This window comes from Delphinapterus leucas, chromosome 6, assembly GCF_059928025.1.
Source record: "Delphinapterus leucas isolate spDelLeu-1000000601 "Yukka" chromosome 6, BTC_Dleu_Yukka2, whole genome shotgun sequence".
In the NCBI taxonomy this organism is placed as follows: Eukaryota; Metazoa; Chordata; class Mammalia; order Artiodactyla; family Monodontidae; genus Delphinapterus; species Delphinapterus leucas.
In genome coordinates, this window is record NC_143134.1 from 9,115,216 (window position 1) to 9,225,651 (window position 110,436).

At 42.2% G+C, this 110,436-nt stretch overlaps 1 protein-coding gene across 2 annotated transcripts; it reads right to left on the bottom strand.

Moving 5' to 3' along the window:
• Nucleotides 1-10,082: 10,082 nt before the first annotated feature.
• On the bottom strand, nucleotides 10,083-94,874 carry DDX60 (DExD/H-box helicase 60). 2 transcript variants are annotated; one of them, XM_089912673.1, is made up of 38 exons: nucleotides 94,760-94,874; nucleotides 89,197-89,299; nucleotides 88,952-89,015; nucleotides 87,356-87,545; nucleotides 85,115-85,456; nucleotides 83,198-83,314; nucleotides 82,129-82,290; nucleotides 80,643-80,801; nucleotides 72,015-72,156; nucleotides 70,898-71,053; nucleotides 68,027-68,132; nucleotides 67,460-67,575; nucleotides 65,700-65,860; nucleotides 61,698-61,950; nucleotides 59,475-59,641; nucleotides 58,770-58,928; nucleotides 57,016-57,165; nucleotides 54,634-54,753; nucleotides 53,434-53,529; nucleotides 50,282-50,397; nucleotides 49,306-49,448; nucleotides 49,097-49,206; nucleotides 43,991-44,095; nucleotides 43,315-43,443; nucleotides 42,167-42,291; nucleotides 40,085-40,243; nucleotides 35,961-36,108; nucleotides 34,432-34,584; nucleotides 32,284-32,388; nucleotides 30,516-30,716; nucleotides 25,774-25,878; nucleotides 24,850-24,991; nucleotides 23,077-23,198; nucleotides 17,586-17,733; nucleotides 16,136-16,278; nucleotides 13,855-14,006; nucleotides 12,646-12,708; nucleotides 10,083-10,808 (listed from the first exon to the last, which is right to left on the bottom strand). In XM_089912673.1, the coding sequence occupies exons 2-38, from the start codon at nucleotides 89,198-89,200 to the stop codon at nucleotides 10,709-10,711; spliced, it is 5,133 nt and encodes a 1,710-aa protein (XP_089768799.1). In that variant the 5' UTR covers nucleotides 89,201-89,299; nucleotides 94,760-94,874; the 3' UTR covers nucleotides 10,083-10,708. The 2 variants fall into 2 exon arrangements, with proteins under 2 accessions (XP_089768799.1, XP_022450552.3); XM_022594844.3 differs by having other exon boundaries at nucleotides 88,952-89,021.
• Nucleotides 94,875-110,436: the final 15,562 nt, after the last annotated feature.

Consider the following 110,436-nt stretch of genomic DNA (forward strand, 5'->3'; position numbering starts at 1 on the left):
TACAGGCAGTACACTCTCTGACATCAGTCTTAGCAATATTTTCTTTGGGTCTCTCTCCTCAGGCAAGGGAAACAAAAGCAAAAGTAAACAAATGGGACTTCATCAAACTACAAGCTTTTGCACAGTGAAGGAAACCATCAACAAGACAGAAAACCCAGCCTACTGAATAGGAGAAGATACAGGTAGACCCTGTTTTATTGCACTTTGCTTTGTTGCACTTTGAAGATCTTGCATTTTTTACAAATTTGTGGCAACCAGCAAGTCTATAGCCATTTTTCCTACATTTGCTCATTTTATGACTCTGTGTCACGTTTTCTTAATTCTCAAAATATTTTAACTCTTCTACCAGCAGTAAGAGTATGACTCACTGAAGGCTCAGATCATGGCTAGAATTTTTTTAGCAATAAAGTATTTTTAACTGAGGTATTTACATTGTTATTTTAGACATAATGTTATTTCAAACATAAGAGACTACAGCATAGTGTAAACATAACTTTTTACTCATTATGAAATCAAAAAAATATGTGACTTGCTTTACTTTGATATTCACTTTATTGCATTGGTCTGGAACTGAACCTTCAATAGCTCAGAGGTATGCCTGTATTTGCAAATGATATATCCCATAAGGGATACGTAAAATACGTACATCCCAAAATACATAAAAAAAAACAAACTCACACAACACAAAATTAAAAGAACAAACAATCTGATTTAAAAAGGGGACAGAGGATCTGAATAGACATTTTTCCAAAGAAGACATACAGATGGCCAACAGACACATGAAAAGATGCTCAACATCACTAATCATCAGGGAAATGCAAATCAAAACCACAATGAGACATCACCTCACACCTGTCAGAATGGCTATTATAAAAAGGCAAGAAATAACTTGGCAAAGATGTGGAGAAGAGGGAGGCGTTACACACTGTCTGTGGGAAAGTAAATCAGTGCAGACACTATGGAACAGTATTGCAAGACGTACTTTTGTGTTTTCCCCTTCCTAATAGGTCCGTAAAGGGAAAAGATCATCTGGTGGGATGCTACACAGAGAAGTGCTATTTGACGTGGGCTTTAAAGCATGGCTAAGATATAGATAAAGAGGAGGGAAACTCGGAGCTAAATAATTGGTCTTAAAAAGAGGAAAATACAAACCGTATACTGGAGGACCTTCTGTGAACTCGTTTCGTTCGGCCAGATCATGAAAGATATAACATGTTGACAAAGCGTAGACAATATGGCTCCAAAGATAGTTTGATGCCAGATTGTAGAGGAAGGAGATAAAAGCAGAGCTCTGATTAGCTCCACCTCAGACTGCCTTGTTCATGCCCACTGATGCCAGGTTGGGGGAGGCTGGATGCCCTGATGACACAGTGGGGAAGCACAGCGGCGATGAGGCCCCCCTCACGCTGCTTGGACGTATGGGAGGCATGAGGAAACCCAGAGAATCCACTGCCGTGTCATCCCTCACGTCTCAACGTCCCTATTCTTGTTTTTGAGATACGGCCAGGGCTTGTTGTTGCCAAGAAGAAAGACCTAGGAGACACGGGGCTGCTCTGTCTTGAATTTTTATTAAAAGAATGAAATGTTTGGACGTGTTGGGAAAAGTTAGATTTTGTATTTTTCACGTGAGTCCATAACTGGGACAAGAGAAAGCTTCACTTCTTCAACTGACTGTTATGATTTCATAATTTCTGCCCTGTTCAGGAAGTCTCCTGGCAGGTGGGCAAGGCTTCCATAGCCCGAGAGTTTTCTGAAAGCCAGCTTTTGCTTCTCTCAATAGCCTTTCTTGATCCTGTTTTATGTCTTCCTATCGAATGAAGGCTCACTCTATCATCTTTATGGATATCACACATGGTAAAAGTCCCTAGTAGGTTGAGTGCTTATTAGGAAAAGTGCTGCCTAATCGACATAGTTGATGTAAAACCAAATTAGCTCTTGTTACTTACATGGGTATGCCAAGATGAACCCTACTCTAACTTCGTACCTGATAGATCGATCGATCGTGCTTGCACCACACGTCCCTGTGAGGCTGAGTTGATAACAAGCCTTTATCGTAGCTTAGAAACCTGGAAACCAAAGAATGCAGACCTGCCCTCTTGATACAGCTCTACATAGCTGCTTCGTACCCTAGGAAGGAATGCATGCTCACTCCCTGGCCCTGGCTGGTTTTGTGCAAGTTGGATGTGCATTTAGTGAACACTGACGTTGAAATAAAAGTCAGTTTAACAAACGATATATTTAGCTGGCATCGTTCTGTATTTTGCTAGATTCCTATAATAAATACTTCATATGTTTTCTCCTCGTAGCTTCTGAGTCACAAGTTGCCACAGTCATCAAGTCTGGCTTCTCTCCTTAGTCTTCACCGCTTCCAATATTTTTCCATCAAAGAAACTGCCACACTACTTTTAGGACTTGTTGTGGAATGAAATGGAGAATATAAAGCTTAAGGAAAATAGAAGACTTGTGGGAGCTGCAAGGTACACTGCAAGGGAGTGTGTGTGTGTGTGTGTGTGTGTGTGTGTGTGTGTGTGTGTGTGAACCTGAGGACAGGTCAATAGCCTTCACCAATCTGAATAAGAGAAAGTGGACTGAAAAGAAAATGAAGAGTGTCAGGGACCTGTGAGACTACACAGAAAAGCTAACACTCACACCACTGGAGTCTCAGAAGGAGAGGGAAAAAGAGTGGGGCTGAAAAGATATTTAAAGAAATAATGGTGACATATGATCCAGCAATCCCACTCCTGGACCTATATCCAGACAAAATTCTAATTCAAAAAGATACATACACCTTTATGTTTACAGCAGCACCATTCACAATAGCCAAGACATGGAAAAAACCTAAATGTCCATCAACAGATAAATGCATAAAGATGTGGTACATATATACAATGGAATATTACTCAGCCATAAAAAAGAATGAAATAACGCCATTTGCAGCAACAGGGATGGACCTAGAGATTATCATAAGTGATAAGTGAAATAAGTCAGAAAGAGAAAGACGAATGATATCACATATGTGGAATCTAAAATACAACACAAATGAACTTCTCTATGAAACAGAAACGGACTCACAGACATAGAGAACGGACTTGTGGTTGCCAAGGGGGAGAGGGTGGGGGAGGGATGGAGTGGGAGTGTGGGATTAGCAGATGCAAATTATTACACATAGGATGGATAAGCAACAAGGTCCTACTGTAGAGCATAGGGAACGATATTCAGTATCCTGTGGTAAACCATAATAGAAAAGAATATGAAAAAGAATGTATGTACATGTGTAACTGAATCACTCTGCTGTACAGCAGAAATTAACACAACCTTGTAAATCAACTATACTTCAATAAAAAATTTTTTAAAGAAATAATGGCTGAAAACTTCCCAAATTTAGGAAAAGACATGAACCTACAGAGTAAAAAAGCTAAATAAACCCCAAATAAAGACCATACAACGAAAACATCTTAACTAAACGTGTGAAAACTAAAGACAAAGAAAAAATCCTGAAAGCAGACAGAGAGAAACACCACATAACCCACAGCGCACACCAACTCAAGTGCCCGTGGATTTCTCATCTGAAGCCGTGCTGGCCAGAAGTGGCGCAATGTTTTTCAAGAACTGAAAATTTTTAAAACCTGTCAAATAAATTTTATAACCAGTGAAAATATTCTTTAGGGTTGAAGAGGAAGTAAAAACTGTCCATTCAAGGAAAATGACCAGAATTCGTCACTAGCAAACCTACCCTCCAAGAATGGGTAAAGGAAGTTCTCTAACAGAAAGGAAAGGATTACAAAAGGAAGCTTGAGCCTTCAGAAAAGAAAAAAGAAAATCAAAATGGGTAAAAGAGAGAAAAATATCATAGAATATTCTGCTCATGGGCTGCTTAACTCATATTTGATGGTTGAAGTAAAAATGTTAATGTCATCTGATGTGATGCTCAATGTACGTCGAAAGAATACTTATATACAATTATATTTTAAAAGCGGGAAGGGTAAAGGGACCTACGTAGCAGTAAGGTGGTAAGACCTCCGTACCAGCAGACTGTGACCAGTTACAGATGCACGTTGCCACCACTAAGAAAACTGTACAAAGTGACACACTCAAAAACACTGTAAATAAATCAACAGGGAATCCAAAAATTTTCAGGGAATTCACGGGAAGGCAAGAAAAGAGAAACAGAAGAACAAGAAACAGAAGAAGCATGAACATTAATAGCAGCTTTATTTCCAAGAGCCCAGAACTGGAACCAAGCCAGTGTCCTTTAACGGGTTGAATGGGGTTAACCAACTGTGGTACATCCAGACTGTGGAACCATACTCGGCAATAAGAAATAGCACAATATGGATAACATGGAGCAACTTGGATCCGTCTCAAGCGAATTACGCTGCATGAAAAAAGGCCAATCTCAAAGGTTCCATACTGTATGATTCTATTTATATGGGGCTTGAAATGACAACAGGACAGAAATAGAGAGTAATGAGTAGTTGGCAGAGGTTAGGGACGGGAAGGTGGGTAGCAGTGGGAGGGATGTGATGTCGGGTGGGAAGGGGAGAGGGGGAGGGGGGTTACAGTGGGGAGCTGGCTGTAGTTATAAAGGGGCAGGAGGAGGGTTCTTTGTGGGGATGGACTGTTCTGTATCCTGCCTGTGGTAGTGGATGCACAAACCTACACATGAAGTAACACTGCACAGAACCAGATGCTCACACACAAATGCGTGCACGTAAAACTGATGAAATAAGTTATAATGGATTATATTTGTATCAATTTCCTGGTTCTGATACTATACCGATGCAAGCATCTACCATTTAGGAAACTGGGTCAAGTCTATATGGGATCACCCTGTATTACTTTGTTTCATTATCATTTGTATTTGATACATAATTTACATATAACATTATATCAGCTTCAGGTATACAACATAATGATTCAATACGTGTATATATTGTGAAATGATCACCGCATTGTCTAGGTAACATCCATCACCACACATCATTACACATTGTTTTGGTGACAGAAACTTCTCAGATTAACTCTCAGCGACTTTCAAATACACTTGATCCTTGAACAACACGGGTTTGAACTGCACAGGTCCACTTACACTTAGATTTTTTTTCAATAAATACAGAGTCGGCCCTCTGAATTCTCATCGCTGTGTCCACAGGTTCAACCAACCATGGATCGTGTGCCATGATTACTATCCACACGTGGCTGAATCTGCAGACGCAGAGTCTGTGGATACAAAGGACCCACTATGGGACTTGAGCATCGAGGATTCTGGTATCTGCAGAGGGTCCTGGAACCAGTCCTCCACAGATGCCATGGGACAACTGTAGACAATACAGGATTACTACCTAGATTCACCATGCCATACATTACACCACATGACTTATTTTATAACTGAAAGTTTGTTCTTTGGACCCCCTTCACCTGTTTTGCTCACTCCTCACCTCCCACCTCTGACAACTACCAATCTCTTCTCTACATCTATGAGTTCAGTTTTTTTGTTTTATTAGATTCCACGTAAGAGATCATACAGTCTTTGTCTTTCTCTGTCTGATTTAGGTCACTTAGCATAATGCCCTCAAGGTCCATCTATGTCGTCATAAATGGCAAGGTTTCACTCTTTTTTGACTGGTTTTATATATATATACATATTTATACATATATATAATGTATATATATATATAAAATTTTTAATCTATTCGGCCATCAATGTACACTAGTTTTTATGTCTTGGCTATCGTCAATAATGCTTCATTGAAGATGGGGGTGCATACATCTTTGAGTTAGCATTTTCATGTCTTTCAGATAAACACTCACAAGTGGGATTGCTGGATCATATGGTAGCTGTAATTTTAATTTTTTGAGGAATCTTCATACTGTTTTCCACAGTGGCAGCACCAATTTCCAATCCCACTAACAACAGTGCATAAGGGTTCCCTTTTCTCCACATTCTTGCCAATACTTATCTCTTGTCTTTTTGATGATGGCCATTCTGACAGGTGTGAGATGATATCTCATTGAGGTTTTGATTTAGACTTCCCTAATGATTAGGGATGTTAAGCATGCTTTCATGTGTTTTTTGGCTGTTTGTCTGTCTTCTCTGTGAAAATGTCTATTCAGACCTTCTGCCCATTTTTCAATCAAGTACTTGGGGGTTTTTGTGTGAGTTCTTCACATATTTTTGATATTAACCTCTTATCAGATATATGATCTGCAAATATTTACTCCCATTCAGTAAGTTGCCTTTTAATTTTGTTGATGGCTGCCTTTGCTGTGCAGAAGCTTTTTAGTTTGACATAATCCCACTTGTTGATTTTCCTTTTGTTGCTTTTGCTTTTAATGTCAGATTCAACATATCATTACCAAAAACTATGTCAAGGAGCTTACCCCAATGTTTTCTTCAAGGAGTTTTATGGTTTCAGGATTTATGTTCAAGTCTTTAATCCACTTTAATTTTTATGTGTAGTGCAGGATAGTGGTCCAATTTTCCAAGCACCATTTATTGAAGAGACTGTCCTTCCATGTTGCATATTCTTGCCTCCTCTGTTGTAAATTAGTTGACCATACATGCATAGGTTTATTATTTCTTATAATACCATAAACATCTACAATTTTCTCAAAATAAAAATTTTTGATAAATGGCTTTTCCAGAAAACCCTTTATAGGCCCATTGCAAATATGATTTTCCCTCTCTTGGGAAAAAGATGGGAATAAATTATGGTGGGAATGATGATTTTCCAGTAATCTCACCAAGGTCTTTATACACGTTTCTCAGAAAAATTTCACATCAATACAACAAATGGAACATAAAGCATTTTGTTTTCGGAGTTCCTATGTAAATTCATTCTTCATAAGTTGTTCCAAGTTACTCTTTAAGGTTGTTGCTAAAAATCAAAAAGGAAGCTGCCCATTAGACCCACCTGGAAGAGGTTAGGTGTAACTCCTTCTTGCAAGAGAATACCATGTTACAAGAAATAATTTTATTCTCCTCCTAAAAATTAGGAAGTCAGATTGGCTCAGTCATATGGAAAAAATCTTCTTGTCTCCATCAGACTTTCAAAACTACAAATAAAGGGTGGAAACCCATGTAACAATATATTAATACTGTGTACCACTGTTTTAGTTTTGTTTTGCTTTTTTATTGGAATATAATTGCTTTACAATGTTGTGTTACTTTCTGCTGTACAATGAAGTGAATCAGCTATATGTATACCTATATCCCCTCCCTCCTGGACTTCCCTCCCATCCTCACCTATCCCACCCATCTATGTCATCAGAGAAACGAGCTGAGCTCCCTGTGCTATACTGCAGGTTCCTACTGGCTACCTATTTTACACATGGTAGTGTATTTATGTCAAACCTAATCTCCCAATTCATCCCATCCTCCCCTTACCTCCGTGTCCACATGTCCATTCTCTACATGTACGTCTCTACTCCTGCCCTACAAATAGGTTCACCTGTACCATTTTTCTAGGTTCCACATATATGCATTAATATACAATATTTGTTTTTCTCTTTCTGGCTTACTTCACTCTGCATGACAGACTGTAGGGTCCATCCACATCTCTACAAATAACCCTATTTCATTCCTTTTTATGGCTGAGTAATATTCCATTGTATATATGTACTACATCTTCTTTACCGATTCATCTATTGTTGGACATTTAGGTTGTTTCCATATGCTGGCTATTGTAAATAGTGCTGCAATGAACATTTACAATGTGCATGTGTCTTTTAGAATTATGCTTTTCTCATGATATATGCCCAGTATGGGATTGCTGGGTCATATGGTAGTTCTATTTTTAGTTTTTTAAGGAACCTCCATACTGTTCTCCATAGTGGCTGCATCAATTTACATTCCCACCAACAGTATAAAAGGGTTCCCTTTTCTCCAGACCTTCTGTAGCATTTATTGTTTGTAGGTTTTTTTGATGATGGCCATTCTGACGAATGTGAGGTGATACCTCCTTGTAGTTTTGATTTGCATTTCTCTAATTAGTGATGTTGAGCATCTTTTCATGTGCCTCTTGGCCATCTGTATGTCTTCTCTGGAGAAATGTCTACTTAGGTCTTTTGCCTATTTTTTAATTGGGTTGTATTTTTGATATTGAGCTCCATGAGCTGTTTGTATATTTTGCAGATTAACCCTTTGTCCGATGCTTCATTTGCAAATATTTTCTCCCATTCTGAGGATAGTCTTTTTGTCTTGTTTATGGTTTCCTTTGCTGTGTGAAAGCTTTTAAGTTTAACTTGGTCCCATTTGTTTATTTTTGTTTTTATTTTCATTATTCTAGGAGGTGGGTCAAAAAAGATCTTGCTGTGGTTTATGTCAAAGTGTGTTTTCCTCTGGGAGTTTTAGAGTGTCCAGTCTTAGGTTTTTAATCCATTTTGAGTCTAGTTTGGTGTATGGTATTAGGTAGTGTTATAATTTCATTCTTTTACATGTAGCTGTCCAATTTTCCCAGCACCACTTATTGAAGAGGCTGTCTTTTCTCCATTGTATGTTTTTGCCTTTGTTGTCATAAATTAGGTGACCACAGGTGTGTGGGTTTATCTCTGGGCTTTCTACCTTGTACCATTGATCTATATTTGCTTTTGCGTCGGTACCATACTGTCTTCATTACTGTAGCTTTGTAGTACAGTTTGAAGGTGGGGAGTCTGATTCCTCCAGCTCCATTTTTCTTTCTCAAGATTGCTTTGGGTATTCAGGGTCTTTCGTGTTTCCATAAAAATTGTAAAATTTTTTGCTCTCATTCTGTGAAGAATGCCATTGGTAGTTTGATAGGGATTGCACTGACTCTGTAGATTTGCTTTGGGTAGTACAGTCATTTTCACAATATTGATTCTTCCAAACCAAGAACATGGTATATTTCTCCATCTGTTTATGTCATCTTTGATTTCTTTCATCAGTGTTTTATAGTTTCCTGAGTCTTTTGCCTCCTTAGGTAGGTTTATTCCTAGGTATTTTATTCTTTTTATTGTGGTGGTAAATGGGATTGTTTCCTTAATTTCTCATTCTGAATTTTCATTGTTAGTGTATAGGAATGCCAGAGATTTCTGTGCATTAATTTTGTATCCTACAAGCTTATCAAATTCATTGATTAGTTCTAGTAGTTTTCTGGTGGCATCTTTACGATTTTCTATGTACAGTATCATGTCATCTGCAAACAGTGGTAGTTTTACTTCTTCTTTTCCAATTTGTATTCCTTTTTCTTCTCTGATTGCCGTGGTTAGAACTTGCAAAACTATATTGAATTAAGAGTGGCGAGAGTGGACATCCGTGTCTTGTTCCTGATCTTAGTGGAAATGCTTTCAGTTTTTCTCCATTGAGAATGATGTTTGCCGTGGGTTTGTCATATCCGGTCTTTATTATGTTGAGGTAGGTTCCCTCTATGCCCATTTTCTGGAGAGTTTTCATAATAAATGGGTGTTGTATTTTGTCAAAAGTTTTTTTTGCATCTATTGAGATGATCATATGGCTTCTATTCCTTAATTTGTTTATATGGTGTATCACACTGATTGATTTGCATATATTGAAGAACCCCTTGTATTCCTGGGATAAATCCCACTCAATCATGGTGTGTGATCCTTTCACTGTGTTGTTGGATTCTGTTTGGTAGAGATTAAGGGGCAGTAAAAACACTGCTTTGGTTTCTAAATGTCTGGGTGTTCAGAAATTGTTGTATTGCATGTTTTAAAATAATGAAAATCGGTTTCACCAAAGAAAGGAGGGACCCTTAACACTGCACATGCAAGGATGGGTCAGTTCCAGGGAAAACAGTATTCTTCTATCTCCAGACAAAATGAACCACAGGGGTTTTCTAAGCCGATGTAATCTGTGTATAAATAATGCCATACAATGGATCATCTTTCAGTAAGACATCTTGATAGTAGGAGACAGCAGAACTTGCCCTGAGGAAAAAATGCTCTGTTCAAGTTTAGGGTCTAAAATAGGTTCTAGAATGATAATCTGAAGTTAGGCTGGGGCAGGAAAGTGACCATGTATGAACTATGTTCTATAAAATGCAAATGTGTATGCAAGAGGATGGAAAGACGTGTGAATTTAACACAAAGAGACCAACGGCAAATAGATTAAACCCATTTTATTTGTTTGTGGTTTTTCAGTTACTTATGTAGAATTAAAATCAAGCCAAATCATCAGGTATGTTTTATTTAAAGCACCATGGAATTTATATCAAACTCCCATCATGTTTTATAAAAAGTAGTTTAAGTTCACTAAAAGGTACTCTTCCAACAGCCATATCTAAGTCATGGAATCACATTTAAATTAAATAGAATATATTTCAATGTCAGGATACTGTAATCATTTATTCTAGCCTTAATAGACTTTTTACAAATTATAACATTGAGGAGAAAATTGTTGAGAATGTAGTATTTGTTTAGGCCTCACAGAGCAAACATTGTTCTTCAATCTCATATAAAATCCTTGCATTTCTCAATCAATCTACAAACTAGCTGAGACACAACCATTGTTACTAAACGATACAAAGAAACCAAGGTTTAGAGATACTAAGTGATTCATCCAAGGATGCTCACAGGAGAGCAGGGCAAGTTTGATCAGAACCCTGACTCCAAACTGCTTCCCTTTCTACTTCATCATATATGTATTCCCAACAAAAAGCATGAGAATCATAAAATATGACTTTTAAAATGCCCAAGGCAATCTTTTAATTAGTTTGGATAGACTTCATTTTCAAACGTTCTCAAATTTTTCATTAAAGGTTTCACTCAGTTGTTCAAATGCTAAGACCACGTTGTCCTCTTCATTTTCACATAGTTCACGCAAGGAAACACTGTAAATGGAAATATACACATAAAACTCACCCATTCTACTGAGAGTCGGTATCATAAGAAGGGCTTTCCCCAGGGAGGTAGAACTAAGTAAATCCCACTAAATGTGAGCAAAATGAGGAAAAGAATCATAAGGAACATATTTATCTAAAAAACATCTTGTCAACGAATCAATCAATCAAGAAAATCACCATGCAGCTCCCCTCCCTGTATTTTACCAAGAGGATTTTTGTTGTTTTTTTTTTTTTTTTTCAGTACACGGGCCTCTCACCGCTGTGGCCTCTCCCGTTGCAGAGCACAGGCTCCGGACGCGCAGGCTCAGCGGCCATGGCTCATGGGCCCAGCCGCTCCGCGGCATGTGGGATCTTCCCAGACCGGGGCACGAACCCGTGTCCCCTGCATCGGCAGGTGGACTCTCAACCACTGCGCCACCAGGGAAGCCCCCAAGAGGATTTTAATGGCCACCAAGTCCCATGTAACCAGATCCCTCCTCCCTTCAATAATAGCAACACAAATCCCCTTCTTTTTCCCCACATTTTTTTTTTACGGAGGCATTTTGTGGGGGTTTTTTTTTTTTCAGTATATACTTAAACCCACAGGCAACTACCTCTACAAAAAGCAAAACAATCCTCCCTTTACCTTGATGTATGAGAAAATTAAGAAAACAGGGTGTGATAAACAAAATAATGGCCCACAAAGATATCCATGTCCTAATCCCTAGAAATTTATAAATCCTTAGGTTACATGGCAAAGGAGAATTAAGGCTGTAAATGGAATTGAAGTTGCTAATTGGCTGACCTTGAGGTGGGGAAATTAACCTGGATTATCTGGGTGGCCCACTGTTGTCACAAAGGTCATTCTAAGTGGAAGACAGGGGGCAGGAGAGAGTGAATGTCAGAGTGACCTGATATAAGAATCTGCCTCCCAATGCTGGCTTTGAAGACAGAAGGGGCCAAAATCAAAGCATCTAGAAGCTGGAAAGGACAATCAAATAGATTGTCCCAGAGGCTCCAGAAAGGAATGCAGCCTTGACAACACCTTGATTTCAGCCCAGTGAGACCCATTTTGGACCTCTGACCTCCAGAACTATAAGACACTAAAGATGTGTTGGTTTAAACACTATGTTTGTGGTCATTTGTTACAGCAGCAATAAGGAACTGATACACAGGTGACGAGAATGGAGAGAGGAAATCCAAGAATGGACAGTGCAGCTGGGCTCATCAAGGAACGGGAACAGTCAGGACCTGACCTTTCATCAGCCTTTTGTAATCTGTACCTGCCTTGATTCCACTAGAGGTCCAGTTTTCCCCTGGTGTTTTCATTGACCTACCGCAAAGAATGACCAGCTCTGTACCCACAATACTGAATTTCCTTCTAGTTACAGACTCACAATTGTGACTCCTGGACATTTCTCCTGAACAATATTCAAGAGATACAATGTGACGCATACCATCTAACTCACTGGTTTTTGTTCTCAGTCCCCAGATCTCATCCTCCCGCCTATGTTTTTACATATCATTAACTAAAATGGAAACCTTGGTTGTGGAAACTGAGAACATGAGGGTCTAGGGATTCTTGAAGCTTTGGGATACTGCTGCCTGCTGGTCTAAAGTGCCTGGGCTGAGGCTCTGATCTAGGTGAAAGTTCATGGATTTTGGAATTAGTTCTATTACACAAACAATGCAACAGTTGAGGAGAAGGTCTGCAAAGTCTCTGGGGAGTTGAAATGCTTCACACCTAAGAGGCTCAGGGGCACCTTTAAGTATGAGCTCAACATTTTTCAAATTACCATTAAATTATCAGAAAATCTGAAATCACTATTTAAAATGTATAACATACCTGATAGATTGAATGGTGAGGGAAAAATCTTTCAACAACTGATAAGCAGCTCCTTCATTTATCCTAAACAAAACAACATTTTGAAAATTAATGGTATAAAAACATTAAAGAATTTATTTCATATTGAAATGTTGGATTGGTCATTAATGGATTACTTTTGTCTGTCAAGATGTATTTACTAAAATCATTTCTACCAAAGACTCCCAGATGATTTAATCTGTGAGAATGACAGTTATGAACTCCAGTCACAAGTTCACAACCAGAGATAATCAATGAACATGGGAGGCTGACCTTCTAGGAGAAACCCAAGTCACAAAGTCAAGATCAGGAGCGTGGATGGGGCCAGAGAGTCAAAGAGAAGAACCAAGTGAACTACTCATTGGTATCACAACTACTTTATTCACAATAATGAGTCCTACTGTCAAAAATGATCGGTGTTCCTCAAGAGGGTCAGAAGTTTTAAATAGAATTCACTAAAGATTGTTCAAAATGTATTTAAAATGCCCATTGAATTCCCAATGGTGTGACAGAATTCTCCTCCCCCAACACACCCACACACACGTCCATGTGCTCAGTGACTGGGCCAATTTCTCCATTCCCAGTAAATCTCTGCACACTGTTTTTGAAAATGGTTTCCCTGCCAAGGAGTTAAAACAACTGTCATAGTCTCAGTCCTCAGATGTGTGAATTATATTCTTTTCATATACTTCTGTCAGACGATGCAGAGCATGGCATTATTTGTTATTGTTATCCATTTTTAAATATATAATAATCAATAAATAGTACTACATAAAAAACATCTGTGAACATGTGCAAATATTGGTAACGGTAGTGTAAATCTTTATGTCAAGTGAGTCAGCCTAAGTCTCAAGATTTTGCTGGTCAAACACGAACGACAATACCACCAAATGTATTTTCTCTTGCCCTTAGTCTGTAAGAAAAAATCGCAGTATGTTTCGCACGATTAACCTATACTTGAAATTATAAGAAGGTGTTTGCCTAATATTCATTACATTCATTTATTAGATGTAAAGATGCAGATGAAGACGGATATAGAAATAGAACTAGAGGGAGAGGCAGAGGTGGAAATGACAGAGAGAGAGAGGTAGAGGTGAGAAGGATAGAGAGAGGTAGAGGTAGAGATGGGGATGACGGGGATGCTGGGGATGGCTGGGGAGGGAGATGGAGACGGAGACAGATAAAACACACCTGTTGTCCTGGACCAATCCTGTCAAGGAACCGTGTTTATAGAAATCGAGCGCATAAGCATTGAGCTGCATTCTTCTTCCTTGGTGATCAAATTCCTGTGGCCACAGCACAGGAGCCCGAGTGCTATCAATGCCAATGGTGCGCAGAGTGACCTGAAGAAATAGAGCTCTCCTTAATTTATATTTATGTGTAAAGAAAGTTTATGATTTCTTACATTGTGCTTCATAGTTCCTTCCTAGAATCAACATGTTGAAAGCACACTCTTCACAGGGAAGGAAGAGGGTGTCTCTCATCCACACTGAGGTAGTGCTGTCCCAAGTACGACAGTAGGATGGCCTGGCTCCACCAATGAACATCACTGCCTCACAACGTACAATAAAAATTTTAACTACCCGTCCACTAGAATATAGCAAGGCTCACTAGGAAAGAAAAGCTAACTTAAAATTTTATCAGTATCCTAATTGGTGCAGGAAATACCTTTGTACACAGTGTCAGGGAGCTGGTGTCTTGCATGTCTGGAAAGAAGGCTTAAACTGAGTGACTCTGACAATCTTTGGATCCCAATTACTGGAACAAAAGGGAAGGGGAGGAAGATGGAGGGGAAAGAAAAAGGAAAATAAGAAAAGGAAGAACGCACATCAGTAGTTTTCCATGTCTGCTGATTTTCTGAAAACTCTATGGGGTCAACAGGAACTCTAGTGCAGGGCCAGTCAGAGTGCACACTGGTACAGCTACTTTCTAAAATGACTGGGGAGTAGCTCAGAAAGTTATTATTATTCAAAGTCCTTAGAATATTCTTATTCCGTTATGATCCAGAAAATCGTTTTGACCCCGAAAGTCTGGAAGATTTGCAATCAAGGGGAATTGGTGGATAAGTAAGGTAAAATTATGTGGGGGGATGCAGAATCTAAACACAAGAGGAAAAGAACTACATCAAAATTTAAATCATTAAAAATGTTATTCTTGACTGTTTTTAACTTGACAGTTATGGGTGTTAAAACACTTTAGTATTTATATTCCATTTTATACATTTAAAAGGATGATGCAATGGTTCTATTTTAACACATCAACATTTATCTGAAAATGCAATCTATATCATTAGAAACTATTTAATTATATGATAAAAATATATGCGTCCATTTAAAATGCACAAGGGTCTATACAGTTTTTCAAAATTCTTTGAAAACAGGGTGGAGGTTTCTCAAAAAACTAAAAATAGAGGTACCATATGATCCAGTGATCCCACTCCTGGGCATATATCCAGAAAAGACAAAAACCATGATTCGAAAAGATGCATGCACCCCAGCGTTCACAGCAGCACTATTTACAATAGCCAAGACATGGAAGCAACCTAAGTGTCCATCGACAGATGAATGGATAAAGCAAATGTGGTACAATGGAATACAATGGAATACTACTCAGCCATAAAAAAAGAAAAAAATAATGTAATTTGCAGCTACACAGATGGACCTAGAGATTATCATATTAAGCAAAGTCAGAAAGAGAAAGACAAATACCAGATGGTATCACTTATATGTGGAATCCAAAATATGACACAGATGAACCTCTCTATGAAACAGAAACAGACACACAGTCATAGAGAACAGACTTGTTGCCAAAGGGGAGGAGGGGGTAGAGGAGGGATGGACTGGGAGTTTGGGATTAGCAGATGCAAACTATTATATAGAGAATGGATAAACAGCAAGGTCCTACTGTATGGCACAGGGAACTATATACAGTATTCTGTGAGGAACCATAATGGAAAAGAATATGAAAAAGCATGTGTGTGTGTGTGTGTGTGTGTGTGTGTGTGTACCTGAATCACTGTGCTGTACACAAGAAATTAACACAACATTGTAAATCAACTACACTTAAATTTCCACAAGTTTATTCCAACATTCAAATGGGTTATCCAGCATATCTGAAATGTATCTAGTTCTCTATACTTCATTTTTGACATCACCGATCCAGAATATATGGGATTTACAGCATCTACAGCAACACTGGGAAAGCATGAAGATAGTTTTATGTGCTCTTTTCACAGCAAACCTCTGTGAATCTCCAGAAAAGTGGTGATCCTGGATTTCTGTGTAATGGAACAGGGTTCCTCAGGCCAGGGTGAGAAACTGGCCTCAAGAGCACCTTTTCCTGGATATTTCTGTTGATACACCTGAAATTCTTTTCAATTTGGGGAATCTGAAGTCCTTGCTAAGCTGCCCAGAAGTATAAATCCAATTCTTTCTTAATGACATTTTATTTATAAGCCTCGTTTTCCACTTACATGGTCTGAAGTTTCTGGATGAAGCAAACTGCCATCAGAGTTCCCAGAGAGACAGGCAAACGGAGAAATGGCTATTCTTCCTTCCTTGCAGCTCATCAAGTGAGACACAAGTTGTGAGTCTTCACACTCTTGACCTGAGAAATCTGGCCATAAGAGGTTGGCACAAATCAGCTTTGAAGATTAAGCCAGACTGCCAAGCCTTACACACCTGCTCTAGACCAGGAGGCAAAGGGGAGCCATTCAACTTTCAAGGACCAACACTGTAATGAAGACTGAATAAGACCGATCACATACAGTAAGCAGCACATCCTGGCATAGAATACATTCAATAAATGTTAGTTATTAATACTATTATCAACAGTATAAAATTTTGTGTTATATTTTAGTTGCTTTGATCAACAGGTCATAAAAGACTAAATTTAAATTGTATCTTCTTTTAGCCCAGAATCGTTGTTATTACCTTGGTCCTTTTTCTCACCGAACTCAGACTTGGCTGCAGAATCCTTCTAGACAGGCTGATTCAAGCAGCCACCATCAGCAGGTTTGGAAATGGCGTATGAGAAGAAGTATGTTTTCCATTCCTCCCTTTGTAAAGCACCGGAGGGCGCGTTCAGAGTCGGCTCTCGTTTGTGACTGAGGCCAAACCTTCCCGTTCCTTTTCTTCCTCCTCTGGATGCTCGCCACACCCTCTGCCACTGTCTACTTCCTACTTTCACGCTGTCCAGGAAGCTACACGGTCCTCCTCCCTGACTTCTTCCAGCTGAGGATGTTACCAAACCAGGAAATGGCTACCCAGAGCTCACCCCTTTCCCTGTATCCCTGTCACCGTTTCCAGTTTAGTTTCTCCCGGAAGATTTCCATCCAATAGCTCATGAAAAGTAAGAGCAAAGATCAGGAGTGTTGACTACGTGCTACGTGCTGTTTGGAGATAAGTTACAGACATTGGCTTAACTATTTAAAGCTCACCCAAACTAGGTGGATAATGTTATCCTCCTTATTTATCTGTTGAGAAAATCGAGGCAGGAATATGGAGTCCCCTGCTCAAAGTCCCACTGCTAACAAGTAGCAGAGCCAGAGCTTGGACTCAGGTCATAATGCAGAGAGTTTATGCTCATGACCACCATGCACAGCTCCTCTCAAGGAAAAAGTGACAGAATCGCTTCTTGTTTCTCCTCATCTCATAGGTGTCCTTACTCCATTTTCCAGGCTTGTCCCAAACCCAACCTTTAATCAAGATGGTTTATAAATGACTCTATTCAATGTCATTCTCCACTGTCCTTTACTTAATTCTAATAATCATACTGTCTTCCTTGAGAGAGCAGAAAGGATCCCCTTATTCTAAGGCAGACTGATCTTTCCAGGGCTCTACTCTTCTTATGGGATAAAATATTCTTCTGGCAAGATTATTTATTTTTTAAACTGTCCCACAACGGAGCTAAGATACACTTACCTATTTTTGACAATGGGAGCTGATGTTCTTGTTTCATATCAGCCAGTTTGGAAACAATCAGTAGGAAAGAGGCAAAGTCCTTTGTCACGTTTGCGTTATACTCATCTAGAGCGGCCTTGAAGTCCTCAGGGAGATCCTCCAGAAACACCTAAATCATCAAGGAGGTCATCAGAAAAAAAACAAAAACAAAACCCGGAGGCCAAATATTTTTCAGAGAGATCTACGTACCATCCTTGAAAACTGAAAGTTTAGAAGAACTGCAAAGAACAATGTAATATAATTCTATAGTTATCTATCTATTCAGTAATGTAACTGTTCCATCCTTTCATCTATGAAATTCAGGTGAAATTCATTTTTTATTCCTATTTGTGTTATAAAAACCAATACCTTTGCTCTTAAAAATTTGTTTTCATGCTATTTAATCAAAACTCTTTTAAATAGAAGTATGCCCTCAAATGACGTTAGACTTGTGAATATTTCAAAGAATCTAGTGACATGTTTGGAAAGCAAGCAACAATATAAAGTCCCCTTTGTGCCTGGAATAAACCTCACTCAATTGTGAGGGTCTTTAAAGCCCCACTGGATTCATTCTTCTAATATTTTGTTAATTATTCTTCTATCTATATTTTCATGAGATACATCTCTAATTTTTTATAATGTCCTTGTCAAGTTTTGATATTAAGTTTAAGTTTTGCTCCCTCTTTTTATATTCTCTAGAAGAGTTTGTGAAAATTTGCTGTTATTCTTTAAATGTTTAAAAAAGTTCACCGCTGAAGCCATCTGAACCTGGGTTTTTTTAAATGGGAAATTAAAAAAAAAATAATTGGTTACATTTCTTTAATGGCTATCAGATATGAAATTATTCATATAGTCCTTGGTTAGTTTTAGAAAGTTGCATTTCCTAGGAATTTGCCCATTTTGTCCAAAGAGTCAAATGTTTTTTCCATTTGATGTACTACATAAGATCTGTAATAATGTCTCATTTTCTTTCCTGATAATTGTAATTTGTGCTTTCTCTCCCTTCTTTGTAATGAGTCTTGCTGTGTATTCATTACCTTTATTATAAATCTTAACGAAGAAGCAACTTAGGCCTTGCTGATTTCCCTTTTTTTACAATTGTTCTCAATTTACTTTATTTCTGTTCTTATTTTATTATTCTTTTTCTTGTATTTCCCTTAGGTTAGATATTCTGTTCTATTTATTTTGCTTTGTTTTGTTTTCTCCTAACTCCTTAAGCTGAGAAGTCAAATCACTGATTTTTTTTCAGCCTGTCTTCTTTTCTAAGATGTGGTTATAAAGGCTATAAATGTCCCTCTAATCACTGCATAAATCACATCTTATATTTGTATGTATTCTTCATTATCATTTAACTAAAATATTTGATAATTTCCATTTTATTTATTTTTTGTCTTATGTGTATTTAGAAATGAAACGAGTTTGTTCCATTTTAAGGCAATTAAGGTGTTTCTGGTCCAGAAACAAATTTCACATATATATATTACCAGCATATATTTGACAAAGGTACCAATAACACACAATAGAGAAAGGATAGTCTTTTCAAAAATGGTATTGGCAAAATGATATATACATGTAAAAGATTGAAATTGGACCCCTACCATATGCTGTACATAAAAATCAACTCAAAACGGATTAAAGACTTAAATGTAAGACCTAAAACTGTAAAATTAATAAAAGAAAATATAGTGACATTGGTTTTGGCCATGATTTTTTAATGTAACATCAACAGTATAGGCAACACAAGTGAAAATAAACAAGTGGGACTACATCAAACTAAAAACCTTCTGCACAGCAAAAGAAATAATCAACAGAGTGAAAAGGCATTTGTGGAATGGGAGAAAATATTTCTGAACCAACCATCTGATAAGGGATAATATCCAAAATACGTAAGAATCTAGTACAACTCAATAGCAAAACAAACAAACAAAAACACAAAAACAAAAGAAAAACGGGCAAAGGACTTGAAAAGACATTTCTTCAAAGAAGGCATACAATCTGCCATCATGTACATTAAAAGTTGCTCAGCATCACTAATCATCAGGGAAATGCAGATCAAAACCACAATGAGATAGCACCTCATACCTGTCAGAATGGCTATCATCAAAAAAAACAAGATTATAAGGGTTGAAGAAAAATTTTAAACGTAGAAAACTTCGAACCTTATACACTGTTGGTGGGAATGTAAATTGGTGCAGCCACTATGAAAAACATACAAAGTTTTCTTTAAAAACATTAAAAATGGAACTATCATATGATCCAGCAATTCCACATCTGGGTATATATCCAAAAGGGTTGCAATCAGGATGTTGAAGAGATACCTGTACCTCCACGTTCACTGAAACATTATTCACAACAGGCAGGACATACGAACAACTCAAGTGTGTATCAGCAAGATGAATCGATAAGAAAGTGTGCTGTATGCATACAGTGGGATATTATTCATTCTTAAAAAAGGAGATCAACATGGATGTACCTAGAGGACGTTATGTTAAGTAAAATAAGCCTCACAGAAGGACAAATACTGCATGATTCCACTTACATGGGGGACCTAAAACAGTCATACTCATAGAAGCAGAGAATATTGTCAGGGGCTGGGTGGAGGTGGAAATGGGGAATTGTTTTTCATTGAATATAAACTATTGTTATGCAGGCTAAATAATTTCTGTAGATCTTCTCTACAACATAGTACCTATGTTAACGATACAGTACTGTGTACTTTAAACTACATTAAGAGGATAAATCTCATGGTAAGTATTCCTAACTAAATAAAACCAGAAGAAAAATTTTGGACATGGTGGATATGTTTAGTGCCTTTGTTGTGGCAATGATATCACAGGTGTATGCATACGTCCAAACGCATTAACATGTGTATATTAAACGTATGCAATTTTTATATATCACTTATACCTCAAAAAAACTTTTAAAATAAGGTATGCATATCCTCTTGATATGTCATGAAGCCAACCACAATATATTTACCCTGTTTTAACTTATGTTTAAAACATACGCTCAGTATCTGTACACATTCATGCATAAAAATAAACAGAGTGGAGTGAAAATTATATTCCCATTTTCTTCTACCTTCCATTATTTTGGTCAGAAAGTCAGCTATCAATCTTATTATTGCTTTTTTCAAGGAAATGTCTATTTCAGCTCTAGCTGATTTGTGTTTTTCTCTTTGTTTTTGATTTTCAGTAGTTTTAGTTTAATGTTTCTTTATCCTTCTTGAAGTTCACTAATCTTTTGAAACTATGGAGTGCTGTCTTTCATCAGCTTGGGAAAATTCCCAGCTATTATTTTTGAATACCCTCCAGCCATTCTTCTCCCTCCTCTTCTTCTGGGATTGCCATTATATTACATTAAACCTTTTGAATGTGATCCACATTCTCATATGCTATTGTTTTTATTTTCATTTTTTCTCCCTGTGCTACAATTCAGATACCTTTTATTGAGCTATCAGTCAACTCACTGATTTTGACTTCTGATATGTATATTCTGATCAGACAGTACATTTTTCGATTCTGGACGGTCCAATTAATTACCTGGTGAAATTCTCTATTCTCTCATCAATTTTGTAATTATCTAGTGAAAGTCTCCATCCTTTCATCAATTCTATCTCTTCCCCCATTTTCTTGAGCAGTCCTTATATTCTAACTTCAATATCTGAATCATCTTCGTGTTGATTATTATTGCCTGCTTTCATTCCTGCTAATTGGTCATACGTTCTCGCTTACTCACTTTTTTAGGTTTTTTTTTTTTCTTTCACCAGAAGTGTTTGTAAAAGGACCTGACAGACTTCAAACAATGTTATCTCCCACTGGAGTGAGCTCCCCAATTTTGTGTTTGGCCAAGTGAGTGAAAATGTGATCACCTCAGTCTAAGTAGAGATTGAAGTGGATTGATACTGTTTTCCAGTTTTAATAAGTCTCAGCCTACATCTGGTGCATCTCTGCTCTTAAGCCCTCTTGGGTTTTGAGTATGAGGCTGGTGGGTCTCAGTCTTCTCAGCCCTAAAAGATTCCCAAAGATCCACTTCGTTCCTGTAGAGCTTCATAACCTACATTTATATCTTCCAGCCCTAGATAGCTTTAAAAATGCCTTGAGGGTAATATAAGCCTATGAATACATTCAAACTCTTCCCTCTAGTGGGTTTTTATTTAGTAAATGCTACAAGACTGCAAGAAATTTGGTGTAACACCCTGACATTTCATGCAGATATGACCCAGTGAATGTCCTGAGTTAACACTCTCTCAAGTGTCTAGTCTGTCACTCCAGCCCCATGGAATCACTAAAAGATTTATTGTTGTATTGTGTTTTTTATCTCATAGGAGAGGCTCTCTGGATATGCTAAGTACAACTTTCAACCTCGTCCAGAATCAACAAGTTCTTTGAGAGAAAAATCATGGTTGGAGAGTCCAATCACACCTTGGATAAGTTCTTGCCATTTTATCATTTTAGCCAATATAATCCTCATCCCTTCCACAGCTCTCTGTTGCAACAGGAGTGATGGCCACCTAGCATGTCCCACCTGGAAGTGCTCAAATTTCTAATAATCTTTAAAGGAAAAAAGAGAGAGAAATAGGAGGCCTCCACTCAAAATCTTCTTTTATTGTACTTTTTTCTATCATAACCATCTGTGTAAGAACAGATATACTGACTTGTCTTTTGTAAGAAAAATAAGTTTATTTAACCAAAACAAATAATAGTCCAAGAATGTACATGTGATGAAAAAGATATGAAGATGAAAAGTCAGTGACTAAAATTGTGTTCACTGGTCTAGAGAACACTCTGTGAGGGCTAAGAATGGTAACTTAACATTGTGATGTTAGACAATATAGATGAACTCTTCTCTTTTTGTTCTTCTTTGTCACCTTTTACCAAGGTTATCTGGTATAATAACCAGACCTTCCCACTTTCTCAGATTCTAGTGAAATACATTAGTGATAATATTTGATGCTGACTTAATGACAGGGAATCATGATCAAAGAAGTCTTTGCAAATAAAATCGGACAACAGTCTGTGTGTCAAGGGATGATTTCTTAGATGACTATTCTAATATTTTTTCAGTGAGAACATTATAGTTCACAGCATACGCTTCCTGTCCATAGACCTACTGCAAGGTAAAAAGACACTAAAAGAACCAGAGATTCAATGATGGGAACTATTAGTTCATTTAATGTATAATTACGTACATTTTTTTCTTTAGCCACTGATTGCTACACGTGTATACAATCCAACAGAAAACATGAGAACTTTTTATCCCATTTTTCCTCAAGGCATTTAATCTTTTGATAGATTTATAGAGGAGACATGTGAATTACAGATTAAATATAACACTGATTACAGAAGAAGAAATTATTTCTATAAAACAAATGAACTCTATATTAATAAAATTCTACTGCTGTGGAATCATTTACGGTAGGATCTGTTAAATTATCTTAATCATTTAATGTTATCAGAATCATAAATTTTACCTTGGATTGATAAAACTTGAGCGTAGCATCTTGGAACTTTGCTGGAAGATATTTTCTGCCAAACAGATTTGCCAATACTAACACTAGCTTTTCCATAACATCTTGAGAAAAATGTTTCGAGCCTATACAAAATAAAATATCTTGTCATAAACGTAAAAAGTGCATTAATCCCATTTTTAATGTTTCAATTGAACAATACAAATTGAATGTTATATTGCATGTTATTTCACGGAGACTAGAAACTTGTAACAAGTGTAGCGACTAGGGAATGACTATCTCTGCTGACAGTTCTACACCTGTGCCTCCTTTTTCCTTCTTGCTGCTCCCCCTCTATTTCAGACTCTTGTAACTCCAACCAAAGACCCTTGTCCCCTTACCTGGGACCTTCCTCTTTAGTCTATGATTGGTTTTCTTAAGCATTTAAAGATCATGACCTCACCTCCTCAAAAGCCTCTGATTGCATCTCAATGCCTCATAAACAAAATCCAATCTCCTCAGCCAAGCACGTAAGGGTTTCCAAAACTAACCCACAAATAACCCCCCAGCCCCCTCCCCTCCCCTCCCTGCCACTCATGTTAATATACTGTCAACCCCAACACAACATGGTAAAGCAACTATACTCCAACTATATATATATATATCCCATCAACCTAACTCACTCCCATCCTCCACAGCACTGTTACATGGTCGTGTTAAAAAGTGCCACCTTTAATAACTTGCTCATATTCGAATCTTGGCTCAAGACTTACAATATTTAGGTTTTGTGACCATGGCAATTTGTCTAACTTCTCTGTTTCCTCATGTACAAAATAGCAACGTCCATATTATCTACCTCATAAAGCTTCTGTCTCCATGTTTATAGCCGCACACACCTCCCTACACACACACACACACACACACACAGCAATAAACACAACTGCACTTCTTGTTGCCTGAAATTATTTCTCCTCTTACAGAGCTCCTGGGAGACAGAACTTCCTGAGGATCCTTGTTTCACAGAACAATGCACATTCAGAGCCTAGTGACATTGTGTAAAACAGAGTGTTCCTGCCAGTTAACAATGGAAGATAAAGCAAAGTCATGCTGTGAAAGGCAAGAAAATCACCAGGCATCAGGTACTACAACGAACTTAAGCACAGAGACAGAAATATTTCTTTTAGGGACATAGTTTAAAGATCTATGGTTTAGTTATAAAAATCAAAGGCTTTTATAAAAACTGCATTAAATGAAACATTAGATGGGCTTTACAAATGGAATTCACAAAAAATGTACACAATTTGACAAAAGCAACTCTGGGGGAAAACAAGTTTCTAGATCATGCAACTAATATGATATCAGCTATTTAAATATACTATAGGATTATATTCAAAGAAAATATGATTGGAGGAAAATATTCACAAATATCAACAGTGAATATTTTTTTAACATGATGGTTTCCTATACCCTTTTTCTATGATGAGCATATATTACATTTAATTAGAAAAATATTTACCAAAAAATCATACATTAATATTTCTGAATCCTGGAATCAAGGCATCTCTCAAGTTAATAAGAAGTTGTTATTTTTAAATAGTTGCCACCAAATATGGCTTTCTCCTATGTAATCTATATTAGTAGGTATATAAAACTTTATTTTATCTAATTTGCTATCTCCAAATTATCTAAATATTAACTTGCATTTTCTTTGTAGAAAAAAAAAAATTTCCTGAAGTGTTAGCTTCACTATAGCATCTTTGCCGTTTTTAGACCATACGTATGAAACGTCAAGCTTACCTTTCCTGGTTGGCTGACAGAGATTATGGAAAAGGCCTCTTACAAGAAAACTGACGAAAACAAGATTGGAAGGCTCGTGATAATGCAAATGTGACACAAGTCCAGCAAAGCCTGTAGGATTACCTTCCTGATCTAAATAGCCCTAAAGAACAGACATAATTTATTAGTTTGACTCAACTCAACCACATACCTTAATTAACAGACAGCTTATTAAATGCCAGTTTAAAACAGTACTTAATACTGAGAACTAAAACATGGCTGCCATAACAGTAACCAAAAGATGGTGCAGCCATCGAGCCATCACATTCCAGCAGCCTGGATGGTGAGCCCTGAGGGAACTCAGGATGGAGACAAGCTGCTCCACCATCAAGCCCTCAGCCACTGCAGCCCCCGCAATGGTGCACCTGAGGACACTCAGGACACTGGCCCCAGAGAGCTGAGGTGCACATCAAAGGAATGATTTCAGTGAGCCCAGACTCTTGCATCTTCCCATACACAGAAAAGCACTAAATTCCTTAACTTGAGATGTCTGGCTTTCTTTAATGAACAGTCATCTTCTGAAGTTCTGACTACCTGGTCTTTATTGCAAAATCCCCTATATATCCTAGCTCCTCCCTTGCTTCTTGGGAGCAGTCCCTCAAGTGTTATTTGAGATGCTATGTCCTGGGCTTGAAGTCCTAAGAATGTCCACCGAATAAAACATAATTCTCAACTTTCAGGTTGTGCTTTTTTTTTTTTTTTTCAGTCCACAATACCAGCATAAGAGAGATGAGTACTCATTACCTGGCCCACTTTGACAATTAAATCAACTGTAAGTAGTAGGAATCCTTGGCTATAACCTTGGAAAGACTGGAATTAGTTCAAGATGATGAGAAACAGAGATGGTACCGATCCTATCTCACAAAAAGGCAAACACGGTCCTACCTCCTTGACCAGGAACTGCAGGGAGAACAGAAAGTACAGTTGCAGCATCTCCAGTGCCCGGGGCTGCTTGAAGGAGATCAGTGAGTGCTTGAGCACCGACAGCACCTGAGGAGAGGAGGATGTTAATTCACACCGTGCTCCTGCTGAGAAATACACTCCTGGATGACAAGAGAGGTGCACTGGAAGTTAACATTTTTTCCTGCATATCACGATGCTTTGACATCTTAAAAACCTTGCTGGCTGGGGAGAGACTGATACTCCCAGGGCTACTTCCCAAGGGTAACAACAACTTGACAAAGCTTGCTTTTCCTCTACAAACCAACCAATGCCGACTTTACGCCCCACCTGCTGCCTTACCTGAATCTCACACACCAAGCCAATATTCCCCTGTCCTAAAGCACCCCAGGTGCTAGGCAAATAGAGGCCACCGCAGCTCCCAAAGCCCACCCGAATGATTCCAACTACCCAGTCCCAAACTATTTACTCTGAGATGCCTTGCCCTTCCCATGGACCCTCTCCCTCCACTCGTGTCTCTTGCCTCCCGACCATCCTGGGGTCTCATGAAGCCCTGCATGGTGCACCCTGCCTGCATTTCTAGGACCTCTTGAGTTTCTACTTTGTTTCCCTGAGCCTCTCGTCTGTCTCCTCCTGTGGCCACATCCGACTGACCAGCTCATAAAAGAATATAAAACAATCAAATATATATTACTAATATCCATTTTACCCCACAGATACCAGACCCACCGAAGATTCAGTGGGATTTCACATTTTACCATATTCTTACATGGCACACCCTTCCCCTAACAAAACGGAACATATAAAACAGAATCACTGGAAATGAAACATGTTGCCAAATAATCTGGTAATATATGTGGATCCAGTTTAAGAGCTTACAATCTTGGGTTGTTCTGGAAGAAAATACGATATTATTGATACATTATCCCATGTCCTGCAGTATCGTTGCAAAAACGATGGAATTACGTTGATTAAGGTCAAAGTAATAAAAATATTGAGATAGTAAAACAGCATCGAGGTTAACAGTTCAGATATCTTCCAACTGCCCACTACAACGTTTATGAGGTTCAAGTAAAAGGAAAATTTCCCAACATCACCGAAATTAAACGTGGCTGCCTTTGGGCCTGAGAGTTCATAGTACCTGGGAAGAATCTCTAGTCAATGTAAGGCCAGGGGACTAGGAGGGAGAAGGAAGGAAGGGAGAGGGGCAGTGGGGGAAGGAGGGAGAAGGAAGGAAGGGAGAGGGGCAGGGAGGGAGGGAGGGAGAAGGAAGGAAGGGAGAGGGGCAGGGAGGGAGGGAGGGAGAAGGAAGGAAGGGAGAGGGGCAGGGAGGGAAGGAGGGAGAAGGAAGGAAAGGAGAGGGGCAGGGAGGGAGGGAGGGAGAGGGGCAGGGAGGGAAGGAGGGAGAAGGAAGGAAGGGAGAGGGGCAGGGGGGGAAGGGGGGAGAAGGAAGGAAGGGAGAGGGGCAGGGAGGGAAGGAGGGAGAAGGAAGGAAGGGAGAGGGGCAAGGAGGGAGGGAGGGAGAAGGAAGGAAGGGAGAGGGGCAGGGAGGGAAGGAGAGAGAAGGAAGGAAGGGAGAGGGGCAGTGGGGGAAGGAGGGAGAAGGAAGGAAGGGCGAGGGGCAGTGGGGGAAGGAGGGAGAAGGAAGGAAGGGAGAGGGGCAGGGGGGGAAGGAGGGAGAAGGAAGGAAGGGAGAGGGGCAGGGAGGGAAGGAGGGAGAAGGAAGGAAGGGAGAGGGGCAGGGAGGGAGGGAGGGAGAAGGAAGGAAGGGAGAGGGGCAGGGAGGGAAGGAGGGAGAAGGAAGGAGGGGATGGGGTATACCATCCATCACCTCTACTTTGGGGTGATACGTTTTCAGGGAGCCAAAAATGCCCTTTCCTACAACTTCTCTCTCTGGCTCTACATTTAGAGCAACAGGCAGGAAACAGCAGAGTAGTAGAGGGTGAGCGACCTCTGGTGGTTCACTGTGACTCCGGAGATGCAGACCACGTCACTAAAGTCTTATTACGACAGAAGAGCTCTGACTGCAGTGCCTACTGCAGTTCCTGGTGACGAATGGCCTCCACAGGACCAGTCTGTGGACCAGTCTGTCAGTGACACTGGCAGAAGATGAACTTTCAGTCCAGAAAGCTACATAATTTGAAAATATGCTAAATGCCGAGGTTTGGGCCAAAAGCTACTCATCTAGCTTCACATTTAAAAGGGTGTTTAAACCGCACTGAAGCGAGCAGAGTGAAACCAAAAGAAAAATCATGCACCCGCTTTCTTGGCAAACCACCAGATTTGAAGGGATGTACTTTCCTTCAAAAGTGAGAGAATAGAAAAACCCACAAGAGATCAGTTCTTTTAAGAAAACAGACCAACTTCCTAAAATTATTCAGTCATGCTACAACTATTTATTGGGTGTCTGCACCAAGAATTAAGACAAACAAACAACTTTGGCCTAGGGTGCTTACATTCCAGTGGGAAATATAGAGAAAATAAACATGATAGAGATGGTAGATAGAGACAGAGATTTGCAGCTGTGTAAGGCGTGGTGTGTGCTATGTATAAATGAGCAGGGGTCACAGTCGGCACGGCAGGCGGGGGCCCATCGACAGCGCAGGAGGAGTGGTGGCAGCAGGCTAACAGCAGAGCAAGAAACTGAACAAGATGGAAGAGTGAGACTGTGCACACATCTGGGGGAAGGTTCTGGAAACAGCAGAAACAGCAAAGCGGTGCCCCTCGGAGTGTTACGTGCCTACTGTCGGTGGAGCAGGTAGTGGGCTCGTGTAGGAGGGCAGGACGTGGTGAGTCCAACAGGGGAGCCTGGGACCAGGCTCTGTAGAAACTTACAGACCATCACGAGAACATTGGCTTCTACTCAAAAGTAATCTGACCTATGAAAATGGTTTTTTTCAGAAAAACGTATTTTGGAAAAATTCTTTGGCATCCTCAATGGAGGCCAAAAGATACGACCTCTTATGAAACAAGGCACAACCGCGTAAGGTAAATGGACAATATAAATTGACATTTAAAAAATAATACATTATTATGATATGAAAGGGTGACATCGGAAGCAGTGCACAATCTCAGGGAAACAAGTCCAGCAGCAGAATGAACATCCACACGGTGTCCCTAAGGAGTAGATCTGAAACTTGAGAGTGCATCAGAGACGCAGGAGATAAACTCAAGTGTTCTCTCATAATGAAGAAAAACAACAGCGGATAATAGGAAAACGACTTTTGATTTTAAAAGTTATAACTTTTTCTGGAAACTGATCAAAACGGAAGCAAATATCAAAGATCTAACTTAAGAAATCTTTTCTTAGCTCCAGAACGACCTGAGCCCTGCACGATGCCGAGGTTCTTAACACTACTGAATTGTACACTTAAAACCGGTTAAGATGGCAAATTTAATGTTACATGTATTTTACCGCGATAAAAACTTCTGAGCATGAAGGCTGAAAGTTTTCATCATGTAATAACTAAAACATCAATAAAACACAAAAGGAAAGACACACAAGATAGAAAATTCTGGGGAAAAGAATTTAAATATACAGACTTTTAAAAATTCTCATATAATTACATAGGCAGAAAGAAATAAACTATAAGGAAACAGGAATTAGCACAGTTCCTCGAGAGGAGATTTCAAGAGTCTGTTCCTCTATGACAGTAAATGCCAGAGGGCAGGGAAGTGATTCTAGCTTGATGTGATAAGTAAAAAGAATAGCCCAAGAAATTTATGCCCACACTTGGGTCTTTTATGTGTGAAGGTTACCGAGAGAGCTCCTCACACAGGCCAAGGCAAAGAAGACCAGCGACTCAGAAAACCTTTTTGAAAAAAATTAAAAAGTTTGCAAGAAGACGTATGCTTCTCTCCTGTATAGAGGTAAAAGATAAGAACTCAAACATGGGGAAGTTTTGGTCTAAAATGATATGCACCTGGTCTGTAGGAGCGTCAACAACATGACAAGAGGCTGCTCATCACAAAAGTCCTGGAAGAGTCCTCACCTTGGCAAACAGGATCCAAATTAGAGGGCAGGCGAATCAGTATACAAACCCAGGGAGGAGTGGGTCCCTTTCACAATGCATCTTCATAAGGATGAAACCAAATATTTAATTACGAATTTTAAATTTCTCATTGTGGGATTAGACTCAAAATATTTATCTCAGCAGAAAACTTCACGGTAAGTTTATAACCACAGTCTTAAGTCCAACTAAATATAAATAGATCTTTGCAAGGAACCAAATACACACCTACACTTAGAAATATGACTGAAAAAAACAGCAAAATGAGAATGTGACTGTTTTTGGAGAGTCAAACTAGGTGTAGGTGCTTTTTTTCTTCCTTCAACTTTCTGCATTATCCAAATATTCTTTGATGAACTTGGGTTACTTTTTTTACGAAAAATAAACTCTTTTATTACAAAATCATAAACACAAATCTTTTTGTAACCCAGATCTTTTAAAATCCATAGCTAGCACCCTTCACTCCTATGGGGCAATGTTTATCATACGTGAAAATAGTAATCTGGGGGCAACTCCAAATGCCCACTGGCCATAAATTCTATGATTGACAGAGACAACAAAACTAATTATTACTCTCCCCACCCACCCCCAGTTCGCTACCAGCCAAGACACTAGCAAGCATTAAAGACTGCTGACTCCAAGAAGCTATCACTACGGATGTAAAAAAGAGCCCGGCCAGTAATGGAGACTCAGCCCCAGAAACCATCCCCACAGTACCTTTGCCTTAGCGTCCTCGGGGTCATCTGCCTTGGAAGCCAGAAGCATGAGTCTCAGGATCAGGGAGATGCTGAGAGGGAACTGCCCTCTCAGTTCAGGGACGTTGGATTTGATGAGCTTTTCGATTTTAGGGAGTGGAATACCAAAGAAATACACATCTCCCCCCAGGTCTTGACCTCGTCGTCCGGCCCGTCCAGACATCTGCAAACAGAATAGAAGCACAAAGTAAATCTTTCCTGAACAGTTTCTCCATCACAGTATAAGAACTGAGCCTTTTATACTGCATTAGAGCAAGTACACTGTGAAGATGTCCAACCGTTACAGAACTGAGACTAAAATCCAACTGGGTACCAGGCAGGAAATTCACCGTGGCTGAGACAGAGCTGAAAATGAGACATTCGTCATCCTGATGTGCTTATTTCAGTCCCAAAACTGTGCTAGATATTTGTATAATGATATACAGCAAGAAGAAAAAAAGACGAGACCCTGGCTTCCAGTTCACTTACAGCTGAACTTACGAGTCTTCCTCTCTTCCTTCCCACCCCCCTCCTTTGTCCCTTTTCTCTCTCTCCGCTACACACATGTGTGCTGAGTGACAAATCACCATAAAAATTGTGCACAAACTGAGGAGATGCAAGAGTGAGATAAAATTCAGAAACGCTACTTGTACAAAGGAAGTTAAGAACAAACTCTTTACAGAAGTTATATTAGTTCTCCTTTAGTAAGTGCTCAGAACGTGCTAAGTCCTTTACACCTTTTTTTATAAAGACCCTGCAACCACCACCCTATGAGGAGAGTGTAGTCATTGCCTGCATTTTACAGTAGATTAACTGGGGCTTGGGAAACAAGAAACTCACTGTAGGCAAACACCAAGAAGTGCAAGACCCAGGACTCCAACCTTGGCATTTCCACTGCCAAGTTCACCATCCATGATGCCGGCCCCAGACCCCTAAATGAGAGATTCCCAAAGATGATATGGGGGGAGGGTTCATGCCCAGAACAGCAGCAGCAGGAGAAATCCAAAGGACAGGGGTTGGTAAAATGGAGGAAAAACTAAGGATGTTGTATTGGGTAGGAACAAGGCCCATCAGGGAATAGAAAGGAAGTGTTCTGTGAGGAAGTGGGGTGGGGGGGGCATTTGGATAAAACCTGTAACGTTGGCTCATAGATGTAGCAGAAATATTCACCAAGTGATCCTGAGCAGGTAAACCGTCTGCATTCAGGACACAGTGGAGTCAGGAGGCCTGGAAATTAGGAAAACTGTTTAATGACTACAAGCTCAAAATGTACGATGAAAGACGGCGGAAATGGAAATTGCAAGGCCAAAATCAAAACCACTGGAGAACAACAAAGTCGGCTTGGTAGTACGGGGCACAGCAGGGGCAAAGACAAGAGGAGCATGAACGAGAACCCCAGGGCGTAAACTCAGGGGCAAAGGGGCTGGACGAGGAGGGAGTCCTCAAGCACCTTGCACCTGTGTCTTCCCTACAAATCACTTCATTGAATTCTTGCAAATGCCATGGGACCGTTCTTATCATCCCTATTCTGGAGGTAGCAAAGAAGGACCAGGCAGGTTAGAGATCTCACCCAAGGTCACGTAACACCAAGCCCGTGACCGGCCCGCTATACCACAGCTAAATGTGACTGTCAGGTTTGCAGGAAGGTCCCCGTGAATTGCAGCACGTTTGCAAACCAAAGGCTCGCCTTTCTTACTCTTTTATTGCCCTATTTTTGCGATGCAATAGGGAGTTTCTGCACATCACGATACCTGTCTGTAGTTTAAAGCATCCAGATAGACTGAGTTTTGAGCAAAAACCACAGATTTACAAGGCATGTTGATTCCTAAAGCAAGTGTCCCCGTAGCGGTCACCACCTAGAAGGAGAATAAAACAGTTACTTCATAAAATAGCATTTCAGTGGAATGCCATGGAGTGACTGAAAGCCTTGCACTACAGGATCTAGAACGTTGGCGTTCTTGCTATGTCATATTTCACTGCTCAGGCCCTTGCCCCTCACTCTTCTCTGCCCAGAATACTCTTCTCCCACGTATCCATTTATCTGGTTTGTTCAGTCCTCCGCTCAAATGTCAAATAGAAATTTCTGGACCACCACATCCAAAATGATGGCCCCGTCCCCATTATGCCTACTCATGGCATTAATGACAACCTCAAGTGTATCATCTGTGTGTTTACTGTCCTGCCTCAGACTCCAAGCCCCTTTCACTATCGTGTACCCCACCCCCGAAAAAGAGTACCAGGCATATGACAGGTGCTCAGGAAATACTCTGTAATAAATGACTAGAAAGAGAACTTCCCACAACAGGGAATGATACTGTTATAGACCCACTTATGGGCAGTGGCCAGCCTCACCCACTATAACTTATCTGTGAAGACTATTTCTATGGAAATAAATTATCTAAGTAATAGAGCAAATTAAGTTTCACCTTTTTCCCTGAATTGCCATAATAACTGACCAGAAAAGGAGTAGGGAAAATTTTACAGTTTCTTAAATAATCTATTTTTACTCATTTTTTTTACATATAATGCTGGGTATTTCTAATTGTTATTTCTATTTATATTGATTATCATAAAGTCATAGTTGAGGTTAATGGTGAAGTATATGGAATAATTTTAATTATTCTGAACCTGATATCGATACTCTGTCAAAATGAAACACACCATTTATTAACTGCTTTTATAAAGTTCTTCAATAAGAACATGAATGGGAAAAGAAAGAACATTAAATTTATACTATAACTAGAATAAATACCTTTTGAAAAATGTGTTCTCAATAACAAAGCTATCTCTGTTTCCACAGCACTCTGCCTAGCGGGATCTAGTTATCCATTTACTAAGCTACTGGTAATTGAGCAACTACTACATAAGATACTATTTTAGACCCAGGATATGCTGATCAAAATAGTTGTGCCTCCTTACCTCAATTCATAATCATGTAAAAAATTTTGTTTCTGGTTATTGACTTTTAAAATAAATAAAAAACTTGTTATTATTAGTTAAGAAAAAAGCTAAACAAAGTTGTTAATGATACATTTTGGGTTTTTTTCCAGATTACAGAATTACCCTTAAATTACGATGTCAGATTTTTCTTCAAGATTTATTTATTAAGATTAAACGATACTCCCTAGAGTAACAGAATCTTATCTCTCCCCTCCCCACCACACACAAATATAATGTACATAATTCAAAAAATTAATGTGGCAAATTAGAAAAAGTCAGGGTCTATTTTAAAATATTACTCAACGTCTAAATTAACTAGGAAATCATATAAACCCTCTTTGTGAATGTATCCAGAGGATCCCCTCACATCTTTATGGGACACACCAAATACATAACAAGGGCGGGGTGTCAAGTGATTCAGGGAACCTTCCTCCCGTCCGCCACCAGGGACAGGACAGAGTATGAGGATGGTACCGCTAAAGTCTGCCGAGCCGTGCAGCTGGCCCCGGGGAAGCAGTACATCCTTGTTCTTATTTCTCCGAGTACACCGGGAAAAGATCTGATCGAAATGCTACCCTGAATGTCCTCCACACCCATGAAAAGACATCTACAGCCAAAATCACATGAACAGCTGACAAAATGCCATGAACATTATAAATGAAAAGTGGGCGTTTATTCCTAGATCGCCACAGGTGTATTTCAAACATAGTTGGAAATAGTTGGAACAATACTTGTTTAGGGGATACTTGAACCTCACGAAAAAGAGATAAACTGAATGAGAGATTTCAAACCCCCTCCCTCAACTAAATGAGATGGAAAATGCAGTGGTGCTGTGGGACGTTAAAAAAAAAAAAAAAAGACATAATTAGATTGGAAAAAATGGTTATTTTCCATTCGTTATGGGTGCTCAGCTTCATACAGACAGAGTTTCAAGTTATAAAATGAAGAACTTTACTTACCCTAATAAATCCTTTCCTAAAAAGAATCTCAACTAACTGCTTTTCTTTGGCGCTCAAAGAGCTGTGATGATATCCAATCCCTCTTGCTGCCAAAGCCTTCAGTTCGGCGCCTTTCCTTGAGAATTTCACTCGGTCAAACACCCTCTGCAAAGTCTGAAAGAAGCAAGAGTTTTAGGGAGTTTGATCATCTCTTATCTAATTTTAATTTAAATCAGAATTTAAAATGGTGAAATGAAAATAACAGGCACACTATATAATAATTTAGCTAAATGAGGCCGATTATTTGAAATTAACTCTACATATAAAAAACATTTTATGGGAACAACAGCAACTATCAGACATGTTCCAAAGCCTTGGAGCAGAATGTCTCGCGCTGTTTCACCCCACTTCAGGGGTGAGAAGTACTGACCAAGCAGTAGACAATCCCCAGAGGCGGTGTGAGTGTAGCCGCTCCAGCCTGAGGGAGGTCAGATCAGCCCTAGGAGTTCTCCCTGCAGAGAGCGATTTCTCCAAGCAGAGCAGGTTCCTTACCTTACATGGTCTGGGAAGGCTTCCTTCTCACTGTAAATTGGTCACAGATAGCCTTAAAAATATCCCTGCCCTAAGGAGGAAATCCACTGGCATGCAGAGTTTTATGTGCTAAAATAAACACTGCTTATGAAAGAGAGAAGAAAAGAAAAAAACCCCAAACCCTAAATCCAAAAGCAGAACACCCTCCATGTACAGTCAACTACACAATGGGATATCAAGGACCCATGAAATGATGATGGTTCTCGAAAAGGAGGAAACCGTGAAATTTACAAAAGAATGTATACAATAGAATGCACATATACGCACACAGGCATACGCCTGTATGCACCTATGTGTGTATGTATGTGTGTGTGCATGTATGTGTGCATGTATGCGTGTGCACGTGTCTGCATGCGTGTGTGTGTGGTCACAAAGACAGGAAAGGTTCATCCAGAAGGGCAGTGATTACTTCCGACGGTTGACATGGCTTTTCTTGTTACTAATTTGTATTTTCAAATCCGTCTACCAAACGCATGCATTATTTACACTATAAAACATTTTGAAGAAGAAACGGCATACCACATTTAGATATTTCAATGTCTTTTTGGTGGCATGTTTTGACTGTAACACAGAAATCCTGAGCTTTAGAGAAACTGTGTATATATTATTTCAAGTGTATTGGACCACATGTACCGAAATATTCGGTTGAGGTGTGTGAGACCGGAGCGTAGAATTCAGGCTGTGAAAAACAGTATTGCAGGAAGAAATAACAGAAGGGCAGCCACCCCCAGGGGTTAACTATTAACAAGCAAGAAATCTTCTACAAACCTAATCCTGTCTTCTTCAAACATGCTCCGCAGAGCCCTCAGGGTTAGGTACAGACAGAAGACCATGCACAAGGATTTCTATTCTGGAAGCGACGGCACTGAGGTATCACACCCAGCAGCGTCTGGAGCTGCGCGGTAGTAGCGGGAGTGTGAAATGATTTCCAGGAGCATTGCTCCATCCTAAGGGCTCACCTCAGCATCTATGGCCTTCTGATCAGCATATGTGCAGTCCTGAGGGATCTCCAAGTTCTTCTCAAGAAGCTTGAGGAGATTAGCACATTCAGCTTCATGGATTAGGCCTTGATCCATTTTTCTGGGATTTTTCTGGCTTCTTTTATCCCTGTTTATAAAAACAAATTTTAAGTAATGAACGGCCACATTTGGCCGCCACAGGAAGCCCGGGACATCCTTGATCCCCTCATCACCCAGACATGCACTGCTACATACCCCCAGACCACCCTGAACCAACCTTCTCCCTCGGAAGCCTCTGGAACTGGTGGCCCCTCATCAGAAAAGTCCCCTATTGTGTCTGAATATTCCCCTCCCTTCCTCCTACTCTAAGCATCCTTCTTGCCAAATCCAGTTCTCCCAATATGACCTCCCTGTCCCGTGCCAAAGTGATGAGCATTTTCTCTTTCACAGGCTTGGAGGAAGGTAGGTGCCCCCGGCTCCACATGGCCGAGTGCAGGCCAGCTCCTTCTCTCCTCCTTCTCTCCTCCTGCTACAGCAGCTCTGAGTCTGGTTGCCAAGGGCTCTTGGCGACACCATCCCCTGCAGAATTGCCCTCTGCTGACAAGAGCTCCCAAGAAATGCCTGTAAGGTTACAACACCTCCTGGGACTGGGAATGTGGCCCCCAGCCAGTACCTGACTGATAAGAGGTACACGAAACAGCCCCCTCGACCCACGCTGGCACGATCCTGCAGTGCACCCAGGCCTCCCGGTTGGCCGGGGTCAGCAATATTCCAGCAACACCACACCCTTACGCCTCTTCCTCACTTTCCCTCTGTTGCTTCGTCGCTTTCTTGCAGGTCCCGCTCAAGCACACCTCTTCAACAGATCACTTCCATGAGGTCCCATCTCAGATCTCTGCGGGGAATCTGGCCTAAGACACTGCCCCACAAACACTGGCTTGGACTCAGTCACCAAAGCGCATTATCCATCACTCCATGGGAACCGCCTTTCACAGACACCCACAACTCTCGTCCTTTCTTGGTTTGTCTTTGGTGAATGAGAAAAGCTGCTGCCATCTCAGTAAACAAAGGATGCTGCAGCCATCAAGCCGCTACAGTCACCCCGACGGTGAACCCTGAGGGAACTCAGGACGGAGACCCATGGGCTGCCCACCGCCAAGTCCGCAGCCTCTGCAGCCCGCCTCCGTGGTGCACCCCGAGGGGACTCAGGATGGGAAAGCACACGACACTGGCCCCAGCGCTGAGGTGCAGATCAAAGGAATGATTTCAGTGAGCCCAGACTCTTGCATCTTCCCATACACTGAAAAGTGCTAAACTCCTTAACTTGAGATGTCTGGTTTTCTTTAATTAAGAGTCATCTTTTGATGTTCCGACTACCTGGCCTTCGTTGCAAAAACTCCTCTACATCCTGGCTCCCCCCTTACCTCTTGGGAGCAGCCCCTCAGAGCTGTCTGAGAGGCTGCGTCCCGGGCTTAAGTCCTTAGAACGTCCAGCAAATAAAACCTAATTCTCAACTTTTAGGTTGTGCTTTTTTTTTTTCAGTCGACACTCTCGCCTTTGCACATAAGACAGCTCCTAATATGAGAATATGTGCTAACCAGTGTCCCGTCTAACTCCATTTCAGGGTTGAGAAATACAGACCAAGCAGTAGACGCGCCACCAACTCACTTCCTGGGACATTCCCTTCACCTCCAGGGGCAATGCCGGGACCAGCAAAGGCAGAGGGCTAACGGAGGCCCCCATACTGTTGTCTAAGGATTTCTAAGTTTTAAATTGAGGTACCAAACTTTCAGATAAAATACATCCTCCTCCTACCCCGACAAATAAAGCTCCGTAACCACCTGGAATCTGAAGGGTGAGAGGGAGCTCCAGAGGGATGTCTCCTGAGCTGCACCAACTCCTCATTTTAAGGGAATGGCTGCAAATGGGGAGGCCGGCTTGGGGTTCTCTGAAGCACAGGGCCCAGGGCAAGGGTCCCAACACCCTCAGTGTAATCATGGTGCTGAACGAGGTAGGAAAATGCTGACGGAAAGAAAATGGACAACCTAGAAGTTGAGAATTACGTTCTATTCGGTGGACATTCTTAGGACTTCGAGCCCAGGAGACAGCATCTCAAATAACTCTGAGAGACTGCTCCGAGGAGGCGATGGGAGGAGCCAGGACGCACAAGAGTTTCTGCAACAAAGACCAGGTGGTCCGAACATCAAAGGATCACTGCTAATTAAAGAAAACCAGACACCTCCAGTTTAAGGAATTGAGCGCTTTTCTGTGTATGGGAAGATGCAAAGTCTGGACTCACTGGAATCATTCCTTTGATGTGCGCCTCAGCTCTCTGGGGCCAGTATCCTGTGCTTTCCCATCCTGAGCCCCCTCAGGGCGCGCTGCCGGGGAAAGTGGCGGCTTGCTGGCTGCAACATCCTTTGTTTACCGATATGACAGCAGCATTCTTAGTTCACGAAAACATTCGTCTTATTTTTAAAGCTTGGCTTGTTGGTCACTAATGCAACGTGACGTCGTGACTGCCAGCGTCCTGAAGGAAAGCTAAGTGTCTAAGCTGTCTAGTGATTGAAAAGGCTGACACCTACCATCACTTCCAGGGAAACAGCATAACAGGCAGAAGGAAGAGTCACAGAAGTGTCAGCAGGAAATTCTGACCTGCTCCGGAATGTGAAAAATCTGAGCCCGAGAAGGTCTAAAAGCTGTTTCAACTTTCAGGGAAGTAACTACCAATCACTGCAAAATATTTATGGACCAGCTGTGACCTGCCAAGCAATGTGTTAAGACTGTAAGCAGCTCTTTACAGGAAACCGCCCTCAGCAGGAAGCCCCTTTCCCTGTCACTTCAGCAGAGCTGTATCGTGACTTTTCACCAGGCACCCCATGCTCTACTCATCTCCGGCCCAAGCACACCTTTCAAGTCTTTAGATCACACAGTACTTTGCCTAACGTATCGGTTCTTTCTGCAGATCAAAGAAGGAGGAGAGAAGAGTCAGTAATTAACAGGTGACCAGATCTCTTCCCAAGCTTCCCCTTCAGTAATCTCCCCAACAAACGGCGTGATCGAGAGCACACCTAGAGGAAGATGACGAGGATTCCACGAGCCTGCACACGGTGGGGGACGGCGATGACCCTGACCCCCCATCTCAGTGATTACCTGAGATTACTCCCCTCCTTCCCTTTGAAACTTCCATGGCCGAACAGAATCTCAGAGGTGGTTTTGGGGAGACATGGAGTCCACCATCTTCCCACGTTGCCGGCATCCTGATTAAAGGAACCTTTCCTTTCTGCCGACATCTGTGACTATGTAATCGGGTCCGGCGAGAATCAGGACCCGAGTCATTCGATAACAACTGGACATATTAATAAAAAGAAGAAAATGCACGGTCCCTGCTGTGAGAGAGCTTAACGATTTAGGAATAAGACAGCAACACATCGTAATCGACCTACTAAATACTGCAGCGTAGCAAGAGCCCGGGAGAAAGGGCACTAAATCTAAGTGGGTCATGAGGGCAAGCTTCAGAGAGGCACAACGAACTCATGAGCAGAAGCTCCGGGGGCGAGCGGGAAGGAGGGACCTCAAGGCAGAAGGGCCATGTCACGGGAAAGTGCAGGAGGACGTGGCACGCAGGGAGAAGAGTAAATATTGAGTATTGAAGGATGAGAGTAGTAGGACGTGATCTGAAAAAGTGAGGGCAAAACTCCAAACATGGTGGTCCACCAACAACGGCCCAGGAGAAGGAACAGTGAGTGTGGGTAAGTTAATCAATGAGAATGTCAGCTAGAGTGGTGTCAGCTACACCGCAGGGCGGTGAGCCTCGGAGCTCCCAAGTCCGAGAAGAAGACCTCTGTGATCGCCCAAGGAAGATGCAGGCCCGTCCAGACCAGGCTGCCACTGAGGATGGGAGGGTGGGAGGAAGGAAAGACGCATCTCAGACGCAGAGTCATCAGAATTAGACACCGAGAACAAGGCACGAGCCAGGACCACACACAGTTCTCCGAAGCACAGAACCGGCCTGCAAATAAGGGACAGCTAGGATGTCTGTATAGCCCAGTGTACATTCCTCTTGGGACTTGTGACGTATTTCAGAGCCTTCCAACCACCAGTGTGTTGAGTCACATACTCACATGGTCTTCTGTGTCTCAAGGGATTTTCTAACTTTTCGAAGTTTGCTCTCCATGTCATAGGCCTCCTTATCAGCCTTGAGGGGCCTTCTGCTCTGTTGCTTTATCTCTAGGAACCTTTTCACACTTAGAGCGTTTCTCTCTACAGCCCCTAAATTAAATCTGGAAACAAAGGAAAAGAACGCTTGCCTCGAAAGTAATGTGATAAATACAATTCAGTCATATAGCCATCCACTGCTGTCATCCTGACACACAGCTGTTGAGTTTTTAATCTCCACTTTTATGAGCTTCATCCTGAACAGGCACACGAGGTGTCCTGGGTCGGCAGACCCATCATTAACCGCCTTACAGGAAACGAGAAGTCCCCCCCCGGGGCAATGGCAAGCAGAGCCCCCAGAGATTTCTCCTGGAAGAGGGGTCAGGCACGCCACAGGCAAGGAACAGATAACAATGGATTTTCTCTATTTACAGAAGAGAGATGTTCCTTCTTCCTCTCTTAAGAGGTGAGAAAAAATTGTTTTACTCCTTTTTATTTATTTTTATTGTTCTTGTGTCTAATTCCACTGGTCTTTAGGTCTGTCTTGTAACAGCATCAAAGAGCGTTAGTGTTAGATAAATATATGTAAGTCCAGATATTTTGTTTTCCAAAGTATAGTTGATTTACAATATCATGTTAGTTTCAGTTGTACAACATAGTAACTCAGTATTTTTGAAAATTCTATTCCACTTAGGTTATTACAAGATCAGGGCTATCATTCCCTGTGCTATACAGTAGGTCCTTGTTGCCTATCTAATATATAGTAGTTTGCATCTGTTAATCCCAAACCCCTCATTTGTCCCTCCCCACTTTTCCTCTTCCCTTTGGTAACCGTAAGTTTGTTTTCTATGTCTGTGTGACCGTTTCTGTTTTACTTACACATTCATTTGTATTATTGTTTAGATTCCACATATAAGTGATAGCATACAGTATTCGTCTTTCTCTGTCTGACTTATTTCACTAGAGAATATTATGGTTAGTGAAATAAGTCAGATTTCTTGACGGCCAAATCTTTTGTGAATTTTAGTGCCTCCTTCGCTTTTCTCTGTGTGTTTTTGTTTTCAGTTTTATTGAGACATAATTGACGTATAACGCTGCATACGTTTAAGTTATACAAAACATGACAAGTTGTTAAAGGTAAACATAGCAAAATGATGATTGTAATAAGGTTAGTTCACAAAACCACCACCTCACAAAGTTACCTTTTTTTCCTTTTGTGGTGAGAACATTTCAAATCTACTCTTAGCCACTTTCAAGTATGCAATACAGTATTGTTACCTGTAGTCACCATGATGGAATTAGATCCTCAGGACTTATTCATTACATAACTGGAAGTCTGTACCTTTGACCAGCATCTCCTCCCTTTCTCTCACCCCCATGTCCCTGGCAACCACTAATCTACTCTGTTTCTATGAGTAAGGCTTTTTCAGATTCCACATACAAGTGAGATCGTACAGTAAAATTTTGCTCTTTTAGGCAGGATGGAGAGAATTGGGGGTTTTCATCCTAACTTCTTGGATTGTGACTATTTCTTTCTAGGGACCAGGTTAGCCCAGGGGTTACTGGCCTCTACAATCCAGAAATGTCTCCAGAGTCTGGGCTTTGTACCTTTTGAAATGGAAATACCTAGGGACATATGGTCCAGACTTCCTGGCACCTTGGGATTTAAACTAGCATATTGCAAGGCTACTTTAATTTTATGTGGGGTAATTGTGTGCATAAACATTCGATCTCTTTTGTAAAAAACCTAGGTATTGACTGAAAATTAACAAGACCTAATTAAAAATACACTAGTTTATAGGAAAAGGAGAAGAAGAAATGGAGAAGGAAAACCAAATAAAGAAGGTGATAGGTAACAGCACAAGTAAAATTATTTTTGTAAGAACTAAACTAGAAAGGTGTAGTTTTAAATAGGCGCCCTAATAACAAAAGGGCACCAAAACTCGTACTGAACACTATTTTACAAGAGTCAAGTTTGTGTAACTTCCCTGTACTTAAAAGAATGCATCTAATACAAATCACAACCAAAAACAAATTAAATGACTTACAAAAAAAACAGTGCAGGTAACTTCTCCATTTGTCTTAGCTTTTCAACAAGACGTGGAAACATATGTGCCATGTTTTCTGAACTAACAACCGAAGGAGGACGAAGATTCCTCAGGACCATTCTGGCCTGTAGCGGTGAAAAGAAAATTATTGTAAGTTCTGCGTAATGAAGACGTGAATTCCTGCCTCTGGAAAACATTTTCATAGTTATCTAATCTATATTTCTGTGGTTCTTTAATAGACTATGTAACAAAAACAAAAATAATGAAAGTATAAGATAAAACACTGCAAAAGAACCATCAAAGAAATATATAAATCAACATTTATATATCATATACGAGAGAACAAAAAGATAAACTAATACCCACGCACATGCGCGCGTGCAATTTAACATGCAATTTTTTAAGGCAACACGAATCAGTCAGGAAGAGGATTACTTGGTAAATGATGCTGGTTCCACTACATGGCAGGAGGTGGGGTAAATCAGTTTCTCTCTACATCATGTAACATATATATACATGATATAAGTTTCTCTCTATATCACGTATCACAAATACATTTTAAAGGTTTTTCTTGACAAAATAAGTGGAATAAAATATAATTATATAGGAGCAGGTTAGTTAAAATAGAATGGGAAAAACTCACCTGAGAAAACTCTAATATATGTCACACCCCCAAAATCAGAAACCTTAATATGTGACAACAGAGCAAACTCCAAAATAAAAAGACCAGCAACTTACTTAAAACAAATATGCATAACTCATACGACCCTGGACTAAGGTTGTAATACAAAAATAGTTCCTACAAATTAAAATAAAAATCATAAAGAAAAAAAAACTTTCCAGATGAAAAGCTCTCCTCAGCTGCTGTCACTGTGATTCCCGAGCATCATGACCAGGAAAGGGCCCCTCTGTCCTCATCCATCAGAACGTGGAGCACACGCCAGGGCAGGGACAGAGGACAAGACAAGGACATAGGTCCTTTCTCTCTCTCTAGTCTATCTCAGAATCACTGGACTTCGTGCTCAACTGAAAATCCTACAATGGAAGCTGAAGATTAAAGAAAGCCAGAAAATAGTAATGACTGCACAGCACAACTCAAGGGGACAAGAACACAGAGGTGCTTCACCCAGAACATGTGTGATCATTACCTCCTTGACGTGACCGCTCTTCACCCAGCCCGTCAGTTCTGCCTTTAAGCTCTCTTCATACTTTCTAGCATCCACCTTTCGAATGACTATTTTATTCTTAAAATGAACGAATTCCTCCGGACACAACTCCTTGAAAAGGAATACCACAAAATTCAATAAAATCATGCAAGAAAATCCAAAAGTGTTTCTCAGCAATATGTCTCATTAACAGAATTACAAGCGTCTTGAGAGTAGAGGATGAACTTCTATCTCCCCATCATTTCTGGTGTGTAAACCTAACAGGATGGTGAACTCTTAAGGCAGAATGTGCAGCAAAACCAAACAGGAGATGAACAAAGATGGACAGAGAGAAGGGAGGGGCGTGAGAAGAGAGAAAGGCAGGAACAGAAACCCAGGACCCAGCACATAGGAGGGGAGATGAAAGGACTGTCCTATCACAGAAAGTGAAAGAGGAAGCGTGCTCAGGAGTTCAGGGGCATTCCGCCCAGTTACAGGAAAACACAGACCATCAGGAGGAAGGCTGTCTAGAGAAGGGGCGACCTTATTTTGGAAAGAGCCCACAGGTAACTTTCAAAGATCAGATGCAAGTGATTAGAAAGAGTGAGAGCTTGTCTTTGTGAGCGGCAGTTACCATCCACTTCAATCAATTCAAAATAATTGCAGAATTACTATTTACCTGAGCCCTGGGCCAACCTTCCCAGAATTCAAACATGGTATCATAAAGCTGGATCATTTCTCGAGGCGAAAGGGTAAGATCAGAAGGGAATCCAAACTTTTCAATCTATGTTTAAAATAAAATTGAAAAATTTAATATTCCTTCTATTCCATCTGACGTTCCATCCTCTACCTCAGCATCATTCATTACCATGAACCCAAAGACACTGAAAACAGCACTGATCTAACATGCTCAGTAATGGCTCAGCGCAAACACAATACTAACCGAGAGCGTCCCTGATTTACTAAGAGAGAAGAAAACTCAAAAGCCCACCGAAAGGTTTTTATATTTCCTAAGAGCTTTCAGCTCAGCCAATTCTCTTATGAGGGCTGGGAGGCTCAAAGATCTGTGGACTCAGTTTAGGCAAGAACACACAGCCTCCACCCTGTAACTGGAAGTGGAACTGATTTAATTATGAATATGATTCCTGGCTTTGGAGCACCAAGCCAGGCTAAAAGGGGCAAATCTGATTTTCTCAAAGTCCTATGATAACTTGAAGGTCACCTTCACGACACTCAAGGAAACTTCTCCCCAGGTTACTGACTTGGTTCTGCTAAGCCTTCTGGATATCCACGTCATTATTTTTCCACAAATATTTTAAAATATTTTTTAAAATATTTAAAATATTTATATTTAAATATAAAATATTTATATAAATATAAAATATTTATATTTTAAAATATAAATTAAAAATTCCTGTTCTCCAAAACCCTTTACTGCAGTAAATGCTACTGGATTCAACCACTGTTGCTACGAATCCACTGCCTGTGAAACTATGGTCCCTGAGACGCTGGCAGGTTTTCTTCAAAAGAAAAGTTGAGGACAGGGGGGAATAGGTTTCCTCAAGGGTTCTCACTGGAAACGTTAAATCTCCAAGAAGGGGCTACAGTATCCCGATTTCTCCAAAATTATTTGACAATAAGGAACTTGTTTTCGTAAACAGCTACTAAGTTATGAAACTCAGGTTTGGAAGTTCTGGGCTAAAAAAAGCCACCCCAAACAATACAGCTGAAAAAAAATTGTTTAGTAGGATGGAAAGTGCAATCAAGTTTGAAATCAGAAGATCTAGTTCTAATTCTACCTCTAAATGCCAGTTCCTCATCTACAATATAGGATCAAAGTATCTGTCCTGCCACCTTACAGACTGTGCTAAAAGCAAACAAGATAAATACATCAGTACAGGTTTTTTAAAACTTTTTAAACTAGTAGATAAGTAAGTCTTGAAGAGCTAATGCCCAGTATGGTGATTACAGAAAACAAAGCTGTATTATGAACACCAAACATGCTAAGAGACTAGATCTTAATTGTCCCACCACAAAAAAGGGATGCGGGGCTTCCCTGGTGGCTCAGTGGTTAAGAATACGCCTGACAATGCAGGGTCCATGGGTTCTATCCCTGGTCCGAGAAGGTGACACATACCGTGGAGCAATTAAGCCCGTGCGCCACAACTACTGAGCCTGCGCCCTAGAGCCCACGAGCCACAGCTACTGAGCCCGTGCACCACAATTACTGAGCCCGCACGCCTAGAGCCCGTGTTCCGCAACAAGAGAAGCCACTGCAATGAAAAGCCCGCGCACCACAACGAACAGTAGCCCACGCTTGCCACAACTAGAGAAAGCCTGCGTGCAGCAACGAAGACTCGACGCAGCCAAAAATAAATAAATAACTTTTAAAAAATAATAAAAAGTAAAAGGTGTTAAAGAAAAAAAAAGGGATGAGGACTCAGACTTGACACAGGTGGCAGACACACTGCAAAATAAATGTATCAAATCAACATCCCGCACCCCTTAAACTTACACAAGGTTTTATGTCAAACGTATTTCAATTAAAATAATCAGCCAGGCTTTGAATGAGGCTTGTAAAAATCTATAGGATGCAGGTGATTTCCTGGAATCACTGTTTAGCATCTCAGTCTGAGCACTGAACTGACTGAACAGAAAAAACTACATTTTGCCAAATAGTACGTGAATATGTTATTTTGGAATGTTAGCATTTTTTTCTCTTATTATTACTACTTAAAAGTGGCAAATTATTTTGCCTAAATAAAATAAATCCAAGAACTATCATAATTTTTAAGACACAAATCTTCTGTTTTGGTCACGAGAATGCTTATGATTTCTTAGGGCTTTTAAGCTTTTAAAAAAGCCTGCGTGTCCTTATTTCTACCATGGAGGGCAATTCTGCCTTTGCCACGGATTTGTTGTCAGAATTAAGTTACGTAATACGTGGCATAGGCCTAGTAAACCGCCTGGCACGTGATCGATGCCTCAACTCTCGCTGTGACTGATGAATGGCCAACCTACAGGTCTTAATGTTTTTAATCAATTTCAGGACTCGGTGGCTAAAAGCTGGGCATTCCCTTCAGCTGGTCTTCACGATACGATAACTTACGAGCTGGTAAAAAACTGAGCCAGCCCAGGTGTAAAAGGAAGAGACATAAAAGGTCACAGATTCACACCCTCCTTCACTTATGAACACACAGCATTACTCACGATGTTGTTTGGGCAAATCACATCGTCCCCAACCTCGCAGGTGACGGAAGCACTGCTCCACGTGCAGGCGAAAAAGACCAGTGGCTCGGCTCCTCCCACACTTGCTGGGGCTGACACCGTCAGCCCACCCCACCCCCGGCAGCCTGCAGCTGTCCCTGGGGGGCCGGATAACTCTCCACTCTGCCAGAAACGAGCCTCATGTGAAGGTGGGCACTCCCTCACCTCACTCATCCTGCCCCCCTCCCTTCTGGGACCACCCTTGTGACAGAGCTACAGAGCGGACGCCCAAGGGGGACGGCACTTCTCTTTACGTTGCCACAGTTCGTTACACTTTTCCACGCCACCCACTCTGGCACATCAATCTGAGGTCTACTACAGAAGATCAGGAGGCATCTCCTTGTTCAGAAAGGCCAACTTGCTTTTTTATCCCTGATGCTTTAGGAAACATCCCATACACACAGCTGCCAAAATACATATTTAACACTGTCCAAGCCCCATTCCTATTGCCGATGTCCGGGAGCCTGAAGGAGACTCATGCAGCAGCGTGACGTTCACAGAGGTCACATGGGGTTACAGGAGCTGGAGCAGCTTCCCAGTTGATTCATTAATAGGTACTGAGATAGAGGAAAGGCACTTGGACCAAAATGCCCACCTCGCCAAGTTCTCCCAACCACCGTGCTCACTGCTGTTTAAAGACAACCTTCCCTGAACCATCTAAACACAACAAGTGACTGTGAAAATACTACGCTACTTAAAAACACCAGGAAATAACGTGGGAAGAGAAGAGAAAAGGAGAGAAAGACAGAGAAAGGAGTCTTGCTATCGATTTTTGGGTTATCATCACTATTCTAGTTTGGGGATGTGAGCTAGGTCACAGGAATTTTGTCCACATTTTAGTTTTCTTTAGAGTGTAAACAGAGCCACTGCCACACAAAAGAGAAAGTTCCATAATAAAATCCTGTTGGAAAATTACCATCGCTAGGATTCATTCCGTTGCTTTTAGAAGCTACTGCATCACAGCCCAAAGGCTATAAAGTGATTCTCACTCACTCCCTCACCCAGGCGTTTGTCCACCAGATTGTCCAGAATACAGTGATATGACAGCAGGCTCTGGAATCGGTCTATCTGAGACTGCATCCCAGCCCCACCCCTTCCTCAGTGGTCCAAGTTCTCTCTGCCCCACCTTCCTCACTTGCCAAATGGGAATATCAATACAGCATGTATCCTAAAATTGTGATGGTTAAAAGAGACAAAATACGTAAAATTCTTAGAACCCAAAGTAAGTTCTCCATTTGGGTTGGCTATATTTGTGTAATATACATTTTAATTTTATATACATAGCAGTTAGTTACAAACTACAAGGACACAAAATCTGTCTTCAAGGACTTAGTCTAGTAAGAAGACAAGCATGTAAAGAACTTCAGCAGCAAGCTGGCCCTAACTGTTGTCATACAAGAAAAATATAGACAAGGTGCTATGGAGAGAAGATTCCATCCAGCTAAGGAAGTCACAGAGGATTCTGGAGAGGTTTCCCATTAGAAGAATCATCAAAGGTGAACAGAGTCTGGACAACAGGCACTTTGCATCTGTGCTGAAACACTCCAGTTTATATATAAATCATGAGGGCTTCCAGGTAAAATCCATCAAGTGGATGAACAGAAAGGACTTGGGGCCAGTTCCTAAAAGACCTGGGAAGCCTAGCTAAGGAGCTGTGCCTTTTGCCGGTTCCAAAGAAAAGCCATCAGAGGCTCGGCAGGATCAGAATTATCCTTACTAATTATTTATCTAAATTAGCTTTCTGACCCAGATGATTATTTAGGCAGAACATGGAACTACTCCCTGTGACATCAAGTATCTTAAATAAAGAAAACTCCATGTGCCTGAAAAATTGTCCATTTAGAAGGCTCATCTGACAACAGAATTTAGGGTATATTTAACTTATCCAGTCTCGGAAGGAAGGCAAACTATTGCTTAATTATCACTTTGAGAGGCAACCAGAGCTTTAATGGGCCATTCCTGAGAATAGAAGGAAAAAGGAAAAATAATATGCAAGAAAAATTAAGAAATCTTCCCCCACTCAAACCCCAGTGCGCCACATGAGGTCCCCTTAAGACCTCCACCTTACTGATTCACTACCCAAAAGTCATGTGATTGCTATGTTAGTGAAAAGTGTCTTTTCCTTGTTTGACCTAATTCACAGCAATCAGATTCTCACACGTACAAGGTACTGTCCACACACAGTTGTAGCTGCATTAAGAGAAGAGTTAGTGTCCTTGAAGGTGGACAGATGGGACACAGGTGCTGAGAAGAAGGAAAATGGGCAAAGGATAAAGAAAATCGGCCCCAAGAAACTTCAGGTTAAGATGTTCAGTCATTCCTAAGCTTTGCAGCTGTAGACACCACTGAGGAGCAGATGAAAACTACGAAGTTATTCTTGTTACTCTTAAAACTCAGGTTCAATATCTGTTACAGAGCATCGATTCTGTAATTCCGATGAGTGTCGCCCAGGCAGCTTTGCAATATGATACAAACCACCGATGTGGCTCAGAACAAACATGGCGGAACCATCACTCACATGATCCGTGGTCAGCGCAGCGCACGGGTGAAAATGGTCAAAGGAGATGTCATGATTGTTTACTGAACATATGTGCTTCTCTAAATCATTGTATCTCTCTGCATAGAGCACTGGAAATGAAGAGCAAGGATTTCCAAATGAATGAACACACAATGGCTGGAATAACTTGAAAGGAAAAGATAAAATTCCTATGACTATGTCAAACATACCAAGTCTCACTTTATACGACTGCTTCCTTAGTAAGTAGTCTCGGTGAGAACTGGCGCGGCAGTCGGCATTTCTTGAAGAAGCAGTATTTTTTTCTATCATACTGTCTGTTTGTTTCCAGTACTGTTTTATGGATCGTAGCCACCTTAAAAATTTAAATTACATATTATTTAGGCAGAACATAGAACCACTTCCTGTGAAAGGATTTTAAAGTACTTTAAATAAAGAAAATTTTATGTGCCTTAAAAATTACTTAAGGGAATAGGCCCTGGAGCCAGATGACCTAAGATCGAATCCCAGCCTCCTTACCATGGGCTGAAGCTCTCGGTTGCATCACAAAATCTCTCTGGGCCTCATTTTCCACATTTAAAATGGAAATAATAATAGCAGTATGGAAAAGACTATCTAACAGTAGTAATGAAAATAATAAATCATAAGGGTTGTTGGCCATTTAAAATAAATTAACATATGCAAAGCACTTAGAACAGCAGCTGGCAAATAGGAGTCTTTGCTATAATTGTTGTTAGTGGGCAAAAATCTAGCCCCGTGGATAAATAATATGGGGTTTTCAACTAATAAGGCTTCACTATCTTTCTAAACATCTACAAAGTGGGACAACGTAAGAAATCTCAAGGTCCATGGCAGAGCATGTCATTATACCATTTTAATTTTATTTCTTGGTAAAGGACAAAGAAAAAGAAACATAAATCGATAACTTCCGGTGAACCTTTTTTGAGATACGGGGGATATTTCCTAGTCAGCTGCAGATCCAGCTGGGAGAACCCTTGATTTTCCTTTATAGAGTGTGGGCTTGCTCAGCACCTGCCAGGAGGGGTGACTCTGTTCCTTGAATATCCAGAGATAAGGTAATAAATTCACCAGAAAGTTATGAAACTCTCCAGAACCCAGATAGAAAGCATGACATTCAAACATTCAAAATAGATAAGCATTGTATCCGGACTAGAAGCTAATGCCTACTCGGTGAGATGCTCCGGGTTGCTGATGGTAGCAGAAAGGGCCAGGAAGGGACAGCGGATCATGACAAGGAGATGCTCCCAGACTTCTGCTCCAATTTCTCCACCAAGACAGTGGACCTATTAAAGACAAAAATTCTCCATTAAAAATGAGCAGAAGGTCTGAAGAGATATTTTTCCAAAGAAAACAAACAGATGGCCAACAGGCACATGAAAAGATGCTCAACATCACCAGTCATCGAGAAATGAAAATCAAAACCACATGAGATATCACTCGCATCTGTCAGAACGGCCACCATCAAAAAGAACACAAATAACAAGTGTTGGCAAGAATGTGGAGAAAAGAGAACGCTTGTGCACTGTTGGTGGGAATGTAAATTGGTGCAGCCACTGCAGAAAACAGTATGGAGGTTCCTCAAAAACCTAAAAATAGAGTTACCATATGACCCAGCAATTCCACTTCGGGGTATTTATCCAAAGAACACCAAAAGATATAAGCATCCCCCATGTTAATTGCAGCACTACGTATAACAGCCAAGATATGAAGCATATCTAAGTGTCCACTGAAGGATGAGTGGATAAAGAAACTGTGGTATATATGCAGAATGGAATATTATTCAGCCATAAAAAAGAATGAAATCTTCCCATTTGTGACAACATGGAAGGACCTCAAGGGCATTATGCTAAGTGAAATAAATCAACAAATCAGACATAAAAAGACAAATAATGATCTCACATGTGAAATCTTAAAAAAAACCCCACACACACAAAAAAACAAGCTCAAAGACATAGAGAACAAATAGGCATTTGCAACAGGTGGGCATGGGAGAAACGGGTGAACTGCTTTTGTTTGTTTTAGTCTAGTTTAAATAAATTAAATAATTTTTCAGTTGATTTAAAATCAGCGAATGAAAATAAGACAGGGAAACCTGAATCATCATACATGGTCTCCAATTACCTTTAATCAACCATGCCAAGTTTACGTAAATATTGGCAAATTCAGGCAAGAGAAAATCTTGACACAAATTCTTTTAATTCCCATAACCAATCCATCAATAATTCCTCTTTATCTTACTTTCCAAAATGTCTTTCAGATCTAAGTATTTTCTCCAGGTCCACGGCCCCCAAGTCAATCACGATACCCTCCTGGCCACCCTCCTAGCTTCCCAGGCCATCCCCTGAACACTTCACATCACAGCCAACAGGTATGTCTCAAGGATGAATTCCATCAGGCCATGTCCACAATTAAATTTCTTCAATATCTTCCCATTGCATGTGGAACAAAATATAAACTCCTGAACAGGGCGTATATGTTGTGCTGGGAGTAACCGCCCCCCACCTGCCTCTCCAGCTTCATTCAAGCCTCTCTCCCATCCTGCCCTCACTTTCCTCCAGACACACTGAACTTTGCTTTGTTCCCTGACCACATCTTTCCTACCCCGGAGCTTCCACATATATTGTTCCTTCTGCTCTTACCCCCTTTTGAACTTGCAGAGTTCGGTTCAATGTCGCCCCATGGGAAGACTTTCTGACCAGCCACCGCAGATCTGTCCCCCTGCTGTCTCCCTGCCATCACCACAGTGGGGTCACACTGATCCATCTCGTCACCATACACACCGATGCGGGCTGCCACCGTCATGGGTAGGCGTAGCTGTCTACCCCCTTTTTTCCAATGATTCTGTGACTTACCCTGGGCATTCCCAGCACCAACAGTGCCTGGCATCGTGGAGATACTCCTTATATATTTGCTGAATTAACGAATGTCCTTTGACCAAATAAAGCAAATGGAACTAGATTTAGAGAAGATTCTCAAATATGGTCTCCTTTAAACAGATTAAACTATGACACCTGGCAATCAACTGGAAAGAACGTACCATCAGAGCCAGACAATTAAAAAAAAGAAAAAACTTCCCCTGCCCATTTGGCTTTGCCCTAGTCAGATAATACACCAGCCCGTCAGCGTTACCCTGACATAAAATTGGGGAAACTGACGTACCCCATGTCACAGCATTTCAAAGCTTTGAGACCAGAGTACAATTCAAGCTTCTAGATTGCCAAGACAAAGCTGTTGGATTTTTTTTTTCAATATGAATATTCAAGGCCTTCAGGATGTAGCATATACAGAATGAGCAAAAAATAAAACACAGTAAGTCAGGTTCAAACCAATCAAAAGCACAGCTCTCTTGGTAGCTTCAAGCTTACAACAGGAAAAATTAAGTGAAATACAGGCTTATCATCATTTTCCCCTTTAAACTGAAAACCCCTTGGAGCAAAAGAATTCTTTTATAATGCTTTAAGTCTCTTTGAATAAATATTCTTAATTCTGCTGTAAAAACTTTCTCAATATCCTTCATTTGCTCTATAAATGTCCATCATTTTCCAACCCGCTCTCTCTGCCCAGGGAAACTGACCCACAGAGGCTACTTCAAAAGAGCTCCAATGCTCTCTGGTTCCACTGGCTTTGGCCAAAGGAGAGCCTGGGCAAGAGACCTGAAGGGAATGAGGGTGAGGTCTTTGTGCCACTGGCTGCCTTCCTGGCAGGTTACCCTGAGCCAGGCGTGCTCCTCGGCTAAGGCAGCTGCCCCTTGCAAAGCGGCCAGCACACTCAATCTCCCTGTGGGTCTCATTGACCGTATCTTTCCTTGTCCCTTTAGGCTGAGGGGTAACCTCCTCGCCCTGGGCTACTGCACTAACGGCACAGTTCCCCCCGCCCACACACCTTTGCAAAAATCTCTTCTTGAATTCTTCCATTTTGTGTGTGTCGTCTGTTCCCTGCTGGGACCATGACTGACAAGATACTGTACATAACTGACATCATTGTTATAGCCCCAAACTCTTTGCTTTGGAGATCAAAGATCAGATTTTCGGAATCTCTGTCCAGGGAAACTTATGCCCTAGTGGTGAGTTCTACTCCTCTGAAACGGTGGTCACCAAAGACAGCTCCTCTGCCATCCAGAGGTCCGCAGACACAGATACCCTGTCCTGAGCCAGAACAGGAAAACGGAGCCCAAAGACTGGCGTGATTCACAGGGGAAAGACAGTGTCCTCCGCAACCGAAACTCCACGCAGACGATGAATGCCCCGAAGCAGCAAATGTCTCCAGTGTGGCGCTTATGCAACCAGGAACTCAACCCAGAGAAATAATACCAAACCTACCTCATCAAATATAACGTATCTGATCCTTTTCACCCACGCCTGGTGATGCGGAGCTAGCAGCAGAATTTCAAAGCAGGCAGGCACTGTGATAAGTACCTAAAAACAAGAGCATTGTGCAAACAAACACTTTTGAGCACTTGCTACACCAAGATGTAGTTCTAAGAATATAAAAGAGAGAGTTAAAACTCCTGAATGGACCTGCTGATTAAGTAGAATATGATATATTCGTTTGAATCTTGTGACACTGCAATTTTTATAGGTCAGAATGGTAAGATATCAGATTTGAAGTTTAAATTCTTATTTATAAGCATTCACGGTAATAATAGGAAGAGTTCATTGTCGCAGGTTTATTCCTTCAAAATCTGACCCCGAGGTTCAGTTTAGGTTGAAAACCATTTATTAAAAATGAACAACTATGGAAGTTGGGAGAGGATGGGGCAGAGTGAGAAGGTGAACTTCAGAACACACCTGGTGACACGTTGGCCCATCTAGCTTGGACCCTGGAGCGCATGGCGGCCATCAGTGCTACTCCACACGCAGCCGAAATGGCCAGTGTCTCTGCCCCAGCCCCGCTCAGTCCCAGGGTGCCGAAAGCGGGGCAGCACAGGGCCCGACAGCAGGCCTCTGCCGGACCTCACGCCCCGCCCCTGGGCAGCGGTGCTCTCACAAATGGCGATGTGGGCGTCACATCTCACATCTACCATGCAATGTGCTATAGTCACGTTTTCACTTTCTGTTTAGCTGTAACTGTTTTCAGTGAGTTTAATAAGGAGGGAAACTGTCTGCTTTACTTAACACCATGAAGTCCATCCATAAATACAACATTTTGAAATTATGATGCGTATCCTTCGCATCAAGAAAGGTCAAGAAACAGTTATTCTGAATGGAAACCAGTTTGTCAGTTTTTATAACATGGGGTTCTTCAGGTCATTTTCGATCCACTTATAAACCAAGATGATGCCATGAAATATAACTGAAATCTGCAATCAAAAGCTAAGCGTCCTTGAGAAAGATGAGCTCCATTTCTTACTCTCTGGAATACAACACTGTTAAATTTTCTCTAAAGCCACTTCATCTTTTATGAATTCAAGAAAATTACTTCTACGAGCCCTTGTCAAGATACTGCATTTCTACTGAAAGAGACTTCTAAGTACTATCATATAATTCAATAACAAATGCATTAACTAGTGTATGTCCTACCTGAGAGTTTAGAGCCTCATGACGATAGTCCCGTGTAAAAACACCGCACAGAGATTCACCGTTTGGCAGATTTTTGCTAAAACGATTCTCAACAGTTGCTGCCACCTGATTGACAAGGGCCTGATTGACGGGGGAGAATATCCATTAATCACATAATAAAGTACCGGGGGACCTCAGGGAGAGAACGGCAGGCACTGTCTAAAATGACGTACTGCTGGGAAGGCAGGAAGCTTCATCACCCCTTTCTCCTACCGTCTGCCTAACCCACGGGCTGTCTTTGAGCTCTGTGACTACACGTGAACTCACTTAAAACCTCAACCCAATGTAAAATGGGAAAACCCGGCTTCATCAGAGGGAAAAAGCAGGAAACGTTGCCCGCACGTGACAAACAAACAGCTGATACCTGGGCCACCGAGGCTTAGAAAGAAACCGTGAGTCGACGTAGAACGGCCAAGGAGGGCAGCCGGGATGGACGTGTGGTTCTCGTATTTGGGGGCATCCCCAGACCTCTACCTGCGAGCGTACAGGGGACCCACACCCCGGACTAGGCAGGTGGTGGCCAGCGAAATCTGAGCATGTGCAAACCTATACACATCTCTGTATTTCACCCTCTGTGCCCAAAAAAGTCTCACCTAGGTTAAAATGTAAACTTTAAAACATAAGCATAAAGATACTAGAAAGTGGACATTTTCATATATTTGAGCACACTCGGAAACACTAAACGGAAATACTGATAGATCTGACTACACAAAGATATTAACAAAATATCATTGATATAACTGCAATATAGCAAAAAGAAAAAATGACAAAAGTATATTGGTTATACTTTACGGAGAAAAAGTAATATACTTATTATACAGACTTCTGGCCAATCAATAAAAAGGCAATGCCCTTCCACTACAAGAAAAAGAAAATGGGCAGATGTCATGAACAAGTAGTTCATGATTAAAGAAATATCACTGCCCAGAAATCATACGGAAAGGCTCCCCAATCAGTGATCACAGAAATGCAGATTTATTATGAGATGCAAATTTTTACCTAGCAGTATGGCAAAAAATGTTTAAAGATCATAGGAATGTTGGAAAAAAATAAGAGGATATATATATTTCCATATACTGTCAGAGGGAATAAAAATGGATTTAAACTTTTAGAAGAGTAATTTGGCTTCTAAAACCTTTGGGTTCTAAAACTTTTAGAAGAGGAATATGTATTGTGGTGAATTACCAATTCCACCTCCAGTAAGCTTCATTTTTCTTGATATATTTTATTAATTTCCTGCTATGAACACTTACTGCTTTCGTAACCATGAAAAACGAAAAAGTTACAATCAAAACTAAAGTGCTAATTTCAACTAATCATGTTGATCAGTCTGGTTCTGAGCCCGATCCCAAGTCACTCAATGCCACATTTTCCTAGAAACTAAAATGGAATGAGATCTCGTTTTAATCTGTAGAATCAGTTATCCCAAGTAAATCTGCCTTTCTTAAGAGTAATCGCATTAAAAACAAGGGGTTGTAAATGAGGATATGCAAACTTATACTTCCTGTAAATCAGCCTTTCTCCTAAATGACAGATTATACTTTCTGTATTTAAGCTTGGCATTAGGTGGTTCCAGCCATAAAAGAAATATGGCAAAACCACCTGGCATGAGAAACACATCAGGCACTGACACCCAAGAGCAGACAGGATGCATCCCATCAAGGGCAGATGCAACGCGGGGTTCCTAAAGACTCAACATTGCCTGACATAGTCGGGATGCTTCTCTCAGTTCGAGCAAAAAGCTGAATGACAAGATCACAGGACCAGACCTCTGCCTCACAGTGCTCTAAGGAAAGTATTACTTTGGCCTCTCAGACTGGAAGGAGAAAATGCAGGTTAGAAAATAAAGTGAGATGCGTGGAAACAGAACAGGCTGGTGGTTGGCTAGGGTGGGGCTAAGGGCGGGGAGAACAGGTGAAGGTGGTCAAAAGGTACAAAGTTCCAGTTATAAGATAAATAAGTCTGGGGATGTAACAGTGACTATTGTTAACAATACGGTATTGTGTACCTGACAGTTTCTAAGAGAGCAGATCTTAAAAGTTCTCATCACAAGGAAACAAAAAATGTGTAACTATATGAGGTGATTCATGATTCATGTTCACTAGAATTATGGGGGTGATCATTTAACAATACATACAAATATTGACCATTATGTTGTACACACGAAACTAACAGGTTACACATCCATTTTATCTCAATAAAAGTGGAAAAAAATAAATTGCGAAAAAAAATAAAGAGAGCTAGATCTACCACATGACTACATGCATTAAACTAAAAGAGGAGGTTCGGGAGTGAAAGAGAAAATTTAAGTCATTTGAACAACCCCCCAGCCCCCAGACCTACCTTGGTGGGGGCCACGTACACGACCACCCCATCGTCGCCCTCCCGCAGCACCTTCTCCATGCAGTAGTAGGAGGCGTAGGTCTTCCCTGAGGACGTGGGGGCCACTATGACCGCAGACTCATTCTTGTCCACGACGTCCAAGAGCTCTCGCTGCAGGGTCAGAGCACCATTGTGTCAGAGCCACGAGAAGCACGTTAGCAAAACAAATACCTTAAGACACTTCCAGCATAATTCTCTGAGCCGCAAAGGAGTGGCTGCGAGTTGAAAACACACCAAAAGATACACGGGAACTTGTGAAGAACTCACGGCCTCTCCCAGAAGAGAGAATTGCAGTGCTTTTGAGCGTCTGGAGGTGGGTTTGTGTGTGAAAAACGGAGAGAGGGCCTGAACAAAATATCTTGTCCTTGGGTAGATATTCTTTCTGATTACTTGTCATTGACTAAGTGCACGACGGCTCTGAGAAATGAAGAGCTAAGAGTATGTATTTTTGTAAGGGTGAAAAAGTAGCTGAACAGAAAAAAAAAAATCAATGATTAATCATTTTACTGCTTGTCTTGTACTTTCTAAATAGAAGGATGCCAGCCCCTACTTTGGAGGGCATGTGGGACCTTCATTAAAACAGACTCCCGGGACTTCCCTGGTGGTGCAGTGGTTGGGAGTCCGCCTGCCGACGCAGGGGACATGGGTTCGTGCCCCGGTCCGGGGAGATCCCACATGCCGCGGAGCGGCTGGGCCCGTGAGCCATGGCCGCTGAGCCTGCGCGTCCGGAGCCTGTGCTCCGCAACGGGAGAGGCCACAACAGTGAGAGGCCCGCGTAACACACACACACAAAAAAACAGACTCTCATCCCTTTAGCCTATGCTTTTATTCATCAAAATGAGGACTAGTGAAAGGATCATTAGCCTGTGTGATGGGCAGAAGATGGAAAAGCCCCCCAAAGCCCCATCCCGCACACTCTCTGAATCCTGGTCCACTCTGGGCCGCACCTCAGAGCAAAGGCGACATCAGAAGAAGTGCAGCGGAGGCGGGCGTAGATACCTGGAGGGCCCTTAGCTGCTTCGTGTCCTGCACTTCAGGAAGGAAGGACCTGGTCCCCCTGCCCCAGAACAGCAGGCAGGGAGATTCTGAGGCACTCCAGCATCATCAACACAAGGACGATTAAGTCAGATTCTGATAAGACCATCTGTTAGACTGAACCTCTGAAATGGCATTTTCATAGCCAAACGTGTTTAACTGATAAGGTTCGAGGCGATTTTCTAAGGTTGAATCAATGCAGAAACGCACCCTTTTATTCCTAATTTTCTAGCCATCAATATTAATTTTACACTTATTTATAGAAAAGTAGCTACTATGGTCACGGGTACAGGCTGTAAATATCTAAACAACTGTCTCTACTGTTTAAACTCCTTGAATGTCTCTGTCACATTTCTATATTTACATAGGATATCCTGCAGACACAGGGAAGCCTCCATAATGATACAGTCGGAGGACAAAGACAGAACTTCAAATATATATGTGTGAATCCATCAGAGTACCTCCAAGAAAATGGTCTATTTATGAAAAATGGATGATATGAAAAATTCACTTTCTTTAAATGGGAAAAAGTCTACATTTGACATTTCCCATGACAATTTTAAATAAGCTGACTCAACATGAAGAACTTCATGCCAGATGTGCTGTGTGGAATCATGAGAAGCTCCTGAGATCAGATTTAATAATGAAATACAAAAATGTTTCTTTCATCCAGTCATTACCTGCCAGGTGTCAGGAATAAAGTCCTGGACTCTGGGGTCTGGATCTTTCCTCTCATCTCGTACCAAATACTGGCCCATGTACTGCAGCTGAAACCGAGCCTGCCCAATACCAACTGAGTATTTGTTCTTCTTCTTCTCCTTCATGTCATTTTCTGTGACCTATAGGAGTTTACAAGCCCATTTTGAAAGTGATTGTAAATTACAACATCCTTTAAATGATTAAAAATATTTTTTAAAATAAAATAACTGAAAACTAATTTTTACGAGAAAAGCATTTTACCATCTTTCAAAGTTTGCAATATTTATTGAAGAACTCTCTTACCACCCAAATCATTATCTTAACTAAGAGTAAATAGCACACGTCAAGATCTTCAGATATCCATCACGGCACTTGAGCTACAATCTGATATCAAGGCAACTGAACGGTCGCAATATAGTTTTTAAATGTTTTGCTAGAATTAAACACAGGATTAGTTTTAAGGGTCTGCAGAGACTATCTGGCATGTTTGTCCAGAGAAGCTTTTGTAAAATTTTCTAATTCTAGGTTACTTCAAGTTGGGGGAGCTGGATTACTAATAATGATTATGAACTTGGAGTAAATATTTTCAGTGAAAAAAAAAAAAACCCAGGTAACTGTGCTTATAAGACACTTGAGGTGCACCTAATAATTACTCTACTAGAATGGAGCTTTTCTGAAAACATTACCTGCGCTGGATGCAAAGTACTTGCCAACTCCTCAAATCCTAAGTACCTAAGGCATCTGGCTATGAGTTGCCGATCTGCCTCTTGCAAAAGTTCTGGGTATTTTTCCATCACGGAGTAGATCCTTTTCATCATTTGAACAGCTATACTTAAATCTTTTGTGGTTTCACCTTGGTAAAGAATAAACAGCAAAACTGTTATAAAGGCCATCAAAAATAATAAATGTTTGATTGTCCAAGATTATTCACTCAGGCTATCAACATGACCCAATTAAATTCATTGTCTTACTTAGCATTAATGGAGGTTTTGGAATACAGAAAACTCAGTAAAATGAAAGTGCAACTAAACACATTCCGACATCTCTGTGGATAACTGAGACGTAGCTCTGTAAGTGTTGGGGGAAAAAGGACAATCTTGTAGCTCATGATAGAAATAAGATCACTAAAGCCCAAGCTGGTCTAAGTTCTAAGGAATACATATCTTTCCATGTCTTCTCTACTATGTTCAAAGAAAAATGTCCAGATGAGTCTAAATATCTGGTTAAAAACTTGGGCTTCCCTGGTGGCGCAGTGGTTGAGAGTCCGCCTGCCGATGCAGGGGACATGGGTTCGTGCCCCGGTCCGGGAAGATCCCACGTGCCGCGGAGCGGCTGGGCCCGTGAGCCATGACCGCTGAGCATGCGCGTCCGCAGCCTGTGCTCCGCAACGGGAGAGGCCACAACAGTGAGAGGCCCGCGTACCGCAAAAAAAAAAAAAAACAACAACTTGGCAACATTTATTGAACCCTGATGGTGACCAGAGATAAGTGTCTGGTGTAATCACTGGAGCCTTTAAATTCAATCAGTCTGTTACACCTACCAGATCCAAACCTTGCTAATCCCTGTCCATGTCTTTACAGTCACTTACATCCTTTCCAGTCCCCCTCACGGTTGGTCTTTTCATACTTCACGTTAGGGCAGTTTTGATTCGCCCTTTCTTCCAATCAACCTACATTTTATCTATTTAACAAATATTACCAAACACATACTGATGCTATAAAGGCTACAAAAGAAATTTAAGCCACTGTTCATCCTGATCTCTCTCAGGGCAACTGCAAATCCTGACACAACATCTTAGAGGGACCCACAGAGGCCAAGTCTTATGCTTCTCACTGGGATGAAATCCTCAGCGAAGTCTGTCGTTGCAGGGGCAGATTGAAGTTTGTAGAATGACGGGGTAGGGGGGAGAAGAACCCCCAGTGACCCCGTGTTCAACGGATTCAAGTGTGGAGACGACCAAGACAGACAGGTCAACGAGGTATACTCGGAAGTACTGTCAGTTTGGAGGCATACTGGCCCCTCATCATTTCACCTGCCATCAACTTACACGTCTCTATCCAGCCATGTTTCTCTCTTACCTGCCTCTTCCTGCCTCTTCTTTTCTTTTCTACTATCTATTGTAGCAGTTGTAAAGTAGAGCACATGGAAACCACAGCAACTTCTGGAAGAACTCAGCATGCCAGGCAAACATGATCCGAGTTTTGCCCAGAAAGAAAATGCTCGCGCTTCAGATCTCAGAGATGAATGACAGACTCTCCCTGGGACCTCGCCATCTGTGGGTCCCCTTAACGAGGCCCACAACTCTCTAAGTGGTTGTTTGTAAACTTTGACTGGGAATTGATTTGAATATTTTTATTGGAGTGTAGTTGACTTACATTGTTGTGTTAATTTCTGCTATACAGCAAAGTGATTCAGTTATACATACACATTCTTTTTCATATTCTTTTCCAATAGTTCCCTGTGCTCTACAGTAGGACCTTGTTTATCCATCGTCTATGTACTAGTTTGCATCTGCTAATCCCAAACTCCCAATCCTTCCCTCCCCCTCTCCTTGGCAACCACAAGTCTGATCTCTATGTCTGCATGTCTGTTTCTGTTTCGTAGGTAAGTTCATTAGTGTCATATTTTAGATCCCACATGTAAGTGATAAGGAATTGATTTGAATTTGCTTATGAATGTGCTGTATCTTTGCTACTGGGGCCCCCTTTGAGACTTCATTGCTCATTGATAAAACAGAGGCAGTAGTACTTAGAGGACTTCTCCAAGGACAAAATCAGATAATGCATCGAAGGCTTCCCAAAGCCTTCTAACACAGACTTCCAGTTAATAAATAAGTTATCATCATTAGATTTTTATTCTTTTCCAATGTATTCAAACAAACAAATCAACAGGAACTCACAGCCACATACCTTCACCACGGCAATGTTCTTTCCACGCTCTCAAGCAGGCAGTAATCCCCACCATTTCAACTCGAAATTTCACTGAGCTACTTTTACATGATTTCAAAAAATCTTCTAGGTTCTTTATTCCAGAGTTTAAATTCTCTTTCATTTCCTCCTCAATAGAAAAGGACAGAACATTCCATTTTTTCTCTTCTTTTTCTTCTTCCTTGGCAAATAGCCTCTCCTTATTCTCTCTAGTAATTTTTTCAGCCTTGGTCTCCTGCCCCAAAAAAGAAGGAAACATGTCATAAAACAAGTTGGAAATAGTCCAAGATGCCATTGCATGAATGAGACAATAGTTTTAAGTGTATATTGATTATTTTGAACGGCATCCCATTCTTGAGAAGGCACAATCTTCATTTCAGTGTCTGTTTCTTAACACTGAAGCCTCTGTGAATTGAAATCTTTGGACAATCCAACTTAATGACTATAAAGCCTCTGTGCAGATAATTTTTCTAGATTTCTAAGTGGTGTAGGTTATAAATTGAAGAGTAAATGTAATACAATCAGAAACACCAGGACCCTGGTTTTTCTGTCTCCTGATCTCTCGGGAATTGGTTTTCCTCTTTCATTCCCCATGGTCACCTCCCTACCCCAACTTGTGCTTCTAGATATTTCTTTCACAAAGCCTTGCTCAACTCTCCCAGCCTGAGTACGTATTCCTCCCCTGCCCGGACGTCTCTCTATCAAATGCTCATCACACGCAATGCAGTTGTGATTTTCCTTGTCATGAGACAGGAATGTGCCATAGTTGTTGGTGTGTCCCAAGCACAGCACAAGTTCATCCTCTTTTATGGGTGAATGAGGAAGGGGCAGGTAGGAAGGAACATCATAAATAAACCGGTTTGCTCTGTCTAGACAAGCATTTCCAACCAACTTACACACAATATAGACCCACTTCTACTACACTTTTACCTACTTGACTTATTAATGTGCAAAGAAAATTAGAGAACTGTTGTATCCATAAGAGAACACTGACAAACCTTCCATTATTCTGCATAGTCATGAAACTCATAACTTAACTTTGCCTTTAATGAAGTCAATTTTCATTGTCATCACTTTCTCAGTATTTACTTCAAATCAGTGGAGCTTCTCCAATGTTTCAACTTCCCAAATGTACTGTCCTGTCCTGGGATAACTCAGCATGGTTCTGTCTCAGTTAGGGCAAGAACAAGCCCTGGCTCTTTGCCAGGTACAATGTGTTTGTTTTAGCTTGAAGTGTTGCTGGAAGAGCACATTTACACTGTGCTGAGGTTGTTTAATCTCCACGAGATAATTTACTTAATTTCCAATAATGTAGAAGATAAAAAAAACATGAAACTTTTTTCAGTCTTTATACATTACACTAGGTAATTAGAATTTTTGCCAACTTTCTATTTTATAACCTCTCTCTCAAAAAAAATAACTATATAAAAGAAGCTTTTCAGTAAATAAAAAAGGAATAGTTGTAATTGGATGGTCTCACTAAAGATCAAATTGGCTGTGAAAATAAAAAGGAGGTTGTCGCCACGAGGAGAAAAACAAAGACCACCAAGCCGGACCTGAGGTGGCTGCTTGTTGACTATTAAAGCAAAAGTCCTCATGTCTGCTCAAATATGTTTTTTAACTTTAGGTATAATTGAAAATTTGTAGGATATTGAAAGTGTACATCACGGTGGCTTGATATACATGTACATTGTGGAAGGGTTCTCCCCACTGAGTTAATTAACCCACTCATCAACTCACATATTTATCTTTTGGGGGAGGAGGGGAGGGGAGAATATTTAAAATCTACTCTCTTAGCAAATTCAATGATATGATGTAGGGTTATCCACTCTAGTCACCATGTTTCTCCTCCCTGTTTCTATGAGTTCGACCTTTTTTTTCTTTTGGATTCCACGTGTAAGTTATACCACGCAGTATCTGCCTTGTCTCTCTGACCTACATCACTTAGCACCTCTAGGTTCAACCACGCTGTCACAAATGGCAGAATTTCCTCCTTGTAACTGAATAATATTCCAATATATAGATAGACCACATCTTCTTTATCCATTCATCCCTTGCTGGATGCTTACATTGTTTCCGTATCTTGGCTGCTGTGAATAATACTGTAATGAACATGGGAGTGCAGAGATCTCTTCTACATCCTGTTTTCTTTTCTGGGATAAATACCAGAAATGGGAATGCAGGACTATATAGTAGTTTTATTTTTAATATTTGGAGGAAATATACCATTTTCCATAGTGGCTGCACCAATTTACATTTCCACCAACAGTGCACAAGGGCTCCCTTTTCTCCACATCCTGGCCAACACTTGTTGTTTCTTGCCCTTTTGATGATGGCCATTCTGACAGGTGTGAGTCGATACCTCATTGTGGCTTTGATTTGATTTCCCCTATGACTAGTGACGTTGAGCATCTTCTCATGTGCCTGTTAGCCATCTGCATGTCTTCTTTAGAAAAATATCCATTTAGTTACTCTGCCTACTTTTTAATCAGATTGTTCTAATTTTTGCTATTGAGTTGTATGAGTTTTTTGTATATTTTAGATAGCAACCCCTTATCAAATACATGATTTGCAAATATTTTCTCCCATTTTGTAGTTAGTTGCCTATTCATTTCTTTGATGGTTTCCTCTGCTATGAAGAATCTTCTTAGTTTGATACAATCTCACTTGTCTATTTTTGCTTTTGTTACCTTTGCCATTGGTGTCAAATCCAAAAAATCATCACCAAGACCAATGTTAAGGAGCTTACGGCTTATGCTTTCTTCTAGGACTTTTACAGTTTCAGGTCTTGAAGTCTTTGATCCATTTTGAGTTAATTCTTGTGTATAGTATAAGATAGGGTTCCAAGCCTCGTTCTTCTGCATGTAGCTGTCCAGGTTTCCCAACACCATTTATTGAAGAGGCTGTCTTTTCTCCACTGTATATTCTTACCTCCTTTGTCATAAATTAATTGACCATACATGCTTGAGTTTATTTCTGGGCTCTCTATTCTGTTCCATTGACCCATGTACCTGTTTTTATGCCAATACCATACTGTTTTGATTACTATAACTTTGTAATATAGCTTGAAATCAGGGAGTGTGATGCCTGTAGATTTGTTCTTTTTCCTGAAGATTGTTTTGGCTATTCAGGGTGTTTTATGGCTCCATACAAATTTTAGGATTGTTTGCTCTATTTCTGTGGAAAATGCCATTGGAATTTTGATAGGGATTGCATTAAATCTACAGATTGCACTGGGCAGTGAGGACATTTTAACAATATTCTTTCTTCCAATCCATGAGCGCAGAATATCTTTCCATTTATTTGTATCCTCTTCAATTTCTTTCATCACTGTCTTGTAGTTTTCAATGTACTGTAACCTCCTTGGTTAAATTTATTCCTAGGTATTTTATTCTCTTTGATGCAATTGTAATTGGGATTGTTTTCTTAATTTCTGCTCCTGATAGTTCATCATCAGTGTATAGAAACATAACAGGTTTTTGTATATTGATTTTGTATCCTGTGACTTTACTGAATTCATTTATTAGTTCTGACAGTTTTTTGGTGGGGTTTTTATATAATATAATGTCATCTGCAAACAGGCAGTGTTACTTCTTCCTTTCCAATGTAGATGCCTTTTATTTCTTTTACTTGCCTAACTGCTCTGGCTAAAACTTCCAGTCCTATCTTGAATACAAGTGGTGAGACTGGGCATCCTTGTCTTGTTCCTGATCTTAGAGAAAAAGCTTTCAGGTTTTCAGCTTTATCATTATATAATGACCTTCTATCTCCCTTATTACAGTCTTTGTATTAAAGTCTGTTTTCTATGGTATAAGTATAGCTACCCCTGCTTTCTTTTGGTTTCCATTTGCATGGAGTATCTTTCCCATCCCTTTACTTTTCTAAAAACGTAGCATGGAAAGCAACTATCAAAGGGATTGAACAAATAACAATAAAGGACAATGAAAAGTAAAAGAAAAAATTGATAGAATGAATATAACCTACCTGTATCTTTTTGCTCTTGGGTTCACAGAAATTCTTCCTTGGCTTGACAGCTTGAGGTACAACAAATTTTGAAGAGATTGATTCTAATGACTTCCCATAAAATTGTTGAAAACGATGATACATTTGCACAGATCTAAGATGACGAGGATCTCTAGATTTTTCTGGAAAAGAAAAGGCTTAAAATGCAACACTACTACATATTTTCAACAGCGTTCTCACTAATCCTTCACACCATCCCACACACACGTGCACTTTTCTTTTTAGTTTGGAACAGTAACTTAGGCTGATGACTTTTGTTAAAGAAGGAATCTTAAATCACACCATCTCTTGTCCACAGAATGATTCCTTACTTTATTTCAAGGATGCAAGGGACAAAACACTCTTTTATTGTACACCTCTCAAAGCAAATATCAAGATGCTACAAAGAATGACAGATTCTGGGCATTACTTCTGTTTTGTGCCCTGTGAATGAAGTTAAGAAGGGGGAAGGTAGGGCTTCCCTGGTGGCGCAGTGGTTGAGAATCCACTGCCAATGCAGGGGACATGGGTTCAAGCCCTGGTCTGGGAAGATCCCACGTGCTGCGGAGCAACTAAGCCCGTGCGCCACAACTACTGAGCCTGTGCTCTAGAGCCTGCGAGCCACAACTACTGAGCCCACGTGCCACAGCTACTGAAGCCCACACTCTGCAACAAGAGAAGCCACCACAGTGAGAATCCCGTGCACCACAACGAAGACTAGCCCCCGCTCGCCGCAACTAGAGAAAGCCCGCACGCAGCAACTAAGACCCAATGCAGCCAAAAATATAAATAAATTAATTAATTTAAAGAAAAAGAAGGGGGAAGGTTAAGGCCAAATCAGGAAGATGTCCATCTAGGGTATCATGGCTTCTTGTATCACTTGACAGAAAAATCCTTACTCCAGACCATGGCCATAGAGCCAAGAACTTGGCAGCTCAGAAAGACTCACTGTGGAAAACTCCAATGACATAGGAAATCCCAACACTCAAGGTATGACTTACTCCCATCCCCAGAGAAAACTACAGCACTCACTTCAAGGGATTGTTAAGCAGGCTGATTTTTCTATATCTGTATCTACATATGTAAATCAAACGGCTCCGAAGGATGTTAATGATTGATCTAAAAACTCCTTTGTATTTTTCAGGATATTAGTGGTTGTTTCTAACAGCAGGCTGGGAAGTGTTCCGTGGGAACATGCTTACTAGGTCCACTCTGAGGTTCTTCTGAAGGTAAGTTCTGTCCACTGGAAGCAGGGTGGGGGTGAGCATGGGGTAGACAAAAGAAGACAAGGGATGAGCCGGGGAAAAGGGTCCCTAAGTCAGTCTCGGCTAACTTGCTCTCAGGGGTGCCACAGCCTCCATCCCGAGCGTGAAGGTGGGTAAGCTGCTGCCCTTGTTATGGGTGACGTGAAAGCGGCTGCAACTGCTTGCAAGCCTATAGCCTCAATATTTCTGCCATCAAGGAGCACACAGATGTCTTAAACTATAAACTGCCTTAGCTTAAAACAGCTAACTTTTGTGGGACAAATGCCATCTCTGTGCACTTGCTCCTAAGACAGCTGTGTGCCCCTGTACACATGACGGTCAGCAAAGTGGGGCTCTTTCCTCACCCTCTTTACTGACATATATCTACATATCTTGTACATTATTGTTATCCAAGAAACAGAATAATTTTTCATTGTAACATAAAAGGCAGAAAGTGAAATCGATTTTAAGGTATTTCACCAGAATCGCAGAACTCACCATCAGACTGACCCTTTGTCCTGTCATAATCATCACTAAGGGGTCTGTGGGAATGCCAGTGCACAAGCTCATCAAATTCTTTCTGCTTGACCAGTGAAGTTACAATAGGATCATCGCTATGAGATGAAAAGAAATATAGGCACATTTTAAACTGCGTGCCTCCAAATACAGCACAGCATAGATCTCATTTAAAAAAAATTTTTTTTAAAAATCATAGCCGCTTTTCCTCTTTCCGAGATAGAATGTGGGTGATAGAATCCAAAGAGCAGTTTAATGGGGCTTCAGAACCCAGAATCCACCCCATATCTCGTGCCATCGACATCAACAAATATTCATCCACTCATTCATTAATTACAAACACGCAGCTGGAATGATTTTACTCTAAGGTTAAAACTATGTTGATTTTTAAGCTAGTTAGGATCACAAGACATTGGTAAGCTTGAAACTAAACTCGTTATGTGTTACAAACACAGGTTACATCTAATATAACCTCTTTATAAATAATCTGTCCAACTTTGTAAAAGCTCTAATGAGTCATTCATCCATTCCACCCAGGGGCTCCCATACCTCGTTAGGAAAGGCAAATCTTTCAAAATGTCCCCGGCAAACTTATCAACCACCTGACATGACACTGGAATAAAACCCAAATTAGCCATCTTTTCCTTGGAGGTATCTGTAAAAAAGTAGTACGACAAGGTCAACTGTGAAACTTTCATACAGCAATGTTACATATCATTTTCTAAAATTTCACATTTAAAAAAACATCATGTTTCATTGATCTTATTTATTTACGTTAATCAATTCTAGCCCTTCCCATAAAACTATTTTCCACATTAAAACATTCTGGAACACGGCAGAATATAAAGAAATAGGCAGCAATTAGGCATGTAGGTAGGTAGATAGAAGGATAGATAGACGGATGGACAGATGGATGGATGAACAGATACACTGACAGAAAAACACCTATGTTTCCTATTTCAAATGTTTGTTCCTTTTCTTATTTCCTATTATGAAACAAGGAATTTAAATATGGAAGTCTCACTCAGAAATCTCATATATGCTTTTATAAAAATAAAAAAGAAGTAGGGGGAAAATACAGATGTCAATGAAATTATGTTATATCATTAGTCTTCTCTTACATCCTCCTTGATGTTATGCCCATGTACACCTACATATGATAGATGGATATCACACGTCACATACTGATCGGATATACAACAGCTGGCTAACAAATGCCCCTTTATCCAGTGTCTGGTTCATAATTCTAGGTGAGCTGCAATTGCTCTGCTCGGTATTTCCTTGATGTCCACCGTTCCTGCGTTTGCCTGAAACCTTCCTATGAGTCCCTACAACTCTCCCTGAGCGCTTTCTTCTTACAGCCTTGGGCGCAGCCAGAGTCCTAAGGATTTCATGCCCCCCGAGACTTGACGAAACTCACAAGGTAAATACCCCAGCTACCTTGCTCTTTGGGTAAGATATCTCCAAAGTGGTTTGCACACAGTTCTAGGATTCCCAGTAAAACTTACCTGTAGTTGCCCACGTGGAAACCTACGCATTAACACAGCCTGCACCGACTATGTTTTCTTCCTGGTATTACCTAAGCACTCCCTTATTGGATCTTCCTGGGAACAATCAACTCCTTGCTCTCAAGCGTCTTTGTCTGGTGGAACTCATTCTGACATAATGAAAGGGGATATATATTCTTCCTCTGTACTCTGAAAAATACACGTTGTATCAATACGTCCCCAACCCCCCTTAGCTTTCTTCTTTTTTTTTTTAATTTTAACATCTTTATTGGGGTATAACTGCTTTACAATGGTGTGTTAGTTTGGTTTATAACAAAGTGAATCAGTTATACATATACATCCCTTAGCTTTCTTTGTCACTTTCCACCTGGGGTCATTTTATTCTTCCTGAAATTCATGATATAGAAATGTCTCCAGTGACGACAGGATGATTGATAAATCAGCGTTTGTATTTTGAAAAATGTCTAAGCTACTCATTTCTTAAAACTGTATTTTAAGAATAACATGATTTCATTATGTTCTGACTTCTATAATGATATTTGGGAAAGTCTATTATTAGAGACTAATTTTTGTTCCTTTGTAAGTAACTCTGGTCCTTTTAAGATATTTATTTTTTACATTCTCTAATCCCACTGCATCGTGCCTAGTGTGTATATTTGTGCGTGTGCGTGTGCATGTGCATACGTTTGCTTTGTCCCGCTCGGGACTCATCACATGCCCTGAGTGCGCAAATCCCTGTCTTTCATCGTCCAGGCAAACACCAGCCACGGTCTCGTCAAATATGGCCCAATCTACACTGGCTTGGCCTCTCCTTCCAAATCTCCAAATGAATGAAAGATTAGACAGCTTCATTCTGTCTTCCATGTCTTTTAACATGTATTTTGTCATTTTTTTATCTCTATTTCTTTTGTTTGTTTTCCGGTTCTTTTAAAATTTCTCCAGCTTGAGATATAACTGACATATAACCCTGTGTAAATTTAAGGTATGTAATGTGTTCATCACTATTGTACCTGTAGTTCTTTTGATCTATTTCTAGCTCACAAGTTCTCTCTTTAGCCAAATCCAATCAGCTTTTGAACCTATCCATTGACAGTCTTTTCATTTCTACAACTTTGAATATTTTAAAATGTGAAGATGTTTTCTATCATTTTGTTTTTCACGTTTCAAATTTCACATTTTATTTCTTCAAGCATTTTTAAACACACATATAGTATATTCTACTTGTGATAATTACAAAATCTGAAATACTTAAGAGTTCTCGTTTTGCAGCTTACTGTTTGTCCGGGGGCTTATTTCTCTGCTGTTTATACATTTGCATGTGCACTCGTATGTGGCAGAGAAGCCCTGTAAAATCAAGGTATATGAGGATGTTCCTCTACAGAGAACACGCCAGATTCCTTTGATCGCTTGAAGGTTATTTTCCGGCTTAGAGTTGTCTTGACTCTGCTGATTGAGTACACTGAAACCCAGATTCTTAGGAGGGCAGACCTACAATTAGAAATTCTCAGAGTGACCCAGAGGTCAGTCTCTCCCTTCATGTTTGGCTCCTGGAATTTCCCTCCTATTGTTTTGAGCTTACTTACGATTTTGTAAAAAGGTGTTTGGTGTCTCTTATCTAACTTTTCCATCATTACGCACAAGAGATTTTTCACTTGATCTACACTTCAGATTGATAGAAATGGAAGTCACCGGCTTTCTTAAAAATTGGCAACAACGTCAGTTACAAGGAAAACATATCACTGTTCAAAATTATACTCAAAGGATTATCTCCCCAAGGATGTGACAGTATAGGTCATTTTAAATGCATAGTACCTGAAAATTACTAATACTTGCAACACTTAGTTACTGGTGCTTTCAAAACATTTTCAGAGGAACGATGCTTTTATTTCAAATTAATTTAGAGATTTATTACCTTTGATTGGTGATGGATCCTTTTTAAGAAAAGGAAATTGTTCTCTTCTCAGAGGAAATGGCTTTCCAACATCAAACTTTGTGACCAACTTTGATACAGTATCCCAGAGATGTTCATAATCTTTCATAATGCCATTTCCCAAATTCAAATGTAGCCCTACATGAGTTCAAAGTAGTAAACACTGAAAGTCATTCACACATACACAGAAGCACACATTTTAACTAAATTCACAGAGCTCTGAAATACTTGTCAAACAGTGAAATTTTCTGTGAGTGCCACACTGAACCTAGAGCCAAACGGTCCCTAGTGTTGACTGTGGGGCTGGAGACTTTAAAGTTTATCCTGTTTCCCTATTTGATAACTATTAACATTATAACTGCCTTAACTAACAATAACAGATGGTGAATATCTAACTATTCTTCAAGGTAACAAAAAATGTTATGTCACACATAACTTTATAATCAATAAAACAGAATAAAACTATGATTTTTCAAAAATGAGAAAGTTTGTAGAGGATTGCTAAATTTATTTGTAGCTAACTCATGCTAACACTTGCAATATGTAGGAACCAAATCTTAGAGGTCAAAGAAGCTTCAATAATGCTCAATCAGTTTTAGTTCTCTTAAAATGTCTTTTATTTTTCTTTGACTACAAATAAACAGCAGAAGATTTCTTCTAATAAAATTATTTAAAGAAAGAAAAATTAGTTATATACAACAAATATATAAATCGGCTTTATCTTTGGAAAAACTTAAAATTCCCTAAATATCTAATAGTAGTACATGATTACGTTAATTAGAGTAAATATTCTGAAAAATGTTCTGTGTATATTTAACTGAAAAATTCACCTGTTAAAATTATCTAGAAATGCCAAGTTCCCAAAGATGTATTTTTTCCAAAAATACTTGTGGAGTAATATTAAGTTAGAAATATTTTTAAATACAACATTCACTCTGATTGCAACTAAGTAAAACTTATATACACGCATAAACAAATATCTGAAAGAAAATGACTGCTATATGTTGCAAGTACAGGAAAATAATTTTGAAGCTTTAAATCCTTTATAATGTTTATCTCTGGGTAAAGGCATAATTATTATAAGATACTAGGGTGGTACCTTGAACACTTTCATTTTCATAGTAAAATGCTATATTCTTCAATAAAAGCTCATCACTTAAGTCGGAAAGGTGAGTTAAATCCAGATTCCAAAATTCAAAAACATCTATATTACTTAGGATGAAGTATTCACACCACTTTTTCTGAAATCGGAAAAAAAAACCAAGTTAGTGACAATTTTTACATTAGCAAGAACCTAGAAGACTTCAAACATCTCAATAATCCAACTGAAAGGCAAGTGGGGCTGGGCTTTTCCATTCTTACGGACGTGAGCCCTTCCAGGCTGGGTCATAATGAATGCGTCACACCTTGAAAGATTTAAAGTTAAAATAAAATCAGGCTGACCAAGCATGATTCAGCATAGTCCTTATTCCCAGTCACAGAAATCCGTACTTGACTCTTACAACTTTTCTCCCACAGATACAGGACTAGAGAAATACTTCTGCTTTCAAATGTGCCTCTGTTCTTTTCTCAGGGTTTAATGCTTCCAATGTTACTTTCAGGTCAAAACAGCATTTAAAAAAAGAGCATTTGATCGTTTAGGGGATCCTTCACAAAGATCCCCATCCACCTACATCCCTGGGCAGCTGTGTTCCCGCCTGTCACGGGCAGAATGTCTTCAGCGGCAGCACTGAGCTCAGAACAGGGCAACCGCGACTCAAGCAACCGCAGCGCACAAACCTGGTCATCCCTTTAGTCAGCGTTCGAGTTTGGGGAGCTGGGTTGAGAGGGAAAAACAAGTCTTCTCTGCTCCACACACGATAACACACCCAGGCTCTCCCTCGTGAATAATCTCTTTATCTATATGGATATGGAACTTTAACAGCGTTATCCAATAGAAGTGGAACGCAGGCAAGCTGCATACGTCACCTTAAACTTCCATATGTTTCTTAAACTTTTTTCACATTAAAAAAAAGCTGAAATTCATTTTATTTTATTCAACCCAACATACCCAAAATATTGTCATTTCAATGTGTAATCAATATAAAAATATTCACAGAATAGTTTACACGCTTTTCACACGAAGGTTATGAAATCTGATGTCTCTTTTAGACTTAGGCACGTTTCAAGTGCCTAATACCCAAGTGTGGCGATTGGCTCCTACCCTGGACGGCCCAGCTCTAACCAGGTGACTGAGGATGGCTGGATAGGGTTCCTGATGAGGTCACAGGTATCAAAGAATCAGGAACCCGGTACCTAGGGTGGAGTTTTACCTACAAATAAAACACGAACGAGCTCTCTTCAGGGCCATAAAGCTGTGGTCCTCAAACTGCTGCAAAACCTCCCCTGGAAAGATTATTAAAGAGAAGACAGGGCTTCCCTGGTGGCGCAGTGGTTGAGTCCGCCTGCCGATGCAGGGGACGCGGGTTCGTGCCCCGGTCCAGGAAGATCCCACATGCTGCGGAGCGGCTGGGCCCGTGAGCCATGGTCGCTGGGCCTACGCGTCCGGGGCCTGTGCTCCGCAACGGGAGAGGCCACAACAGTGAGAGGCCCGCGTACAGCCAAAAAAAAAAAAAAAAAAAAGAAGAAAAAAGAAAAAAAAAAAAAGAGAAGACAGCTTGCTAGGCAGCATCCCCAGAGGCTGATCCAGTAGGTCTGGGCGGAGCCCAAGAAACTGCATTTCTAACCTGTTCTTAGAATGCTATTGGTCAGGGAGCTGTACTTTGGGTACCACTGCCATGTAAGGGCTGTCCCCACCCCCGGGCCACAGAGCCTTTCCCATAACACCGCTGAGTAAACAGAAATATGCGAAAACAGGACACCAAAGCTTCCTCACTGGAGCCACTTCATCTGAGAGGTACCTCCGTGTCATCCCCAAGTGTCAAGATTTGAGCCAACATGAAACTCTCTCTTCCACGTCCTGAGCTACCTTCCCCAGAAGCCTGAGGATATGCCCTTCACTGTGAACATTTCAGAGGCTGAAATTATGTTACGAACTTAGGCTTCTAGCTCCCAGGTGCTACCAAAGTGAAGCATGGAGAGTGGTGAAGACAGATCAAGGGGGGGCTCACCCAGGTGATAGTCAGCCCTCCCCACGTCGGGAGAGGAGAAGATGAGGAAGGGCACAGACTGGGAAGCTGGGCAGAGATGAAGGTGGACCTCGGCTTGGTCACTTATTAGCTGTGCTAATGGGCCCCGCAGCCCTTCTGAGCTCAAGTTTTCGTTAGTAAAATGAGGACAGAGGAGGAGTGATGTGTCTGAGTGAGGCAATAGAGGTCAAGGACACACACAGAATAAACGGTAGGCCCTCCCACCACATCCAGCAGTCCACGCCATCCTAATTAAAGGTGATGTCTTCTACCAGCCAAAGCCACAAGGAATGTCCTGCAGGGCCATCTTAGAACATTCCATAAGGCAGAAAGATTTTGTAACGTTCTTTTCAACTCGTGCTCACTGTACATAAGAAATTGTTTATAAAACTCTCTATAAATGAAAAGTATACATTCAGAGCATTCCTTTAAATCTGTAAATCAACACAGTTAACACATTCATACTATTCAATAGTTGAGCACATGTAATTCAACCTCAATAAAGTTGACCAAAAATTAAGTATTTCTCAGAAAAAAAATTACAACAGAGCACAATATTATCGATGCTATAATGTGTTATTTCAGGATCTGACATGCTGTATCAATAGGCTCAGTGTATTAAACTGGCATGACTTATATTAAAATGTCTAAAGTGAATTAAATGGGAACAAGGAATAGAGTCTTCATAAACCTTTTAATTAGCCACAGTCTGCCTCTGCCTGACAGAGCCAAAAACGCCTAGAGCAAAGCTCCCCAGTGGGACCTGGGACGCAGGAAAATGCTTTCACTCGGGCGTCAGCAACCCCCATGATACTGTGTCCACCACCTCACAAAACCGTTTAAAACTTCTGTCAGAGCAGTTGTGAATGTTCACAAGTATGACCCAGGTACACATCGACGGACTTGTCTGCACCTGAGCTGCAGTTGCTGACCCAACACCTCTGTCAGCTGTTACAGTAAACACAGTCTATGCACCACCAGCAGAACTAGTCCAACCCATCACTTCTCAGTCACCCTCAGGTCAATCCCCTCCAGGGTCTGCACTGCATCCCCCGAGCCAGACCCCAACAGGGGCGTTTACACAGGGGTCGCCTCGTCTCAGTTGGAAGAGGGTGCCCTCCGCTCAAGATGCGGTCCCAGGTGGACAGGACTCTCCTGGGTTCTGCTCAGGCCACAGACCCAGCCCCTTGGACGGAGACTGGCTGCTCACTGGCTTCCACTGGGTCCCCTGGAGCTCATGTCTACCAAAGACAGCCCTGAGATGCTGAGGGACTTGCCACGACATTTCCCACTCATCTCGCCTGCCTTCTGAGGACCCTCAAGCCCAGAGGCCCACCTCCGCACCCTCATCAGCCAGCGGGACTCACCTGGGGCCTGAGGACCTCAGATGCCCTCCCACCCGAGAGCACAGGGGCCACATCTCCATCCTTCATGCCCAGACGCCAACTGCATTTTCTAGACCAGTCATCTGGCACACGCGGCCCCAGGTCTCTCAGTGAGGCCACCGTCTCCCAGTCTCCATGCTGCCAACAGGTACTCTCTGTCACAGAGCCCGAAACCTCAGGGCGGACTCCATCACGCTGCCCACCCCACGCAGGGGACCCTTCACTTATTCTCCAACGGGGTCCCCTCCTCATTCACGGACACTCTATGGGAAGGGGGAGGGAGGCACAGTGGGGGCAGAAGACAGTTGTCTTTTCAATAATATTTGTTATACCTGGATCAATGTACAGCAAGTCCCCTACATACGAACGAGTTCTATTCCAAGAGCTTGTTCGTCAGTCCAATTTGTTCGTAAGTCCAACAAAGTTAGCCTAGGTACCCAACTAACACAGTCGGCTATATAGTATGTACTGTCATAGATTTATAATACTTTTCACACAAAGAATACATAAAAAACAAACACAGGATAGTAAAGTGCACAAAAGCACAACCACTTGTAGAGGAACCATGCACAGGACAATGCATGCCAGACATATGAACTAACTTACGTGACTGGACGTGCAAACACACGTTCACATCTTTGAAAGTTCGAAACGTGAAGGGAACTTACTGTATTATTCTTTTAAAAGCCAGGAATTTGGCTTTTGTTTTTCCAATCCCCAAAGTAAGGGCACCTGCCAGTCTAGCCGGAGGCCAGGCTTATGAGGGAGACGTAGTGCAGAAAAGAGGTTTTCACAGACGTTCTTCACCTGATAGAATTCGGGGAGTCCATGAACTTGGGTCAGAAAATTACATTTTTATTTTTGCTAACCTGTGGCCAAATTTGTATTTTCTTCCATTGCAAACCCAGACAAAATACCGTCCCTCCCAGGCAGTAGCTGGGATTGGGCACCAGTAGGGATCACAGATGTTTGCATTATAAGCACTGCAAACATATCGAGATATTGTTGACACTCACCATCCATTGAAAGTACGGTATTTATCTGATTATCTAATGTAGTAACAAAGAAGCACATGTGTTACTATATCACAAACGATACAGGTATAATATTTTGATAACAGTATTTCACCATAACTGATTTCCCTAAGAACCTTATTTGAGGCATTTATATTATTCTGAGGAAGGGGCCATAGCATTCATCAGATAGCCACAGGGGCCCCAGAACAAAAAGGCTAAGAAGCCCTGAATAATTCCTTTTTGCGTGGTTCTGACACACCTGTCTGCTGAGGATGGAAAAGTGAGGAAGAGGGGACCACAGTGCAGATCGCGGCCTTTCCCGATGAACAAGCACCTCCCCTGCCACCTGGCTCCATGCATGGCTTGACCACAGGATGGAGAAGAGGGGGTGCTCTCGTCACTTCCGATCTATCCTCCTACCCCGGCCCAAAAGCCTGCCGCCATCCGTCTGCTCCATCTGGAAGCTCCTAGGTCCCCCACGTACCCAAATAACGATGACTTTCCTGCCTGGCGCAGCTTCACCAGCACCACAGATAACTTCAGCCTCCAAGAAGACGATACCATCGACATTTCTCAAATGTCTTGTATCCAGTGATCCCCCTCACCCCTCTGACCCAGGTCACATTCTCCCCAACATACCCATGCCTGCCATCACCAGGACCTGCTCTCCGTCCTTGCCTTGGTTTGGGCTCCCCCATGAAGCAGACTCCGAGCCTCAACTTTATAGAAAAGTACTAATTTGTGACTGCTCTCAAGAGGCGCCCGTGAGGGGATGCAGAAGTGAGACGGGAAAGAAAAGAAAACCAGTAAGGACCATGTTGTCCAACCCATGACCCCTGTGGACAACCAGAGCTTAATTCCACTGGGGAATTCTGAGAGCGTAGAGCACGTTTCAGGGTTACCTGCCCCGACGTGTAAGGAAGCTGGGGTCTCCTGCACCCAGCCCTCACCTGCCGTCGGTGGGGCATTACACCCCAGCATTTCAGACCCAGAAGATCAAACCTTCAGGCAGAGAATGGCAGGCATTTACAGTAAGATGGGAAGTAAAGGAGAGGGAGAGACGGGCCAGGGAATGACAGTCTGTCTGCCTGCCAAGCCCCGAAGAGGGGTTCCTCACGCCCACCGCCGGCCCATCCTTCCAGCCCTGTGTAATGGCCATCACACTCCGTCACTGATCACACCAGGTCCCCCAGGTCAGCAGCCCCTCTGCTCTCCCCCTGCACGATAGGGTCCTTGTAGCTTGTCTCTGGTGCTTTGTTTCCTAGCCCAGCAATTGCACCACCCCCTTGCAAAGATACGGAAACCTCTTTTCCTGTCTTCTTTTCCATAAAATGGTACAAATCCACCAAGGGCGTCCGCCCCGCCTAAACTCTCTTGTTCCTTTCCGTACATATCATGCCATCAGCTGGCTTCCTTGTGCCTGCGGCCATGTGGTTAGGACCCACCGGGCACGGAAAAGTACATGATAACACATACGGGTGCCACTATAATTCTTTTGTCAAATATGTCAAGGGAAGCCTCCAAAGTACCAGGCAGGACAGGGTGGTATGTCCCTCTCAGCAGAGCTTACTCTTCCCCACCTCCAGTATATATCTCCCACATATTTCACTGTTCTTACACTTCCGGGCCTGCTTCCTCGCCATGACTTTGAGCACATGACTTTGTCTCTACTTCACAGAGGAAATTCACACCAGCAAGCGGGAACTGTAAACAGACCCCACAACCTCCATCACGGCCGATCTGTACCATTCTTTCTTCACTCTCTCCTGTAAGAACGGCCATACCCCTCCCTCCATAAAAGGGCATCCTCCACATGCCCCCCCCCTCACCTGACTCTCCCTGTATTTTCATCCCATCCTCTCTTAGTTTCCATGATCAGCATTTAGACATGCTCCATCTGTCATTTTAAAAGCACACTTTTTTTAGTTTTTATTTTATATTGGAGTATAGTTATTTCCTCTGTTGTGTTAGTTTCAGGTGTACAGCAAAGTGATTCACTTATACATATAAGTGTATACATATAAAAGAGCAGCCACTCTTTTTTAGATTCTTTTCCTGTATACGTCATTACAGAATATCGGGTAGAGTTCTCTGTGCCACACAGAGGTCCTTATTAGTTATCTATTTTATATAGAGTAGTGTGGATATGTCAATCCCAATCTCCCAATTTATCCCTCCCCCCTTACACACCCTGGTAACCATAGGATTGTACTCTATGTCTGTGAGTCTGTTTCTGTTTTGTAAATAAGTTCATTTGTATCATCTTTTTAGATTCCACATATAAGTGATATCACATGGTATTTGTCTCTCTCTGTCTGACTTACTTCACTCAGTATGACAATCTCTAGGTCCATCCACGTTGCTGCAAATAACAGTATTTCATTCATTTTTAGGGCTGAGTAATATTCCATTGTACATATGTGCCACATCTTCTTTATCCATTCCTCTGTTGATGGATAAGCACTCTCCACTGACCCAGGTGCCAGCTCTGCCCTTTGCCGTTCCCTTATTCTCAGCCTCTTACACAGAAAGTTCTCTCCACCGTTAAGTTTTCCCTCCCACTCACCTCTGAATCACTGACACCGGCTTTCCTCCCCACCACTCTGCTCACCTGCCTCTCGACTCCCAGCAGCAGTGAGCCCTGTGCCCTCAAACCCAGTGGACTGTGCTCAGTCCTCAACCCCCTACAGCCCTCGACACACCTGATCCTGTTAGCCACGCCCACATTTGGAGACACGGTTCCCGTCTCTCCGAGCCATCCGTTCCCCTCTCTCCTCTCCGTCCATTTCAGCAGTTCCTTCCCAGCACCTCAGCCTATGTGGGACCACTGCACGATGGACTTTCTCGGGTCTCTGCCCCGGGCCCTCTTATCATCTCTCTCCCAACATAATTTCGTCCACTACATGAACATCCGTGGACTGATGACTCCCAATCTTTACGTCCAACGCATCCCACTCTGCGGAGCTCCAAACCAGTATTAACACAGCTCACCTGGCACCTCCATCTGGGTATGTCCTTGGACCCTCAAACGCACTCTTTCCAAAACTGAACACACGGCGGCCTCCACCAGTGTCCCGTGGACCATGGCACCCTCCCCTCCCCCTGGAGGCTCAAGAGGAGACTGTCCCCCCGACTCTTCCCTGCCCCCGCCGCTCACTCACTAAACCTGTCAACTCCACACCTCAAATCATGATCGACTGCCCACTGCTGTCCAGCCCTCTGCCCACGCCCTTGTCCCCAACATCAGCACCACTTACAGGCACGGAGGTGACAGTCACCTAACTGGCTTCCCGAGTCCACGTTTCACCTCTCTGATGCACCCTCTGCACTGCACCTGAGACACCTGTTTTGAAATGAAAGTGCCACTGACCTAGAGACCATCCAGCTGCCTCTCGCTGTGCTTGGCATCAGGTTACGTCTCCACCCTCCTAACAGCACCTGAAGGGGCCACAGGGTCTGCCTCCGACCCGTCCCTTCCACTTTGTCCCTTTCCTGTGTTCTTTCTAATCCAGGGACACTCGGTCACACCATCCTCGGCACGATCACACAGGCTGCTTTACCTCCTAGAATCTGGTGTGCAGCCTCCCTCCAGCCTGCTAACTCCGACACACAGGCTTGGGTTACTTAACTTCTCATTTCTTAAGAGAAGTCATCCTTTTCACACTGAGTTCAGTCTTTTTAGTATCAGATTCGAAAGCGTCCTGCAGTTTCTATCCTGCAGGAGTAGTTTTAAAAATTCCTTATCTTTCTCTCCCTGCAAAATGTAGCTCTGTGAAAGTGCTGGGCGGGGTGGGTGAACACCTTCTTTTCCTGTGATCCACACGATGCGCGTGCATTAAATAAATATTTGTGGACCAGCTTCCTAACTGATTGGTTCTAAAATAATTTCCTTGGACCTTCTGACTATAAGTCTCAAGATCCTTAAAAAATGTCCATTTAAATTGATCCACTAGGGCTTCCCTGGTGGCGCAGTGGTTGAGAGTCCAACTGCCGATGCGGGGGGGACGGGTTCGTGCCCCGGTCCGGGAAGATGCCACATGCCGCGGAGCAGCTGGGCCCGTGAGCCATGGCCGCTGGGCCTGCGCGTCCAGAGCCTGTGCTCCGCAACGGGGTAGGCCACAACAGTGAGAGGCCCGCGCACCGCAAAAAAATAATAATAATAAAAAAATAAAAATAAACTAATCAAGAGTATACTTACCATTGTTAAGAAAGTCTGAATGTCCTTAATCCAGTGGGAGGTGATGAATCTGGTACATGCTCTTTGGGAAAGAGGTAAGTGGAGAAGAAATGCCACGCTGAGACACTGCAGTCTACACCAATCTGTCACCCCCTCCAGGGTGGGGCAGTTCGTCTCCACCTGCATCAAATAAAGAAGGTGGGTCAGAGGACCTTGGCCAGGACACCACCTGATGCCTGGGCACCTCAGAGAAGGTGCAGCTGCACCACGTGGGCAGGAACCACACGCTCTTACGCTGTTCACTCTGCATTTTTGCAAAGGTTCTTTTCTTCACATAACACACACGTTGGGTAAGAAAGACAGGGAACCGCCAGCTTAGTAGCAGTTTACAGGAAGCAACTTCCTGTGTTCTTAGTTGAGCCCAACTTCACATGAGCTGACCCAGCAGCGCATGACGTCAGGAGCTCACAGGATTCTGCACGGCGGGGCCACACATGAAATGCTCCATCCCTTTTCTCCCAGGCGTCCTATTTTAAAGGTTATATTGAAAACTACCAGGGTGAGGAAACCGGTACAATCTGAAAACGTACCCAAGTGGAAACAGGGTAAAGAAGTGGGCATATTTAACCTGATGAGACAATGTTTGCAGGGCTGTCACTGGAACCAGACTGAGGCTCATTCAGTGTGCCTCCACAGGGCCAGACGGGGTCGAACGATGAGAAGCCCCAGAGAGCCAAGTGGTTTAGTATCGCTTTTGTGATCATTTAAAATGGCACGCCTAGCCATCTACGTTATTTGGCAAAGACACTATTCAAGCAGACCTAAAGGACACAGGAGAAAGATGACGAGCCCTGTTCGTTTCTGAAACTATGAAAGAAAGAGACCAAACTGCGTTTCTCTTTCATAAGAATCTTCAACCAGGAGTTCCCCAGCACTCAGGTTGTAAACAACACAGTACGTGCACACGTGTGTGTCTGAGTGCATGCGTGCACGTGTGCAGACACACAGGGATGGCTAGTTGGTTGGCGAACAAACCCACACCAGTCTACAGAGTCTCAATGGCCTCTGCCAGCCCTACAGAAGTTGTGGCTTTAGCATCTGTCCAGCCAGGACAGCAGGAAGCTCCTTGCACAGGGCAGTGGACAGAGTGGAGCTTGGATAAGACAGACAGACCTGGTTTCAATCCACACTGTATTTCATTCTTGGGTTTGATGAATGTTCCCTGGACTCTCTGAACCTCAGTAAGGATCACAGCACCTCCCTTAAACTGCTGTCGTGAAGACTTAATGGCACAAGGCATGTAAGAGCCCAGAACATCATAAAGGGGTAAACTCTCACCAAGGGCCACTTTCTTATCTTCCGCTGGAGGGCTGGACACATTTGACTAAAAATGTACTAAGGGAAACATCTGTGAGTAGAACACCAACCCATCTAACAGCACAACAGATGTTTCAGTAAAATCAAATAAATAAAATTTCACTGGTGTTTCACAGTAAACTTATCATACCTGTTGGATGTTAGCTTTCTGAGCATCAGTGGTCTTCGATCTGTTTTCTAAAAAGTGATGGTATAAACTCAAAGACAAGGAGCAGGAAGTAACACAAAGAACCTGCCGAATGTCAGATCCTTCCGGCCACAGTTGCTTAAGCAGAGAAATAGTTTCACATGCCTGTCACAGAAGGAAATTGTAAACTGTCGTGGTATTTAGAAAAATGTTTTCAATCATAAATGATCTTACTAGAAGAACTCATACCGAAGAGAAAAATAGATATGACTACACAAAAACATTTCTGTTTAAAGGAAGAAACAAAATTCAAAATGGGAACATAATAAGTATTTCAATGAAATTATTACAAGTTTAAATATGTAAAGAGCTCCTATAAATCAATAAAACATCTAAGCCTTTAATAAGAGATGAGCAGATAATTCACAAAATACAAATATTAATAAAAGTGTTCAACCATTTTAGCAACAAAAAGGACAATTAGATAGCATATTTTTACTTTCAAATTAGCAAAGTATATTTTAAGGATAATAGCACTGGAAATCATGTGACGTGTCATTTCTCTTATATTTGCAAATCAGAGTATACATAGGCACAGAGTTACTGCAAAGCTATTTGGCAATACATATGATTATCATTATGTATGTTGATACTTTCTGATTGACTATGCAAGTTCTAGGTATGTAAGTTAGGTAAGTTATACAAAATGTGTACCAAGATTTATGCTCCAAGATGTTCATCACAAAGTTATCTGTTAAAGCCAATTTTCAAACAATTTAAATGTTCAGCATTAGAGAAATATTAGGCATCCAGTAAAAATAAAATTTGTGAATAATTTTTCTGATAATCGGAAAAAGTGGTGTATTAAAGTCTGTTATTCATATGTTTGTCTGTTAATATTATTATAGTGATATTAATTTCCTGGTTTGACAAACGTACCTTGGTTACACCAGATCTTAACACTGGGGGCGGAAGCTGGGTGAGAGGTATATGAGAACTCTGAACTATGTTTGCAATTTTTTAGTAATTAAACAATTCATTCAAATAAAAAGATTTTTAAAAGTTTCAGTACCTCTTCCATCATATCTTTCCATTTTAAATTTCCAAAAAGACGTCCTAATGCTAAAACTCTACATTCCTTCAATTGCTTAATCAGGGTTTTATAAGCATTCTCAAAGTGCTTTTCACTCTGCAAAAGGAAGGCAAGTCACATAAATCGTCATAAATAATATATCACATTACTTTCCAACTAAAGAAAATCATATATTGAAGATAATATTGTTACAATATATTTCTAAGTTAAAAAAAAATACACTAATGTAATTACAGATCATCAACAATGCTTTTAAAGCCTGCCTGTCTTTGCCAAATTAATTTTTGTCGAGGTCCATTTTATTTTTTAACAACTTCATCAAGGTATAACATGACGCAAAATCCCCTCACTTTAAGGGTACAATTCAATGGCTTTGGGTACATTTACAGAGTTGCGCAACCATCGCCATAATCTAATTTTAGAACATTTTCAATATCTCAAAAAGAAACAATTTACCCATTTAATGCACTAGATTTTATTAGAAAAAAAATTCAAAGAGACACAGAGAGAATAGCATAACCGCCTTCCCCAGGTAATGAACAACCAGCAACAGCCATTATCAACATGCATGGCATTTTTATACACATTTCACACAGTCCTCAAATTGATTAATGAAATCACCTCTTTAAGGTGAGTGTTCAATAAACTAGGAAATAAATTATTTTACCAGAAATAAAATCCTCCATTAAAAAATGTCTTTCTTGAGAAAAGACTGGCAAGGAAGTTTGTAGGGACTCTTCAAACACAGATTCAGAAATTGCTCTAACAGAATAAAAAATGAAATGAACGGATTACAGGACCTCCTGTCACTACAAAAAATAATTTTTTAATTAAAAAAAAAATACACACACAAGGCTGTTCCTGCTCACAGCAGGCAACCAGAGCTGGAAATAGTTTAATGACTGAGGTTCTAACGAAAGCAAAGTAAACTATCTTATTGGATTTTGTGATAACCATCCAGGTGTGGCCAGTGCCACGAGGGGTGTGACCCTAAACTCAAAAAAGTGAAAATGTTAACTGACACAAAGATCATTTTGATGATATATAGAATTGTCTTCACATTCTAAATTCACTATAAGTAGTGAAAATTAGACAGGAACCAAATTTATTTCTAAAATTGGTGAGCATTTTTGAACTCCCAAACGTTCAATACAGTCATTACCAATTATACCAATACAGCAAAATAATAAGATCACAGGATTAAAATTCTAAATACTTTGAAAATTCTATTAATGATTTAATGTTAAGAAATCATTTTATTTCAGGGACCTCCCTGGCGGTCCAGTGATTAAGACTCCATGCTTCCGATGCGGGGGGCACAGGCTGGATCCCTGGTCGGGGAAACAAGATCCTCTGCGCCATGCAGTAGAGCCAAAATATTTTTTTTAATTTTTTTTTTAAATTGTATTTCATCAACTTTCACCATCGTTTTCTCATGAAAAGCTACCATATTCACCATCATTTCACCAGTATGTGGACGCGTGTCTGGCCTTCCTAAGTGGAGATGGAACCGCATGCCACACTTAAGCACCGAAGTGCTGGGGTCAGGCTGCCTCTTTTAAAATCCAGGCTGTATTACTGGATTTGGAATTGACAATGGGCAGATCATTTGTTCAAGTATCTATCCGCAAAACACAGACAACACTAACACCTCCCTCACAGGGTCACTGTGAAAGTTAAATAAAATGACTCATGGGAAGCACCAAGCACTATTGTTATGACAACAACTGCCCAATAAATGACTGCATTTTTGTTTTATTATTATCGTTTCTATTTTTCTACACCTCTCTGTTAAACCTATGACAATTTCCATAAAAGAGGGAGAAATAAAACTGAGTCAAGTAATGCAGGAAATTTCGTGAAATTCTAAAAGTTTGTCTTTTAGGTGCACACTACCTTCTGGAAAATCAACTGGTGTTTGTACTTGCTCGGCATAAAGTACGCGTAAAGTCGAAGGACATCGGATGCTTGGCCCGAGAAGAGCACGGCATTGACATTCATCGCCCAGGACTGAATGATTAAAAAGTTGAAAAGGTGTACTTGTAGATGGCTCAGGCTTTCATCGGCGACGATCAGAAAATATGGGTAACTGTCTTCCAAGAAACTTTTCCACTCTTGTGAGAAGCACCCAGAAAAGTCTGTTCGGACATCAATGTTGGTATTATGCTGAAGGTGGAGAATTAACGCCGTTCTCAGAGGAAGCAATTCAGGGATGCTGTTGTATGCGTGTTCAGCATCCTGCGGGGTAGACAATTTTGAAATCATCATTTCGCCGTCTACTAGTTTTGCTGGTTAACACACACCATGAAAGTCATTAAAGGAATAGGTTCCAACACAGTTGTCTTCTGTTCTATAGTCAGAACATAGACCCTCGATCCTTGACTGTCATTTTGCAGATACATGCCACAAATCACAATTTGGGTTTAAATACATGTGTCCCCTTTAACTCACACTTTCCCTTCCCATTCTAATCCTTCTCCTCTCCAATCTCACTTCAAAAAGAAAAAGGAAAGAAAAATATGTAAAAGCAAATGGTAGCTATAAAGCGTCCATAGGGAAAGCTGGGGTGGATCACGCTGCAGGGACAGTCCCAGGTCACCCGGAAGTAGCACCGGTTTTTATCAAAAGCCCACAGTTCATGCATTGCTCGCAGGCAGTCAGCAAGGCTCAAATATCTAACAATAATATGGATCACAAAAGAACTGAACAGACATGCACTAAAACCTCCAAGAATAACACACTGGTTACCTTTAGGGATAGAACGAGGAGGTGGTGGTGGTATGATACATACATGTATTCGAAACTGTTAAAATTTCATGAGTTATATGCACATTCAAATCAAGGAAGACCAGGTATCTTCCCTTGGATGTATTTACTTCAGAGCAAATAAGAACGAAGCAACATTGGTGAGTTTGATCCACCTCTGGGCTCAAACAAACTGGTTTTTTTTTTTGGTTTTTTTTAGTTGCTGGGAGTAGGAGTTTATTAATTTATTTTTGCTGTGTGGGGTCTTCGTTTCTGTGCGAGGGCTTTCTCCAGTTGTGGCAAGCAGGGGCCTCTCACTATCGCGGGGCGGGGGCCTCTCACTATCGCGGCCTCTCCCGTCGCGGAGCACAGGCTCCAGACACGCAGGCTCAGTAGCTGTGGCTCACAGGCCTAGTTGCTCCGCGGGATGTGGGATCCTCCCAGACCAGGGCTCGAACCCATGTCCCCCGCATTAGCAGGCAGACTCTCAACCACTGCGCCACCAGGGAAGCCCCCACAAACTGTTGAGTCTTGAAGACAGAGGTGGACCTACTTGGAGTTGGGAGATTAGAACCCGGAGATCAGCTCAGTCGCTTCCGAGGACACCCCTCCCCCTCCTCCAGGGTCCTGTGTGTCCTCACAGGAAAGCTCCATGAGGGCAAATAAAAAATAATCCTCTACAAATGACCCAATTTCATTCCTTTTTATGGCTGAGTAATATTCCATTGTGTATATGTACCACATCTTCTTTCTCCATTCGTCTGTGATGGACATTTACGTTGACCTGGCTATTGTAAATAGTGCTGCAATGAACACTGGGGTGCATGTTTCTTTTTGAACTGGGTCATCTGTAGAGACGTGGATGGACCTAGAGACTGTCATACAGAGTGAAGTAAGTCAGAAAGAGAAAAACAAATATCGTATATTAACGCATATATGTGGAACCTAGAAAAATGGTACAGATGAACTGGTCTGCAGGGCAGAAATAGAGACAAAGAAATAGAAACAAACGTATGGACACCATGGGGGGAAAGGGGGGAGTGGGAAGAACTGGGTAATTGGGATTGATATATATACACCAGTATGTATAAAATAGATAACTAATGAGAACCTACTATATAGCAGAGAGAACTCTACTTCACTGCACAGCAGAAACTAACACAACATTGTAAAACAACTATACCCCAATAAAAATAATAATAATAATCCTCAATGTAGTAATTTCTGAATACTGGGATCCTGGGTCACTTTTTTTTCTGTTCTTCCCTTTAAATTTGCTGAATTTTTATAGATCTACTTCACTTTGAAATAAGAAAAAAAACCTACTTATAAAACAATGTCAGTGTAGTCTCAGTTCTCAAATCATAGAAAAGAACCCAACTGTCACATTACCTTGAAGAAAACGACGGCAAAATGTCCTCCTTTATTAATTAGATCCACAAGGTAGCATTCAACCAGGTAAAAGAAGTGCAGGCCCTGTTTGGGCCGCAAGGATTTCTCACAGATGTATGTCATCAGCAGTGAGTCTCCGTCAATCAGAAAAAACTCAGACTCAACAAAATCATTCAACAGACTGTCATAACTAAAATACAAACAGTGAAAATGAAAAGTTACACGAAGATGAAATCAGGCCCCAAAGGCAGCAGGTTTATTATCATTATTTTCATCATCATTATCACCAATAGCTTGATTTACTGAGGAATTCTTTCACGTTGGTCTCTACACTGACTTGCCAAAGACACCCGCACGCATGAGTGTTCTTCACAGGAGGAATCAGCATCACCTCCGCTCAACAGGGAAGGAAGCTGAGGCTCGAAGACAGAGCACGTTATCTAAGGCCAAAATGTGGGCCGGACTCAGGGACTGAACACCTATATCTGAATATAGACCTTCCTACTTCATCAATCTCATCCTTTCTAAAGAAGATGTGGCACATACATACAATGGCATATTACTCAGCCATAAAAAGAAACGAAATTGAGTTATTTGTAGTGAGGTGGATGGACCTAGAGTCTGTCATACAGAGTGAAGTAAGTCAGAGAAAAACAAATACCGTATGCTAACACATATATATGGAATCTAAACTAAAAAAACAAAAAGGCATAAAGAACCTAGGGACAAGACGGAATAAAGAATAAAGACACAGACCTACTAGAGAATGGACTTGAGGATACGGGGAGGGGGAAGGGTGAGCTGGGACAAAGTGAGAGCGTGGCATGGACATATATACACTATCAAACGTAAAACAGAGAGCTAGTGGGAAGCAGCTGCATAGCACAGGGAAATCAGCTCGGTGCTTAGTGACCACCTAGAGGGGTGGGATAGGGAGGGTGGGAGGGAGGGAGATGCAAGAGGGAAGAGACATGGGAACATATGTATATGTATAACTGATTCACTTTGTTATAAAGCAGAAACTAACACACCACTGTAAAGCAATTATACTCCAATAAAGATGTTTAAAAAAAAAAAAGAGAATTACTGTAGAGGGAGGAGACATGCGAACATATGTATACGTATAGCTGATTCACTTTGTTATAAAGCAGAAACTAACACACCAGTGTAAAGCAATTATACTCCGATAAAGATGTTTAAAAAAAAAAATACATGGAAATTGTAAGCATGATTTCGAGAAGATTGAATAAATGCTCTCAAATACGGGAAAAAAAAAAATCTCATCCTTTCATAAAATGATGGGTTCATTGACAGCCATGGACAATAAAGCAAGAGAAGACTGTTTCCACTGACCATCAAACAGCTCTAAAAGTTCTGTGTTCAACAATCTCATATATATATATATAAAATACTATAATACATATACTAAGATAAATGATAAATAGATTAGATATGTGGATGGATGGATAGATAGATAATAGACAGACGGTAGATGATAGATAGATGAAAGGTAGAGAATCGCTTTAAGGCCAATCCGATACACAGGGAATAAGATGTAGAACTTTATATCTCTTGATTTATTGCTACAACACTCACTCAGCTTCTGCCATCTGCTCCAAAATCAACTGTGACATTTTCTCCAAAAGCTTCAGGTACTTTTCTAAACCTCAAAAAAGAGAGAGAGAAAGAGAATGAATTATTTTCAATCAATTCTTTTCAAAAGAGCTATCGTTTACAAATTATTTGAGAAAGAAAAAAGTCATAAAGTTAATTCTATTAAATCTGTGTAGCTTGCAGAATCATTATTTTACAACTTATAAATATTTGAAACTGAAAATTACCCATTCTTGCCACGTGCCTCCAACCTGATGGAAAATATTAAATATAGCAAATATCCTTTACTGTGGTACCTCTAAGTGGCAGATGCTAATGAAAACGGCAGACCTACAAAGAAAGAAAAATTAGAAATGAATTATTCCATCAACAAACGGTACTGAATGACTACTGTGTGTTAAACAAAACTTTAGGCACTGGGAATACAAGAATGAACAAAAGTCAAAATGCTGTCAGTTCCCACGAAACTTAAAATTTACCAGGAAAGATAATTATCAATCAGATAATCATACGAACAATGGAACGTTGCAAATGTGACAAAGTCAAAAGGTCAGTGGAAACTTCCCTAAAGAAGCAATGCTTGAGCTGAGTTCTGAAGGATAAGACGAGAATTAATTAAACAAAGGGGTGGGGTGGGTAGCACTGCAGGCAGAGAGAACCCAGAACACCTGGCGCAAAAGCCTTGTGGCAGGAAAGTGTGTGTGGATGGTTCTAGGTCCTGAGAAGAAGCCAGCCGCGCTGGAGCACAGAAACACAAAGTCATGCAGAGCCTCTGATCGCATGTTTGTCATCCTAAAATCCACTGATGGATTTTAAGCAGGGAGTAATGTGATTGACTGTGCCATCTTGGAAGATTACACTGGCTGCAGTACAGAGAATAGATGGGGTGAAGCAAAGACCCCGCTAGTGAGGCGGAGAGAAAGCCACTGTTCTAGAGCAATGGGAGTAGCTGCATGCAGTGTAGCTGGACAGTAGTTTGAGGCACATGTTCATCTCAGATACTCAGAAGGTGAGTTTGACATGATGAGGTAATGGATCAGCTACGGATAGAGAAGAGGAGCCCCTTAGGATTCCACCTGATGCAATCGCATGCAAGGCGAGGCTGCTCCCTGGGCTGGAAACCTTGGGATGCGGCCAACGTCAGGGAAAGATCCTAAGTTCATTTGTGGTCAGCCTGGGTTCGACTTCCTATGGGATATGTCCTGTAAGTAATTAAATGTACACGTCTAGAGATCAAACACGAGGTCTGGGCTAGACCTCAGCGTGACAGCAGTTTCAGTATTATGGTTAAGTGAGGCCACCGGTGTGGATGAAGTCGCTCGGACAGAGAGACGCAGCATCAGGAAAGACAGTATCAGACACACGAGATGAGATGGGTTAAATCACAGCATCCCAGAGGTTCACGGGTGCCCTTAACGTCTCAGGACTTTTTTTTTTTAAATCGTACTCCTAAGATAAAATGAATACCTAATAGTTCATGTGTTAAGCAGTGAGCTCCAAACAAATTACGTCCCAACACCTTCATTTGAAAATATAATGCACATAAACTGAAAGAGATAATATAGGTTTTGAAATTAACTAACAACGACTAATGGGACATGAGTGCATGCTGGGCACTGGGCAGATTTTCAACCACAGCTATGTTGGCAGAATAAAGCCTCCTTCATCTGACAGGTAAGGGACTCCCGGCCTGTTCCCCAACCCTCACAGGAAACTTTCCATATTAAACTTTACCCCAAACTGGTTCTCACCTAAACATCACACAGAATCCACAATCATTACGCTCAGTTCTCTCTCATGTAAGGGAGAAACATGCTAAGTAAAATAAAACCAGCTACCTATCATAATAACCACGAGTGAATATGTATAAAACATTAGAATCGCTCGACATTTAAGGGGGAAGAAAAAAAAAAATACGAAGCCAGAAGAACAAACATGATTCAAGGACAGAACAGTCCTTAAAAAAAAAAAACTCCAGTTAGAGTTCTCAATAATGACAGTGACATTAACTAATAAAATAGTAACAGGTTGCTACAGCAAAACAAAAAAAGTAAATGCTCATAAAAATTTTAAATACAATTTCAGAAAAATAATTTATGCACAGAACAATGGAATGGGCATGCTGAAATTTCAAGTTAGCGGATCTAGGGGTTAAAATCCAGGAAATTTCTTAGAGGAGAGAAGAGAAAATCAAAGAGATGGAAAGTAGAAAAATTACTAAAATATGGAGGAGAGATCAACAAGTTCTAAGTCCATTTCACAGTAATTCCAGTCACAGAGAAGTACGATTGCAAAGTGGGGTGGGGATAAATTAAAAGTAATCAAAGATATAATAGTTAGCATAACATAACAATATTAGGCCAGAGTTAAAGAAAAATATACTTTTTTAGATTGAAAAGGTTTTCCAAGCACTGAGCAGAAATAATGGCAAAAGAGAAAACCATGCTTACACACAGCTTGTGAAAACCGAAGAGCTCCAGGAATACAGAGAAAGACGAAAGCACCACAAAGAGGTGTAAGGCAGATGTGAGCAGAGAGAACATGGGCGCTGCCAGCAGGACGCTGGGCTTCTCACCCCAGTTGTGAACATACTACAGTTGAGGTAAGTTACGTTCTCTGTCTCACTTCACTCATCCACTCATCGGACAATCATATTACTCCCCCTGGCTGTGTTTGCAAGCCATTTAAAAGTATGAGCTGGTGCATACAAATGGATTAAAATAGTACCTGGCACACAGATACAACACATCAAAATGAGAGCATTACTGGATGTCTTGATAAAAGAAAAGAATACTTTCAAAGTTCTGAGAGGAAAATGTTTTGAACTAAGAATTCTGTATCCAAACAGTCATTCAATTCATCAGGAGGGGGAAAAGACAGTACTACTAGACATTTAAGAAGTCAGGGGCTTCCCTGGCGGCGCAGTGGTTAAGAATCCGCCTGCCAATGCCGGGGACAGTGGTTCGAGCTCTGGTCGGGGAAGATCCCACATGCCGCGGAGCAGCTAAGCCCGTGCGCCACAACTACTGAGCCTGTGCGCCACAACTACTGAAGCCCACGTGCCTAGAGCCCGTGCTCCGCAACAAGAGAAGCCACCGGAATGAGAAGCACGCGCACCGCAACTACAGAAAGCCCGCACGCAGCAACGAAGACCCAATGCAGCCAATTAAAAAAATTAATTAAAAAATTTTTAAAAAGCAGTCGGAAACCTCACCAACTACTCATCTAAAATGAAAATTTATTTTAAAAGATAGTACAGAAAATTGAAGAAAAAAGATATAGAGGACAATCAAGAAACATTGAAATTATGTACGGTCCACAAGAATTAAAGGAAGCTAAAAAGAAAAATAAAAGGATGCATGACACTTTGAATTTTGAGAAGTATCCATTTCAAGCAGTAGTCTTAATGATATGGAACTATGTTTCCCAGGCAAAGATAAAGACTTCCTACTATTGTACATAATCATAATTTTGTAAGTGCTGCTAACTGGTTTTCCATTTTTGATTCAAAATAGAAACAAATCACAAGAATTAAAATCATAAAATACTATAAATTATGACAAAGACTTATAGTATGAAATTTTAGCCAAATAGGGAGGTTCATACATGGGGAGGCTTCATTTCTGTGAGGCCGGGGGTAACCCAGCTAACAAACAGAGACAAAAATGTAGAACTGGGTGGTTCCAGTTTACAGCTTCTAGTAAACAAATCTATCTCGGCATTTTTAGGTGGTGACACAACAAAAATAGAGGCAAAGAGCTGTTTCCATACAGAACCACACCAGTGCAGAAATACTCCAGCGGGGCGGGGGGGGGGGGATCTTAAACCTGAATTTAGTCAAATCTCTGGTAGCAAGAACTGTCACTTAGAAATTTAGAAAACAGAAGAACATCTTAAATGTTAAAATATGCCAAGAGGACTAGGAGAATCACTACAAGACAAGATTTAAAAAAACAACAACCGGGGCTTCCCCGGTGGCACAGTGGTTGAGAGTCCGCCTGCTGATGCAGGGGACGCGGGTTCGTGCCCTGGTCCGGGAGGATCCCACATGCCACGGAGCGGCTGGGCCCGTGAGCCATGGCCGCTGAGCCTGCGCGTCCAGAGCCTGTGCTCCGCAACGGGAGAGGCCACAACACTGAGAGGCCCGCGTACCACAAAAATAAATAAATAAAATAAAATAAATAAAAATAAAAACAACCCGGCTTCCCTGGTGGCACAGTGGTTAAGAATCTGCCTGCCAATGCAGGGTACACGGGTTCGTGCCCTGGTCCGGGGATATCCCACATGCCGTGGAGCAACTAAGCCCGTGCACCAGAACTACTGAGCTTGCGCTCTAGAGCCCATGAGCCACAACTACTGAGCCCACGTGCCACAACTACTGAAGCCCACGTGCCTAGAGCCCGTGCTCCGCAACGAAAAGCCACTGCAATGAGAAGCCTGCGCACCGCAAGGAAGAGTAGCCCCCGCTCGCAGCAACTAGAGAATGCCCTTGAGCAGCAACAAAGACGCAACGCAGACAAAAATAAATTAATTAAAAAAAAAAACAAAAGAAAAACCACCACCAATATAAACTTTCAAACAAAAACCCCCAGCTTATTAAGAAATAAATTGCAAGAGGATGAAAGAGATGGTAACAAACACAGTAGTGTCAGAACCTTGTTTGGGTTCTGATTTTAAAATCTTAAATCGAAAGAAGGGGAAAACAAAGAGGAATCGTGGACTACACGTTGGAGGAGAGACAGCCAGAGCCAGAGAACACGGTCCAGGTGATGGTGGAGCACGCAAGGGGACCGCTCCTGAAAGAACGCCTGCAGAGGAGCTGACCCGCAATGGGCAGGACTTGAGGGTGGCCTCTGAGACCCCAGCCTCCCCGGTGTGCCCCGCCCCCCATAACCTGTCCCCTGGGCGTGGGCAGGACCTGTGACTTTAGTGGGACAGCGTCTCCCCTCATGGGGGTACATCTGCGAGACTATCATACACAGGAGAAAGGAGATTCTCCTGCTGGCTCTCCAGACCTAAAGCTGAGGCTAAGCCCCTCAGCGGGGTCTCTACAGGCCAGGAGGAGCCTCCGGCCAACAAGAAACAGGGAACTCCAGCCCCACAGCTGCAAGGAACTGGATCCTTCCAGCCAGCGGACGCCTTCATTCCAGCCGGGAGACGCAGGTCCGGGGCTCAGCCCCCTGCCTGGACTTCCCATCCACTGAAACTCTTAACACGGTGAATTTCGACGGACTTCAGCCACTGAAGGGGCGATCATTTGTTGCACAGCAATAGAAAACGAATGCGTACCCCTTGACCGTGAATACTTCGTTAAAAAAATAAATAAATTCTTACAGCGCTAAGCCACTGAAACGTAGGCATCACCTGGGAGACCTTGTGAAAATGCAGACTCTGATTCTGCAAGTTTGGTTTGGGTCCGAGGCTCCGCAGGGATGAGGAAGCTGCTTGGCGCTGCCCCGTCCAGGGCTCACCGGCCCTGCCCGCCTCTGACGCGCTTTGGTCTCCCCAGTAGCCCCATGCCCACCCTTTCTCCGAAGAGGACCCTTAGTGCCTGAGCACTCGTCTCCCTCCTCAGACCTCAGCGCCCACTTCCCCCTTGCAACTCCGGAGCTCTGCGACGCGCCGCCCCCCGCAGCATCGCGCATCCCTCGCCCCCGCCCTGCATCCCCCGCGCCCAGCGCCCGCGCCGGGCACCTCCCCGCCTATCAGGTCAAAGACCTCGAGCCCCTGCGAGACCGCAGCGCCCCGGGACCCGCGAGACGCCCTCACACCCTTTACCCCGGGCCGAACCTGGAGCCGGACCCGCAGCGTCTGGAGGGCAGCTGAGCGCACCGCAGAGAGGCAGGAGGGCGCGGCGCGTAGGACCGGTGTAGGGGTCGAACGGGGCGGGGCGGGGCCCCCGGAAGCCCAGAGGTCTGGGAGACTTTCGGTTTCCTTTCTTGTTTCCAGGACTTCAGTTTCAAGTTTCGTTTCACCGCCCTTCAGTTGTGTGAGCTGGTAGGTGGTTTGAGCATCCTTCCGTCACAACATCCAGCAAGAGGCAGCAGAGGACTTTGGGATTTGGGCATGAAATAGAGGGAAATGAGGCAGAGAAATCCGGGACATCTATCTAAACAAGATAAAATCAAGAAGAGGCGGAATTAGAAATAGGTGAAATGTGTCCACCTGAAAAATGTTCACAACCTAGAAGTTGAGAGTTACGTTTTACTCGGCAGGAATTTTTAGGACTTCAAGCCTAGGAGGCAGCATCTCAAGAAACCCTGAGAAACTGCTCTGAGGAGGTGAGGGGGGCGGAGCCAGATTACATAGTTTTTGCAAGAAAGGGCAGGGAGTCTGAACGTCAGAAGATTATTGTTAATTAAGGAAAACCAGATATCCCAAGTTAAGGAAATTAGTGCTTTTCTATATATGGGAAGATGCAAGAGTCTGGGCTCACTGAAATCATTCCTTTGATCTGCACCTCAGCTCTCTGGGGCCAATGTTTTCACATCCTGAGTTTCCGCATGGCTCACCGCAGGGAGTGGCTGCAGTCTGATGGCTGCTAGATGGCAGGTATTCTTTTCCTTCCTGAGTTCCCTCAGGGCTCACCGGCTCACTCTGGAGGGCTGCAATCGCTGATGACTGTGACGTTCTTTGTTTAATGATGTGGCAGGAAATATTCCATTTCTCAAATGTAAGGTACTGTGGAATCTGAAATTCCACCTTTATGCAAAAAGAAAAAAACCAGTTAAGAACGCGTGAACTTGGAGTTTCTGTGATGAGAAGCTGAGAATTACCGTCCTGTGTCAACTATATTTGGAGCTTTCATGGACCGAGAAACATCTTTCTGTGAAATCGAAAGCGCAACCTTCTCACTGTTGGTTTTTTTTGCCGCACCAGGTAGCTTGTGGGATCTTAGTTCCCCCACCAGGGGACTGAAACCCAGGCAGTGAAAAGGCAGAGTCCTGACGGCTGGACGGCCAGGGAATTCCCTATTTCTCACTTTAATTGATGTTATTTTTACGTAATTTCTGCCTGCTGATGTTTGCAGTTGCTTACTGTGCTCACGTGCTTAATTTCATGAACTTCATGAACGCCATAAATGTGCAAATACGCTGGAATTCCAGGAAGTGGTGGGTGGGGGAATCTTAGCAACATTGGGAAGCCAGGAGCTGCTCTGTCCGCAAGAAATGAAGAGAGGTCCAGGCTCTCACTGCTCCACAGGGGAAAACAGACAGATGGCCATCGACTGGAGAAAAGGGCAGGGGCTGAGAAGGTGGACACTTCTCACAGCCATCAGGCTTTTATTTATTGATTATTTATTTGCAAGTTTGTGATGTGTTTCTTGTGCTGATAGTGAGAAAGAAAACAAGAGAACCTGGAACTTGACACCTGACTGGTCTAAAGTGACACTCCATTTGTGTCCCTCCTTCGCCAAGCTCTCTAAGGCGCTTGTCTGGGACCAGCTGGGCAATGCCCCTCCCTCCTCCTGCCCAAAGGTCAGTGTCCTGACTCCTGACACCCATGAGCTCAGAGCAAAGGTATCAATAATTTGCAGGATGGACTGAAGTAAGGCTCTGGAGCTGAGGAAATGATTGGTACTTACCCAGGGGGCTCGGAGGGTCCTTACCAGAGGGAGGTGGAAGCCACCTTCTTTTTGGCATGGTGGCCTCTCGTGGTCTACATGCACTGTCTACACCTCTTCCCCTCCGCCGAGTCCTTGAACCCCTTTATTCCAGATCTGCCTTGAAACTGCTCTGTCAGAGACCAGTGATGAGTCATTGAGAAATCAGGATAATGGTCCTCTGGTCCACGATTCACTGACTTCTCTCTCTGAAATATTTGAAAGGTTTTAGCCAATCTCTGTTTTCCTAAGAGCCTCTTCTCCCTAGGTTTCAGTTACAGTATTCTTTAGATCTATTTCTTTCCCTCCCATCTCTTGGGATTAATGGGGTGATCACGTAACAGTTGCTCAAATTAGAGCCTGGGGACTGTTGTTGAATCTTCACTCAAATCCCAGTGAACTTGAGCTCCTAACATGGATGGAATCTGGCACCTCTGTGCTGCCATTTTCCACAGGCCAGTGAGGGCATCACCACTTCTCACCTGGATGGCTGAAACAGCTCTTCCCTGCCGGACTGCAGTCGGTCCCTCCATCCCATTTCCACCTGCTGCCAGGGTCACCAGTGAGCATGGAAAACGGAGTCTGTCCGGTCCCTGTTGAACACACTCCAATGCTTCCTCATTGCTTCTGGATTAAAGCGACCTACTAGTCCTTCCTCTTTGGGGGCCTCCAACCATTTGATAGGTCTCCTTCCACCCGCCCTCAAGTCAGGGGCCACAGCCAAGCGCAGGACCCCTGTCCTGGACAGACGCGATTGACAGGTGACTTGTTCCATGTACTCACAGCCCTGGAAGGAGCCACCCCCCAGGCAGGGCACACAGGCCAGGACCGGGGAGCAAAGTCACCAGGTGGGACTGTAGAAGGCAGACTTGGTCATAACCAGAGGGTGGGGTGACCCTGGTTCCCTTGGGAAGTCGTGATTGCTTGCTGAAATAATCGTGCTGGTGGTCAGGGAGTGACAACTCCTGGGTAAATGCAGCTGATCTGGAGGACAGAGGAACTGGCCAGGGTTGGGGGGGTCGGGCATGGGGGTATATCTGCTCTCACCTGACAAGCCCCCCAGAGAGCAGATGTGCCCCTGGAGGAACTCAGGGATCCCTGGGAGGCTCAAAGATGTCGAGGATGTCAAGGCAGTGAAGCTTCCCCAAAATATGGCACCTCAGCACGTGGAGCATCTCAGCTGGACGGCAAGAAGCAGAAAGGTGACTCCAACCACCACCTTTACATTCTTCCCTGAAATCAGGGGATACCCCTCACCCCCCATCCCCCGGGACCAGAGGACAGAGGGCATCCTCATCACCAGAGATGGGGAACACAGGGCCAAGGAGGCAGAAGGCTGAACAATACATTACTAAATAACCAAGAGATCACCGAAGAAATCAAAGAGGAAATCAGAAAATATCTAGACACAAATGACCATGAAAACTCTATGATCCAAAACCTATGGAATGCAGCAAAAGCAGTTCTAAGAGGGAACTTTATAGCAATACAATCCTACCTCAAGAAACAAGAAAAATCTCAAATAAACAATCTAACCTTACACTGAAAGGAACTAGAGCAAGGAGAACAAACAAAACCCAAAGTTAGTAAAAGGAAAGAAATCATAACGATCAGAGCAGAAATAAATAGAAACAAAGAAAACAATAGCAAAGATCAATAAAACTAAAAGCTGCTTCTTTGAGAAAATAAACAAAATTGATTAAACCATTAGCCAGACTCATCAAGAAAAAGAGGGAGAGGACTCAAATCACTAAAATTAGAACTGAAAAAGGAGAAGTTACAACAGACACTGCAGAAATACAAAGCATCCTGAGAGACTACTACAAGCAACTATATGCCAATAAAATTGACAACCTGGAAGAAATGGACAAATTCTTAGAAAAGTACAACCTTCCAAGACTGAACCAGGAAGAAACAGAAAATATGAACAGACCAATCACAAGTAATGAAGTTGAAACTGTGATTAAAAATCTTCCAACAGGGCTTCTCTGGTGGCACAGTGGTTGAGAGTCCGCCTGCCGATGCAGGGGACACGGGTTCGTGCCCCGGCCCGGGAAGATCCCACATGCCGCGGAGCAGCTGGGCCCATGAGCCATGGCCGCTGAGCCTGTGCGTCCGGAGCCTGTGCTCCACAATGGGAGAGGCCACAACAGTGAGAGGCCCGCATACCGAAAAACAAAAAAAAAAACCAACAAAAAAAAACTTCCAACAAACAGAAGTCCAGGACCAGATGGCTTCACAGGTGAATTCCATCAAAAATTTAGAGAAGAGCTAACACCCATCCTTCTCAAACTCTTCCAAAAAATTGCAGAGAAAGGAACACTCCCAAACTCATTTTGCGAGGCCACCATTACCCTGATACCAAAACCATACAAAGATACTACAAAAAAAGAAAATTACAGACCAATACCACTCATGAATATAGATGCAAAAATCCTCAACAAAATACTAGCAAACAGAATCCAACAGGCCACTCTGGGAGCTCACGGTAGCGCACGCCTACAGCACCAGGGCACATGCTCGCACTCTCCTAGACGGTTCCCCGCGCACACCTGCCAGGGTCCTCAGGCCGAGCAGCCCGGCTGGAGACAAGCTCTGCGATGCCACAAGATGCCTGCGGACCAGGTGCCCGAGATGCGGCAAAGTAGGCACGAGAGCCTGGGAAACTCCCGGGAGCACGCGGGATGCTCAGGCCTGCCCACTGCTGCCCGGCCTCTCCCGGCCGGCCAGTCTGGAAGCGGAAGCGCCCGGTCCACTCTGGCCCCGAGCCACAGCTCCCGGCCAGAAATCCCTCTTCCCCTGTCCCGTCCAGAGTGACCGAGGGGCTGAGATGGACCGCGTTAGCGAGGTAAGCACTTACTCTGCCGTCGTTGCAGGGGCGCTGGCCAAGGCAGGACACTCCTGGGACAGACGAAGGGCTTTGTCACCCGGCTCAGCCAGCGGCAGTAGCGTCGCGGGGTCGCCCCCCTGGTCCCAGGGACGAGCAGCACGCACAGTGCATTGTGTCCCCACTAAGAATCCTGAACTTGGAAAAGCCAAATTTTCTGTTGATGGGCTCAGGCAAGCCTGCCCCTTTGCCCCGAGAGAGACGTTTTCTTTATTACCCTGCAGAGCAAAAAAAAAACCTGGCCTTTTCTCTGGAAGGAGACACCATCTGGTAACTAAAGCAGCCCCAGGTTTAAGTGATAATTAAAACAGCTCCAAAAAATAAATAAATAAAAATAAAACCGCTCCATACTTAGAAGATTTTTTTTTGATGTGGACCATTTTTAGAGCACCCACAAGGCTGCTCACTTTGCAAACATCCATGAAAACAGTCTGGGAAAAAAGCAAGGCCCCTGGCAAATCCCCTCCAGCGGCAAGGTCCAGGCCCCCGTGGGGTGGCTTCCCTTCTCTGAGGGCCCTTCCCGCTGCGGGGCCTCAGCCTGCCTGCTGGGCCTCTTAATTCCGTCCACCTGTTTGGAAGTCTTTTTTGTTTTGTTTTGTTTTTTGTTTTTGCAGTACGCGGGTCTTTCTCTGTTGTGGCTTCTCCCGTTCTGGAGCACAGGCTCCGGACGCGTAGGCTCAGCAGCCATGGTTCACGGGCCCAGCCGTTCCGCTGCATAAGGGATCTTCCCGGACCGGAGCACGAACCCGTGTCCCCTGCATCGGCAGGCGGAATCTCAACCACTGCGCCACCAGGGAAGCCCTGAAAGAATCATTTCTTACTCTACCTTATACTAGAAAGTCACATACCTTCACGAGGGCAATGTTCTTCCCATGCTTTTAAGCCGGCAATTAACCCGATCATTTCTATTTGAAATTTCACTGCGTTAGGATTTTTAAAAACCTTCCAGGCTTTTTATTCCAGAGTTTAAATCTCTTTCATTTCCTTTTCAGTAGAAAATAACGTTACCTCTTTCAAATGTTTGTTGAATTCCGGGGGTCTATGTAAGTGCCCAAGTATAGCCCAGGGCACAGGGCAGAAGATCATTTCCCCCGAGGAAAGAAATAGGTTTGCAGGAGCCCCGCCCTCTCGGCAGGAAAGCTGCTCTCACCTTCAACCCGCACAGAAGTCCCCAAGAGATGAACCGCATGAATAATTTATAAACGTTTAGACAGTTCTCAAAATTCAGACGAAATAACAAAGAGGATGAGTATGTTAGACCTGTTTTGAGCAACTACCTGTAAAAAGATTTTCATTCTAATAAACTAATAAATAAATGTTTCTTTTAACTTAAAGTCGGCAATTCTAAATCCAGGCTTTGAATGCTTTCAGGCCTTAGATTCTTTATCAGATAAGTCTATCTTCTATAACAGAAAGAGGATAAGATGTAATCTTATTGGAATTTATAACAGCAAATAAGTAAACTAATAGCTCATTTGTAAGCAAACATAAGAAAGAAAAGCATGGGGGAAAAAATCTCCAGAGACAAACATCGGTTTAAGGAAAGGAAACAATGTAAAAAAAAAAAATGAGTTAAAATATATGGAATCTACCTGTGATATTTCACAATCCTCCTTTCACTGGGTAGCCCAGTTACAATGACTTTTGAAGAGATTGTTTCTAATCATTTCCCATAAAATTGCTCATTAGTCTGATTCTTTTCCCTGACATCAAGAACCCTTGGATCTCTAGATTTTTCTGAAATAAAAAGACTTAAAATGTAAAAATGTATTTAAAAGCACAGCTGCGTAGCGGTACAATGTCCTCCCTACTTCTCTGCACCTTCTCACCCACACGTTATTTTTTTTAACTCCGAAACAGTCATTTAGTCTGATAACCTTTGCTAATGAGGTCAGATTAGAACATGACACAAAAATAATTCCTTATCTGAGCAAAGAGCTCTGCTAAGGCCCACTCCAGGAGTGCTTGGACGCTGCCCGGGACAGGGCAGCGGAGGAGAGGCAGGTAGGGGCTCATTCAGAACAGAGGTCAGCAAAGTAAGACCCACGAGGGCAAGTCTGACCAGCACCTGTTTGGGGGGGGGGGGGATTTTGTTTGTTTGTTTGTTTTGGTTTTCAAGCTAAGCATGTTCTTTACATTTAAATGGCTATACAAGTACCTACGTCAGAGCCTCATTTTGTCTCCTGGCTTCCAAAGCCTAAAATATCAACTACCTGGCCCTTTAAGAAGGTTTGTGGATCCCTGATCTAGAATATTCCTGAAAAGGAAAACCACTAGTCTGGCCACAGCCCAAGGTTCAGGAGCTTACAGCTGAGCAAAACTCCTACCCATTATCTTTCACACTGAGAAACTCAAATGACACAGAAAATTCCAGCAAACAAGGTTAGATTCACTCTCAATCTGATGAACGCTCTTTACAAACATAAAAGCCATAGATGAGCTGGTGTTCTGCTGGATTTTTGTTTTCTGTGTCTCTATTTCTATGTGACCACAAATCAAACCATTCTAGAGGTACCTCATGCAGAAACTTGGTAGCTAGTTATACAACTAGTCTTCTTTATATATGCAATTCTGAGCTTACTTTATGTATTTCTAGATTCTTCTGAAAAGAAGTCTTGTCAGTCCTAAGAAAGGTGGAAAGGAACACAGGGCAGGAGGAAGATGCACTAAAGGTAGAGAACGATCCAAGAAGAAAAGATCCCCCAAGGACCCAATTTTCATGGTTTCACAGGCTCGCTTCACTGCAGGCTCAGCTCCTCCTCAGTACTGACTTGCTGTGGGCACGTGATGCTGGTATTTACAGCACATAAACACTGGAAAATGTGTGCGTGCAGAGAGCGGAAATTTCTAGGAAGGCTAGGGTGATATCAGCATTGTTACTTCTAGGCACAGACAGATTCCTAAGAGCATAAATTATCTTTCCCACTTGTAACAGCATCCGATATTTTTAGTGACATGCCGTGTAAGTGTACTTCAAATAAGCCTCTATTTGAAATAACAGTTACATCTGCGTGCATCTACACATGCACACCAGGCAACAGAATGTTTTTTCCTTTTTTTCCAGAGAGTTTACCTCCTAAAGTGCTTCCCCAGTTATGTATGTACTAATCTCATCCAAAATATAATTTTTCTTTCTAATATAATACTTCTTCACTGTTCAGTGAGGAGCCGAAAAGGCCTTTGTATATAAGCTCCATTTTATTATAGTCGTAGAGCTCACCATCAAACTGAAAGTGAAGAAAAAAAAAGACAAAGTGAAACTGACACCTGGTCTTGTCAGGGCCACTGCCAAAGGGTCTGAGAGCCGAGCGGGCCAGTGCCAAAGTTCATCCCATCCCTTTTGTTTACCTAGTGACATAAGGGCTGGATCATCACTGTAAAATATATTTTAGGTACATTTATATTTTATCATAGGTATAAATAAATTTAGGCCCTTCTCATGCAGCTTAACAAATTCAGCCTATAACAATATAGAAGATAAACGTCAGCCCATGACAACGTAGAGATCCTACAGCCCCTTTTTCTATTTCTATCCTATGACGTCAGTTGTGAAATCTCAGTGGTTTTTAAGGGACACAGAACTGTGAATCTCTACCATTCCTTCAACAGCATCATTGTCATCAACCACTATTTAGTAAGCCTTAAAAAGCTGCAGTAATCTTACTGTAAGTTCAAAACTATACAGATTTTTATCTAGTAACGCTCAAATCACACTGACGATATATTAGATATTAAATTCACGCCAATATATTTGGGTTACAGTCACAGTAGTACATCTGATTTACTGGATTCAGTGGATCGGACACCTGGACACTCATTCCACAGTGATTTAGAGTCTATAGCAGGCAGTCTGTTAACTCTGTACCTCTTCAGAATATGGCAAATCCTTCATCGTACCTCTGACAAACGTGTCAAATACAGCAGATGCCACTGGAATAAAACCCCAGTGAGGCATCTTTTCCAAGGAGATTTTTGAAAACAAATGTAAAATTAAATTGGGAAGAAATGCACAACTATTCTATAAGGATTTTGAGTGTTATTTTCAAAATTCCACAAACATAATATTTTGCACGAGTTTCATTAACGTTTTCCAAGTTTGTTCTTCCCAATGTGATATGCCTCACACCAAATGTTTTGTAGCAAGGTAGAATATAAAGAAATAGTATGTAGCCATATACATAGATAAGTGTATAGATGGTTGCAGATAGATCAATAGATAGATAAACATACAGGATTTTTATTTCTGAATGCACTTTCTTTTATTATCTCCTATGTCAAGGTACAGGAATAACAGCACTTGAACGAAGATTAACTCAGAGTTCACCTACACATAGGCCTGCATGAAAATAAAAAGACAAAAGAAATAGGAAAAAATTAATAATGCGATTGTTTTATCTATCACTGAATACTCTTCAGGGCCTCCTTGGATTTTTATTTTCACAGTTTCTATATATGGCTCACATGCTGGATATGATAATGGACCGATGGATTTTTTTTATTCAGTGTTTTTCATAATGATCGATGAATAAAAATTATTATACTCTTTCTCCTCCCCGAGCCCTAAAGTCTGGAAAATATTCTTCTGTTGATGTATCCAAAATTCCCATCTGCACTCCTTTTGCCCCTTTGACATCATTCCTTCTCCCTGAATTATATCTTGTATAAATATCCTTAATGAGGGTGTAAGGCTACTTAACTTACTTATTGTGTATCCGAAAGCACCTGTGTTGTGTCCTCTTCTTAAATTGTGCTTTCTCTGGGTGCAAGATGCTCCAATGACTGTTACTTTGTCTCATTACTCCATTATTTTCTTGCTTCTATTGTTGTTGTTGGGAAGTCTGCTAACAGTCTAATTTCTGCTCTTTTATAGGCTACTGTTTCTCTCTGATTCTTTGGAGAACTTTGGTTTTGGTGTGCTGAGGGGCACTGTGATGTGTCTAGTTGTGTGTGTGTTTGTGTGGCAGCAGGGTGGGGTGTCCTATGTGAGATTCACTGTGCATCCTGAATCCAAGATTCGTGTCTTTCATCAATTCAGGAGATTTTTCAGTCATCATCACCCAACCTTGTTTCTGTCTTCTGCTTCTGAAACTCCAACTGGACATGTGATTGGCCTCAAGTCTCCAAAGGCTTAGAGAGACAGGGATGTTAGCATGGATTCGTCAGGTGAGATCTGCCCACTCACCCCATGACAGTGCAGGAGACACACTTTTGACAACAACTGTGAGAGAGAAATTGTGACAGGAGCCCCAGCATCTCTGCAGAGCTGTGGTCACTCTTCTCTGTAGGTCAGAAATTCCAGTGGAAACTGCTGACCCTCAAGCTGGGATCCCTAACTGCAGTGGGGACAACTGCATCCAGGGGTGTCTGGGGTCAAAGACCCTCATGGGTACCATGATGGACAGTGGAATCAGAGCAGTAATCTGAATGATCTCAGTCACAGAGAACTGCAGCATGGCCATTTGGTCATGGTGGGTACAACCAACTGAAACAGGTGGGCAGTCTAATTCCAAGTTGATCTGTATGGGGGGAAGAGTTTGAGGTTGAGCGAACAGAAGTCTAACTTGAATCAACAAAAGAGTCATGCGTCCTCCGTGAGTTCCCAGACTTGAGCCACTTTAGAGACCCAGAACCCCTTGATTGAAGAAGAGGCTGAACCCTCTTGAGGAAAAATGCTGCCAAACGTATAGTGTCCATCTTTCTCTCTGTTTTCCCCAAAGGAACCCACAGCCATTAACCAAGGTAACTGTGTCCTGGAGAAAGGGAACTAGTCAGACTTTTCAGGGCACTGTTGGACACTGGTTCTGAACTGATGTCAATTCCAGGAGATTCAAGCTGTCACTGTGACCATCAGTCAGAGTAGGGGCTGATGGCAGCCAGGTCACTGATGGTGTTTTCGCTCGTGTCAACCTCACAGGGGGTCCCTGAACCCGTCTCATGCTTGTTTCACCAGTTCCAGGATGTAAAATTAGAACAGCCCTCCTCAGCCACTGACAGCATCCCCCCACCCCACTGGCTCCTTGACCCATGGACTGAGGGCTGTCATGGAAGCCACTGTAACTGTACTTGGAAAAGTAGTTCAGCAGAAGCAACCCCACAGTCCTACAGGGAGAGCAGAGATCAGTGCCACCAGGAGGACTTGAAAGATACAGCGGTGGTGATTCTCATCACCTTCCCACTCAACTCGACTCTTTGGCCTGCACGGAAGACAGCTGGGTCTTGGAGATTGATAGTGGCCTATTGTAAGTTTATCCAGATGGTGATTTCAACTGCAGCTGCTGCTCTAGCCGTGACTTTGTTGTGTGAACAAACTAATGCATCCCCGGTACCTGATATGCACCTACTGATCTGGAAAATGCTTTGTTCCCAATCCCTGTTAATAAGGGCCACTTGCTTTCACCTGGCAAGGTCAGCAGCACACTGTCCTACCTCAGGGCTACATCAACTCTGCAGCCCTGGGTCACAATTCAGTACCCAGGGACCTCGATCACCTTTCTCTTCCTTAAGACGCTGCACTGGTCCATTACATCGATGATGTTATGCTGACTGGAGCTTGTGAGGAAGAAGTAGAAATTAGTCGACATGTTGATAAGGCGTGTGTATGTTGACAGTGGGAAACAGATCCAACGAAAGTTCGGGGAGCTTACACCTCAGTGAAATGTCTCCGGCCCCAGTGGCATGGGGCATGACAAGATATCCTTTCTAAGGTGAAGAACACGTTGCTGCACCTGACCTCTCTTTCAGCAAAAAAAGAGGCACAGTGCATACTGGGCCTCTTTGGATATTGGAGGCAACATATTCCTTATTTATGTGTCCTACTCTGACCCCTTTACTGAGTGACCTGAGAAGATGCTGGTGTTGGTTGGGGCCCTGCAGCAGGTCCAGGATGCAGTGTGAGCTGCTCAACCACAAGGACCACGTGATCCAACAGAAGCTCGAAGTGTCGGTGGAAGATACAGGTGTTGTCCGAAGCCTTTGGCAGGTCCCTACAGATGTATCACAGCACAGAACCTTAGGATTTTGAAGCAAGGTCCTGGCATCCTCTGCAGAAAATCACTCTCCTTTTGAGAAGTAGCTTCTGATTTGCTACTGGGTCTGAGTAGAGACTAAATGCTTTACCACCAATGATCATGTGACCTGAGTTTCCCATCATGAACTCGCTGACCCAGCAGCCACAGAGCAGAGCCTGCACAGCAGCACTTCTCCATCAGACGGAAGTGATGTGGCCACGATCAGGCAGACAGGACCTGAAGGCGTGAGCGAGACACGTAAAGAAGTGGCTGCAGTGCCTCTAGCCCCTTCTCCTATCGCATTACCTTCTCCCTCCCAGGCCACACCCGCAGCCTCTTAGCTCCCTGCAACCAGTGAACTGCGGAAGGAATTCAGGCTGGGCTCGGAGAAGGTTCTGCACCGTATACAGGCACCACCTGAAAGGGAGCAGCTTCAGCACTACAGCCCCTCAGGAGGACATTCCCGAGGACCCGGCGAAGGGAAGTTCTCCAGTGGACAGACCTCTGAGCAGGGCACCTGGCCATTCACTGTGCTTGGGAAGAGAAATGGCCAGAGGTAATCTCTACTGGCTCGTGTTTATGACTGATGGTTTGGCTGGATGGTCAGGGACTCGGAAGGAATATGACTGGAAAAAACTGGAGGTCTGTGAAGAGGTCTGTGACAGTCCTCTCTGAAAGGGCAAAGACATGAACATATTAGTGCCCTGTGGAAATGCTCACCAAAGGGCAATCTCAGCTAAGAGGGAATTTAAAAGTCAAGGGGACGGAATGATCCATCCTATGGATCCCAGTCAACTTCCTTCCCAGCCACTCCCATCATTAGCCAATGGGCTTGTTCACAGAGCGGCCGTGGTGCCCGAGATGGAGGCTAATGCGTGAACTCGGCAACATGGACTTCCAGTCACCAAGGGCACTTGGCCACAGCCATTGTTGAGTGTCCTACATGCCAACAGGGGAGGCCAACACCGGGTCTGTGATAGGGCACCACTCCCCAGGTGGCCGGCGAGCTGCCTGATGGCCGGTAGCTGATTTCATTGCAGTGTTTCCGTCATGGGAGGGGGATTCTCCGTTCGTACTGGAACAGACACTTACTCCGGGTAGAGACTTACCTTCCCTGCACACAATGCTTCACCAAAACCACCATCCTGGGCTGCCCTGGTGGCGCAGTGGTTGAGAGTCCGCCTGCCGATGCAGGGGTCACGAGTTCGTGCCCCGGTCCGGGAAGATCCCACATGCCGCGGAGCGGCTGGGCCCGTGAGCCATGGCCGCTGAGCCTGTGCGTCCGGAGCCTGTGCTCCGCAACGGGAGAGGCCACAGCAGTGAGAGGCCCGCGTACCGCAAAAAAAAAACCCAAAACCAAAAAAAAAACCAAACATCATCCTTGGGCTTGTAGAATGCCTTTGCCACCATTATGGTAATAGACACAGCATTACTTCCGATCAAGAAACTCACTTTACAGCAAGTGAAGTATGAGATGGGCCCCTGCTCATGGGACTCACTGGTCTTACTGTGGCCCCATCATCCTGAAACAGAATGGTCGAATGCCCTTTGGAAGACTTAGTTCAGCAGCAGCTAGGTTGCCATGCCTTGCAGGGCTGGGGCAAACTTCCCCAGGAGGCTGTGTTTGTCCTGAATCAGCATCCAATACATGGTTCTGCTTCTCTCATAGCCAGGATTCACCAAATCAAGATTCACGGGGTGGGAAGGGAGATGGTCCACACACTGTTGCCACCAGGGATGCTCTAGGAAAATTTCTGCCTACTGCTCTGGCAACCCTGTGTTCTGCTTGTCTAGAGGTCTTAGTTCCCAGGGAGGAATGTTGCCACCGGGAGACACAACAGTGACTCCATTGACCGGGAAGTTGAGACGACCATCCCACCACTTAGAGCCCCTCATGCCTCTGAATCGACAACAAAGAAGGGAGTCACTGTGCTGGATGCCGTGACTGGTCCTGACCATGGGGGAACTGGACGGTTAAAGTCAACAGAAGGCTACAACAACTCCATTCAGACAGGGCTCTAATGGTCCAGATCCTTCAGGAAAAAAGGTTTGGGTCACCCCATGTTGTAGGTTGAACTGCCTTCCTCCAAAAGACATGATCAAGTCCTAAGCCCCAGCACCTGTGAACACGACTGTTTTGAAGTAAAGTCTCTGCTGGTGTCATCAAGTGAGGATGAGGTCAGCCTGGATTTGAGCGGACCCTAGCCCAGTGACTCTTGTCTCCAGAAGAAATTTGGACACGGGCACAGACACAGAGGAAAGAATAGCACTGGAACTGGAGACAGAGATGGGAAGGATGCACCCACCAGCCCAGTGAACACAAGGATTGCCAGCAGCCAGCAGCAGCTGAAACGGAGGCATGCGTGGCTGTGAACTGACCCCGTAGGTGCCTTGATTTCAGGGCTGTGAGGGAATGAACTTCCGTTGTTTTAAGCCACCAAGTCTGTGGTATTTTGTTATCGTGGCGGTAGGAGACGAATACACCCCACCTGGTAAAGAACCGTGACCGGCTGAGGTGCTTGCTGAGAGCAAAGGGTGTACGGAACAGGCAGCGGGGAAGACAGTTAAACACCAGCTGTTACACGTGACTGTTACAGAAATGGGGTTTGCAATAGTTACAGGTATCTCCTCCTTATTTGGCTATGACTATGTGTATACTTTAAGTAAATATTTTCATCACTTTCTTCCCTTATCAGTTTACATAAGACATGTTAACAGTAGTAAACTTTGCATCAAGGTCATTAAGTTGCAGGATATCAAAGTAGAAGGGTGAAAACCAGCTACGAACGCTGCGTCCTCATCTGAGAAGAGTTAACATGTCTTTGGTTGTATGCGGGATGCTTGTACCATGTGGGCGAAGTGTGGCTTTCTTATCGCCTTTACTTGGAGATTAAGAACCATTTAAGAAACTGTGTATGGCTGCCCCCCAGACCCAGTTACTCCATCAGACTTAAGCTGGGTGTTGTGGAGGCATTTTGCAGATGCAATTAAAGCCAGTAATCCATTAGTTTAAGGAATACTACCCTGGATAAGCTGGTGGACCTCATCCAATCAGTTCCAGGTCCTTAAGAGCAGGACTGAAGTTTCCCTGAAGAAGAACTAATTTCATGAACTTCAATTGCAGCTCTTGCCTGAAAGTTCCAGCTCACCCTTCCTCAAGGCCTGCCCTATGGATTTTGGACTTGCCTAGCAAGACCGTAAGATCTTGTAAGCCAATTCCCTGCCATAAGTAAATTATTCCCTAAAACAATGAAGGACTGTATGCCACACATAAGCTCACAATTTTTTAAAATTAAATAGCATATTTTATTTAACCCAGGTATGTCCAAAATATTCTCATTTCCATGTAATCAATATAAAGTAACTAATGATACTTTTTACATTCTTTTTTTGTACTAACTCTTCAAATTCTGGTGTGTATTTTACACTTAAAGCACATCTCGATTCAAACCAGCCACATTTCAGGAGCCCAAGAGCCAGGCTTCCAGTGGCAGCTGTATTGGACAGCACAGGTCTAGACTTAAGAAATCGATGGAGAAAATATTAATGATGCCGATTAAATTTTAAAGTAATACTGAGGCTGAAACATTTCGATCCCATTAACAATCTGTTCATCAATGAGTAATCAGTAGGTCATGTATCAAATTTAATGACAAACTCATTGGGAAGAGAGCAGTGTAGCAGGCTGAACAGTGGCCCCCAAAGGTATCAGGCCTTAATCCCTGGAACGTAAATTTTTTTAACATTTTTAAACTTTGCCAATGTGATTAAAGATCTTTACGTGGGGAGATTATTTTTGGATATCCAGGGCGGCTGTAATGAGGGAGAGGCAGAGGAGATCTGGGACACAGAAGAGGGGGCCGAGACGAGAGTTATGGGGCCGTAAGTCAAGGAATGTCAACGTCCCCCGGGAGCCGTCAGACGCGAGCAGGGGCCTGCCACACTGATTCCAGCCCAGTGGTAGTGATTT

Bases quoted from the DNA above. Each gene is read 5' to 3' on its own strand.
- DDX60 (XM_022594844.3), bottom strand. The intron at 34,585-35,960 runs GTGAGCCCTTAG...TGCTTCTTTCAG, and splicing joins AGAAGGCCATAGATGCTGAG to ACTTTGCAGAGGGTGTTTGA. The intron at 32,389-34,431 runs GTAAGTAAAGTT...TTCTCCTTCTAG, and splicing joins TTAGGAAAGGATTTATTAGG to GTGGTGACCGCTACGGGGAC.